At 39.8% G+C, this 144,179-nt stretch overlaps 4 protein-coding genes and 2 long non-coding RNA genes across 11 annotated transcripts in view; 2 read left to right on the forward strand and 4 right to left on the reverse strand.

The window, feature by feature from the left end:
* Window positions 1–13,251: 13,251 nt before the first annotated feature.
* Window positions 13,252–22,455, reverse strand: LOC120537195 (claudin-1). The gene is made up of 4 exons (XM_039765953.1): window positions 22,006–22,455; window positions 17,399–17,563; window positions 16,054–16,138; window positions 13,252–15,857 (listed from the first exon to the last, which is right to left on the reverse strand). The coding sequence occupies exons 1-4, from the start codon at window positions 22,226–22,228 to the stop codon at window positions 15,689–15,691; spliced, it is 642 nt and encodes a 213-aa protein (XP_039621887.1). The 5' UTR covers window positions 22,229–22,455; the 3' UTR covers window positions 13,252–15,688.
* A 108-nt stretch (window positions 22,456–22,563) lies between these two features.
* LOC120537181 (claudin-16-like) lies at window positions 22,564–84,482 on the forward strand. 3 transcript variants are annotated; one of them, XM_039765940.1, is made up of 6 exons: window positions 22,564–22,787; window positions 65,951–66,078; window positions 78,405–78,507; window positions 79,221–79,385; window positions 83,025–83,216; window positions 84,003–84,482. In XM_039765940.1, exons 2-6 carry the CDS (start codon window positions 66,070–66,072, stop codon window positions 84,158–84,160), a joined length of 627 nt encoding a protein of 208 aa, XP_039621874.1. In that variant the 5' UTR covers window positions 22,564–22,787; window positions 65,951–66,069; the 3' UTR covers window positions 84,161–84,482. The 3 variants fall into 3 exon arrangements, with proteins under 3 accessions (XP_039621874.1, XP_039621865.1, XP_039621858.1); XM_039765931.1 differs by lacking the exons at window positions 22,564–22,787; window positions 65,951–66,078 and adding an exon at window positions 54,381–54,450 and having other exon boundaries at window positions 78,410–78,507; XM_039765924.1 differs by lacking the exons at window positions 22,564–22,787; window positions 65,951–66,078 and adding an exon at window positions 72,289–72,402.
* Window positions 84,483–92,059: 7,577 nt separating this feature from the next.
* Window positions 92,060–102,921, reverse strand: LOC120537203 (transmembrane protein 207-like). 2 transcript variants are annotated; one of them, XM_039765973.1, is made up of 5 exons: window positions 102,828–102,921; window positions 100,657–100,694; window positions 100,535–100,573; window positions 97,089–97,231; window positions 92,060–93,356 (listed from the first exon to the last, which is right to left on the reverse strand). In XM_039765973.1, coding segments are annotated over exons 2-5 (393 nt in total). In that variant the 5' UTR covers window positions 100,659–100,694; window positions 102,828–102,921; the 3' UTR covers window positions 92,060–93,147. The 2 variants fall into 2 exon arrangements, with proteins under 2 accessions (XP_039621907.1, XP_039621899.1); XM_039765965.1 differs by lacking the exon at window positions 102,828–102,921 and adding an exon at window positions 101,406–101,610.
* A 4,788-nt stretch (window positions 102,922–107,709) lies between these two features.
* LOC120537217 lies at window positions 107,710–110,667 on the reverse strand. Of its 2 annotated transcripts, none has more exons than XR_005635283.1 (3): window positions 110,307–110,667; window positions 108,125–108,162; window positions 107,710–108,040 (listed from the first exon to the last, which is right to left on the reverse strand). It is a non-coding gene; the product is annotated as an uncharacterized LOC120537217 (long non-coding RNA). The 2 variants fall into 2 exon arrangements; XR_005635284.1 differs by lacking the exon at window positions 110,307–110,667 and adding an exon at window positions 108,889–109,093.
* Window positions 110,668–131,454: 20,787 nt separating this feature from the next.
* Window positions 131,455–135,207, forward strand: LOC120537230. Its single transcript, XR_005635286.1, has 2 exons — window positions 131,455–131,520; window positions 135,011–135,207. It is a non-coding gene; the product is annotated as an uncharacterized LOC120537230 (long non-coding RNA).
* ccdc50a (coiled-coil domain containing 50a) overlaps window positions 133,316–144,179 on the reverse strand; it is a 110,741-nt gene continuing 99,877 nt past the window's right edge. For both annotated transcript variants that reach the window (XM_039765995.1, XM_039766003.1), the window contains 2 exons: window positions 143,865–143,971; window positions 133,316–138,193 (listed from right to left, as the gene is read on the reverse strand). In XM_039765995.1, the coding sequence (XP_039621929.1) occupies window positions 138,174–138,193; window positions 143,865–143,971 (127 nt within the window). In that variant the 3' untranslated portion in view covers window positions 133,316–138,173. The remainder of the gene's footprint in view (window positions 138,194–143,864; window positions 143,972–144,179) is intronic.

The following is a 144,179-nucleotide window of genomic DNA, read 5'->3' on the forward strand; positions in this document are numbered from 1 at the left end:
CAATCAAAACGTGATTGTAATTGACTGGTTACAGGCATACATCTTCATGCATTCTAATGCTTTGCAATTCCGTTTGTTGACGGTTTACAGAATAGTTAAAAATACAGCTTCTGGAACAGTTTGAGCATTACGTTTCAGGCATTTGCAAAAAATCCAACTGTCTTCATTACAGATTTAGCAAACCCTTATGTGAATTCTACCATCAACATTGGCTTGACTTCTATATGCATACTTGATTAGTGTCATTCATTCACACAATTACTTTCTGATAATCGTTTCTGCTTTTTGATGTTAAGGTCGTTGAAACTGTGTGGGGTAGTATTTTTCGATACGGTACCACAGTTTGACAGACATAACTATCGATTTATGCTGTGGTAAAGCAATTAAACAACGCAGGACGAATCGATAAAACACGATGCACAAGGGGATCGCTGTGGCGAGATCATCAGCACTCTCTTACCCCTTTCACTTTTTTCCATTGTATTTTAATATGTAAAACACGAAACATCAGAAAATACGAGTCTATCATCGGTTTGCGAGGTTCAAAGCACGCGTGATCTTTATTCCGTGTTGCTACATTCTATGCATTAAATCGGGAATGAGCATTCATTGGTTGTCTGGTCTCCTGCCAATCCGCATACACAGCCCGCCACTCCGAGAAAATCAAACAGGTTTGATTATATCATAGCCAGTCGCGGATTAGATGGTCTCAGTGGTTAAGGATGTCACATTAGACAATCGGCTTCACGGGAGCGGACTCCCGACTGTCTCTGACCTGCTAGGATTATATAAATGAAGGCCACTACTGAAAATCGCTGAAAAGTAGTCTAATGTGACATAATCTTAACACAGGTTTAATGCTTTCTGGATGTGACTACTACAGACTGGATGAATTAAGTGACTTTATGCAGTGGTCATGATTTACATAAACCGTTATTTGACACAACTTGGTCCTGCGCAGCAGCTTGAGATGGCCGGTAAAATCAATTTCCTCACTCTCTTAAACTGAGGATTTCTTTTACTTATATTGTCCACGCTTCACAATTAACAGTATTATGTATTTTGTGTGTTTATGGAATTCGGGTGTATGCTTTTATATACCTTTTAGCACACAAATGAGTGATTTTTCTCTAAGCATTCAGGTTTCCACAAACATGCAATAATGTACAAGCTAAGTTGACTGGCCCTTCAAAATTGTTTGTATAAGTGAAAGTGGGTGTTATCAGGATTGGCGCGGGACCCACGGACATTTAATTAGATTTCAAACTGGAGGGATGAATGAAAGCCAACAACCTTGTTATACTGTTAGACTAGAGCTTCCTGTCTTTGCGCTAAACAAACTTAATAAAATGACTGAAATAAGCGTAACTAGCCCTCTGCTCCGGTAAACGCGTATAAAAGCTTAATCTTACTAGTCAAATCGTTAGAACTAAACTATCAATTACTTGCTGATCAATAATTTGCATTGGAATGACTTTTATTTGTGCAGTGGTGATCGCTGCGGACTCACGCTTTCACCGTCGTGGCTGTGCATGTGTGTGATTGTGTTCACCTAGCATGCGATGGACTGGCGCCCCGTCCAGGGATCGTTCCTGCCTAGGGCCTGATTCTTACTGGTTTAGGCTGCAGCCCACCGTGACCCGGCTCACGATTATGCGGGCTTGGAAAATGGTATGGGTTTGAAAGTGTGTTGAGTCTGCACGATCTCACCGTGCTGAAGTGGATTTCCCAAGGAAAGGTTAGTTTAACTGGCGATTCTAAACTGGTTCTGTGTGGCTGTGGGTGTGTTCGCTGCCATGGACTGACATACTGCCCATCTTGAATATGATTAAGTAAATTTGAAATGTTATGTTTTAAATTTTAACAGCAGATGGCGCCATTAAACTAAATATATTATTGTGCTACTGCCAGGCAGTGGTTCTCAAACTCGGTCCTGGGGACCCACTGTGGCTGAAAGTTTTAGTTCCAACCAGCTTCTGTTTTTAATTGGACTCCTGAGCTAATTAAGTGAACTGTTATTTTCCAGATTCTGTAGTTTGGGAATAATATAGAAATTAAAAAACTATGTTTGGTAAAGAAATTATTGAAATGTAATAAGTAGTTATATGGGAATGATGTATTTTTTTCTTTTTAACAATATTTTCATCTTGATTTTCATTCAACTTTTCCAGGTGTTGAAATTGTTTAATTAATGAATTATTTACTAATTAGTGGATCTGACGATAAAATAGCTACAGTCTTTCATGATTCAGTGTTGTTTGCCTGGGTGCCTGCTCTATTCGTTTATAATTGTCATTATTAAGATACGGGCGGCACGGTTGCGCAGTGGGAATCTGCTGCCTCGCAGTTAGGAGACGAGGATTCGCTTCCTGGGTCTTCCCTGCGTGGACATACAGGTTACGTGCATTGGCGATTCTAAATTGTCCCTAGTGTGTGTGTGTGCCCGCCCTACGGTGGTCTGGCGCCCTGCCCGGGGTTTGTTTCCTGCCTTGCGCCCTGTGTTGGCTGGGATTGGCTCCAGCAGACCCCCGTGACCCTGTGGTTAGGATATAGCGGGTTGGATAATGGATGGATGTATGGATTATTAAGATACAACGAAGGGGGCAAACTGCACAGAGAAAGGGCAAATATAATGCAATCACCAAAAAGAGTTAAGCATTTAAATCTATAGCAAAAATAGAAATATTTCTAAATGTCTTATAAATGTAAAATTCATGCTGCTGTGCTTTTCTGAATGTAGAATAAGAGCATAGAAAACATATTAGTTAATTATATGAAATCAGTGTTATCAGTTGTCGTCACTGATTATGAATCTGGTTGAAACAAAAACCTGAAGCCACAATGGGCCCTAGGACCGAGTTTGAGAATCACTCCACTAGGGAATACTCTCTTGCGTGTGAATAAATGAATGAATGAAAACATCTGTAATCTTTGGCTAAATCTTGTGTTTTTTTTAATGAAAGCACACAGAGCACCTCATACAGTAGCATTTATTTAGCCATACTGCTATGTAAAATAACTCACTTCAACTTCACTTTTATGCTGATATGCGCAGTTGTAAATAACGGTGTAATACAATCAGGAAACTCGACGCAACATCACACAGGAAAGTTATTTCCTGCACTAGGTTAAAACCTACAATGATTTATGATAGGTTTGTAAAGACTTGATTACCAGTTTCACTTAAACGTGCCATTTGCTGAAATGAGCTCAAAAATAATATAAAAGGAAAAGAGAGACAATATTCTAATTGCATAGAATAAACAGATACAGCTAATTATAAAACGATAACTAAGGATTCATAAGTCGTGGAACTCTTATCACACCTGCAGACTTCGAGGTGAACGGGAGGATAAGCAGTCCACGACAGGCAAAAAACTCGAAAAGAAAGAAAGCTGTAGAGTCCATCCATCCATTACCCAACCCGCTATATCCTAACTACAGGGTCACGGGGGTCTGCTGGAGCCAATCCCAGCCAACACAGGGCGCAAGGCAGGAGACAAACCCCAGCCAGGGTGCCAGCCCACCGCAGGGCGCGCGCACACACACACACATCAACAAACCAAGCACACACTAGGGACAATTTAGAATCGCCAGTGCTACTAACCTGCATGTCTTTGGACTGCGGGAGAAAACTGGAGCAACCGGAGGAAACCCGCTCAAACACGGGGAGAACATGCAAACTCCACACAGGGAGGACCCGGGAAGCGAACAGCTGTAGAGTCAGAGAGGGTAAATGTGAGATAAACTGGAACCGGGGTGGGGGCACTGACAATGTCAAACTGTCCCTTTGTATGTAGAAATAGAGCGAGTGCACGGCGTCAAAGTAAAAGCGCTGATTCTGATGACTGTAGTCGGAACTCCGCTACGGAATTGCCTTATATGGCTTGTACAGATGAGGCTGAAGTTGGATTCTTCTCGCCAAGTATTTTTTTGCTCATATTTACCGTTCCATCCCAAGTCCTGCTGTATTTTAGCGCATTTAGCCAGAAGGTATAATTGAAAACCTATTCTTGAACATGCTATACGTATAACTTTTTTTAAAATGATACATTGTCATCCATTGCAGCTTTATCTTTCTGTTTCTCTCCTTTTCGCAACGATAACACTGGGATAGTAAAATAAATGTGTTCCACTACTTACTGTATATTCACACTTAAAAAGCATTTTACTGCGGGTTTTTTTAATTTACCTGTGTAGATATCTGGCAGGAAACTTCTACTTATAAACAAAAATATCGGATAGCTGTTGGAAGAAGTTCCGTTTTTTGTTTTTTTTGCTAGCAATTCAGTACATACTATAGGGGCGTCAGAATGTGTTCCGTTAGCCTTTCACAAAGCAACGTTCAAAACCATGAAATCGCTTGTAATAAATGTGATGGACACCTTAAATCTGAAATCTTTTAAATCGACTGGTCCAAGAAATCATTACCATGAAGGCAAAAAATTGAAAAAACTGAAACGAGGCGCTTTTAGTAGCCATTCAGTCATTCATTATCGAAGCCAATCAATCTACTCGAAACTGCAGTTGCAGCTGCCGCCCGCAGGAACCAATCCTGGAAGGGACGAAATTTAGTTGTTCATTCATTTACTTATTTTCAAATTTAGTGAGTTGGTAGTATGATGACGCAGTAGTAGCGCTGCTCCCTCGCAGTAAGGAGAGACCAGGGTTCACATACCTGGTCCTCATTGCTATAGTTTGCATGTTCTCCCCGTGTGGATGTGGGCTTCTTACGGGTGCTCCAGTTTCCTCCCACAGTCCACAGATATGCAGCTTACATGAAGTGGCAACACTAAATTGTCCCAAGTGTGTGTGTGCTTGGTGTGTGATGTGTGTTCGCCCTGCTATGGACTGCGCCCTGTCTGGGGATTTGTACCTACCTTACGCCCTGTGTTAGTTGGGATGGGCAACAGCGGCCCTGCGACCCTGTTTAGGAATAAGCGGGAAAATGACAGCTGAAATGTAGTGGGTTTCTGAAATTGCGTTTTTTGGAAGCTCCGTATCAAAACACCCAGTTAATGAGAATAGTTAGCAAGTGGACCGCACAAGAACTTAAATTGAAATAAATGGGTTCAGAAAATGGGTGGGCACTTTTAGTTCAGGGTTAGTTGTTTGATTTTTATTTAATTATATTTGGTTGACCAAAGTTGGCTACATCAAAGTAACTAAATAACATAAAATCAGTTCGTTCTTCTATCTACACCCCCACACTCAACTACCCAGACGATACTGAATTTAGATACATATTTTGATGGCTATAGTTATTCTCATAGACATAGAATTACTAGACGCCGCATGACCAGCAGCATCATACGTCAACGTCGCCTCCATATTGCGAGTAGCACTGCTGTGGCGTGAAGTAATGGATAAAGATGCCTCATGCATGTGCAGCTTGAGTTTGTGCAAACCGCTGTACGCTCCAAACCAGATCCCCGGGGATTAAATTTCATAGGTAAGGCTGGACAATTGTTTTGGTTATATTTGGCCATTAGAAAATCCCGTTTTATAATCTTAACTTTAGCTACGCCAGGCTAAGAGAGCAAAGCTATGCATTTATGTGCTTAAGTGAGCCTCCAAACATGGAAGAAGGCAGTCCGAGAAATGTTACTTATATGGGAGGAATTATTTAATAATAATTATTATTATTGTTATTAATATAATTAATAATAATAATAATCAGGGTTATTATTTAATAATTACCATTATTAGTGTATAAATGGATATAGATAATTGCATTTAAACGGTTCGCCAAAATCTGTTGTATGTAAACGATACCATTTTAAATGTTATTGTTTTTTCATCAGAAAACCTGGTTTCCAATTCTACCTGTATTAGAATTAATGGCACTTTTGCCACTCGCAATATGGCGGATGCGCAACGTAGCGTGTTGACTGGGCAACACAGTGAATGCGGCGTCTATCTATATACAGTATGTCTATGGTTATTCTGATCTAGTATTCTGATGAAATTGAAGGCGACCCAATATAATGTAACTCATTTGTATTCGTGCAGGGCCAAATGTGGAACAATAATTTCTTGAAAAAATGTGATTGATTATAAAGACTCAAATCATTGTGTACATTAGTCATGTGAATAAGGAGCTTGGGTGCAAGTGAATAAGCAGTAGCGAATAAGTTGCCAAGTTCAGCCTCGTAACATACGGCGGGTATTCTAAAAATGCGGCGTTCGCGTGCCTATGAGGGTTTTCGGAATTTTCTCTTTTCATGCCTCACCTTTCATTTTCTTTGTTGAGTTAATCTGAATTTTCGGTCGGCGTTTTGGGCGAAGATAATCAAAGATATAGTATTTTATCGTAAAATTAAAAAGCAAACTAAAAACTCGAAGTGTTTAACAGATCGCTCCAAATTCATTTTCTGGTCAACCTGATATTTATTTCTTATTTTTTCCATTATTGTCCTGGAACTTTTCCTGCCATGCGCCCTGCGTTAGCTGGGATAGGCCACCTATACCCTGCGACACTGCTGAGGATTAATCGAATTTGGAAGATCTATGGCTGGATGAACGGTTAATAGTACTGTACTACCAGTTCTTATGATCTTGGCATGAGATTCCCTAGTGGGAAATTTACATTTCCAGTCAGTCCCAAGGCATGCGAATACACCCTAAATCGGGCATATTTGAGTTGTGAAAATAAAAACCTGATCCTCTGGGGAAAAAATATGCATATGTCGGGGGACAGGTGAAGAAACGCGGTCTACTAGGGATCAAGGCAGCAGCTCAAAATACTGCTGACCTATATATTTTCGAAATTAGTTCAGATCATTTAAACAATAATAATAAAAATATGAATATTGTACTGCTTACGATAGTTCATAAATCATCGATTTTATTAACGATTTAGTTCATATTGGCTCCAGCGGACCCCTGTGACTCTGTAGTTGGGATATAGTGGGTTGGATAATGGATGGATGGATGGATTTAATTCATTCGTGAAGAGCCACTGCAGTTGACAAATGCCAAGCACTTCCAGCTGAGGGAGACGTAAAATTGGATGGATGGCGGATTATTCGCTCCACACTGTATATGCTATGCTAATTAACTAAGCAAATTTAAAGTAATGCAAAAGGGGCGTGTCCAGATAATCTAACGACAAATAGAGTGGCTCCGCTATTGTGCTCCCCGAGTCTTCCTTGAGCTGCGCTGCGAACTACACCCGTGCGTTCCTGCAGAAGGGATGGAGAGGGGCAGAGAATCGGTCTTTCCTCACTTTTTTTCTTAGTATGTATTTTATTTGGTAAATGTAAAGTCGCATGCAAACCAAACAAAGAATAGTTCAGTTTCAGTAGAAATGGGATAAAAAAATTCTGCGGTTTCACTGCCCTCCTCACTTCTTTCGCTAATTTCTCTTCCTCAGCAGGGAGATGTACATCCACTGCACCCCATTCTTATCAACCCTGCTAAGACGATTTCTCTGACTCTCCTGTTAGGTGTAGTATGTTACAAAGTCAGTCAGTCGGTCATTTTCTATCCCACTTAGTCCAGAACAGGTTATAGTGGCTGCTGGAGCCTATCCCAGGTAGCAGGGTGCGAGTCCATCATAGGGCAAACACACACACACACGGGTCAATTTAGGATCGCCAATCCACCTAACCTGAATGTCTTTGAACTGTGGGAGAAAACCAGAGCACCTGAAAGAAACCCACGCAGACACTGGGAAAACATGCAAACTCCACGTAGGGAGGATCTGGGATGCAAACTGGTCTCATTCTGCAAGGCAGCAATGCTACCACTGCATCACCATGCCACCTGTTACAAAAGTGACTTTAGTAATCTCACCAGAAAAAAACACACTTATGTTTAGTATGTGAACAGACGTTTTAGTTGAACCATTTTATTATGACTATTTGTGTTTTCCCACCTGGTTGCATGCATTTTTTTCATACACCTAATGAAAAAGTATGGTAGCAGCAGCTCATTCCAAAATCCATCTATGTGCTTCACTGACTTTTAACAGAAATAGTCTTGGGGTTCCATGATAGGTTTTCAAACTCCATAATCTTTTCCAGAGGCTGTCTGAACTTTTATATGTTGCAGATTCCTTTTCGGGACATGTAGCTACAGGCCAGGAGCGATTATCCCAGACTCGCCCATTCCTTTTGCCTATGGGACAGTGGGAAAAGAAAAAGCGGTTTCTGTTTTCTGATAGTTCAAGGCACTCCTGTTTGTTTCTGATAGTTCAAGGCACTCCTGTTTGTTCTAAATTGTTTTGCATAACTCCATAGTGGATTGTTTCCATGATAACGGAATGCAACATCAGAGTGGAAAAAGCAGAGAATAATAAGGAGGATAGATCAAGATCTTTCATTGAGTGTCTTTCATAGTGAATTCCGTCTCAAAATTTAATTTAACCTGTACAGCACGAACACCATGAAGCTACAAAAAAAACAAACATTTCCCTTAAGAGAGCACACTTGCTGGCATCTGCAATTTCTCATTTGGCCTGTTTGTTCATCCCCCTTTCCCATTTTGTTCATATTTACTTATTTGGGTAACACTTTTATCCAAGACAACTTACGACATTTGAGTTATAAGTGTACTGATTTGCTCATGGTTGATAGTGAGATTTGAGCTCATTTGAAGTCCAAAGCCGTATTAACCAATACACCACAGTATTAGGGTAGCATCCACTTTTAAGTGCCATTATAGTATCTCTCAAGAGTGTCTTGTTTAGTCCAGAGTGCCAAGAGACCCTCTGACATTTGAGTAGATGAGATGAATAGATCAGATAGTGCGTAATTTAATTTTCTGTTCCTACCGCCAAGCCAGCACAGACCCACCCCATCTTCTTTTTTTTTTCTTTTTAACTGCAGCAGAATCAAATGACGGGCGAAGTGCGTAACTTTAACATGTCTTCACAAAGCCCCCATGAGCCATGCACGTTGCAGTTTCACTGGGAATGCCTGCCCTGAAAGCACAAAGGCACGCTTTACTAAATTTCACACACAAAAGCTGAACCAAACACTAGAGAGAAGCTTATATTTAAAATAAACCCTAATGTGGTACCCAGAAGGTGGTGAACAGCTCAGGTTCGAGGCTGTAGTGTGGACATAAGAGTGCCAGGGTGGCACTGCTTCACCCAGATAGACAGATGAGCCTCCCAGCTGGAGAGTAGGACCTTTTATTGTTGTTATTTAAATAGGAGAAAAAATAAAATAAAATGGAGTTTTGTTGCATACAAATAAAACATAAACCCTTAACAAACTGTGACTTTCAGAAATGTGTAATGGTATAATTTATTTCTAAATACTCTCGTTGGGCGGTTAGACTACTTGCACAGCTATAGTTACTAACCTCTTACTTCTTTCCCAGCCTTTTTCTTTCTGTCCAGGTCATTTTAGTTATTAGGTCAACACCTAGATGTGATTATGGCTAAGCAGAGCTTTTTATATGTCCGTAGTGTTATTACTGTCATATGTACAAAGTACAGTGTAAATTCCTAAATGCATATTTAACAGCCACCTTTAAAAATTGGGAATTGAACCAAAAAAAAAAACTCCTTTCTCACCGCTCCCCCATCTTGTTACAATCAAAAGTGCAATAATTGAAATCACCAGCATGAAAACAAACCCCTCAGACTACTTCCATTAGTAAAGCTTCCTGCCTGCTGATTTCTCTCCACTATATGAGCTGCCTGCTCATCCCCAAATGATTGAATTTCCTTGTATTACAAAGGATAGGAAACCTTGATATTTTACAAGTGCAGTAATTTACTTTCTTAGACTGCCCATATGTAGAAGGATGTCATAGCCCACTTTCCTGGCCTCACTATTGGGTAGAAGTGAGGAAAGTCAAAGGCACTCTAGAAGTTAATGGCTTATATGGGAAGACACCTCAGGAATAGAATTAAGTGGACAATGTCACTTAACTGGCATGGAATGTTTTCTGTTCTAGAACATTAGATGAAGTGTGCAGCTTTCTGGATTACAGGACAATATGAACCCTTGTAGGCAGGCCATTTTCAATGACTTCACAGAACATGAGTGTTTTGTGCTTTGGCATCATAGTAGCTTGGCCACAGTGTGGTCATGAGGCAACTGTAGATGTGAAACACACAACAACAGAATGTTTTTGTTTTTGGGTGGGTGGACGTTAACCTTCAAAACAAAAAAGTTAAAAAAAAAAACAACAACAAGGAGCTGCAGGACTGTAATTACGGCGCTCACATTGCTCGGAGTGGTGGTGTGGCTAATTAACTCATTCAAACTTTCTGTAGCCGAGATGTGTAAGCGGACTCTAATTAGCATCCTTAAACTTCAGTGAGTCACACAAACATGCAATGAGAGATGAAAATGATGTTTACTCCTTGTGCGATGAGCACTTATTATACACACCTCCTTTTATTAAGTAGGAAAAACACATTACCATTCAATGGGAGTGCATGTGAATGTGGACCTGCGTACAGTTGACATTGTGAAGTACAAGCACATGTGAGGACGGGCATCTTCATGTGTGTTTCATGTGTTTGGATTTATCCACATGCAAATCTGAGTTTACCATGGCAGAGGAGTGTTCACGTTAGCATGTGGGAGTATTCTGGTTCATTTAGAACAGGGGTGGGCAGATTCAGTCCAGGAGGGCAGCAGTGGCTGCAGGTTTTTGCTCCAACCCAGTTGCTTATTGCTCAAGTAACACTTCTACTTCACTTTAGTTGTCTCGCTCGTTAAGATTTTGAACCCTTATTGCTTATTTTAGTCTTAAACAGCTGTATTCTTGTTTTTAGCAATAAGATGCACATAAAACCAGCATTTCTCCATTCAGCTTGTTTCCATTTACACCCGTGTATATTTATCACTCACTATTGGGTTTAATTAAATACTTGGAAGGAAAGTGAAGAAAAAAGTGAAACACTGAGAATAACTCGTCTGTTTTAGACTTCAAATCATTTGGCTGATATCCTTAGAAAGGAAAAAAAAATCTAGGATATGAGAATGACAGAGTTAAAGCCCTAACAGTCCATGAAATTAAATAATTGACGAGGATTGGTTTTTAATTAAACAACTGGGTTGGAACGGAAACCTGCAACCACTGCGGCCTTCCAGGACTGAATCTGCCCACCCGTGATTTAGAGGATGCATTTATCTGAGGTGACTTCCATGATCTGGACACACTAATATTAAAATAGTTTGTAATTACGGTTGCCTCATAAGTAGAAGGTGTGGACCGGAGCACCAGCCTTACAGATTAAAGGCTACACAGCTCAAGTGTATGTGACAGTGGTGTGTCTCTAAGTAGGCACATTTTGCAATGTGCATGAACATACAATTTGTGAACATGCCCCCCAAACAGTATAGTGTACTGAATAGTATGAGACATATATGTCTCCAGTAAAGACATTAACATGACAAAAAAGGGACTTATCTAATGACGTAATAAGAATCAGTGACTAACAAAGAAGAAGAAAATCCAAAGAACAACATGGGGCCTACACGTGAAGTGAAGATTGATACTTCACTCCAATAAACTGAATGTCAGTGGCTAAGGCCATAAGGTGCAATGTGAGAACAAATAGGAAATCAATTGGAGATGAGAAAATATCAGTTACTCAGAAACATTTCAAGGTAATGAATAAACTGGGAGATAAGAAGAATTGTTGAGGGTCTAAGGTAAGAGGCTAATTATGGACAGAAATGGATTTAGGGGCTGACCACCACTGTGTCACTCAATGTTTCACAATGCAAAGTAGGGTCATCAAAGACTGCAGCTAAAATGAAATGTGGTTATGAGACACACAGGAAATCTGTAGATGAATGAAGAAGTGAGACCACATTCAGAGTTGGTGAGTGAAATGGGGTAAGGCCAAGGGTCACAATGGCAAACTGTGGACCATTTCGGGAAGTGAGCAAGGTCACAGTGACAGTTAATGTCTGTTCCAGGGTTTTTTTTAATATATAGTCTGGAAATTACTACTTGGGTATAGTAGAAGAATACTCTAGCCTTTTACTGATTAATTTCTGCATATAAAATCTAAAACCACTTAATTCAATACAGGGTTGTGGGGGTCTGGAGCCTATCCTGGCAGTACTGGACACCAGTCCATCACAGAGTCCACTCATGCTCCAACTCACATGGGGCCAGTTTAAAGCAAATAATGTAATACAGTAAGTGTACTCCTGGCATTTTGGATGGAAAGCCAGGGATGATGCTGGTGTGCAAACTCCCTACTGACAAGCTCACTCCAGATCTGTGAGATGGAAGTGATAAAAACTGCACCACCATTCTGTTCACTTCTCCATACACACATAGATTTAAAAACTGCACCACCATCCTGTTCACTTCTCCATACACACATAGATTAATGTTGCTGCAGTTAAAATGCTCGTAGTTAGATATTGGGATCGAGCAGACACTAAATTAAATGAACATCTTTGTTTTGTCTGTATATATTTTTATATTCAGCATCCTTTACAGTGTCATTAGAGAGCCTTCACATTACAACAAGATAAAGAACCATTCACAGAGCTCCTTTCCAAATGACTGGAGGCAACCTTGCCAAAATCTTCTTTGTTCAATTTAATTAAAACAAAGTCTGCAGTCACTAAAGTGACTGGCCATAAAAGTCACCAAAGTTTGTTTTGAGTAATTCCCAATGTACTGCTGCCTCATAAGTCCAGTGACTTTCGTTCAATTTCCAGTCTGTTCATTCAACTATGTTTGCAAGTGTTAAATCAGTTTTTTGTTACTTCCTTGTGAATCTCCAAATAGAGACTTGTGCTAGTTGTTGTCTTTCTAACTTGGCCTGATAACAAGCATGTACTTGTCAACTGTGTCATGCAATGGGCAGGCATCAAATTCAAGTTTACCTGACAAGATAAATTCTAACATCCTGTGACCATGCAAGAAAGCAGTTAATGGATTGATGAATAGAAAGTCAGGCCACTCAGCCTACAACCTAGCAACAGGTTCATAAAATGAGGAGACTGAAATGAGCTGACTCAGAAAAACAAAAGGAGCTAACTTCCAATTTACTATGTTTTCTCTTATGAATGTACAAAGTGGAGCACAAATAAGGTGGCACAATGGCAAGTTGGCCTGCCACACAGATCTGGCGTTGATTCCCTGACTGTCAGAGTTGAGGGTACACATTCTCTCTTTGTCCGTGTACTGCTGTTTTAATTTCCACTGACTCAACTAGCTGTTCCCCCTGAAAGACCCGATCCAGACTCCCCGATGACCTGTAATAGAACTGGTCCAGAAAAAAGGGACAGATGGGACACAATTGATAAAAGAAACTTCATGTAAAATATGTCTAGGTATTTTATTTTGCCTCTAAAAGGAACTTTGATACAAAAAAACCTTTCACATCAAGTAACATATATACAAAACTTTTTCGCATTTTCTTCTTTAACAAATGAAGTAACAATTGTAAAAGTACAACACTGTCACTGATTTAGAATTCAGGATATACAGCAACAGTCTAATATGTAAAAATTAAACGAATAAAGTCTCCTCCTGAACTGCAGTGGTTTTCTGCTGGTCAGCTTACTATTTTTGCAGTGCAGTATCACTTCTAAAGCATTGCCATTTTAATTACACATGCTATTGTTAAGGAGATCTGATTCATACTTGAGAGCTCACCAAGGCTCGATTAACCCCCTTTTAATCAAGACAACCATTACTCTAAAATGCTGCTAATCAAACTGACATGTTTAGCAGGACGCATGAAGATTGCTAAAGACTTGTTGAGAGGTGTTAGTAAGATGACTGGAGATCATCACTGATTTACAAAAAGTTTCAGGAAATATGGAGTTAAATTTTAAGATAACATTTAAATTCAGTAGTTGGCCTTAAGTCTTTTTTAGAAATTCTGCAGGCTAATAATGTGTACAAATGAAAAGCATTAAAATCTGTATATATATATACATCAATATAATACCATATTTATCCCATAGTGACACATGTGGCTGTGGTAGATTATGGTAAACTCAGCCACTAGTGGCATAGTTCGTGTCTTGGGAATTGTATCACAATATGCATCTCAACCAAAAAAAAATCTAAAAACACCAATCCCGCACCAACTGCACAAAAACAGATTGAACCTACAGCAGTGGATTTTGTAATTACAAGCACTGGGCATACGATACAATGAAATAAGACTTCTCTTTGATCTGCATACAGCTATGGAAGGTTCTTGATGCCTTCTGCTTATTGTTAAGAGACCACCTTGCCCAGCTCAGTCCCATAACGTGGCCAGTGCAGTCATGAGACCTGACATGGTAAAGCATTTTGAAGGCCTCCTACTAGAATGGCACAAAAGGTCCAGCAAACAGTGAACCATGGGATACAATGACACTTGTGAAGAGAACCATTACTATTTCTGGAGAAATGTGAATCTTGGTCAGAGCTGGCACAGCATTAGGCTCTACTCTTAAAAGAAATTGCATCATCTCAGTAAAGTTCATTTACGTATGCTTAAGATTTTTCAATATAGTGCCACTGTGAATAATCTAAGACCTGGTTAAAAGTGCACACTTGTTCTTTGGAAGATGCTTTAAAAAGGATGACACAGACAAAGGATTTCGAAGTGTATGTCATGCAGTATGTAGAATACCACCCTCAAAACCTAAATAACCTCTACATTAAGCACAATGGACTTGTTCCCCCCTTGCTAATGTATACTGAACCACAGTTGTTTATATGAATCTGCCCTGCAAGACCATAAAAAAAGATGTAAAAGCCCCTCTCATCAGCCTGAATTTGCTTCAGTGCAGAGCCTATCAGACTGCTGCATGGAGGCCATGAAGTTGCAGGCAGTTTCTTTTTAATGTTTCTATATTCAAAGTATAAAGATCTTTCTATGAAATCATTCTTCTAAATGTGTTAATTTCAGTAGGTGCTTCTAGAGTATAGATTTCTTTACAACTAGAATATTCTATCCATCCATCCATCCATTATCCAACCCATTATATCCTAACTACAGGTTCACGGGAGCCTGCTGGAGCCAATCCCAGCCAACACAGGGCGAAAGGCAGGAAACAAACCCCAGGCAGGGCGCCAGCCCACCGCATTAGAATATTCTATGTTTTGCAAACGGTACCATTTATTCAGTTGTTTGGATTAAAAATGAAGAATTCAGATATCTGATCAGGTCACATCCGGGGGCTGCCTAAAGAGAAAAGCACATTAAGTACAGAAACTATAAAATTCAGTATATAACACTGTTTTGAGCAAAGCCATTAGATCTATTTATGGTAAGAGGGTTCTGACAATGAAGTGTTATATACAAAACAAAACCAAAAATAGTCTGCAGCAAACTAGGTTTTGTATGGAATGATAGCTTTCTAGTACATTTTACCCCCATGACCATGACTAATGCACAAACAAAAAAACATTTGGTGAGGAAACCTGAACCTAATATTGGTCTCTCCCTCCAAGCTGGTGGGCACATCCAGTGCCAGAAGTTCACTTTTTATAGAACATACCATTATACAAGCATTAAAAAAATAACAGTATATACAAAGAAACATAAAAAGTTCAAAAAAGAACATCTGAGGAAATATAAAAACTAGCACAAGTCTTTGTTATATAAAAAATTAGAATAATTCTGGTGCTGCTGTAAGATTGTGAGTCTTCAGTCTTTTTGTCAGCAGCTGGTCAAGTCACATTTTCCTGTCATCACAGTAGACAACACATTACACAAGCATCTTCTTTTTATAAAGGTGCTTTGGTGTTATACATAATCCTTGCCACCAGCGGGTGCTGCTCTAGATTTTGGGTATTGCTTGGGTGGGCCTGACATGCCTGCTCCGTGAGAACATGAAGAGCAGAGGAAGGCGCCTCCTATAATACACAGGCCAGCAGCTCCCCAGCCCAAAAACAAAGCTGAGCCAAACTCGTATCTGCAAGAAAGGAAAAAGAAGTTGAATAAATAGCAGTGAACTGTGAAAACTTTTTTTATTCTAATACACTAGTGGATGGCACATGTGGGGGCCTCTGCATGAGGGTTACTTTAAGCAACAGAATTATTTCTTTAAGATACTGTATGTTTATTGCAACAGTTAATCAGATGCTTCATTGAGACAGATATTTATTTACCTGCTGTTAGTTGGAGTAAATGGGTTGTTAAAGTCCTTTGCGATCCTGTTGCCATACCAGGAAGTAGCTATCAAAGCCAATAGACCTGGAAACAAAAGAAAAGAGTAAGACATCAGTCAGAACTTTCTAAAACAAAGGTATAAGTCAAGCTTATTGCACATAAACCACATTTGTCTTTTCGTAACAGAAAGTGTCTTAGTAATGGGATGAACAACTGCTGGCCTGCTTAAGATCAAAGAGACAAAATTCTAAACTTGCATCTTTTAACCATTCCACCTATCATTTTATCAATTAGTCACTTCCACCACATCGCTTAAATGGATAGTTTCAGATTATAAAATGTGCCATCTTCCAATTAGATGTTAAATTCTGCTACAATGTATATAATATTACGAGATGCACCATCACAAGGCACTTTCACTAGTGAGTTGATCTTTGAACTGATTCTGGGACAGGCTTCAAAAAAGGTTTGGTTGTTTTATGTTATTCCTCCAATTGACCATGCTTGTCATGATTAGGTGGTTACATGCATGCCGTGCATTAGCTACATGTTAATTAGTTAATATTTATTATAAAGCTCTTATAAAAGGTTTTTCAAAGCATTAATGATGCTCATTATCCTGTATGGCTACTTGATTTTAAAGGTCATTATAACTGGGGCTGTAAGCAGCGAGCAGGGTGACCTACTATTATCAGGGAAGCAGGGCTGGAGACCTCTGCCATGGAAAAGGAAAGGTTGGAGACTTGACATGCAGTTAAAAACCTTTACTTATGCATGCATGGAGAGTATCAGCAAATAGGGCAATAGCTCTGCCCAAAAAAGGCCTGTCAATTTACTTTTACACAGTGTATCAGTGTAGGGGTATGGGACTATGGAGCTTCTCTAACACTTCCTCTTTAGAGTGACAAGCCAGTTAATGCTGTATCTTCTTTTTGCTCTGGGATTTTATAGAAATGTTGAAAAAATGCATGCATTTTGCAGAATTACATTACCAGGAAAATAAATTATGTTTATAGGGAAATAGGCTTATGTAAGTTATACAGAAAGGCTGTAAGTAATAATGATGCTTTTAATAATGCTAAATATCCCACAAGGCTCTGTTACCACACCACCAGGTAGTAAATTTAAACCCCAATACTTGATTTCACTTCCAAATTCCTTAACCTCCTTTTGACATCTTTTTTGTAAAAACACTGCACACACAGAGTACCTTTGAAAAGCTGTTATATAAAGCCGTTATATAAAAAGATTTTTTAAAATGCCCCACGTTTTCAATTCCTTCATGAAATAAGCTACCAACAGCGTGCCTACTACCCCAATTCCAGTGTTTAATATTATCCATACCTCCAAAAATGAAGATTCCTCCTCCGATTGTGGCAATGCGGTTCTTCTTTTGTTTGTCCTCTGCAAAACAAGTGGTGCACTTCATCCCCAAAGATGCGACCAAAATAGCCATACCCGAGAAGAAAATGCTGGCAATCATGAGTGCGCGGGTAGCTTGCATTGTTGCTGCAAAGAAAAAAACAATACTGTTTACCCAGGTATTCCTTAGAACTGAAGATTTCCTAGTACCTTTTAATTTGTTCCTAGAATCGTCCCTGTTAGGTCCTCCCTGAAACCTCAAGATCTTTGGGTATTTATTTTTTGATTTACATAACCCAGTTTTGGGATGACACAGTAGTTACTGCTATTGACTCACGGATCTCGTACTGAAATTTCAGCTGGTCACATACTGTATGGAATTTCACATTCTTCCTATTTCTGTAGAGGTTTTTCTCCAACTACACAGGTTTTCTTTCAATGTCACAAGGATATGCAGGTTAACTTGTTGCCCCTTGTCATAGTGTATTGTATTATAATATTTAAACAAATTTTAAAGTATTATAATTTTTGTTTATTTTTGATTTCAACAGTCTTGTCCAGATTCTGCAACCCTCCTTTTTGAAATCCTACAGGCAATGCTGTCCCTACATATTCCCTGCAGTCTGTACAAATGTTCTGTTTTTACATGTATAATTTTGCCTATCATTTCCTGTCCACAAACTTGTTACTTGTGATAACAGCAAGTACCTGGTAGACAATGGTTTGAAAAATGGCAGCGGAGTATGAAGGTGGTGCTGTGGCCAGAGCTTTGCCAAATCTGCCTTTGCTTCCTACTTTGAATTCAATTCATTAACCTAATTAATTTTCTCATTGTAGACATAAAAAGTGTTTCATTTTCTTCTTCTGTCTATGAAAAAGACCCTTTTTATATCATTTGGATGTAAAAAAGAGCATTGCTTTGCTCAACAATAAGCATGGCATCCCAGACCTTAAGGTTGTATATATTTGTGCCTCTTATGAATGAAAGAGGGCCGGGGGCCAGCACAGTTGTTAATACTGCTGCCGCATGCATTGAGATTCCAGATTCAAATCCCAAGTTGGTCGCTTTCTGTTTAGAGACTGCTTGTTCTCCCTGTGACTATGTCCGTTTGCATCACGCATTTGAATTGTCACAAATGCCAAGGAGTTAAACAACACCTTGCATACCCAGTTGCCATTATAGGTTCTGTGTCTCCTGTGACATCGTTGACAGGTAAAATCTCATTCAAACAATGAATGTATGTCCAGAGTGCCCTCTCAATCAATGACTAAGCGGAGCTCCAGCTCTGCCATTTCAAGACGGCAGCATCACATAGTAAGAAGCTATGCATCCCTTCAAACATGCCCCTTATGGGCTGAGGTTGAATGCATGCCATTTGAGCCATTCTTCAGCAGCAATGAGATGGGCAAGCTTAGCCTTCTCTATAGGTGAATGCTGGGAAATAACATTTAATAAAAAAGGGAATGATTAAAGTTATGGCTGAGAGGCAGAAGCACAACTTTAATTTGCTTTAAAGCACCATTTTCAGAATATTTTTTGGTAAAACAGTGCTCTTTAATGCTGTCTTAATAACATATAATTACAACACTGAGATTAATTGTTTTTGTTTATACCAGAATATTCATTTAAATGCTGTACTTAATGGTAAACCTTTGTCTCACTTTTAATTTCACTACATCTTCAGACACTTAGCCCCAATTTTTTTGGATTTGGTATGTGAGCCACATGAGTAGTTAAACTGATAACAATAACCTCTTCCATTAAACCCTATTATACTCTGTGGTTCACAGTATATGATTACATGAGTGCCAATAGCCACCAGGCAGTGCCAAGGGTAACACACTAATGCCTCTGGCAAGTATAATCCCAGCCATGTCTGTTTTTCCATGTAATGGTATTTTCCTGTGAACAACTAAATTGTAAAGATTTGTGAAACAATGAAGAAATCTCCTTAGGTGGAGTATATGTGGAAAAATGATAAATCTCAATCCATAATCTGTGTTAGAAAAGGCAATGTGCTCCTCCTCCTGTGTTACCTTCACGTGACGCAGAATAAGATGACAACATCTCTTAACAAGCTATTCAAGCAGGAAACCAAAAGGCCATGTAAACCGTTAAATCACTTAAATCACTTTCAAGGATACAACTCTCTTCAGTTGCAAGGTATTTATCCAAAAGGAGTTCTAGGCATGGTGATGCTGTAACATCTAATATCTTCAACATCCTGCACCACTTTCAGACACGTCAAACATAACTTCCTAGTACAAAGTACTGAAGAGTTTAGGGCACTATGCCACATCACCCTCTTTTCATTTACCATTCCTGCTTTATTTAGTATTTTTGGACCCAAGCATTAAATCTTGTGAGGGAAGGAGACCCCACTTTGGCAAATAAACATGCTCAAGTATTTAAACTTCAGGGAAGAAATGCTCTCACCAGCACTTGTATGTATAGATACACTTGTGTGTATAGATGAAATGGCGGACTGATGTAACAACCCCAACCCCCATTCCCACCCTGCAGCTTTGGCTCTGCCTGTCCTGGCGAGCGTCGACTTGTAGGTAATGCTCTTCCTACACATTCCACTTTAGGAAAAACAACAATAATCATTCGTTGTGTAAGCTTGGCAGACATCAGATAGAACTGTTTGAAACAATAAATTCCAAACAGGTAGCTTGTCTTTTTATCAAGACTTTTTGATTTGCAGGGATGGGTGTATAATATGGAGAAAATAGAAAATACTAGAAATGCATCTTTCAATTCTCACTCATGAGGTTTCCTTTTTAGTTCTTCCTCAACTTTTTATACATCAGATGGTGGAGTGACTAAAAAATAAAAGGCTATGAATAAACAATTTTCCCAAATCTTCTCTCTGTACTTCAGCTACCAATATGGTAACAATGGAACACTGAACCGTTTTACAAAAATGCTATAAACCTGAAGCAGTTCTAACATCAAAGAAATCTATCCATTATTCTCTAATCATTTTTACTTATTACATTTTTTAATGTCTCAGTTAAATCCTAAATGAGATATAAAGACTGCTATTTTTGCTATAAAAAATGTATCAACTTATGAATGTTGAACACTCAAGAGAATTTCACTAAGCGAAAAACCCTTGAAGGCAAAAAAAAAACTCCTGTAATAGATCTTCAAGATAAAGGAATTCGAAAAGGAATGAGAGAACTACTATATTGCTGTAAAAGGAGTGTCCCTAGGAAAATAAGATGCCCATAGTTCTCTTCCACCCAGAAGCTTCACTATTACACAAACTATACAGATATTATGCAAGATTTGACTTGCACTCCCTGTTGAATTCCATGTTCAGTTGAAAAAAAAAAAATCAGACTTGAAAATGTATATATGAAAACAAAGCTTTCTTATAAACAATTTTAAATGCTTGTTGAACAGTATAAATGTTAATGTAACACTGGCAATTTTATTGTATATAGATTTTGATGAAGATGAGATCTTATTAATATCTCTATTTTGATAAATATTTTAATAGATGTTACTTGAACTTTTGTTAGTTTTTGAGATTGGAAAACATGAGCAAATCATAGATCAGATCAAAATGAACAAACTGTTTTTCATATGAGACTCCAGTACAAAATCATAATAATATTTTGTTACATCCTTTAAATATCAATTAAAACATTTACAAAAAGGAGTCATACAGAGGAATGTGAAAGCCATTCTGGAAGCCAGCCAGTATGAAGTTAGATGCTTGTATTGTTGTACTGATACCTTAATTTATATAAATAAAATGTATCATTCTCATCATGCTATTGGAGATTGATATCAGAGTAACTCAGTTGTTTATTGCAATAGACTTTGAAGAAAGGCCTATAATATTCAACAGTAACGCACAAGTAAATAAGTGTAAATAACTAAACAGAGAAAAGCACCTAAACCCTACATAAAAAATATTGAAACCAAGTTTTTATGGGGGATTTTTCTAATCAGGTTACAAAAGAAACATTTTAAGAGCTCTTCTAATGTAGATTATCATATGTGATGTATGGACCAAATCTTCCTTCACATTAATTCTAGATTAAAGGCATTAACAATATAGTTCTTATAATTTTAAAATAGTTGCTGCATCAAACTTTTAATACTATATACCTATTGATCTAAATATATGATCAAATACCAAAATTTCCAGTTGTAATGTAAATAATAAAAGTCACCAGTAATTTTGACACCTGTTGTCAGAATATATAATTTAGAAATTTATGAGCCATGAAACTCTTGGTGAGTTTACTTGCAGTGGAAAGCATTCAAGCCCCACCTGAAGGCCCACACCCTTATTTTCAAGCTCTTAATATCTGACATAAAGTGTATGGCGAAAACGCTTCTAAAGACTGACCTCAATGTATCCTCTCGGAAATCAGATGAGGCGTGAATCTAAACTGGCCACGCAAGAGGCCAGTTGTTAAAATGGATTAAAAACGATCGGCGGGGGACGACCATTTCACGGAGCTTTCAGTCTAATGGTCCAGTGACAGTAGACCACCATCCCATCTACCACTCTCTTTACTTTTTTCTCATATCAATCACACAAAACGAACCCCGTTGGAAAACTTACAGTCAAGTTTAAGCAGAGAGTCGAAGTTCTTGCATTGAATCTGCCCGGTGCTTTGCGCAGCACACGACATCCACAGTCCCTCGTAGATGGCCAGGGCAGTAACGATGTTGTCCCCAGAGTAGGATGAGGCTTTCCACTGTGGCAGGGCGACAGAGGCGATCAGCCCGACAAAACCAATGAAAGCCAGGATAAAACCCAGCATTTGCAGTCCGGCGTTGGCCATGGTGATGGTTCAGAAAAAAAAACAGCAAAAATGTTAAACAAAACTGCGGTACAATTATTCAGGCTAAAATAGTTAATTTAGAAAGGAAAAAAATGTTTAAAGAAAAATCTTGTGATGATTTTCAAGAATAAAAATAGTCTGTACTTTTGACTGTAAAGTACTGACAATGCCTTCTGAACTCTGCAGCTATGAAGTTAATAGCGGATCTTCAAATACCTGAAATGGGTTCGCCACACCTCAGCGCCGTATTTAAAGCGGGACAAAGTTGTAGCTCTCGGCCCCCCTCTACTGGCAGCGGCGTGGCCAAGCAGTAGCGGCTCAAATTCCCGGCTTCAAACCTCCACACCTTCCCCAACCCAAACACACCGCGCAGGCCCTTCACGGCCGCTTAATTAGCGCGAGATGGCAGACACTGCCTGCAGGCACGAGACTTGCTGATTGGCGTGCGCACGCGAAAACGCGCAGAGCATGGATTGGAATTCCTACAACGAGAAATAAACGAAACGTCATTAGGTCAACAACATTGTTTTGAAGATGGTTTGCTCACCTCGGCACACTGGTGAGTCAGTTGTGTTATTTTCCTTAAGTTCTGTTGGGTAGTGTCAGCAAGAAACTAAAGTGAATGAATCATGGAGGAAAAATGTGCTTTTTAGAAACTCACTAACGTAATCGCGAGATAAATGTATGCACCAAAACTGAAAAACATTATGTGCATTCATCAATAAGTTCCATATTTATAAAACCGAAGGGCCATGACGTCAAAAGTGGAATTGTCATTGCAAGGTACATGCAGGTTCTTGAACTGCCTCAAATGGACAACTATCCACCATGAACACCATCCCAAACTGTTTTTTACATACAGTTGCAACTGTACACGTTGTTTACACTACTTGAACTTTGGTGTTTTTTGATATTCAGGGTCAAAAGTCTTCATCCACTATGCCATATATTACCAAGTTTCCACATACTGTTCATTTCATGTATGAAACCACAAAATGTATAGACAATGAGCAGCTAAATATTATTAAGCATTCTGTCCTGCTAATTCATTCATCCAACTCCAAATTCATTTTGTTCATTTCAGGGTTGCAGGGAGTGACCACTTAACTGGCAACATCATTTGTAGAGCAAGGCATTAACTTCAGATGAAGTGCCAGTGTATTATACAGTCCACTCACACACAATTACATTTTTTAAAAATGATCAGTTAATCGAAGTTGCTCGTCTTTGGAATGTAGTACAAAAACTAACCTAAGCATGAGGAGAACCTGCAAAGCCCACAGCTCTGTGAAAGGTCTACTAACCACTGTGCCACGGGGCCACAAACAATACATAGAAAAACATCCAATTCAGCAGCAATAAATAAATAGTCATATAATAAATAAATAAATTAATGTCATGCTGGAAAACATAGCATAGTTCTCTTTCATTTCACAAGTTGATGTTACTTGGCCACAGAGAGTACATAGAAAACCATCCGATTCAGCAACAATAAATACAATGTAAACAAATAAATAAATAGGTGTACAGTGCACAATTAACCAGTTCTCTTTCATTTCACAAGTTCATGATTGCACTCAGGTCCCAATCTGGGAGGTTTGTCGTGTGGTTTGGTGCAACAACACGCTGTAATCAGCACATGCTCCCTGCCTCCACTTCCACCTCCTCCTCCGTCCTGAATAATGAGTGTCAACTGATTCAACAAAGGAAGGGATTTAATTTTTTCTTTAAAAAGTTGGCATTTTGTCAGTATGGAGCGCACAAAGTTGTACTGAAAGTCTTTTCTTCACTAAGACTCTCCTTTTTTTATCACTTCTCATGTGTATTCACCAAGCTTCTCCAAAAGACATTTGTTAAGAACAGAAAATAGTCTGTAAGCCATCCATCCATCCATCCTCTTCCGCTTATCCGAGGTCGGGTCGCGGGGGCAGCAGCTTAAGCAGAGGCCCAGACTTCCCTCTCCCGGCCACTTCTTCCAGCTCTTCGGGAGAATCCCAAAGGCGTTCCCAGGCCAGCCGGGAGACATAGTCCCTCCAGCGTGTCCTGGGTCTTCCCCGGGGCCTCCTCCCGGTTGGACGTGCCCGGAACACCTCACCAGGGAGGCGTCCAGGAGGCATCCTGATCAGATGCCCGAGCCACCTCATCTGACTCCTCTCGATGCGGAGGAGCAGCGGCTCTACTCTTAGCCCCTCCCGGATGACTGAGCTTCTCACCCTATCTTTAAGGGAAAGCCCAGACACCCTGTGGAGGAAACTCATTTCAGCCTTGTATTAGCGATCTCGTTCTTTGGTCACTACCCATAGCTCATGACCATAGGTGAGGGTAGGAGCGTAGATCGACTGGTAAATTGAGAGCTTTGCCTTACGGCTCAGCTCCTTTTCACCACACAGACCGATGCAGAGCCCGCATCACTGCGGATGCCGCACCGATCCGCCTGTCGATCTCACGCTCCATTCTTCCCTCACTCGTGAAGAAGACCCCGAGATACTTGAACTCCTCCACTTGGGGCAGGATCTCTCCCCCAACCCTGAGAGGGCACTCCACCCTTTTCCGGCTGAGGACCATGCTCTCGGATTTGGAGGTGCTGATTCTCATCCCAGCCGCTTCACACTCAGCTGCGAACCGATCCAGAGAGCTGAAGATCACGGCCTGATGAAGCAAACAGGACAACATCATCTGCAAAAGCAGTGACCCAATCCTGAGTCCACCAAACGGACCCCTTCAACACCCTGGCTGCGCCTAGAAATTCTGTCCATAAAGTTATGAACAGAATGGTGACAAAGGGCAGCCCTGGCGAGTCCAACTCTCACTGGAAGCGGGCTGACTTACTGCGGCAATGCGGACCAAGCTCTGACACGGTTGTACAGAGACCGAACAGCTCTTATCAGGGGTCCGGTACCCCATACTCCCGGAGCACCCCACAGGATTCCCGAGGGACACGGTCGAATGCCTTTTCCAAGTCCACAAAACACATGTAGACTGGTTGGGCAAACTCCCATGCACCCTCAGGACTCTGCTAAGGGTGAAGAGCTGGTCCACTGTTCGCGACCAGGGCCGAAAACCACACTGTTCCTCCTGAATCCGAGGTTCGACTATCCGACGGACCCTCATCTCCAGAACCCCCGAATAGACTTTTCCAGGGAGGCTGAGGAGTGTGATCCCTCTATAGTTGGAACACACCCTCCAGTCCCCCTTTTTAAAGAGGGGGACCACCACCCCAGTCTGCCAATCCAGAGGCACTGTCCCGATGTCCATGCGATGTTGCAGAGGCGTGTCAACCAAGACAGTCCTACAACATCCAGAGCCTTAAGGAACTCGGGTATCTCATCCACCCGGGGCCCTGCCACCAAGGAGTTTTTTGACAACCTCGGTGACTTCAGTCCCAGAGATGGGAGAGCCCACCTCAGAGTCCCCAGGCTCTGCTTCCTCGTGGAAGGCATGTTAGTGGGATTGAGGAGGTCTTGAAGTACTCCTCCCACCGACCCTAGCGTCAGTGAGGTCAGCAGCGCACCATCCCCACCATATACGGTGTTGACACTGCACTGCTTCCCCTCCTGAGGCGCGGACGGTGGACCAGAATCTCCTCGAAGCCGTCCGAAAGTGTTCTCCATGGCCTCTCCAAACTCCTCCCATGCCCGAGTTTTGCCTCAGCAACAACGAAGCAGCGTTCGCTTGGCCTGCGGTACCTATCAGCTGCCTCCAGAGACCCACAGGACAAAAAGTCCTATAGGACTCCTTCTTCAGCTTGACGGCATCCCTCACGCGGTGTCCACCAACGGGTTCGGGATTGCCGCCACGACAGGCACCGACCACCTTGCAATAAGTATGCCCACACCTGCTCGGCGCCTCTCACCGGGGGCAACTCCAGAGTTGTAGAGAGTCCAGCCCCTCTCAAGGAGATTGGTTCCAGAGTCCAAGCTGTGCGTCGAGGTGAGTCCGACTATATCTAGCCGGAACCTCTCGACCTCGCGCACTAGCTCAGGCTCCTTCCCCTTCAGAGAGGTGACATTCCACGTCCCAAGAGCCAGTTTCTGTAGTAGAGGATCAGACCACCAAGGTCCCCGCCTTCGGCCACCACCCAACTCACACTGCACCCAACCTCCATGGCCCCTCCCATAGGTGGTGAGCCCATGGGGAGGAGGACCCACGTTACCTCTTCGGGCTGTGCCCAGCCGAGCCCCATGGGTGCAGGCCTGGCTACCAGGCGCTCGCCATTGAGCCCCACCTCCAGGCCTGACTCTAGAGGGGGGCCCCAGTGACCCGTGTCCGGGCAAGGGAAAACATTGTCCAAGGTTTTTATTCTTCATCAGAGGTTTGTTGAACCACTCTTTGTCTCATCCCTCACCTAGGACCAGTTTGCCTTGGGTGGCCCTACCAGGGGCATAAAGCCCCGGACAACATAGCTCCTAGGATCATTGGGACACGCAAACCCCTCCACCATGATAAGGTGACGGTTCAAGGAGGGGAGTCTGTAAGCCCCTCCAGCAAATGAAGTGTAATCTTAGAACTCTACAGGATGGCTAAGGTTTCTTACAATCTCCAGAATTCCTACAAAGAATTAAATAATTGGTGTGGGTTACCTGACCCAAAGGCAGAGGCTACATCTACATCTACACACATACACACACACACATACATATATATATATATATATATATATATATATATATATATATATACTGCTCAAAGAATTAAAGGAACACTTTTAATCAGAGTATAGCATAAAGTCGATGAAACTTATGGGATATTAATCTGGTCAGTTAAGTAGCAGAGGGGGTTGTTAATCAGTTTCAGCTGCTGTGGTGTTAATGAAATTAACAACAGATGCACTAGTGGGGCAACAATGAGATGACCCCCAAAACAGGAATGGTTTAACAGGTGGAGGCCACTGACATTTTTCCCTCCTCATCTTTTCTGACTGTTTCTTCACTAGTTTTGCATTTGGCTACAGTCAGTGTCACTACTGGTAGCATGAGGCGATACCTGTACCCTACAGAGGTTGCACAGGTAGTCCAACTTCTCCAGGATGGCACATCAATACGTGTCATTGCCAGAAGGTTTGCTGTGTCTCCCTGCACAGTCTCAAGGGCATGGAGGAGATTCTAGGAGACAAGCAGTTACTCTAGGAGAGCTGGAGAGGGCCATAGAAGGTCCATAACCCATCAGCAGGACCAGTATCTGCTCCTTTGGGCAAGGAGGAACAAGATGAGCACTGCCAGAGCCCTACAAAATTACCTCCAGCAGGCCACTGGTGTGAATGTCTCTGACCAAACAACCAGAAAGACTTCATGAGGGTGACCCAAGGGCCCCATGTCCTCTAATGGGCCCTGAGCTCACTGCCCAGCAGCATACAGCTCGATTGGCATTCGCCATAGAATACCAGAATTGGCAGATGCACCACTGGTGCCCTGTGCTTTTTACAGATCAGAGCAGGTTCACCCTGAGCACGTGACAGAAGTGAAAGGGTCTGGAGAAGCCATGGAGAACATTATGCTGCCTGTAACATCATTCAGCATGAGCAGTTTGGTGGTGGGTTAATGATTGTCTGGGGAGGCATATCCATGGAGGGTCACACAGACCGCTACAGGCTTGACAAAGGCACCTTGGCTGCCATTAGGTATCAGGATGAAATCCTTGCACCCATTGTCAGACCCTATGCTGGTACAGTGGCTCCTGGTGCATGACAATTCCTGGCCTCATGTGGTGAGAGTATGCAGGCAGTTCCTGGAGGATGAAGGAATTGATACCATTGACTGGCCACCACACTTTCCTGACCTAAATCCAATAGAACACCTCTGGGACATTATGTTTTGGTCCATCCAATGCCACCAGGTTGCACCTCAGACTGTCCAGGAGCTCAGTGATGCCCTGGTCCAGATCTGGGAGGAGATCCCCCACAACACCATCTGTCATCTCATTAGAAGCATGCACCGATGTTGTCAGGCATGTATACAAGAACACAGGGGCCATACAAAGTGCTGCATACAATTTTGAGTTGCTGCAATTAAATTTTGGCAAAATGGACTAGCCTGCCACATAATTTTTTCACTCTGATTTTTGGGGCGTCTTTGAATTCAGGGCTCTGTAGGTTGATCATTTTCATTTCCATCAAACGATGTGGCATCCTTTCGTTCCTAACACATTACCCAGTCTATATCAGTATAGATATCCAGGAGGATTTCTTTTTCCCATTGAGATCTGATGTGTTTTCAAAGTGTTCCTTTAATTTTTTTGAGCAGTTTATATACGTTACATAGTTTACTGTCAAATAATGCAAAGAGTACGCAACACGTGTTTCGCCCTTATTTGGGCTCATCAGGTGTACACACTCCACTGCACCTCTCATGGGGATCAAACCTCTTATTTGACAGTAAACTATGTAACATTCTATGATCTGCTTCTCGCAACTGAGAGGGCCCATGGTAGATGTTTGCAGACTGGCAGACCAACCACATGCGTTACTTGGTAGGTAACCACCCATACAATCAGATCGAGACTACTGATGCTATGAATATCCAGTGGTGTGAAAAACTATTTGCCCCCTTCCTGATTTCTTATTCTTTTGCATGTTTGTCACACAAAATGTTTCTGATCATCAAACACATTTAACCATTAGTCAAATATGACACAAGTAAACACAAAATGCAGTTTTAAATGATGGTTTTTATTATTTAGGGAGAAAAAAAAATCCAAACCTACATGGCCCTGTGTGAAAAAGTAATTGCCCCCTGAACCTAATAACTGGTTGGGCCACCCTTAGCAGCAATAACTGCAATCAAGCGTTTGCGATAACTTGCAATGAGTCTTTTACAGCGCTCTGGAGGAATTTTGGCCCACTCATCTTTGCAGAATTGTTGTAATTCAGTTTTATTTGAGGGTTTTCTAGCATGAACCGCCTTTTTAAGGTCATGCCATAGCATCTCAATTGGATTCAGGTCAGGACTTTGACTAGGCCACTCCAAAGTCTTCATTTTGTTTTTCTTCAGCCATTCAGAGGTGGATTTACTGGTGTGTTTTGGGTCATTGTCCTGTTGCAGCACCCAAGATCGCTTCAGCTTGTGTTGACGAACAGATGGCGGACATTCTCCTTCAGGATTTTTTGGTAGACAGTAGAATTCATGGTTCCATCTATCACAGCAAGCCTTCCAGGTCCTGAAGCAGCAAAACAACCCCAGACCATCACACTACCACCACCATATTTTACTGTTGGTATAATGTTCTTTTTCTGAAATGCTGTGTTCCTTTTATGCCAGATGTAACGGACATTTGCCTTCCAAAAAGTTCAACTTTTGTCTCATCAGTCCACAAGGTATTTTCCCAAAAGTCTTGGCAATCATTGAAATGTTTCTTAGCAAAATTGAGACGAGCCCTAATGTTCTTTTTGCTTAATAGTGGTTTGCGTCTTGGAAATCTGCCATGCAGGCCGTTTTTGCCCAGTCTCTTTCTTATGGTGGAGTCGTGAACACTGACCTTAATTGAGGCAAGTGAGGCCTGCAGTTCTTTAGACATTGTCCTGGGGTCTTTTGTGACCTCTCGGATGAGTCGTCTCTGCGCTCTTGGGGTAATTTTGGTCGGCCGGCCACTCCTGGGAAAGTTCACCACTGTTCCATGTTTTTGCCATTTGTGGATAATGGCTCTCACTGTGGTTCGCTGGAGTTCCAAAGCTTTAGAAATGGCTTTATAACCTTTACCAGACTGATAGCTCTCAATTGCTTCTGTTCTCATTTGTTCCTGAATTTCTTTGGATCTTGGCATGATTTCTAGCTTTTGAGGTGCTTTTGGTCTACTTCTCTGTGTCAGGCAGCTCCTATTTAAGTGATTTCTTGATTGAAACAGGTGTGGCAGTAATCAGGCCTGGGGTGGCTACGGAAATTGAACTCAGGTGTGATACACCACAGTTAGGTTATTTTTAACAAGGGGCAATTACTTTTCACACAGGACCATGTAGGTTTGGATTTTTTTTCTCCCTAAATAATAAAACCATCATTTAAAAACTGCATTTTGTGTTTACTTGTGTTATATTTGACTAATGGTTAAATGTGTTTAACCAAATGTGTTTTAAACATGCAAAAGAATAAGAAATCAGGAAGGGGGCAAATAGTTTTTCACTACACTGTATATATATATATATATATATATATATACCAGTAATGGCGCACTAAATGATAACGTGCAGTGAATACACTTGCCTTGAGTATTCATAGTTTTCAAACTCTTTCTCTATACGTTTAGCATTCGTTTGCTCAGAGGTTGATACGCTTGCTGCTTCCTGAGGATCTCTTCTTTTCTCTACCCTAGCAGCCTGTTTCTTCCCTTCTTTTGTCATCTTTTCACATTAAAACAAATAAGTCAGTGTTTGTGTTGCAATTACTTAGTACGTTTTTCTTAATTTTTCAGTTAAGCTGGCAAGTGCTCATTCTGCCTCAAGAATGATTTAAGATATAAAGAGGTAGGGGAAGTGACGGCGAAGGTGGTAGGGATGAGAAAATAAAAAGAGGAACAACCTTGGAGGTCAAGCATCTCCCCTAAAGGGGATAGTAGACATCATGTAGTATATGTGTGCCATATTTTAGGTCAATAGTTCAAATGGTTTGCGAGCAACAGATGATTTAAAATCCTGGACAGACAAATAAATAGCCACGGTAGTGTATTTTATATATATATATATATATATATATATATATATATATATATATATTAAACAATTTCAAATCTTCATGCATTGGAGGCAAACTCAACATAAAGCAAGACTAGGGGACAAATTGATCAAAAACAGCTGGCACTAGCCTGTGTTTCTAATTAAGGAATAATAATGGATTGTAAAAAATGATAACTTTTGACTTTTAGTCAACTTTGTCTTGCTTGAAGAGGGCAAACTAACATTGTTAAATTATTGACATTTTTAAGTTACTCTACAATGCAGCTGTCTCAGTGATTCTCAGACAAGCCCAAGGAGGGTCACAGTGGCTACAGGACTTTCACTGCAGCTAGTCACTTAATTAATATTATTTTTTTTGTTTTTGCATTGTTTTGAAACTGACTAAATGATTAGTTATTCCATAAGGCTTGTTTTAACTGAGACCTCCAAATGCGGTGACACTTGTTCCCACCCACAACCCAACAGTATTCTGCTCAACAGTGTCAATTGAAGTCCATTTGCAGCACTGGGTGGTGGGGGGTGTTGCGCTACTCGCTGTCCATGTCAATGACTGGGGTCCCCCTTGGTGGCCAGAGCAGGCAACTCTTAACATTTAAAAAATGGCACGCTTAATGGACTGGCTGGGTAAGGGTGTAATTACTATTACAAATTTTTGGTGTGCCCTGTGCTGCCCCTGGTAAGACTGCTGCCTATACCTAAATCTACTCATTTTACTATCATACTAGGAAACACTCTGACCTACAATCCCAATTTTCCTAACCCTTTGGGACCCCAAAAGCCTTAAAATTTTGGGGGCTTTTTTAAAAATAAATTTAAAAAATGTATCATAGTTATATAAATCACCCACTGCCCACTACTGGGTTTATGAGAAAATAGGCTCATACATGTTCAGGTAAAAATCATTGTTAGTGTGTTTTTTTTATTTCAGCCTGGTTTATCCTCACAATATAAAATTTTAATCTATACGCTTAACCAATACATGATCAAATATGTAACTAAAGGGTTAACTAAATGTTGTTTTAAGCCTAGGCACACAAGGGTTTTGCCTCATCTTAGAGGAGCCACCAAGTAGTTACTAAGGTTAAAATGAAATAAATGAGTAATGATCACCCCTTAAAAATTGAGGACAAACTAGTGGGAAAGCCCAAACACCCCTATTATGAAGCAGTGATAAGGTCAGTGGAAAAACCCATAGGACACCCTATTAATGGAGTGATATTTCGAATAATGGAAGAATCGACATGTATACAAAATTCCTGGTAGTTATAATGGATTGGCTAAAATGACAGAATTCTGCATATTAAGAGTGAGATAGTGTGATATATTAGATAAGAAGGTAATGGTAGTACAAAAGTATAAAATGGTATTAAATGTAAAAATAACTGCTCACTCCATGGACAGAGACATTTGTGCATATCTGCATTTAAAAAAAGAATTGTTCTGTATTCACATCTGATTCCATGAATAACTTCTTAGATAACAGAGGAATTTTTTTTTTCCACAGCAACAGTGATGTATTTTTGCCATCCACACTTTTAACTGGCTAGAACTGCAGCTCTTGTCTGTAGCAGGGTGGCGCAAATGGTGTTTTATATAGCCTAACTTTGGCCCTAATTAAGAAAAATACACAATGTTCTCTGCTGGTAAATTTTGAGATTACCTTAAAATAAATCAAACGTAACAGTGAAAATGGCTCAAACAAAGAAATTTCAACAGACAGTTTTGCTGTTGTTAAATTGAGTGTAGGCACCCATTACGATGAGTGAGTTGGTGGCTTCTTCTTTTTCTGCACGGAAATGTGTGTGTTCTGCGTAATTTTTGTCAAGTACAAGGTGTGGCGCCTTTCCCTAGATTAGATATGATATAATTAATATGTTTAAAAGATTTATGTCTTAAGTGGCAGCATTCTATATAGGTAAATGTATGTTTGTTATACAATACCAGAGTTAGGTTTCAGTGTTCAGCGATCAACAGAATACTAATGAGGGATGAACAGAGCATTAATGAGACCTGTGCTTACCAATGGTATCCATAATTCTGAACTTCACTGAACATTACAGTCACTGACTTAAAACGCATGTGCCTGGATTAACAGGCATCAAGAATTGTCAGAGGTGGTGTCATTTTTAAAACATCAGATTATTGTGAAAGAACAAAAGGTCACATATACTGTATAAAAACAGCAGAACAAGCAAGCAGGAAAGGGGAGAGAGTGACAGGATTAATCAGTACTCTTATTTATTATTATTATACTGGGAAAGAAATATGGTGGGTATGTATTTGTACATACAGGGGAAGAGGAGCTGCATTCTGACAGATATCTATCTATCTATCTATCTATCTATCTATCTATCTATCTATCTATCTATCTATCTATCTAAAATGTTAAGGGTTGTCTGTCTGTCACGAAAAAAACTTGCAAACCACTGGGCCTTGAACCTTGATGTTGGTCTTGATCAAGAGCTTATGATATGATACACATAATGCAACCGAAGAATTGGAGATATGGGCTACCTTGACCATTAATTTGAGTCCTTCTAAAGGCAAATGGTTACATGGCCATGTACCCTAGCTGACAGGCAAAGAACAGCAGCGTGGACATGCAGCATTGCTGGTGGTAAAAGAACCACAGTGGGTTCTGCTGTGAGGCATATTGCACAGGCTGACAGATCATTTTCTTCACAAATGCAAGTCATACACTCTGAGCGCAACAGAATGTCATACATAACCAAACAATTGGAGCAATGGGCATCCTGTGTCATGTTATTGGTTTTCAGGTCCTTTTCCTTGGGATCAGCTGCATGGCCCTGCATCATGTCCTATGTAGCATGGCAGTCAGAAAAACAACTGCAGTGACTGATGACACTGAAACACATTACAGGAGCCCATTGATTTGTGGCAGCACCCTCAGCAGTGACCTGTGATGCTATGTTTCGTGAAAGCACATGAATCCCCTTTTTTTAGGACCAAAGGTCCAAGTGTTTCCTAGTATGATATTAAAATTAGGCAACATTAATTGTGATAGGCATAATATTTCCTTTAGTACTTTAGTACTAGGCAAGTATGAAGTATCTTCAGGCCTTGCTTATCCATAGTGTTCATTTATGACATTATTAACCCTGTAAGCCTACATAATTGCATGCACCTAGAGTGCTATGGAAATTAAGTGCATATCCTGGAAAAGTGTTATCTTTGTGCATATACTGTAAAATCGTAATATATAACATTCTGATTGTAATTTAATATTATTCAGTGATCTGGGTGAACATGTCAAAGAAATAACACAGCTATTTTGAATTTTACAATATTTAAATTAATAGAAAATTCACCTTCTTTGGTACAAATGTTAATACATCCTTAAGTAAATTCCCCCTTAAACCAATTACATCATGTAACACCAGAACAAATGCAAGCGATTAGCATATAGACAAATGGAATAAACTATCGAATAGTATGGTAGGCAATAGAATTTTAGTAGCCTTCAGAACCTGACTTGATGTTATTTTGGAGAAATTAGGTGAATCAATAAACCCGTTGAGATAAATAACCTGTTGTTCTCAAAATTGTTCTAATGTAGTAATATCATTAATGAAGCCCCGATATACGCAACAGTGAGAAATTTGTTTTGGTTTGTTCTTGTTAATTGAGTGAGTGGTACTATAATGCCAAGATTCTGGAAGCCCTCAGAAATAAAGACTGTTGATTTTGTAATATCTGTGAATGTTCATACAGTAACTTTAAAGGAGTGTTAATTTTTTATTCTACAATATAACAGGGTGTTTATGAAGAGGGAAACAATATCTCACTAAATTCCTTCACAAGATGACCAAAAGAAAAAGAAACCCAGGTTAATATCAAATAATCTAATGATATCTCTTGTTGCTGTTAGGGGAAAATATTAGAATTATTAGTAATAGATACAAACTTGGTCAAATGGTAGGTTAGAAAGGAAGGAAAAGTTTGGAAAAAAATGAACATAATGAAAAAGTTGGTAGAGATCGTGGGAATTGTCAGTAGAATTTGCCAGCAATAGATAAAAAAACTTAGTCTGAATGGGAAGTTAGAAAGGAAGAAAAGGAACAGGAAGAAAAATTCAATTAGGAAAAAAGAACATAAGGAAAAGTTTGCTGAAGATTGTGGAACAAGAGAGGAAAATCAGAATACTGTATTTATTTTCTTATAAACCACTTTCCCTGTGTCTCCCTTAATTTGGGAATTTTGCAACAAAACAGTGCCCTTTTATTAAATTCAAAACTGCATGGCTCAAAAAGAAAAAAATGTTTTAAATTGCTAAGTTAAAACTCAGCTCAGAATCTTCAAAATCCTGTTGAAATACCATGGACTGAAATGAGCTGTACATGGAAGAAAGTCCTCAAATATATCACTATAAAAGCAGTTCTTTGGAAGAGCTGATAAAGAGTTCTCCGAGTCCAGATCAATGTAAGAGACTGATAGACAGTTACAAAAAATGGTTACAAAACATCTCTGCGAAAAGTTGGAAGTGCAAGCAACGTTAACAAAACTGATCTACTATGAATTATTTATTCTTATTATAATATAACTCATTCCAAAATAAAGAACTAGTGCCTTAGAGATAATAAACATAATTAAGTTGTTTTATCACAGTTTATCTCACAAGAATACAAGATTAATATAACATCTAAATAACATCTTTTTTTTACTTTATGCAAATGATTCTTGTTTTCAAGGTCAAACAGCCCTTATCTGTGTGTGAAGTGTTTTCCATTTTTAATATTATTTTCCATTCTGAGTTATTTATTGTTATTGTAAGTTAGTTGATTGAAGTTGAATGTTTTTTTAATTGAGTATTTGCAACAAGTCCATTGGAATTCGTACCTGTTCAGTTTAATTGGTTACTTTCCAAAAAAAAAGCAATAAAGCAAATATCAAAAATTAACAATTATAAATAGCTCACTATATCAGTTATTTATAAACAGGAGTTACTAAGATAGTAAAACAGCGGTAGATTATGCTATTAACACAGTGCACATTTTGCATCAAGAGTGCAAATTTAAGTATCCAATAGAATATTTATGGGTGTAGCAGCATGTCTTTGACCATTCAGGGAGTAAAGTGCTAGAGGCAGATTTTTTAAATTAACATCTACATGGTTGTTTAGTTAAAGGGTAAACTTCGTATGTATCAACTTAAAGTTATTTTTTCACCATTATGATAGAGTTAATTTCTTATGGGAACTTGTCTTCTTAAATTAAGCAATTTTTATAAATTAAAAAAAAATACCCTGCCTGTTCTTCTGGTTTAAAATGGCATTGTGTGTTAGTTCAAATGTTGTAAAATCTGTAAAACCTGCCAAATACCTCAATTTTCAAGCTAAATAAATTCTTGACTGTTGGTCCACATTTCAAAATTGCACACATATTGTGAAACAGCTTGTCCATGTCGTTTTTGAAAACAAAAGTATTTTATTGAGATTCTGCCATTTTAAAAGAAGTCCAGCTATGCCCTTCACCTCATTCTTTGTCTTCCTCGTCAGCAACCTTTTGCCATCTTGGTTTCCTGTTGCTTGTTTCATTAATACCAATGTTGTTATTGCTCTTTTGAGAGTGATTTGAGCACTTTAGGTAAGATTGTTCTCTGAATTTAGACAAATAAGCTGCCATTTTATACTCATTCATCCACATCAACCACTTGCTAAATAGGGGAGAATATTCATTAAAATGAAGAGAAATTATGGCAGTTTTAATGTTCACACTGTTTAGTTTAGGGTTTTCAAGTTCAGTATGCTGCGGTGGGCTAGCGCCCTGCCCGGGGTTTGTTTCCTGCCTTGCGCCCTGTATTGGCTGGGATTGGCTCCAGCAGACCCCCGTGGCCCTGTGGTTGGGATATAGCGGGTTGGATAATGGATGGATGGATGGAAGTTCAGTATGAGGGCCTGTGGCTGCAGGTTTTCATCCCAAACAATTTGTTCTTTTTAAATGAACTTCAGTAATTAAGCAAGCTATCATTTTCCAATTTCTGTGTTTTTTGTGTGAAAAGACAAATTACAAACTAGTTATATGCTAAATGATTACTGTAAGAAGTAAGCATTTACATGTGTAGCAGATTAGCCTGTATTATACTTTTCTAAAATGGGTTTACTTTTATGAGACTATATACTGAGTATCTTGTTCCCTCCCTTGTTACATAGTTAAAGAGAAGCACTCTTCCTGTTTTGGTTTTTGAATAAGTGTATATAAAGGAGATTCATAGATGGTATTGTCTTTGGACTGACTAAATAAGGTTGGAATATTCTTCACACTAATCTGCTGTGCTCTTTTATTGATGAGCAGCATCTAAGTGAATTCACAGAAGCTTGGTTGGACATGTGTAAGATGAGGATTAATTAATTATTTTTATCTTGCTGCTTAATAGTTGCCCTTTCTTAATCTTCAGGTTGTTTAAACAATTGTTACCAAATAAGTACACAAGTAGCTAACAATGAAGTAGCTGCTGCCCTTTAGCATTCAGTTTCATGTGTGTCTGTGTTCACTCTACTGATGTTTAAGTCTCAGGTAATTTTGCATTTTATTTTTAAAATATTCCGAATTATCCTTTATTTGCATCCGTATCAATGTGGTATCACTAACAAGGCCAACATTTTAGTAGTGATCTAACACTACTCTACACAGTTAAAAATCTAGCACAAGCTTCAGACCCTAGATACTAGATTTATGATACTGTGATGTTCATGGCTGCACTGCCATGCCATCATACATATATTCTACATAGCATTCAGTTTACAAGTAAATAAATTTATACTGCCAATAATATACGGTACGCCTCAATTTTGTCACCCTGCTTTGCTTTCATGTGCTGTACTGAACTGCATGGGATGGCACTTGATTTAAGGAATTGGAATCAAGATGCAGAATGAGGTCAGGGTAAAAAGGCCAATACAATAACTGGGAGTTAAAGAATCTAATAGACAAGGCCCAGGAAGTTAAATAATAGTCATACATTGCACAGTTGCGCTCTGGTCCTAGTTTAGGATTCTGAGGTGGTTCGTCATTGGTTGGTGTGTCAACACACTGTATCAGTGCATGCTCCCAACATAATTAAGTAGCAGAGCAAGAGTATCAGAAGCCAAATGTTCACTGAACCTGAGCCAAGACATAACACAAAAACTGTCATCAAAACACAAAATAGGAATTCGTAACCATAGAGCCTTTAAACACACAGTATTTACTCTAAGAATTTTTAGGATGCATCCTCAAACTTGGACAACCTAAAAGTGCATGACAATGGTTTTTATACTTATGAATTTGTGATGTCACACACCTCACACTGCCAGTTTACCTTTTGCAAGCAACCCTATAGCAACTATCAAGGAAAATGTCCTAAAATGGTAACACCCACAAAAAATCAAGATGGCACTTTAGGGAAAATGCAAAAAATTACTAACATAAGTAAAATGGATTGAGATATCTATACTAATAAAAGGCAAAGCCCTCACTCACTCACTCAATGACTGACTCATCACTAATTCTCCAACTTCCCGTTTAGGTAGAAGGCTGAAATTTGGCAGGCTCATTCCTTACAGCTTACTTACAAAAGTTGGGCAGGTTTCATTTCGAAATTCTACACGTAATGGTCATAACTGGAACCTATTTTTTCGTCCATATATTATAATAGACTTCTGCTCGATGCCCGTAATTTAGTGCCTACCCATATAAGGCCGTCCGTGAGCGGCAATCCAATAGAAACACTGCCGCTAAATATTCACGGGTGAAGGACTGTGCTTATGCAGAGGAAGATGAGATGGTCAGGGTGGTGTTTGGCACAAACTCGGCGAAACTGCGAGAGAAAGTTTTAAGTTCCGGGTCTTAGCTAACATTAAATACAGCCGTGGACATCGCACGAGATGGCACCAGCACAACTGGAAACCTTCGATGCATGTACACCGAGCGGCTCATGTGAAATGACGCAGTGCACAGACAAAAAGCAACAGTTCCAAAGAGCGCTGAACAAAAACCGAATTACACAATTGAGAAGGCAGCAAAAAAATGTGAAGCGTGTGATACATACAAGCATATTCATCAGTGCAGCTACTGCGGAAACAAAGCACACGGTGGAAAAAGTCAACGTCCCGCTAAAGGAAGACAGTGTAAAAAAAAACCCGTGCATGCAGTGTGTCACGTCTCAGATAAAGAGGAAGACGAGCTGTTTATTGATGCAGTAAGAAACGAATTGATGAATGAAACCTGTTATCTTTACAACGATTGACAAACACGGAATGTAACTTGAACACATCCTACAAATACGAGCCTGATTGAAAGAAATAATGATAATCAAATCCTTGATGACAGCAACACTCCTAACACTCACAAAACAATTAATGTATATTGACACTCATGTTACGTTATTTTTAAAATGTTCCCTTTTCTTTTTCATAATTTCTTTAACACACTACTTCTCCACTGCGAAGCGCGGGTATATATATATGTATATATATACCCCGATCTACAGTACATACGCTCAAATAGATAAACCACACGCCGTGGCGCAATGGTAGAGCCTTCGCCTCTAGCGCCGACGACCAAGGTTCGATTCCCGAGAGGGGGTGCACTGAGTATGTACGGGTGCTTCCCGATTCATTTTACCTTTGCATCCCCTTGGTTTGAGACGTATGAAAAAATATGCGGTTAACGCAGAAAGACAGATCACTAATTGAAGCTTTATGAATAATGGATACTTTATTCGCCATCAATGATTGTTTTGGTAAAGCCATACTCAATGTATTCATTAGATGAACGGTAAAAAAGTAAGAGCGAGGGGAGGGTGACTTATTGAGGCACGCAGGCAAAACCACAATAGCACACGGGCTCGATGTACTGTACTGTAGTGTGCGTCAACTCGATCTGAATTGCGCGATCACATTCGAAAAAATATATCTTTTCAAGTTCTATTTAGTCCTTATGTGTCAAACTCAAGGCCCGCGGGCCACATCCGACTCGGCGTGTAATTATATCCGGCCTGTGAGATCATTTTATATACTCTATTATTGTTATTAATGGCCCGGGGATATGAAGCGCTGGTAACACAATAAACTACAGATCTCATAATGCAGCGCTTCAGCTGCCTTGCCGAACACTTACCGTGTTAATAAAGTCTAGCTTATGATGCTGCAAGTTACTGCGAAGCTAGCCCACACGATGCTGAAGAGAAAAGTTGATTCTGAAAATAGAGCCTTTAAAAACCGATGGGAGGCTGAGTATATGTTTACTGACATTGCTGGTAAACCCGTGTGTCTCATTTGTGGAGCTAATGTGGCTGTAATTACAGAATTTAATCTAAGACGGCACTATGTGACAAAACATCAGGATAACCTGAAAGACTTGAATGCAATGCACAAGATACAGAAAGCAGAAGAGTTAAACAAGAATCTGACACTTCAGCAGACATTTTTACCCGTGCACAATCACAAAGTGATTTCAAGTGAAGCTACTTTTATGGGAGACACAAATGCACCAGTGCAACTTGCCCCACTTTCCCTGTTGCCAAGTAATGTTGAACCAAGTCGGCACAACAGTGTTCCCAAATACGCACTTTGCTGATAAACTGAGCGCACTGCGCACTGAGTTTGCATGGCGCTTTGGTGACTTTGAAGAACAAAAAAAGAATTTTGAGTTGTTTCGCAACCCATTTGCTGTCGATGTGGAAACTACACCTGTGCAGATTCAGATGGTGGTGACTGAGCTGCAGTGTAATGGCACACTGAAGGCAAAGTACGATACTGCACGGCCCGCACAGTTTATTCACTCCATTCCCGCACAAATGCTCCAGCTCTGTCTACATGCGGCTCGAACCTTGTGCATGTTTGGTAGCACATATCTGTGTGAGAAGCTCTGCCCAGTCATGAAGACTAACAAAACAGCACACAGGAGTCGCCTGTTGATTTGTTATTGCTGAAAAGAACAAATTTTATTTATATTTCCAGGTTTTGTTATGCAGCATGTTCATATTTGAATTTGTATAATTTTGACAGGATATATTTTTATGGAGAGCAAAATCTTTTGGGATATTTAAAATTTAGGTTTATTTTTTACATAAAATTACATAAGAGTAAAGAAATTTGAATGTTTGTTCTTTTAACGTTTACTTTATTTCTAACTTGTATAATTTAGACAGGATATATTTTTATGGAGAGCAAAATATTATAAGTTATTTAAGGTTTGAGTTGATTTATTCCGGAATAATATTCCTGTCGTTTTTATTCATATTTATGTTCAAAAAAGTTAAGTTTTAAAAGTTTTAAAGTTTTAAAAGTTTAATTTTAGTGTGTTTAATAAATGTTTACCCTGTTCGGCCCGCGACCTAAAGTGTGTTTTGGATTTTGGCCCCCTGTGCAATTGAGTTTGACACCCCTGATTTAGTCGACACAAATATCTTTGGTTGGAATGTAAGGCGAATTTACTCTTTACATTTGTATGGTGAAGAAAAATGTATGCAATGATGCCTACATTTAACTTACATTCCTACCAAAGATATTTCTGTCGACTAAATAAAAATTGTTTATGTGGGTGTGTATATGTAGATATGTATGTATATGTATATATATATATGTTTATATATGTGTGTGTGTATGTATATATATGTATATATATATGTATGTATGTTTATATGTGTGTGTGTGTATATATATATATATATATATATGACAGCAACACTCATCACTCACACCAGTGACAAAACAATTACATTGACAATCATGTTACGTTATTTTCAAAATGTTTCCTTTTCTTTTTCATTACTTCTTTAACACACTACTTCTCGTATTTTGCTAGTAAATAAATAAATGAGACTATTGGATTCCTGTGTCTCAAAAACTCCCTAAATTGTGAGTAAATTATTTTTAGAGCCCTAAAATCTGTTTAGAATAATTTAAAAAGAGTCAAATCATGACAAGTACAGCACATTTCTCTCACCAGGGTAATGTTTGGAACTTCAGTAGGCCTCAGAATTGGGCAATCTGGAACACTGTCTTCTTAGGCTGCAAGTAGTCATTCTTGGAATGACTTATAGGTCACAGACTTATAGGTCAGTGTTTTGTCATTTTTACATTGGTTTGCTCACATACAGTGATAATCACGTCAAAAATGTATTATTTCCAGTGTTCTTTTGTTGTCGTAGACATACCTCATAAACGCATAAGACATGTTTTCTGAAACTTAAAACTTTTGCTGACTTAAACTTGGGTGTATTTGATATGTTTTGAGGCACTTTTTCACATTTAGAATACTGCCCCATTGACCTCATTTTACAATGCAAGTGTATGCATGGTATTAAAAAAATCTCTAAACAACTGCAGGTGTGAATTTGAAACTTACAATGAACAGGGGCATAGTGCCTGAAACGTTACATTATTAGAGGGGCTGAGCTCAAGTCTGCTCATCATTACCTGCCTGAAGTGTGGTCCAGTTTTAATATTATTACACAAGCAGGAAAATAGTTGGATTTGTTGATAGGCAAACATGAAAAATACATTTTTCTTTTTAAATGTATTTTGTTGTATTCTGTATTATAATGTATACATCATTTTGGCTGTTTAATGGATTCTGCTAATAAAAATGTGCAAAAAAATTAAGCAGTTATAGTACCTTCAAGAGTGACAGTTTGAGTTATGTAAGTCATTCAGTTTTAATTGTGTAGAAAGACTGAGATTATTGCATTTCCATTATAAAATCTTCTAATGCAGTATGAAAGTATCATAGATCACAACCAGATAGCATATGAAAAGACTGGTAGAAGCCTTTGTCTGAGAATGAAGAGGCCAGATAGTAGGAAAAGTTATCTGTTCACTTGTTTGCTACCATGAGCATTCAATCAAGATGTGAACAATTGAAACAGGTTTGAAATCTGAACAGGAATGATTTCAGAATAAAGTTAGAGGAGTTGTCAGACTGAAGCATGGGTCGAAACATTAAAAACCTCATTCAAAGGGTACAGCTAAACATATGGACAAAACCTGAAATAACTCCTGGTATTTTGTGGGTTTAACACTGATGTCTCAAGCAAAGTCTTTCTTTTATTATAATCAATTTTTGGGATGCCTCTGCTGTCTGCACCTACAGTTCACTTACTTGACAAGTCCTTCATGTTTTTGTTTGTCTCCTGAGAAAATAGTAGACCATGTTCTGAGATTTTTAGACTTCTTCGCCTGTTCCACCATGGTTTTCTCTGTGGTTGCAGCTTGAATGTCACTCAGAGGAGAAGCAAATCGTAACACAACTTAAAATGAAACAGTTAGTTGTGTGGGGTGTTATGTACTGCATAAAAAGCAGTTATCCAGGCAACGCAGTATGTTAAATGTGGTACCTAAATTTTATAATAATTATTAGTTACAACCCCTTTACTTCAGCACATATATTCAGCATTCAGAAGGTGTTCCATTGGTATTTCCACTGGAAAAGCTGGCATCAACATTAAAAAAGTCCCTAACCAGAGTTGCTTACAACTCAACACATGCTATTACCATAACGCCAGCTGCTTGCTAGGGCCTGTAGCTAATTCCCCATGTAACTAAGAAATTTGACATTGTTAATTTACATCTTGCATGAACCCTTTAAAGTTACCTTAAATATTACACCTCACTTTAATATATAATAATTGTTATAAATGTTTAGTCACTGCATTTAATATGTATACCACATATAAGACATACTGTATGCCCAAGACAACTAAAATTTCCCATTTAAGTTGGCTATTTGATATATACGTTTAAGAGAGAGACATCTGCTATATAATCTGGATATATTACATATATAAGCAATACGTTTACCATGTATGCTGAATATTTTATATATGTATAAGTAACACAATTGACATATAAAATGGATATTTGATTATACTTGCCACATAAATTAGAATTTTCTGTTTTACATAACAGAACACACACGTTTGAAAAAAAGGCATTTAAGTTGGTACTGAGCCATATAAACATTTATGCAATGAGACATTGAAAAGGAGTTAGACATCAGTTAAAACATGCACTTGGCTAGAACTGGAAATTAAATAATGATTAAAGTCCTTTTCTTTATACTGTGCTGTATACTCCAGCACATACTAATTACTGGCAGTCTTACTAGAAATTCTTTGGTCCACCACTTGCTTAAAATGTTGTATCACTGTAGAACACGTTGTAAGGCAGGAACGCTCTTACCAGCTGCAAGCCTAGTCATCTTTAACCTATTCAGTATGTAACATATAGAAATAACTAGGTATCCAGTCCTACAAAGATCTTTATATAGACAGTATAAGGAATCCCCACTTAGAAAATCTCTGGGGATGTCTGGTAAAGGATATTTCAATTCGAGTTTCATATAATGATTGGAAAAGTTAATTATAAGATGCATTCCTCTTCAATTTGTGCAACGTATGCTGTAATACAGCAAAAAAAAATTGTACATTGGTTCAGATATCTAATTTAAAATCTAAACTAAAGTAAAATTTATTTTGTTGGTTATATTTTTCTGTCAGATCAAACTTCAAAATCTAGGCAAGAATCTGTTGTGCTATCCTATAATGTATTGCTTGCACAAAGACTCATTTGCTTAATTGGAAGATCATAATCCACCTTTCTTAACTTAATAGGAAAATGATGTTTTATATTATCTTAAAAAAGAAATTCACTTTCACAATGGAACAGTTGTATAATTGTTTTCAGCTCTTTTTGCCATATAGCTTTCTCTTGGGGGAAGGGAAGGAAAGAATGTTGTGATTTTTTGCTTGTGTGTGTTTTTTTTGTATTACTGTACTGTACACGACATTGACTAAATTGAGTGTTACTGTATGTGTTTTGTTTGTTAAGATAAAACAAAATAGAGAAAAAATCAAAAGAGAGCATTTGTACATTAGGCATTGTTTAAATGTAGAAAAACACTAAGAAACTGAAAAACACCTTTTGTACAAAGGGCATCTCACGTTGGATGGTGGTTCAGTCTTAAATAGGTAGTAACTATGATGTCACACATCATGTAATACTTACCTTGTGTGAATAGTAAAACCTAGTGTTATTGCAACCAGCACCAAACTTACCAGACAAAAGAGAAAAACCAACATGAAAATAACATGAAATGCTAATTACTCATTAAATGATGTAATTTTTTTCTCACATTTTATGATTTCAATACCAACTAAGCCTAGTTGGAAATGCTTACACCTTATACAGAATGTGTGAAGAAATGTAAAAATACTGTATAACAGATGGAAATACTGTCAACTTAAACATGAACATTTACTGCTACTAGTATAGATAGCAGTTAGTATGAAACCTTTGAAGTACACATAAATTGCATCAGGTACCATACTGTATCCAAGGTATTAATTTTTAAAAAGAGTCTGAATAGCAAATGGGGCAACACCAACATACAAATTACAAAATACCATATATTTTAGGCCCATACAGCATTTATTAGCTCAAAGTGCATTTAAACATTTTTCTGTTAACTGTTCTGCATTTGGATTATGGATAATGAGTCCTGTTTCCTTTATATTTTATTAAATGTGTGTTATTTTCTCTCATATGGCCTTTTTAATATTGCTGTGATGACTGCCAAGGTGGGCAGAGTGAAATAAAGGACTGGAGAAAGGACGAAACAGAGAAATTAAGTCAGACTACAGGAAATGGCCGGAAACTGCAAAATCAAAACTTAAGAGCACCAACGGCAAAATGCAAACCAAAGAATCGCAGTCAAAATTCATACAGCATTCTTTGTTTAGAATACAATAACACATGTTAAATATTTTGCTCTTTCTCCAAAATCTTGGATAATTAACTACAATTACAAGTGGGTTAAAATACTATCATATGTACTGACATCATACTGGTGTGGCTTCCTGCATGAGCCCCTAGTACCCATTATTGTTTCATGACAAAATGACCACATGCATCTCAAAACAAAGATGGTGTTGCAACAGAATGGTAATTGAAAACTATCAAATATTACATACTTAATATAATACAATAGGTATTAGCAAAAATAAATTAAAATGATAAAATCCAAAATGTAAAGATTACATAAAATGTTTAAACAATCAAACAGAAAAATGTATTAAAGGAGAATTCAAATGTTAAGTGAACTGTTATGATTGAAGTGCACTACAATCGCGAAGAGGGTTCGAGTCCTTCAAATAACTCCACAAGCCAGGTAACACCTTCCCAGCCTGCCTAGAATGGTCTGCACCTCAGTCAGTCTGGCCTCCCAACTCACATGGAGGCTTTGGCCTATTCAAGCTCAAAATGCAGAACTGGGTTTTAAAGTTTAAAAATAACTTCCATGTCCTAGAATACACAATATCAAAAGTTCTCTTCAGGGGAGAGGATAAATGTGAAGAAACTCCGGTTTAAGAGCAACACTAATGCAAAATCTTTATAAATAAGAATATTTATTTAAAAGTCACAAAGAAGCACAGAGAGTTGAAAAGGCAAAATAAGAATAAAGGACTTGCCTAAAAAGGCAATTCAGACCAAACAAGTCTCAGTGTTTAATCTAATAATCAAGATCTGCAAAAATTGGGTTACACCCACAAAATACAAAGTATAAAAGATAACATAGATAAAATACATAGTGTCACACACATGTGATTAGGAGGCAGCTAAAGGGCCTAAATAATGGTAGTTTCACACAAGACCAGGGGCTGACAAGGTGCACTGACTTTCTCTCTCAATCCTCTGCAGACTATATACGGGAAATCCCACATGATTCTGGCGCCAGCGATGACATCACTTCCGGTCCAGATGACATCATTTCCGGTTCCAGTCCTGATGACGTCACTTCCTGTCTTGGTCTTTAAAGCTGCCATCTTTACAGCCCTAAATCAGTTCTGTTTTGGACTTGAACCTGAACATGACTCCTCTTAAAACCAACCCATTTTGCAGCCAGGGCATACTATAAGGATGGCTGCCCCAAAACTTTTTGATGTCTTCTGTCTATTCTTGTGACAATAGACATGTAATATTCACAAATTACATGCAACAGAAAAATATTAACAAAAAATAATATATACTATTATAAAAAATAATAATAACTATAGTACCATACATACCTGAAAAATAATGCTTTACAACAAACAAAGAAGATGTGGAAAAGAAAAACATAAGCCAGGCGACACTTCCTTGCTGAAATATGACAAACTCCAGATTAATGACAAGATCCAAGGAAACAAATGCCCTAATGAGTTTTGATGGGGTTTAAACAAGTCACAGCAGTGGCTTACTCTTCCTGTCTCTCCTTAAGCTGTCAGCCCTTTTACCAGGGATAAAACCTTAACTTTGGCTTTCACTCCATCTATGTGCCTCTATACCCAGTAAGGACTCGCAAAAAACGCACCTCTCGTACTCTCTAGCCTGAGTGACTGTATACGTGCACCTCTCACAGTACCCAAGACACAGAAGTGACAGATAAGAGCACAAGTGTAGTTTGCTTTCACTGTGTGCCAATGAATTCTTCATCTTTACATCACTAGTTTAGATAGCACACTGTCCTTTAAAGGATGGCTCGCATTGCTAGATGGAATTCATATGCAACGTTGGCTTGCCACTTTTTTAGGCTTCCCTGCAGCTGGTTCTGAAGCAGATCATTTGCATGATGGAATGTCAGCTCATAATGTCGGTGCCCAGCAAGTCCCTTATTGTATCCACAGCATTCCATGCTTTGCTATGTTGGACTATATGTTTATATGTGACTTTGGCAAATACCAGTGTTATTTCAAGAAAGTAACACAGTGTACAATCAAGCAGATAAAATATGCAGGACTTATACATCAAAAGCAATCTAGAAAAAACACCAGAGAAATAAAAATAAGAAAAAACAAAGCAAACAAAACAAAAATTCCACCCAAGAAGCTACATATTTTCATGATTAAATGACAGTTCATACTGTTGGTGATTCATCCCCAGGATGATGCAATTTTTCAGTGTCATTACTCAATTGTCACATAATTTCAGTTAAAACTTTTTAAAGTGTTCAATATTAAGCAATGCAGGTCTCACTCAATTTAGCAGTACCCCAGCTATACCAATAAGAACAGTTAAATATTTAAGGATACTATCTAAAACGATTTACAACTGGCAAGGAAATACAGGCACAAAGCCTCGTAAGCTCTTGATCTTGGTTGTTCAATTCTCTGCATTTTTATCTTGATGAGCCTTAGTCAGAGGTCAATCTGTTTCTCTCTCTGTCTCTATTTGTCTTTCACTCTCTTTCTGCTATAGCAAGTCTCTGCACTTGGTGTTTTGGCTCAGCCCCTCTTAAAGTACATTTCAATTATGGTAAAATGTACTTGTTTACATTAATTGCTAATATTTGCAATACAGTAATATTAGTCTTTTTTTTCTTTATTTTTTACCATCATTTTCACTGATACAGTGTGACAGAGGGGCTGAAATTCATTATGTAAAGAAGTGGTCTCTTCCTTTCATTTTCTTATTTACTGCTTGTTGAACACTTTCATTTTTTCTTGATCACATCTCAGACTTTATTAAAGTAAATGTGGCTGGTCTGCATTGTACAATTTGAATAGTTTTAATAAAATGATAAATCATTTATTTAATATGTCTTTAGATAACTGCAACTAATACTTCATATTTATTGTGGAACATAGTGGAAGCTCAACCTCCGATGATACAAACCTCATTTTTAAGGGTCATAGGTTACATTAATATCTGGTGTCCATAGCAAATACAGAACTTAAAAAAACATCCTTTTTGAAATTTACCAACTACCTACCACCAGAAAAATAGTTAATGAGCTTTAAGGACATCATTCAGAATACTGGGATGTATTTAACAAAGACAAGCAGTTGAAGAATAAATACCATACCAATAGGTTGCTCGTAACACATATGGCTAGGTCCCTAATAAATGCCATGGCATAACCTTGAATGTCAGCATATAATTGCATTTTTTTTACTTACCAGTTACAGTATGTGTTGCTAAAGTAAATGGAGTTTATTATATTGAATGTATTGGGTTGTGAAACTGTTCCATTACAGTGTGGACAACCCAATTGGTCACTTCCTTTTTGCTCACTGATTGGGCAGTGACTTTTTGAATCAATCCATAACTCCTCTTTGTTTATTTTATGTATTTGAATCTTTACCTTTTTGACTTTGACTAAGATTTTTGCCTTTTGATTAGTATGCTATAATTTTAATTAAACCATGAGACGTGTTTTAAAAAAGAGATGACAATAAAGTCCATCTAGCTCAGTTAGTTAGATTATGGAGACATTGTTTTTAATATTTTTTCCAGCCATGTTTTACAATCCATCATCTAGATGACTTGGCAGTTTGTTTCAAATTCCCATGACATTTCTGTTTAAGGAGCTGTTTCCTGTCATGAATGCACAGTTGCTTTCTTTTGTGTGACTTAATATTTAACTGAAATCATTTTTTATTTAATAATTTTTTAGATTAACTTTATCAATGTCTTTGATAATTTTAGAGGCCAGGATTAGGTTACCCACATAGTCCCCTCAGAATAAAACAAAAAATATTCAGTAACCTTATGCCTTTACAGGGATGAACATTGTGCTGCTGCCTGCACAGCTTTTAGAATAGTCATGTACTGTACTTGTATCATGGTGGCCATAATTGCACACAGCACTCCAGATCTGGTTTCAGAACACATTGTTGAGTTTTAGCATAACATTTCTTGATTTATGTTATGCTTTAACATAACATGTTATTTGCCCTTTTACTCAGAAAGGAAGAGGAAACTGCTGTGTTAACGTAAACCCCTTAAACCCTTTAAAGAGTTTTTGCTTTTTTTTGTCCTCCACTTGCTTGTCTCAAGAATTTAAATACACATTTACAGCAATGTCTCTGTCATTCTAAGTAAATATTCTGCTTAATTCTGCTGTACTGTTTTGACTAGTCCCTTATCTGTGACAGTGTGACAGTTTTAGAACATCCACACAATCATAAGAGCAAGAATGCATACAGTTTAAATGGTCTCTTTTATATTTAAATATATACAGTGCATCCGGAAGGTATTCACAGCGCATCACTTTTTCCACATTTTGTTATGTTACAGCCTTATTCCAAAATGGATTAAATTCATTTTTTTCCTCTGAATTCTACACACAACACCCCATAATGACAACGTGAAAAAAGTTTACTTGAGGTTTTTGCAAAACGTGATGCGCTGTGAATACTTTCCGGATGCACTGTATACTGTATTTTTTAAGAATAGGTTGACTACAAATGTAGTAAAGAAAGATATTGTGTCAGAAACTAAAAGTCAAGAAACAGGGATTCACACATTAGCCATTGTTAAATTGAGCACTTTTAATTTTTACAATATAATGTGTTAATTAATTTATTGTCTGATATTTTTTGAAAGTTTTGTGTTAAAATGCACAGTGCCGGAATGTCTTAGTCTTACTTTTCAAAAATATGGTAGATGTGCTGTCTGTCAAAATTGTGGGGATGCATAATGCAAAATAATCATAAGCTTCTCCCCATTTGGTAACATAAAGTAATGCATTAGGGTGCAAACCCATTCCTTACTGAAGTATAATCAATTTAGCTGCTTATGAACAATGCACTAGTAACTGCAAACCTATCACTGCATCTCACCCTTCATTATAGACAGTGTCAGAAGGAAATGCATAACCTTGACAGTCAAATATCAAATAATACTGCAAAGAAGATAAACAAATCCATGGCGTAGGATGGCCCACTGTTTTTGGTTACGAGACAATCAAAGGATTCTGTTATTTTACAAGAATCTATCAAACACTGCTAAAAATGTTTCTTCATACAAAGATGCAATTTTATGCCATTGCTTATAATGATTGTGCTTTTTTTTTAAATGTATTTGAGATATACAGTATATGGGTTACTTTAAATCATCCACGTAACAAAACATTCCATGAAAAGCAGCACTGTGGTCAGAAATTTAGGTTCGTGCCTTCCAAAAGTTTTTAACTGGCTTCCTGTGTTGTAGAGTATCAAGTCGGGTTAGATCCTGCATGTCCGTGATACACTGGTTGCATTTTTTTCTGGATTGCGTTTAACATGTTTGAGCAATCATAAGTGTCTTTGTGTGAGTTTTTTGTTTGCAAACTGCTATGCTTATTCTTCACATATTTGTGAAGGGCAGCCTTTTCAAGTGTCATGCTTTACAGCCATACCTCAAATTAAAAAAAGTAAAAATATTATTAATAGTAAGTACTGTAATAAAACAACATACTGTACAAACATGTATACAACACCCAGAATATTATGCAAATTTAAAATTCTGAGTAATTTAACTGCCCAATTATAGATTTGTTTTTATAATAGTGAAGGATAAAAATTTAATTCAAGCACCCCGAAGGGTCTCAGCATCCAGTATGGAAAGCAGTTGATTTAGCCTGTTGATTAAAGGGGCAGAGAGAGGCTAGTGAGGCTTGTAAAGGGTACGAAATGGACCACAGATGAGAACAGTAGTGGCTATAAAAGAGGCAGAATGCTCAATCCATTATATATTGTCACTAGCATAGCAAAACACCTCGTTTATTGAAATGGCCTTAATAAAAGTTTGACTGTTTCAATCACATCACGAATTTATGAACCTTTGTTTCCTCAACTTTCAGCTCAATCAACCTGTACAGTAAGACCTCTGAGCTCTGCCTGTCTCATTGGTGGTGGAATTCAAAGCCACCGAAGCAAGAGCAGTCAGCACACTTCTTCTGTCAGAGGATGAGAAAGTCAGACATGCCAGCAAGACTATCAAGTGTGGCAGGGAGAGTAGGCCTCAGGAAGGAGTGAGGGAAGCTAAAATGTACTGGTAACATCAGGAGATTGTTGGGGTGGTTTGCCAAAGATGGCTTGGTCTTGGCAATTATAACACTAAGAAATGGAGCATGGCCAGCGTCAAAGGCAAGAAAGAACTGGTGGAGCAGAGGGCCAGAGAGGCAGCAGAAGAAGAACATTGCCTAAGAGTGGTTGAGCTTGCATACTGGGGCAGTGGATGCAGTGGGATCAAGCACTTGAGTGATTGTTGTCCTTGAATTATGTACCATCAACTAGGGCAAGTTGGCTTTCCTTCTTCTTGCGGTGGCTGACCTCTTTCCAACCCCAAGCAACCTAAAGATCTGAGGCAAAGAATAAGACCCTTCCGGCAAACAGTGTAGAGCAATTCTTTGTACCCTGAATCATATTTTAACTGGATGCCTCAAAGCACTGGGAGAAGGCTGGTGCAGGTGGAGGCATAACAAAGTTCTTACAGAGATCTCTAAATGGGCGGATCTTCAGCGGGTCAAGGCTAACCTGAGATTATCTCACCTGAGATTATCCATTTTCCATTTTTATCCAGACATAATGTCCCAAAGGCAAGGACAGCTGCCAAAAACCCACCCTCCATCTTGCATCAAGCGTCATACTGGGAAATACAGGTCAACCTGAAGAAGAGATTTATTTTTCCAGAAGATGAGGTGTTAACCTCTCTTTAACCAGACATGGTTCTTCTGTCAAGGAGTACTAAAACTATCATCGTGGTCAAACTAACAGTACTCAGGGAGGACAAGCTAGCTATCTCCCAACAATTCAAGAAGGCCAAGTCACAGGATTTGATCAGTGAAGCTATAGTCAAAGGATGGCATACAATCTTATTCCCTAACAAAGATGATTGCCATGGCTTCCCAGCAACATTAGTGGGTTATTTCTTAAAGAAGATCGGTTTGGAGCCTAAATCCCTGAAGAAAGCCATGACATAAAAGGTGAGAAATGTGAGATAGCCATGGCAGCTAAAACTGACTCAAGATGGTTGTGGCTGACAAGAACTCGCTGTTGGAACCTAACTTAGCCATCATTGCCCTGCTCATGTGAAGAGTACAGGTTAAGGGGCGAAATGCTTATGACTGTGAGCTACCTGCCAAAGATGCACAAGGGCTTTCCAACAACGCATATGCTCTGATTTGCCACCAGGTAAGACTCCATCAAGAAGACAAATGCGTAGTTTGCGATTTCATGTAGCTCCTGCAGTTTCTGCTTGTAGCAAAGCATCTTCGATGTTTACTTCACCTGCAGAAATATTGCCATTGGCATAAATGAGCCCCAGTAACATTTCTTGAAACACTTCTGCTGAATAATTAATTAGCTGAAAGTCCTCAGAGGATGTGCAGCATTTTTCATAATGTCACTGAGTTTTGTTTTCTTTCTCTCTTCCTCTACTACCTCCTGGGGGTTCAGAGTGCATCCCATAACTGAGCCTATTCTTTTAATTAGTTTGTTGATTAAGTGGGCTTCTCTTGAAGTGATGTTATCGGAATAGCACCCCACAACATAAAATATAAAACTGGCCCTCACAGAACTATAGTAGATGTGGATAATGTCACTACCCACATTGAAGGAGCACAGTCTCTTAAGAAAATTGAGTCTGCTCTGCCTTTTCTTATATTGTGTTATGTGACTAGTTTAGCCTGTTGTTGATGTGAACCAAAAACAAAGTGCTTGTAAGAGTGCACCACCTCCACATCCACTCCCTGAGTAGTGACCCGACATAAACAGAGAATTTCATGAAGAAATGTGTATTGGGAAATTATCAATTCTTAATACTCAAGCTTGAATAACCAAAGCTGGAAAGAGTATGGGAGGGTGACATTCCTGAGCAAAGACAATGACCTTTTTGTTATCAGCCTAGTAAAATAACACTTCAAAATCTAAATGCCTGAAGAATCAAAATACCTCTTTTACTTATTAGTACTGACTGGGAGTTTTTAACATTGTAACTTCCAATTATTACTGTTTACTGTAGTACCTTAGTATCCATTTCTGGCACAGTCTTGTGGCATCATGAATCATCATGTGGCCAGAGATGCAGGCCTAGAGAAGAAAAGAAAAACATCTTTATTATTCTTTTACCAGCAACATCAGCAAATAAAATGTAGCCATGGAAATCAAAGAATCTGCAAGTAACAAGTAATCATTTGTGGTCGAGTGGTACCAGTGATTATGTAAAGTATTATATCTGCCGGATTTTGTATTTTTTTGGAAATATTTTTTTTTTCTATCAAAAACTATCCAATATAAAATGTATTATATTATTTTATTGCTTATTATTATTGTTCTTGCTATTATTAATATCGTTAATTGACACTAGAGTTAAAGAAACAATATGCAGTATGTAAGGATGTTAGAGGAAGAATTGAATTGTAAAAGGATTAAAAGGTAAAACTTATTTGCATGCTGATAACATGGAAATGAGACCAGGAACAAATTAGCTGAATTAGCTTAATAGCATTCGTTAAATGACAGTAAAGGTCTAGCCAAAGCATCATGTTTCTAACCTTCTAAAGGCTATAAACACAAAGTGTTTCTAACCTTCATTTTATTTTTTCAAAGTGGAAATAACTTTTACCTATTTTTCCTTTTGTATTTGTAAGTAAAGCATCATTATCTCCAAGTAGATATGTTGGGATCTCTATTGCATTTTTAAAAGCAAACTGTTGGTCTTGTTCTGTGTGTCTTTTCAGACAGTGCCTCCTTTCCAAATGGATCTTGGGCTCTTGGCGCTTTCAGAACTTGCACTTTGTTCTCAGACTATCATGCTTCACAGGTAATGACAGCTGTGGAGCATTTTGGTTATGCTGTTTACGGGCCATGTTGACAAGTTTTCAGCATAATTCTGTGCAATTAACACTGGCAGCTAAAAACACAAATGTGTTTATGAAGTGTGCAGGTTTCTGCAGAGCATGTCTCATCTAGATAGTTGTCCAGTGTAACCTAAGATTAGGGGAGAAGAATTGTTTGATGTGAATAATGGTCAGAATGGTTGGAAGAAACCTAATATAAAATGCATATTCAGAAATGTAGTAACTGAGCAGTCTGTCAACAAATTACTCCTCTCACTAATATATAATTATATATATATGTATGTGTGTCTGTGATATGAACAAGAATGTTTATCTAGATTACTGTTAATAACCAGACTGTTTATGTTTCTAAAAGTTTGCTTTCAATTAGTGTTTGACTTAAATCTGAAAAACCGCAGTAGCCAAAAGTATTTTATTTATTAAAATGTGGCTTTAGTCATTGAACACTTGGTAAATGCAACCAACGATGTCAGAAAGCAACATTTCTGGAATTTACAAAATTTATTTAACATTAATTCATGTTAAATATTGTTAGTTGACTTTTGTCTCTTCTTCCTGTGATATTTGTAATATAACAGTAAAAATGTGCCATTTATATAGTAGGCTGTACAGTGACTAGTATGGTTTAGGTACCACTACATGTAATTATTAAATTAAGGCATTTTATGCGAGTTACTTTCTTAAGTCAGTGCGTGTCTCAGTCAAGTCCATTGGGACAACCGTTTTTCCTGACATCCACTGACTAAAAGTGTTAAAGTTACAAAAAAATCTCTACGAGGCACACTGTTATTTCTTTTCCACGTTAACCGATGAAAATATTAGTTACCCTATGGTTGTATTTGGATCAATAGCCAACATCACAAATAAGAACTGTAACATGGCTTACATAATTCCACTTAATATTGGTAGGAATAAGTCTGGGCAGCCAACTTCAAGATCAAGAAGTAAATCCAAGTTCAAGCTTACTGTCATCTGTACGGAGTGCAGTGAAATCTTTACTTCTGTGTCTGACCAACATGCAACACATTGCTACCCTACTACCTGAGCAATTCCATGGCTCGCTTGACTTTGCTAAATATTTGGAACCCTTCCTAACCTGGAAATGCCATCAATGGGGCATTAGTTAAGGAATGTCACTTTAAACCACACAATTGCTGCCTCAATCTCTTCCTGATTGTGGTTCAACTGTGAAAACCTTAATGCTATGGATATGTGTTTTGCAAAGTGCTTTGAGATGGTGTTTTTGTATAGAAAGGTGTTATGTAAAATAAGGTTTGTCTGTTTGTGCAATTATACCTAATGGAATCAAAATGTATGAAATGTCAAATTTAGAATTCTTGCATGTATATACAGGTAACTATGCATTCAGCTCCATTCTAGTTCTTATAGTTAGATAGCAAAATACACACGCTTCGCAGTGGCGAAGTAGTGCCTTACAATTTTTATTAAGAGGAAAAGTAAACCTTTTTAAACTGAGGGAAAATGTACCAATAATTATTTGTTAAGGATCTCTTTGTATGCCACATTGTCAGTTCGGCCCTCCGGTTGTAATATGACCAAGCTGTGCGCTGAGCTTACTCTTGAGCATGCAACGTACAGTTGGCCATGTGAAAAGCAATCTTGCCTCAAATCTCAGAGCTTGGATTGCTGCTGTCATAATCGGTTTGAGTTTCATGGTTTGTTTCAATTCCGTTAGTATTTGCTGGTCTTGTTGTGTTGAAGTGACAATCGGCATCTGTCAAGTGTTGTAAGCATACAACCAGTTTCATCGATAACTTTGCATCCAGGTTTTGAGAGTTTAAACATTCATAAACATCAAAGTGTCCACTACTCAAATCGTCACCTGTGAATCTAAGGTGTTTAAAAGGCATTGGCAGTTGCCCAAAGGTGTAAAATATTTGGCCATTTCGGTACACTTGAAGCGACAACTGAACAATTCAGTGGCAGCCATCAACTCACATGCAGAACCATAGGTGAAGGGCTTAAGCATTTCACTTTTATAGTGCTCCTGTGTAGTATAATTATCTCCTGTACCGTCATCGGTCCACACCTTGAACCCGTCCCAGTCATTCAATACATAAGACACAATGTTCCTCCAGATATCAAGAGTGAGCCTGATATGGCCGTGCAATATGTAACACAGAGAATGGAAAAGGCAGGCGCCATCTCCGCGCATGGAAACCACTTGGTAAGTGACAGTTCTTTGATCGATGATGATCACCTCGATGGACATGTTAATGGGGGTACGGTTGGAACGATAAAGGAAATGGGTACATGAACAATGTAAACTAAGTCTCAAATACCTATACAATAACTATAATCATAATAAACGAACAATAAAACAGTGGAGAAGCCGTGGTTTAAATAAAAAAGGCTGCGGTTATCAGCAGGGAGACGTGAATACCATGGCGAAGCAAGGAAGGGAATGAAGAGACCAGAGCGATGGACGGCCTTATATAGGCAGACAGCCAACAACGTGGGAGGTGTGGGGATGGGGGACCCAACGCCTCCTCACACGGCAACCGAGCTGCAGGCTATGGAAGTATATATGTATGTAAGTAGAATTCAGTTAGCGTTGGGAACCCGCGTACCAGATTTGTTGAAGATGGGCCCATAGGTAACAAAGACCATTGGAAAGTTCAATATGGCGGCCGACAGTGGCATCAAACCACCGAAATAAGTACGTACATCGGTTTCGGTTAACGCAGGGAAGCCGCCTACCAAATTTCGTGAAGATGGGGCCATAAATAAGAAAGTTTAACATGGCGGACGTTGTCGACTGTTATCACCGTTACATGTAGAATTTCAAAATGAAACCTGCTTAACGTTTGTAAGTAAGCTGTAAGGAATGAGGCTGCCTTATTTAGCCTTCTACCTACACGGGAAGTTGGAGAATTAGTGATGAGTGAGTCATTCAGTCAGTGAGGGCTTTGCCTTTTATTAGTATAGAAGAAAAGGAACAGACATCATGATGCCAGTTTCTACTTTTAAGTTTAGGAGATATTGTAGATTTGACTTCCTATGCATCAGTTCGGCTTAGTTTTTGACCCATGATCTTTATTTCAACTCTTGTTCATTCCCATCTCTTGTCATCCTTCTCCCATTCCGATCATATCCTTTAAAAGAACTCCTTTGGTACACAAACAGCTCCAATAGATTATTATGGAAGGTATTACTGCACCAGTGGATACAGCTGATAGTCTTAGAACATTCTTCAACAATGAAGGCTCAACCAAAACTTTGCGCTATTACTGCATATACTGGTGATAAGCAATGAGAATACATGAACAAATCTAACCAGTTGGATTAGATCTCTTAAACAAATCTTCAAAATCACAAGTGCACATTTGACCCTGCTTATCAGTTAAAGCATGTTTAATTCTGTTTAGTTATAATATGCATCTGTGTCCTATTTTGTAATCACACTCTGGCCCATTTTAGCAGAACAATATGAAATCTATACATATTCACTTTTGTACTTTTTATCAATAAGTTCTTGATCGTTCAATAACATCAAATCCCATGACAGCTTCCACTTTGCAAAGTGGTATTGCACTGTTATTTGTGTCCATTTTTAAGTGCTGATGAAAGTACTAGTAGCACCAGCTTTAAGAAACCAAGCTTACACTAAAATTGGACTCAACTGCACTATTATTATCCCCAAACAGCATTGTCATGGATCAGTACAAATTAAATACTGCAAAACACAGAAAAGCATATGTTGTCTAATGCATGTTATCACTTCTAATTATAAAATTATTTGCAATCTGTAAGCTGATGGCAATCCAGTAACACTGTAATTTATTTACTCAGTTTGTTTATTCAAGAGTTTGTTTTTATCCAAAGGGACTCACAATGTTTAATTTATCCATGCATCATTAAACCTGCTTAATCCACCTAAGGATTATGAGAAGCAGGAGCTTGTTCCAGGAACAACAGGTGGAAGGCCTGTCCATCACAAAACATAACTGTGTATACACATACATTTACCATACTTATGAGGGATACGTTGGAGTTGGTAATTCACCTATTGTGCATGTCTTTGAAAATTGATAAAAACTGAAGTGGCTGAGCAAAAACCCACCAAGACAGGGGGGAACATGCACACTCGATACAGACAGTCCCCAGGCCTAGATTCAAATCTAGGACTCAAAGCTGTACCACAATGTTTGAATAATTTAGAAACTTCTTCCTTTCATTGTGAGTACTGGCTGGTAAGTGACTTTTCAGTGTTAAACAGTGAAACTTGCTTGTTTTTACAGGGAAGAGTACTGACTTAATGTAGGCATTCCTTGGTGTTTCATTGTATAATCAGACAGCTCCTTGCAAGCTGCAGATGCAATGGCCATGAACGATGATGCCTCCCCATACCATAATATCCACTGTTCTGGGTGTTTTACATTTAAAATCCTACCTGAATACCCTTCTCTGTACAAATCCAATTAAAACCTCCTGAATGGGAGGCTCATCACTGAATATTACTCGAAGCCAGTCCACAGCAGATCAGACACAGTTGACAAAATTGAGGGGTCAATTGCAGTTGTAAAGGACATTTTGAGTATACTTTTTGGCAGTTCATAGAGAACACGATATCCCTGTAGTGGAAAATGTGAATGCCACCCTCTTGTATGGTCCTCCTGTTTTCATATGGTATTATTCCTCTGGGCCACCCAGATTCTTCCCATTGAACATGTTGGTCTTTCTGCAGCCATCATTGGTAGCACCACGCCACTCTCTTCTCCATTTGGCCAATATATAATTATATACACCACAAAGTCCCAATCAGACTCAGTTGTTTGTACTATGGACAAATTCATTATTTAAGCATGCCTGGTGTGCTATGAAACTTTTTTGTAAATGGATTACACTTTATTAAACTGACCTTTATTAATGACTGTTAGTATTTCATTCACAAAATAGGCCAGTGTGTAGTAATATCCATCCATTCATCCATTCTGCTTAGTCCTACAATGGATTAATATAATCAGTCAGACAATCAGTCAGTCATTATCTGCTGGAGCCAAACCCAGCCAACACAGGGCACAAGGCAGGAACAAACCCTGGGCAGGGTGCCAGCCCACCACAGTTAATGTAATCATTTTGTGTTAATTTAATTCTTAATATCCATCCATCCATTTTCTAACCCGCTGAATCCGAATACAGGGTCACGGGGGTCTGCCGGAGCCAATCCCAGCCAACATAGGGCACAAGGCAGGAACCAATCCTGGGCAGGGTGCCAACCCACCGCAGGACACACACAAACACACCCACACACCAAGCACACACTAGGGCCAATTTAGAATCGCCAATCCACCTAACCCGCATGTCTTTGGATTGTGGGAGGAAACCCACGCAGACACGGGGAGAACATGCAAACTCCACGCAGGGAGGACCCGGGAAGCGAACCCGGGTCTCCTAACTGCGAGGCAGCAGCGCTACCCACTGCGCCACCGTGCCGCCCTAATTCTTAATATGTTTATGCTAATTGATTTTATAGATTAAGTAGTATGATTTTAGCTATCTGTTGTAATATAGTCTAGAGATCTTTTTCTTATCAGCCATTTGGTCAGCAGTTAAGCCGAAATCTACTAGCAGGATTTGATCCAGAATTGTACCATCTTTCTTTTTAAAAGTAAGCAAGTAACTTAAACAATTTAGTTAAAAGGTTTGTTTATTTGGCCTGAGAAGTTGTTAATGCTTATTGCTTAGGAGATACAGAACACCTTTTTATATACATAACACAGGTTAGATTTTCTTAATACCTCAGGTGACTTTAATTAACTATTCATAAAGTCACTATAAATCCAATTCCTGGACCTATATATTTCAAGGAAGGCTCTTAGGGAGTCTGAGCTTAGTCCAGTAGCAACAAGCAGAAAGCTAAATGTAGTCCTAGATGAGTGCCAAACCCTTGCACATAATGGTCTTGCACATGCCTACACTTGCCTTCCATTTTACTTGATGGGGTCTTGGGAAACCATAGCCTTCTATAGAAACATCAGGAAGAAGTTTCTAAAGGAGAATTAAGACACCAAAGAAAAACCCATGCAGAAACAGAGCACAAATTTCTTAAGTATCTAAAACAGCATGATTATTTCTTTCTCCCTCTCCCTCTCATCTTTAAAAATGATTCTAGTAGATAGTAAAAGTGACTGGGCAAACCCTACAGCCATCACATGACTCAAGTCCAGATAATAGTTTAATCCATGCCATTCTGTGTACCATTTTTCAAACTGACAGTTAATCTGACTCTACCAGGGTTCCTTTAATTTGATTTACAGTGCCATTGATTTAAAACCATTAAAAGTATCACAATTGTTTGTCATTTACAGCGAAAGAAATTAGCAAATAGTGTATTACTGCATTCTCATTAGAAGGTTGTGCAGTTAGACACCGAAATCACCAGACATTTTGAGTGGATGTATGTTGTCTTTTTAGCAGAAAAATTGCATTTTGTTGCTGATTTTTTTTTTTTTTAATAATGAGTCACTAGTATTACTCATATCTACTGTAAGCAATATTATTAGATAAAGGAGACATTGGACAGTGTAACTCGGTTTTTACTTAAAATCTGTAGCTAACACTGATGTCTCTACTTGAGGGTGGTTCATTGCAATGCTCCTTCACACCTTGAAAATCCTACTTGCACACAGTATGACATTTATATCATACCACCATTGTTCATTTTGCAGGTTTTCCAGTTTCCTCCTGTGTAGTGTAGGTTAGTAAAGTGAGCAGACACCCTGCGTATTGGCTCTGTTCTTATTTTAATAAATTTTTATTTTTACACTGTGAACATTGTCACTGAAGATCGATCACTAAATTGATCACTGCCCACTCCTGTCATTGACATTTGTTCTAGGAGAATCTGGTCACCCTAATGGTTGGTTATTGAGACTCTAAACTGCCTCAGTGTCTCTATGAGTAAGGGGGTACATACCCTGCATTGGCAGCCCATACTGGAAGAAAGCATATTCAGAAAATAGCTCAATGTTGAAACATTTACTGAAAATACATTTAAAAGCAGTACATTTTGTTTTAACCTGTCCGTTACCTCATGATTAGATAAGGACATTATTACAAAACAGTCCACTCCCAGTACATTTCTGAGAAGGCGGTGCTTTCCACTTCTAAATATTTCACAGCTGGTATTCATCAGTAAGCCCACAGGCAGCAGTCAGAAGAGTACAGTTGTAAATATACGTTTCATCAGTGAAAGAGGTGTGTGCAGTTAGCCCAACACGCCTCTTAAACTTTTGTGCAGAGAGCAGCTGGACACTTACACTATAGAGTACATCTTGTTTTCTATTCTTTCCAGTTGCTGAATGAATTTAAATACAGTTTTTCTCAAGTGTGAAACTGTATAATAAAAAAAACCCTAACAGTATTACTGCAATTTTAAAAGTTTTATACATTTGATTGCATTCCAGTGTTATTAGCAGAATTATTATTTCTAGCTTTATCATCAAGCTCAGACCTCTCCTTTGATTATAACTGATGAAAGTATCTCCAAAAACTAATGACTAGAGGTAAACATATACAGTAATACTGTATATACTTTGCATAGTATACTGTATACATATACTGTATATAGTATATGTATTTAGTACCCCAACTATACAGTATATATATATATATATATATATATATATATATATATATATATATATACTTCTCTGTTTTATTGAGGTCATTTGAGATGATTTCCAAGGCATTCAACTTTATACTTATAGTAAAAATCCTTGCAAAATTTTTCATTATACTTTGTATAATAAGCATGTAATAAATTAAATAAATAAGCAATAAATAAAAGTACAGTATGAAGTAATGACTTCATTCAATGATCGTATAGAACTCAGCAAATTACATATTAAAAGCTTTTACAGTATACTGCCTTACTTGGTGAGAATCGTAATCAGAAAGTGCTTGGATCCTTCAAACATTTTTCAAGAGTTATCAGTTTATTATAAAGACATGTTTCTTATTTGCTCCTCCATACACATCACTCAACTGCCTGTTTTATCATATATGTTGTACTACTGTTAGCCTACTTACTAATGACTTTAAATTATTAATTTGCATGCACATGGGAATACAACTCATAATAACTTTTCTTTTAAATCCATCCTATCCCTTCTGGCGGTCCTGAGGTTTTCAGTCATGTGACTGATTCTTTATTATCATCCACAAATAGCATCTTTGTAACTGTTCTTCACAAAGAACAATGAGAGGCTTCTGTTTTCCACATAGGTGTGACTGAGGCTTTTGTTGTATATTATAGTTGCTGGACTCACACAATTTAAAGCAGTTGCTTTATAAAAGGTTAGATGCCATAAGAGTCCACAAGGGAGCAGCAAACACAAAGTCCCCTTAAAACGTGGTAATGTAAATCTAAGAAGAAAATAAGAGGGCATACAAACTTAAAATCAAAATTATCTCTGAACACACTTAATATGCAAATATTTAGATTCTTCTGTGTTAGTTTTCTTCTACTGAAACTTGTTTTGTATTGAGGGGTCTTTTATTTTATTTTCTTACTTTGAGTTCTGTGTGACATAGTCATAGGGTTAAATAATGAGTTCAGGGAGGACCTGCTATACAGAATTACAGATTCTGCCCATGTCTGAACATTTATTTTCTTTGTGTGCTCTGGTTTACCTCCCATATCCCAAAGATGATTCTAAATTGGCCTCCATCTGAGTGAGTGAAGGTATGTGAGTGGACTCTGCTATAGACTGACAAATGCAGTCCAGGGATTGTTCCTGTCTTTTGCCTGATACCCGGTACTGACTAGGTCATCCCTTTCACTGTCCAAGGACAAAGCAAAAACAAAAAGAACGCTGTTCCGCATATGTTCTGCATTAAAACTCAGGCAAATCATTAGTAAGGTGGGCTGGGTAGTCTAGTCATTTCCAGCAGAACTCCATCTGGTAGATTGGCTCAAGCAAGTAAATGATGCCTCCTCCTCAGATGCCTGAGGTTTTATGAGGCTGGACTGGATGGGGCAGGGTGAAATGCCCTCACTTGGGTGGCTTTTTGGCACTGTGGAAAAAGAAGGAGAGGACAGTATTATCAGCAGTGGTCTATCTCATCTCGGCAGGTTAATACATATCTCAGTTGAACTTGCGAGGAGGTCCTCCGACATGTATGCATGACATGAGCGAAGGAACATTAACTAAACTGAGATGCAAAGACTGGGAGGCATATTTTTATTTGGTAGTACTAGTGCTGACATGTTAGGATAAATTAAATAGTTTTTAGCAATAAATTGCGGTTCTCTTTTTCAGATTCTTTTATTGTTTATGATAAGTACACCATCCTTATATTGTATACAATATATAGGCACTACTGTATATGACAAATTCATTTGTCTCTCTGACTTTACATAAAATGTGGTTAGCAACTTGAAATTTTGGCTTGCAAAGTAAAGCTTTGCCTTTGGGTTCTTAAACTTTTCTAGTTATACTTTAACATTTACAATGAACGCTGTCCTTCTTGACTTATCTCTAGAAAGTGTTCTAATCCATTTCACATTGGCTATTGATCAATATTATTAGGTTATTTGTGCTGATTTATGTTTTTTTTTTCTCTACCTACATGTGGCACTGTGCTATATACTGTATAGGTACTGCTTGTACCCTATTGTTACCATGATGGTGTGTGGCAGATAGCCGGGACCCATGCCCGGTCGGGACGCCCCCTTGACACTGGATTTATGGGAGCAGTCATGGGTTGCACACTACATCCCTCAGAACACTTGTTGGCAGCCCCCCTGGGATGCATCGGGGCCAATAGTTTGGAACACTGAAGCTCATTCCTGTAGGGCTCCGTGGCCACTGCCAGGGGGGCTGCACAGCCTAACGAGCCTGCCTGGGCGGGAACGGAGCCTCACCCAGAGGTGCAGCCGGAAGTAGGTCAATGAGCACCTGCAGCACTTCTGGGTGGGCTATAAAAGAAGCCGACAGTCACCACTCCAAGCGGCCGAGTTGGGAGGAGGAGGACGACGACAAAGCTGTCTTGGAGGAGTGGAGGAGAAAAAAGAGTGTTTTGTGGTGTGGTTTTTCTTTTCTTTGGTGGTTTTGGGGACTGTGTTGTTCCTGTGGGACACGGGGAAAACATGAAGAAATTAAATCTTTTTGTTAATTTTTAAAAGTGCCTCTGCAGTCAGTCTGTGTCGGGTCGACGCCTGTATAGCACCTTTGCCACAGGTGTTATTGCCTTACTTTCAGACACTTTTGCCTCCTCAGATATTTTGTGTAGCTGCAATGAGGCAGCAGGTTTGGTTAGGCAAAGGCATCTTTCCATTCATGTTTTAGACCCACTTACTCCACTAGAGTAATGAAGGTTCCTGGCTCTTCTTACCCAGGCCGAAGGCAGGAGCTAATACTGAATGGTATACCAGTTCTTTGCAGGGCATTAGTCAAATCAAGTCAACTTTATTTATATGGCTCATTTAACACAACTACAAGTTGACCAAAGTGCTTTAGAGTAAAAACCCAATACCCAGTAAAAATACAGTTCCCATAAGCTAAACGCTAATAAATATAAATATAAATAAATAAATATCTAAAAAAGATGCACAATATTAAAACATAAAAATCTTAACCTATTTTAAGAATAACTCCTTTACTATGAGTCAAATACCAGTAAATAAAGGTATGTTTTTAAATTTTTATTTAAAACTATTAATCAAAACAGCAGCTCTTATTTCATAAGGCAGAGTGTTCCAAAGCTTGGAGGCCACAGCTTCCAAAGCATGGTCATCCATAAGCGCAATGCAAAAATTCACCCTACACTCTCTGTCCTGCATATGTTGATAATCTGCATCCAGCCCTGCAAGCAGGTCCTTCAACTTGCAGGGAAAACTTGGGGGTTGATGGCAGGATTGGCACTCCAGCCACTGTAAAAACCTCACACTGTTCAGTGTGGTGCTGAGACGTTACGTGTTGCACGGCTGCACTCAGATCTCAATCTGGGTTGTTTGCTGTGTGGTGGGTGCAGCAACACACTGTAATCAGCACATGCTTCCAAATTCTTCCTCTTCATCCTTCTCCTTCTCTACTGGAAGCCAGTGCAGGGGTCCTGAAACAGGTGAGTTATGATGTATTTTTTTGGTGCCAGTTAACACCCCTTCACACATTCACCACATTCAGAACCAACTGGAGACAGGACAAAGATGATCGACATACACCAGCATAAAGAGAATTGCAATAATCTAGGTATGAAGAGACAAAAGCATGAATAAGCTTTTGTAGGTCAGTATAAAATGACTTGATTTTAGTAATAACCCCAAGTTGAAAAAAGCAGCTCTTTATCACAGTATTTGTCTGTTTATCAAAATCACACCTAGATTTCTTACTTGAGACCCGATATATAAAATCAAAGGTCCCAGAGTATTTGTAATAGCATTTGTAGATATAAAAGGAGTGAACAGAATAGTCGCTCTTAGAGGGTCTCTTTCAGGGTTGTTGGGAAAAGCTGTAGTACCCAGTGAACACCCATGAGGATGCAAGGAGAATGTGCAGACTGAACTGGGGCCATTGTTCTTCCAGAGACGGATTACTCTCCTGTAGCCTGTCACTATGAAATGCGTGAGTAAATGTCTTTTATGTTGGTTATATAAAATCAGAACTGATTTGTTAAATGTACATAGTCTGCAAATTTAAAAATATGTCTTAGCAATTGTGCATATTCCACAATTTCAGTTGTGTCATCTGCAGTTTTGGATGTGCCCCATTTGTCATAATGTGTCTGCTGGGTGTGAATGACAAATAGTGTACCTTAAGAGCTTTAAGGTAGTCATTAAATGTACTTTTTATAAGTGATGCAGCATTTTTCCTAACCTTTTTTATGAACAGGCAAAGAGCTAAAAATAAAATCTGACTGTCAGAAACTGTGCTGCTAACTGAATAAAGTAGTGCTGTCCAAATCGTGCTCCAACTTGCACAGCAGTAAAAAAGGCTGTTTCATTTCAGGTTTCTGTGAATCATAGGTTGACAGCAGTGAAACTTGTGTAGAGATGAGAGCCGGATTTCTCCAGAACTGAGGGGGGTGTCAGAGAGTATTGAGCAAGGGCTGAGACCACAGTGAAACTAAAACTGGCCGTACACAGCAACAGATTTTCTTTTCTTATTACTCTTATCTGGCTGTGTGCACATTTTTTATTTTGTGTTTCATTTAATATTTTACATAATCATCTTTTGTTCAGTTTCATCTAATTAAAAAAATGTTATCATTCAGGAAAAAGGGATTTAGTTTAAGAAATCACTGTTTAGTCAGTAAATGTTGGCATCACATAGTGTGACTGCCCTAGGATGCAGTCTTATTTAATAAATCTGATTGTCCTTTCATATTCTGCTAGTACAGTGTGCTTTCAGAGGACAGTCGTACGGTGAAGTTCATTGTTGGCTCAACTTTTTTTTACATGGTTGGACATTGTTCTTTGCATTGACTAGTTTTAAACAAAGCTTCCTTTTTTGTCTGTGCTGTGCATCACATGCTGTACAGTTGTGGACAAAAGTTTTGAGAATGACACAAATATTGTTTTTTCACAAAGTTTGCTGCTTCAGTGTTTTTAGATCTTTTTGTCAAATGTTTATGTGGTATACTGAAGTATAATTATAAGCATTTCATAAGTTTCAAAGGCTTTTGACAATGACATTAAGTTTATACAAAGAGTCAATATTTGCAGTGTTGGCCCTTCTTTTTCAAGACTTCAGCAGTTTACCCTGGGATGCTGTCAATCAACTTCTAGGCCAAATCCTGACTGATGGCAGCCCATTCCTGCATAATCAACGCTTGGAGTTTGTCAGAATTTGTGGATTTTTGTTTGTCCACCCGCCTCTTGAGGATTAACCACACATTCTCAATGGGATTAAGGTCTGGGGAGTGTTCTGGCCATGGACCAAAATTTCAATATTTTGTTCCCCGAGCCACTTAGTTATCACTTTTGCCTTATGGCACAGTGCTCCATCATGCTGGAAAATGCATTGTTTGTCACCAAACTGTTCTTGGATGATTGGGAGAATTTGCTCTCAGAGGATGCTTTGGTACCATTCTTTATTCATGACTGTGTTCTTAGGCAAAATTGTGAATGTGAATTCCCTTGGCAGAGAAGCAACCCCAGAGATGAATGATCTAAGGATGCTTTACTGTTGGCATGACACAGGACTGATGGTAGCACTCACTTTTTCTTCTGTGGACAATCTTTTTTCCAGATGCCACAAACAATCGGAAAGGGGATTCATCAGAGAAAATAATTTTATCCCAGTCCTCAGCAGTCCAATCTCTGTACCTTTTGCAGAATATCAGTCTGTCCCTGATGCTTTTCTTGGAGAGAATTGGCTTCTTTGCTGCCTTGCTTGACACCAGGCCATCCTCCAAAAGTCTTTGCCTCACTGTGTGTGCACTCACATCTGCCTGCTGCCATTCCTGAGCAAGCTCTGAACTGGTGGTGCCCCGATCCCGCAGCTGAATCAACTTTAGGAGACGGTCCTGGCTCCTGCTGGACATGCTTGGGCACTCTGAAACTTTCTTCACAACAGTAGTGGAAATGTTTTTTTTTTTTTGGAATTAAGTTAATTTTCATGGCCAAGAGGGACTTTGCAATTAATTGCAATTTATTTGATTGCTCTTCATATCATTCCGGAGTGTATGCAAATTGCCATCATAAAAACTCAGGCAGCAAACTTTGTGAAAATGAATATTTGTGTCATTCTCAAAACCTTTGACCATGACTGTATGTAAGATGTAATTACCCAATGCAGTATTTTTTGTCCATATAAGTACATCCCAGGTCAGGATGCAACACTCCATACAGAGTCTACATATGACTAGGCTACTCCTGAAGTCAGTATTTTATAGAAAGTTAAGTAAATGCAGAAACAAGCCTCATTTAAAAGACTCAGTAACTATTGGCCTACAGCATCACTGCATGGCGCATGTGTAAAAGGAAATGGATGGAGTAAATTCATCTCCAGTAACTAATAACATGTAACATCAACTTACCAAAGGAAATGCATGGAACACTTGTATTAAATGAAAAAATGATTGTAAACTGGTAACAGGCTACAGAAACGTTTGTGATTTATAGCACATTTTGGGAAGAGAGGCCACATGCTATTATTCAATATCCTGAATGCAAAAAAACATATAGGTTATCATTGCTACCCACAGCTGTAGAGTTTGTGTTTCAAATTTCAGTCCTCACTGGAGTTTGAATTTTACACACTGTTCCTGTGCCCATGTAAGCATTTCTCTTGCATCTCAAAGACATACATGTTAGACCAAATGTGCTGCTGGAATAAACATCACTTCTTTGTGATTTTGAACAGAAATGAGCAAAAGGAACTTCCATGAATTATTAGTTAACGGTTATGTAAACTTATGAAAACAATGCATAAAAAGGTTTTTTTTCCTAAAAATAATCATTTTGTTTTGTTATTTAAATATTATTGTTTGCAAGATCTTAAAAGTGACATGATTGGCTTTGAAAAATATTGATGCTGAATATCTTCAAACATCTTCAAATGAAATGTAACATTATTTAAAACTAGAGTAAACAACATATATATACACACATACATATACAGTATGACAATGTAATTACCGGAGCAGCCGTGTACTGTCACCTGTGCTACAAAGTGCTACTGAAACATTGGAGTTGTTGAAAGTGAACTGTAGTATGGTGAGGGTGCTATGATAAAGTCAAGTATTTTTGAGTGGCCTAAGGGGATCCAGGAGGGAGGGTAGTAGATTTATATATCAACACAAGAAGTAAATCTTCCAACATGACAATACTCCTAGCCGGGATGTGCACAGAGTTTGTCACTTCCTGGCTAAGAAATCAATTACCAAATTAAATCATCCACTCTGTTCACCTGATTTAGACCCTTGTGATTTCTGGCTCTTCCCAAAATAAAAACTGCCATGAAAGGACTAAAATTTTCAGACATTTCTGACATCCAGCATAATGTGACAAAGGAATGCAAAGGTATTCCAAAACAGAGTTCCAGGTATGTTTTCAGCAATGGCAATGTCATCAAACTAAATACATAGCTGTGGAAGAAGATTTCTTTAAAAATGACTGTAGCCAGTAGTGCACAGATACACATTTTATCTATAAACTTTTCTGGAGCTCACCAGAATTAGAACTCCCAGGCAGCCCTATGAGAATGAAAAACATGGCAGTGTTAGCCTGCCGCTGATATCTATTTATCTGAAGGACCAGAGATTACCCTTATCAAGTCCTCCAGGCCTTAGATATGTATCTCATCCAACGGAATGCACCAAATAACTTTACTAGTACTGATTTCAACATTTCATCCAGTACATGTTGTTGTGTAAGTACCTGATGGGACAATCACAGCAGTGTCATGGCTTAGTCTTTATTCCATTATTCAATACAAGTGGTTTCTCTTGCTCCTCAGTTGTAGGTAGGTTTTTCTGGACATGATCTTGGTTTTCTTCCACATCTTTAAAACATGAAGGGTTAGGTTGATTGTCGATTAAGAACTACCCTGATGTAAGTGAATTTGGAGCCTTAAACCAGAACTAGGATCTTCCTTGTGCTCAAATTCTGTGAGAATAGGTTCTGTCACCAAACAAATGTGAAACTGTAATAAGACTGTGAAAATGTGAAACTGTAATAAGACGGTCCACAGTACGGAAGGATGAATGGTTGCCTTCTAATACTCTTTTGTTTTGTAATTTGAAATTCTTCAGTATGTAGAAAAAGTAACAATTTTGTTTTACTCTGTCAGTAGTTAAGGAGACATATCTGCTCATATAAATTAAAGAACACTTTAAAGCACATGACATCTCAATGGGAAAAAATCATGCTGGATATCTATATTGATATGGACTGTGTAATGTGTTAGCAATGAAAGGATGCCACATTGTTTGATGGAAATGAAAATTATCAACCTACAGAGTGCTGAATTCAAAGACATCCCGAAAGTGAAAAAATGATGCAGCAGGCTAGTCCATTTTGCTGAAATTTCATTGCAGCAATTCAGAATCATACTCAGTAGTTTGTATGGCCCCTACGTGCTTGTATGTATGCCTGACAACGTCGGGAGGCATGCTTCTAATGAAACGACAGATGGTGTCCTGGGGTATCTCCTCCCAGATCAGGACCGGGGCATCACTGAGCTCCTGGACAGTCTGAGGTGCGACCTGGTGGCGTCGGATGGACTGAAACATAATGTCCCAGAGATGTTCTATTGGATTTATGTCAGGCGAGAATGGGGCCAGTCAGTGGTATCGATTCCTTTACCCGGCAGGAACTGCCTGCATACTCTTGTCACATGAGGCCGGGCATTGTCGTGCACCAGGAGGAACCCAGGGCCCATGGCACCAGCATAGAGTCTGACCATGGGTCCAAAATTTTCATCCCAATACCTCATGGCAGTCAAGGTGCCATTGTCTAGCCTGTAGAGGACTGTCCATCCCTCCATAGATATGCCTTCCCAGACCATCACTGACCCACCACCAAACCGGTCATGCTGAATGATGTTACAGGCAGCATAACATTCTCCATGGCTTCTCCTGACCCTTTCTTGTCTGTCACATGTGCGCAGGGTGAACCTGCTCTCACATGTGAAAAGCACAGAATGCCAGTGGTGGACCTGCCAATTCTGGTATTCTATGGCAAATGCCAGGCAGTGAGCACAGAGCTCACTAAAGAATGTCGGGCCCCCAGGCCCCCTCATGAAGTCTGTTTCTGATTGTTTGGTCAGAGACATTCACACCATTGGTCATTTTGTAGGGCTCTGGCAGTGCTCATCCTGTTCCTCCACACCAATATATATATGTATAGTTGTATTTTTTTTCTGCTGTGTTTGTATTTTAGTAGTAGAAGTCAACTTGACTCCCTATTAATCCTAATGGGCGTTAGGGTACCTGGTTCAGTTTCAGTTCATCCAGTCAACCATCTACAATTAAATGTGTTGAGTTCACTTTAAGATAAAAGGGTAGACTGGTAGCCACCAGTCAGCATATAAGTAAGCTTTATTAGTGACCTTCACTAATTTCATTCTAAATAAGTCAGTGTGCTGTAGGTTGGTTTCTAATATTAACAAAAGTGCTTATCCATTAGTAAAACCTACTTAACCCAATTAAAAGTGATGGGGGTTCAACAACATCATTACAATATAACATTTTCAAACCAACCTCTTATCCCAGTGGCATCAGTTGCAAGGCAAGAACCAACCCCAGACAAGGCACTGATCTCAATTAATACACACACTTGCTCATACCCTGGATAGCACAGCAAGCTGGTCTTTGGAATGTGAAATGAAATATTTCAGTATCTGGTGAAAAATAAACTCAGACAAAGATAATCCACACAGAAACAGTGTCCATGTTGAATCTGCCACCAAATTCAGTTCAGTAGATTCATTTTACACTGAAACAAACAAAATTGCAATACAGTATTAAATATAAAACTAAGCAGTAACATAATAATCAAAAACACCAGATGCAAATTAAGTATAAAAAAAATTCTTTCAAACTTAATGAAGGCACAAATGAAGGTACTGCTGTCAAATGCCCAGTAACCTGGCAGACCCCACACAGTCATCAGAATAAGACCACATTACTGTTCCATGATTTTTGACTCCCTTTGATTACCTGTCACTTAATATGTGACCAAGACTCCGCCTCTCAGTGTCACTGACTCCATTTCTCAACAGTGGTTAAATTGAGCTGCTCAGTGGGCCAGTTACTTGGAGGAGAAGGACCTGAGAGGTCTTTGCTCCCCAAACTGTTTGATAGATTTAAGTTTTGTCCTGGATGTCAGCATGAGGGCTCTGCTTGAATACATCGCCTTCTTTTTTGCAATGGTGTCAGCTGGTTTCCTTATTGTGGCCACTTGGACAGACTGCTGGATGGTCAATGCAGATGACTCCTTGGAGGTAAATCCAAATAGAGGGTAGCTTGGAAAATGTGACTAATTTAGAATGGAGAATCTAATTGGTCTATGTAATTATTGGTATTGTAAGATGCTTACTTTTATCCTTCAGTTTCCATCAAGTGATTTCTGTTTTTGTTAAAGAGAGTCCCCAGGTAGGTGCCTGTGTGTAAATGCTTCATAACAATTAAACAAGCACAGCAGAATGCAATATTTTTGACTGGGGAGGTGAAAATGGGCATTTTAAAATTATTGTGGTACTGCCTTTCATGCTGCATAGTTTTTGAGAGTTTGAATTTGATTAAAAAAGTGCAAAAGACATTCATTAATAAAGTCTTCCTATACCATAACTGTAAGGTAATGCAGAAAAGGCCAATGTTGTTGTGTGTCAGTCTCTACCTCACTATTTAATTAAAATACATCAACAATGAGTTGAGTAAATCTTAAATATACAATAACATAATTATGAATTTAAAAAAAAAAAACTAATAATGAAATACCTTTAATTTATAAACTGTGTTGTAACTCATCAAATCTGATATGTGTCAGCTGATAAACTGTTAAGACATACAGAGAGGTAAATGAAGCTTTTGTGACCTGACAGATTAGTACAGAATGTCAAGTCAAGTGGAAAATTTCTGCAGGTTTCGGTGATGCAGTCATGATATCTCACAGCCCTGAAATCAAAGGTTCAAATGCTAGACTAGTTGCTGTATAGAGATAGCCTGTTTTGATAATTTCTGTGTAGGTTTTTCTCCACGGCCTACAACATGCTCACTAATTTGTATGGTGACTCTAAATCGACTCTGGTGGAGAGCATGAGTAGGACCTGTGTGCTTTCAGGATAGGTTCTGACTCTCCACTACCATGAACTGAATTTAGTAAGTTAGGTAAAGGTTTAAAGGATTATTTATTTTAATTAAGAAAGGGAGGAAATTTACAAAATTAAAATGTATAAAATTATGTTAGCTTCCACATAAAATGGTTAGTGATTAAGAAAGAACAGTAAATACTGTATCATGTTCAAAATTAAAATTATTGCATAACACTGGCAAAAATGGCATCATTATATATTTTGATTTACTCTTCCTTTGGTAAGAATACAATTTAATGAACTAAATTGTGATTCAAGACAGGAGTCCAGCAACTAGATGGTCATTGGAACCATTAACCTTGTGTTACTTCACAAGTACCTTTTAAATAAAGGTAAACCTGTTTAATGGCATCTAGAAGTGATCTTTATGCAAATGATTGCTGCCCTGTCACGTACACAACATGAGTTTGAATATTAAAGAAAGTATCGGCAAACCCCCAACACACACGCTCACACACCACACACCACCTTCTTCTGGGCATTTGGCTTTACTTCATGGTTCAAAAACATGAAAGTGAAAGAAGGTGTCTCAAAGTAGATAAATTCGGGCAAAGGCATGGCAGGAGCTGCTGGTCTGCATATGTCGTGCTAGTAGAATGGAAGCAGGTAAATGCACAACTGGACAGCTCTCCATGCTAATTAAATCTCTTGTGTTATTTTGTAACACAAAAACTCAACTCGAACCCAGATAATCCAATTATTTTACTCACATGAACAATTTATTATCGCTGTATTTTAATTCCTATAGATTAAACCACATTCGGTGGCCAAGCTTCTAGAAAGGTGATGATCCTTGATGATCACAGATCTTTTCAATTGCTGTATTGTAAAGTTTATAATCACACTTAGTCATCCATTTCATGTAAATATCCGGTATGAATTCTAGAATTCTGTGGAATCTACTGTATGAGGAGGCAAAAGTTGCTTGCTCCAGGTTGTACAAGGGTACTGCTCTTGAAACAGCAGATGTTTTAAACAGACTTGCACTCTGATTCCATAAAGGCACAGTTCCAAGTAAGCCTTGTATTTCTGTTCCTAAAAGAGTATTAAATCTGCATAATGTTATATAGTGCCCTTTATATTGGAATAATGCCTCAGTCAAGGTTTGAGCGCAGTCTGTTGGAACTGCTATGGAAGCATCACTGTACCAGTTTGCTGCTCCACACAGAAATGATGGGGCTCAAATCTTGTGTGTATTTAAGTATACTATATTGGTTATTTTATTATTATGTAAATAACAACAGGTGTAAATGTCTGATATCTGGAGAAGCCCTTGTCACTTGAACGTAAAAAAAATTACAGAGAAACATTCTGGGCAATTTAAAGACACAGACAGCAGGCTGGATGAAAAAAACAAGAGATGTATAAAGGATATTGCATTTACATTTATTTCCTTAGCAGACACTTTTATCCAAAATGACTAATAAAAGTGGTGAACATAATCAACTAAACATCAGTCTGGGGTTACAAAAATGACCATCAGAAGTGAAGAGCTAAGAACAAAATATAAGCTAGTAACAATTTCTAATTACAAAAACCTAATAACTAATATCAGTTAGATAGATATACACCAAATAAAAAACGTATTTGTGATTTGTAATTTAAATTAAAGCAAATGCTTTAGTTTGAACTTCTTAGGAGACCAAGACCCAGATCAAAGGCATTCAAATAATATAATATAATGTCTTAACTCAGGAGTTGCTTAGCACTGATGAATCACACACACCAATCCCAGGTTTAAATCTTGCTCCTCCTCTTAAGAATATATATTCATGTAGCATTTCTTTAAAATGGTTCATTTTTGCATATCTCAATGACCTAGTGCTGAATCCTCCCAGTCCTGGAATGAAAGGTTCAAACTCTGGTCAGCCTTTTCCTCTATCATGTTTTCACTATGTCTGCATGGGTTTTATGGTCTAGTCGCAAAGATTAGTACATTAGGTTAATTGGGAATCTAAATTTGACTTGTGTGAGTAAGCCTTGTAGTGGACTGCTACACTCCCCAGAGGTGGTTTGTGTTTGTGTTCTCGCCAGGTTAGTCTGTGCATCCCCCCCAAGACTTCAAACTAGATTAAGCAGGTTTGAGAATGTTATGTGTTTTGCTAAATTTCCTTATCCAAGCAGTATGTTTTTCTCTTGTGTGACAGCACATGATTAGTTGTACAAATTCACATTATATCATCATGGTGCCCTGGTTTTTAAATCTTGCTGTTCTTATATTGTACAGACCTCAGCAGGCAGATTTATGAAAAAGCAGGACATTCCTCATCAGAAGAAGCCAAGTGAAAAAATGAAAACAAAGCAAAACATTAAGCCTACTCACTGCCCTAGTCAGATTACCATTAATGACTGTGTGCACGCTGTGAGTTAGAATAGCCACAGTACGGACCACTACTCAACCCAGGTCTGAAGGTCACACTTGTAAGGGAAAGAGAGCAAGGGGCACTCATAAGAGTCTACTTCTGAAAAAAGAAAACCCACTCACATGCATATTTACCAGTAGTTGGCTGACTCCAGTCTGAGTACATGATAAATGCATTTTTCAGATTCACTCATTCTAAAGATTTTTGCCTCTAATTTGCTCTTTCAAGATCAAGAATTATTTTATCTTGTTTAGAAACAAGCTCTTGGTAAAAGTACACTTTTAAATCAGAAATCCCTATTACAGACTAATACAAGAATGTAAGAAATGGCCACTTAAGCCGATCCTGTCAGTGATGATTCATGAAATAACTGTAACAGGAAAAAGTCAAAAGGATGTTTTCAGGAATTTTAAGACAGAAAAATTGACTGATTTGAGCAGTTTAGATTTTTGAAAGGCATTCAGTATGTCCATTTTGTTAACTTACCTGTACCATTACAGAGTTTGGGAGATCAGTCAGATCAGATGCTAGGTGGGAACCAGCTCTGGATGGGATGACACTCTATCACAATGCATACTCATTCACGTGTACTTTTCGAATTTTGAGCCCACATCCATCCAAATCTGCACACATTTGAGATGTGGTAATAAAAACAGAGAATTCTCAGAAAAATCCAGAACCTATGATAAAACATGTTAAATCGACGTAGCCAGCATTTGAACCCAAGAGTGTGGAGCTGTGAGACAGCAGTGCTATTGTGCATCTACTCTGCCATGATTTAGTTGATCAGTTTCCTGTTAAATCAGCTCTGTGAGTTTTGAAGGGTTAATATTCAATCTTTAAAATACCCTACAGCAGTGGAACTCCCAGGCATTCAAGGGATACTGGTACCAGTTCTGTCAGGAGGAGGACTGTGGCTTTTAAAGTAATGATTAACCATCTTTAGGATTTATTAAGAATTCTAATGCTAGGCTAATGAGCATAAAGGTGTGCTAAGTAGTGCACTGAATTCCCTTCAGTGTTAAAATTTGAATATTTACTGCCATTCAGTGTAATGAAAAGTAAATGCCTAATCACTGAGTTGTTTATTATTTAGGATTATAGGGCCGGGTTTAGGTTTGGTTTCTGGGTCAAATCAGAGGCCTGTCTGTAATCAGCCATTGTTTTCTAGTGAGCATCATGATTTGCATCTTGAAGGGTGCCCAATGTGTATGAGGTTGCTTTCTTGCAGTTTTACTCAGTTTTAAAAAAAACCATCTTAAAATATAATAAAATGACACTCTTTTTAGAATAAATACACATCCTTTTTGCTAGCTAATTATTTTAACACTAAGGTGTGATTTTTCTTTAAATATTTGGATTGAAGGGTTGACAGCTATGCCAAGGTCATATTTCTAAGAGAACCATGATGGACTGTCATTCTGTCTAAAGTTGGTTCCTGCCTTGCACCCAAAGCTGCTGTGATAGGCTGTGACATCTTCCAAACTTGTGCAATAATAAATAGGCTCAGAAAATGATTGAATGAATTGTCCAGGAATCTGTGAAGTGCCTTGAGAATGGGAAAGGCTCTATATAAATAAAATGTATTATTAATATTATTATTATATAACCAATGGCTTCAATTATCTGTGGCGAATTAACATATTCTTACCATGTCTATGTGGTTCATATGTGGGCTCTCCACTTTTCACCTCTTATCCGAGATACATGGAGGTCAGGCCAATTGGCAGCTCCAACTTGGTCTGATGTGTGGAAATATGAGAAGATGTGTCTAAACTGGCTCCTAAATGGTAATTAATGAATAGGCACCAGTAACCCCCTAATTGGATAAAACAGGTATTAGAAATTGTAGGATGGAGTTGATGTGTCATTAAGGGAGAACAAAAATGATCTTCTTTTATTTAAATGTGAGGAGGTCATTTAGCCTTCATGCTATACTGGCTTGCCAGTCCCAAATAATCTTAATTTTATATTTCATGTGAGCCTCCTAGCTGATGGATGAGCTGACCATCTGCAATCAAAATTGTGACTCCTTCAATGTGTTTAAGAAGTCTCCAAAGACTCTTTCATTTGGTAAATTTCTGTCTAACAAGAAACTGTAACTAACTTGTGTATTTTAGCTCTTCAGAGCTCCTATAACACTAATCCCCAAACAGTCCCCATGACTGATGTGTAGTCGATTATGTTGACCTCTTTTTTAAGGCAGTTTGGTTAAAACCATCTGCTAAGCAAATAAATGTAAATGTAAATATACAGTGGGACCCTTCACACAACATACTATCTCAAGTTTCTTTATACAGCAAAGAAGACTACATCAAAAATATAATATGTGAGATTACTCGATGTATAGTAAATTACAAAGAAATAAAGTCTGAGGGTTCTTCACAATAACAATAAAGATGACAGAACACCACAGTGAGTGCAGTTAGACTAAGAATACATTACTATTAGTCCAAATATAACAGAAATAATGGAGCTCAAGTGTTATTTGAATAAACAGATGATTGTTGTGGCCCCTGCAATTTGCAGGAAGAAAGAAGAAAGTGTCCTCCTTGTTTGAAGCCCGATTTGTCAACTACCATAGCACATTCTGACTTCCAGTGTTTGAATGTCAGCGAATACCTAATTACTGTATGAATACAGAGATAGTGTATATTTGTTTTATTTTGCTTTACAATTTGACTGATAGTGCATCTTTTATTTGCTGTGAGACAGTTAAGGCCTTTCTCCTGCTCCCTGTGGCTGTTTTGATAATTGTTCTGTGATCAGTTCAGTTCCAGATGCCGTGGATTATGGTGGGAATGTGTGACTCATGAATTTGAAGGGATTACAACCTGTGAAGAGTATGACTCCATCCTAGCCGAACACTCACGTGAGTTTCTTAAAATTAACTTTTTTGCAATATACCAGTATGTGTTAATGCAACATTGGTCCTGGAGAGCCACGGTTAGTGTAGGTTTTTGTTCCAACCCAGTTTCTTAATGAGAGGTCAGTTATTGCTAATGAAGCACTTTTTGCTCAAGTGCCATATTTCTGCTTCATTTTAGTGGTCTTGCTTGTTAAGGTTCCCCACTCTTAATTGCTTATTTCAGTCTTAAACAGCTGCGTTCAGTGTTTTAATGGCTTTGTCTTCATTAGCAATAAGATACAAATAACAAAGGAGCCAGCAGTTCTTCATCTAACTTGTTTCCATTTGCAGCTGTGTGGATTCATCATGTACTATTTGATTTAATAAAACACTTAAGAGTAAAATGTGACAGACTGAAAATGATCTGTTTATGCTTCAAATCATTTAGATGATTTCATTGGAAAGGAAAAAAATCTTCGCCATAAGGAAGTTACTTTGCAGACTAACATGCCATAAAATTAAATAAGGTATGGAGTTGATAATCATTGGTTTCTATTAAGCAATTGGGTTGGAACAAAAACTTTAGTAAAATGAAATATTGTTTTTGAATAAAAGGTGTTGATAATAGTATTCATTAATATGTCTGTTTAGTATTAGCCTTATGTTTTTCTTACTACTTTTCAAAGTTCACAGCTAATGTATAACATTAAATGACAAGCTGTCATTGTGTTACCCAGTAAAGCTGGTGGCCACCCGAGCACTGATGATCATGGCAGACATCCTAACAGGATTTGGCTTCATCATACTACTCCTTGGACTTGACTGCATAAAGTTCCTGAAAAATGAGCCTGGCATAAAAATACGCATCTGCTTTGTGGCTGGAATCACATTGCTCTTGGGAGGTATGGCACTGATAGTCTATTGTGTGGTCAGGACTTCTTGAGCCTGTGAGTGCATTGCAGTGTATTATCATAAGTACAGCATTATTCATCCTCTGGTCCAATCCTGGGAGTATAGTTAGGTCAGTGAACAATATGTAAAATAGACAAGTGCGCTTCTGTGTTTCTTCACAAATACTTCTAAAGGGAGTTTGACATCCAGATGGCTAATATTTCCTTCTGTTTGTAGTCCAATACAGATTTGCATAGAGGCAAAGTTTACCCTGGCACCACCCTTGGACTAGCTCAGATCACAATCCCTTATTCAGGCCACTTTAGCTTTGCCAGTGAGGCTGATCTATACATTACCAACACAGGATAGGACACTGTTAGATTGTCCAAATGCAAAAGAATTAACTGTATTTTTATTGTGGTCTTGAAATAAGACCTTTTTCTTCTCTTTGACTACACTTCATATTGCATGACACCACTAACCCACCCCCCAACACCCCTGCCAGAATTGTAAACTCAGAGCACACCCTGACTCCTCATTTCAGTCTGCAGAGGTTATAGCTGATCCTTCTCAGCAGTTATTTTCTTTATTTAAGACTTTACATACTAATGATCACAAAAGAGAAAATAACCCTAAATTTGTACTGGAATTTTGTCACTACTAATGGTCACTATTTAGATAACATTAAGGGAACAAAAGTCAATTTAGTAGGAAGAATTGACCAAGAGCAGCAAACATTGGCCTGTTAAAGAGTTTTAAAATAAACAGTAATATTTATATGAATACTGTTTAATATTCTTAAACCCACTTAATCCAATTCAGAGTTCAAGGAGGGTGACGCCTAACCCAGCAGCACCATGCACAAGGAAGGAATTAGGTACGGTAAAGGCAGATGTCTGTAGCAGGACCACTCAACACACATCTACACTTGAACTCATTCAGGTGCCAATTTGAAATTGCCACTTAATTTGGTTTGGTTTTTTGGATATTTGAAAAGAAAGATGGAAAGAATGTGCATATTCCACATAAACAGCATACTTGTACAGGATTCAAACTTGGAATACTGACTCTGTAAAGCAGCAGCACTAACAATTTTGCCAATCCAGTAATATTTTATTTTATACCAGTAGTAACAGTTACCATAGAAAGATATAGGACAAATGACAATGAATGTTGAAGAGGAGCCACTATTTCAGTCTAATTTGCGGTAGCATCATAATGAGCAAGCAATGGCTTAAAAAACACATCATTCTCAAATCCATATAATCCAGTTTTGGCTCACAGTAGAATCAAAGCTGCAGAACTGGGCACAAGGCAGGAGTTGGCCCTAGACATGGTACCAGTCCTTTACAAGTCCCATTCACATAAGGGCCAACTTAGAATCACCAGTTAGCCTAAGCTGTATATCTTTTGGGAGCAACAGTACCAACCACTGCACTATCATGCCCCCCGGCATGTCACTGTTTTAATTACCGTTCTTTCCTATGGAGCTGTTTGTGAAGCTGACCTCTCACTTTGTTATATACTGCAAGGTCCACTCGTCTCATCTTTTGTCATTCATTGTCAATGAAATGTCTCATCCGTTTGTCTTGACACTGAGCTGCTGTCACGGCTCCTGTTCATTTTTGTGGCATGAGATCTTCTTTCTGAATGTTAGCCTGTGAACAATCAGCATGGCCATTGCATTGTGGCTGATGGAATTGTTCATGGAGCTATTTGTCATGTCATCAACAACCAATGTCACTGCTATTCTTTTCCTACCAGCTATGGCATGCAACCATGTTCAACCATGGCACGTGCCCACTCATCTGTTCTTTTTTGCTGTCAGCCGTGGCTCATGACTGAGACATTGCTGTGCTATTCTTGTTAGCAATGGCCTGTACCTTCATGTTTATTCTTTCTCTGTCAGCCATTAAACATGACCAAGCCATGGCTTGCCATCGAAAACACCCAAGGCCCATTAAGGTAGCCAGCACCTCCAATTTCTTGCTACCATTGAGCATGTCGCCTCAAAATCTTTTGATTGAGACCATTAATTTGCTAGTTTTTGTGTGACAGATGGACACCCTTAGCATCTTATATATGAGAAAGTAGGGTGAATTGACACCTTTTAGGTTAGGTTAGGTTACAACTTGCCTGATGAAGGGGCCTTAGCTGCCTCGAAAGCATGCATTTGTAATCTATTTAGTTAGCCAATAAAAGGTATCATTTCACCCTACTTTCTCCTGTATCAATCAATGGCTAACACGGTACAATACTCTATTGTCATCTTATATATGTAGATTTTAAAAGAAACTGGATGTCAAAATCTTAGTAAAAATTCAGAAAACAATCTATTCATCAATGCAATATCCAACCCTCTTATCCTGTTAAGGGTCATAGGTAGTCACATCTTATCTTTGCAGTAATGGGTGCAATTTAGAAACCAACCATGCATGGGACCCCAATGGGAAACTGCGGCATTACATATTAAATTCCTATGCGAACTGAAGATACCCTGAATTTTGTAATTGATACTATAAAGGTAAAACTTGGTAACTAATCAAACCAGAAGTCCAATTAAAAGCTGAATAATAACTTTCCTCAGTACCAGGCCTTCATGAAGTTATTGGAGTAGCTTGTTATCAACGCCTTTCCACATTACTTTCTGTCATGTCCAGGTTAGCCACAATGGAGAAGAGGTTCATCCTTTTTTTACAATTCTTGTAGACCTTGTCACATGTTCCCCCAACATTTAATACCCCAGCTCTGTCAAATCACACTTCTCCTGACATCCCACTGGTTTTGGACCTGTGACAATTATAGCTTCTTTAGATAAAAGCAAATAGTATTTGTATAATATACAATCGCTGATTATTTCTTAGGGGGTTACAGTGTCAAATCTTGTTTATGATGAACTGTAAAGTCATATACTGTATATAAACTGTGCTGGTTGTCCATTTTCCTAACTCAGAAAAGGAGAATAGTGCAAAAGGAGGGGTCTCACAGCTCTTGCAGCCCACTTTCATTCCTGTAGGTCTCCCGTGTGCCATTCAGAGACCACAAAAATGCTATTGGCTTACTCGGCCCTGTAAAGGAGTGACATCTTGTCCAGACTGGCTTCTTGTTTTTTTTTATTTTTATCTGTTTATTTTTGCAGCTTTCTACAGCCCTGTATTTGGGTATTTAAAGAAATGTAACCATGTGAACCACAGTAAGATTAAGCAGGTTCATAAATGGATGGATGGACAACTTCACTTTCACTCTGGGTCCTATAAGTAATGTACATTGTGTGCTTTCTAGGCTGCTCCCTCATATAGGAAAGAAAAACTGTGATTTAGTGCAGAATTTCCTAAACTATTTCTGGCTTTGTACTTAATGAAAATTTCAAGTAGCTGCTCAGGCAATTGGAGCAGAAGATGTGCTGTAATACTGCTGCATTCCAAGTGTGTCCATCTGCTACATTTTCTTCTGTCTTTTGCAGGTATTCTACCCACACTGCCCCATGTAGACATATATTCCATTGTCCTCTTTGAGTCAGTAACATATCTAAAACTCAGTAAAGCTGAGATGTGGCATCTTGAAAAGTCATTTGAAAGCAGACTAGCGGCAAATGAAAATGTGTTCTCTTGTGTTTGTATAGTAAACAAGACCCACCCTTTCTTCTGCAGCTATACCTGGTATGGTGGCATCGGTGTGGTATGCTGTGGGAGTGTATGTAGAGCGCTCCACTCTGGTCTTCCACAATGTCTTCCTTGGCATCCAGTTTCAGTTTGGCTGGTCATGTTGGCTTGGTATGGCTGGCGCTATGGGATCTGGTCTGGCAGGAATGGTGCTGACCTGCTGCACCTACCTCTTAAAAGGTAACAGTCACTTCTGGAGAAAGAATCCTGGGCTATGATCTTAATCTCAATTGAGCAGTGGGGGTGATTACAATATTTGTAGAAGCAGCACAAAAGGAAAGGTAAGTTGCATGATTCATTCATTTTTCATACTTTTTTATCCACAGTGTTGCAGGCGGCTCAATCTACCCTGATTATAAAGTTGGAACCAGCCCTTGCATCTCACACATATACAGTAAATATGATGGCTTGTTGCAGTTTAAAGTGGTACATCTCTAGACTCTAGAGTTTATGAACACTGTGTGGAATTTGTATGTAGGTTTTTCAGGTACATTCAATACCCTAATACACCCCAACACATAGGTTAGGTTAATTGGCAACTCTAAACTGACTTGGTATGAGTGTGGCCCACCAAGGACAGGCATTCTCATCTGGGCTTAGACCCAATATTAGTAACATTTGGAAAATGTGGCTTCTGAACTTGCATGTATGGATAATAGTGCCTGATGGAAATATTATAAATAGAACTTCAGTCAAATGAAAGCTTAACAAAATTTCAGAACCTTTTAACAGTGAATTTCCAAATGATGAAACATTATTTTAAACATGCAAGAGAGTGTGAGGTGTTATATAAAACACACAACAAAAAACTGCCTAGAAATGTTTTGTCACCAGTAAAGCTCCCTGCCAGGAAAGCACATGTTATCAGCACAGCATAAATTTATGAAGACACTAAACGTTCTTACTGTAATTGTTCCAGTAAACACTCGAAATGTGATATTAAAAGTGCAACTTCATCTCTTCCAGATGTGGGGTCAGGACACAATCATCCTCCTTATTATCAACATTCTCGGACAGTCAAAGGAAAAAAATACAAAACAACCAGCCACTCATCCCCTGCCAGTATGTACTCCTACACAAAGACTGAAACTGCTAAGAACTATGCCATTGACACAAGGGTATAGAGTCCAGGGGCAGAGCTCACCGCTGTTTCTTCTTGCACATGTGTGGTGTGTTTGTGTTCTGCCTCCACTTTGCATTGAAAACATCTTAACCTGCTGGACAGAAACACAGCGGCAAGCTTGTTCCTTGCAAACTCCACATTTGAGCTGAAATCATCCTTGTCAACACCCCACTGAAACAGAAAATGAGAGATGTCTGTGAATCTGGGACAGCTGAACTGAACCACTGTTTACAAATTATCTCAAATGGGCCTTGTAAATCTCAAGGGGTCGCATGAAATGTGCAAATCAGTAGCTAATACCTATTAGGGGGCTCTCGAGAATAAGGGGGACATAAAAAAATAAAGAAATATTGTAGTCACACTAAGAATGTTGTCAGTTTGGCGACTAGGTCTGCACAGCCCAAGTGATCTACTAGCAGACTCCTTTGTGGAGAGCTGACCTTCTTGCTCCATGCCTGCATTACATCACCATGCATCAGAAGACAATTTATCATAAGGGCTATTGGGGAGATAATAAGGGTGCTTTGGAAAGCCCGACTTCTTCTGTAATGTCTATAAAATTCTTGTCCTCCTTTTATGCTGTGATTTACAGTAGCTTTTGTTGTTTCATTTTTAAATATTCTAAATGCTTTTTCTTTGAGGCACTCCTGGTGCTTAAAGGTGTAGAAGTAAGCCATGATCAAGTTAGACATTTGCTGCTGCCTGCCTGTATGGCAGCAAAGCAATGTAAGTGAAGAAAATTAAATCAACAGTTTCTACGTCTTTTTCCTGCCATGTTATTTTTTTTTGTTTGTATTATTAAGCATTCTGAATGTCGACAAGAAGTCACTGTGTTACCAAGTCACCTATTCTTCCTCTCACTGGTTTACATGTTTTAAACAGTACCTCACTTACCTTGTACACGAATATAGGTCAGGATTCTCTAATTTTTATGATGATCCAACCTTTCAAAGGAGAATGATGGGCTGGAGGTTAAGAACTATTTAATGTGCATCAAAAATATTCTGTATCATTATAATGACTATCTTCTTGTGGTTTAAGCTGTGTTTGCTTGTTATCTGACAGATGGGTAAGTCGAAGTTGGACGTTTCATATGAAGTTGGAGTTCCAAGGTGGTGATTGCCATTTTAAAAAAATATTTATATCTCTTTAGAAGCAGGGAGTGCTGGGCTTCCTTGAAGCTTGTCTGTTAACACCGGCACCTGGGTGGCTTCTGTATTATATTCTACCAACACTGGAAGGGGCGTGACCTACTTCTTTGGGGAGGTGACATTGGTGGTGATCCATGTTTTTCTCTTCCTCCATTCTCTAAGGAAACAGACGGAACAAATTTTAGCAGAGGTGTCACACCCAATTCCTTCCCTACATTTGTCCAACCCAAACCTCTCATGTCTGACACTAGTCCGTTTGAAAATTGCATTTGGAGCACTGCGATAACGCCTTTAATATGTTTAGTTTGCCTTTTATTTTCACAAAAAAGTACGCTATATTTTTTTATTGCTTTTTTTACAGAACAAATAGCAAATCAAAAGCGACCTCATGTTGCTCCCAAAAATCTGACCCAGAAACTTCCATGAACACAATGAAATGGGAAAGTCGAGACATCACAAATAGGAATTTCTGGAAGCTCTGCCAGCATGTGAAATGCATTTAAATGGCAAGTGTGAATGTAATCTTGGTAGTTTATATACAGATACACTCCACATATGATGCACACTTTAAACCAAGTGTCTTTGGGAAAACGTACAGTCATTGTGGACCATTTGTAATGTTTTCAATATTGATAAAATGATCTGCTCTAAAAAGAAACATTTGACACCCCTATTGCATCTTGATTTTTAATGATTTAAGTATTTTGCTGCTTAGTTGGTATCACACATGTATCTAACTGTGCAGTCAGTCATTCAGCCTATTTACAGTAAATGGAGAAAAGTAGTCACTCTGTTGTTTGGTATCATTGTGTGCCTCACTCTGAACATGAACCTGAGAAAGCAAACGAGTAAGAGTTTTCTGAGGTGATCAGAAAGGAAATTATAGACAATCACGTTAAAGGCAAAGGCTATAAGACCATCTCCAAGCAGCTCGATGTTCATGTGAAAACAGCTACAAATATTATTAAGGAGTTTAAGGTCAATGAGACTGTAGTCAACCTTCCTGGACGTGGCTGCAAGAGAAAAATCTAAAGAAACTGGAAAGAAGGATAGTGAGGATGGTAGACAAAAAATACAAGACAATCTCCAAAGAGATACAAGCTGAACTCCAAGGTCAATGTCCATCAATGTCTGATTGCACCATTCATCACTTTTTAAGTGACAGTGTAATCAATTGAAGAAGACCCAGGATGACTCCACTGTTGAAAGAAAAACAAAAAAAACCCAAAGTGGACTTTGCTCAAATGCATACTGACAAGCCACAATGCTTTTGGGAGTATGTCTGTTGGACTGAGGACACAAAACTGGGGCTTTCTGGCAAGTCGCATCATTTCTATGTCCACAGACAAAAAAAGTGAAGCTTTCAAAGAAAAGAACACCATTCTTACTGTGAAACATGGAGGTGGCTTTGATTATGTTTTGGGACCACTTTGCTGTGTCTGGCATTGAGTGTCTTGAGTCTGTGTAGGGAACAATGAACTCCCAAGACTAACAAGACATTCTGGTGTGAAATGTACTGCCCAGTATCAGAAAGCTCTGTGTTAGTCTCAGATCATTGATCCTCCAACAGGATGATGACCCACAACACACAGCTAAAGGCACCATAACATGGCTAAGAGCAAAACATTGGACTGTTCTGAAGTTGTTTTCTGTGAGCCCTGATTGGAATCCTATAGGACATCTATGGAAAGACCTGGAAAAGGCCCCCCTTCAAACCTGACAGTTTGCTCAGGAAGTGTGGAACAAACTACCTGTTGACATATGCAGAAGTTTCATTGAGAGCTACAGGAATTGCTTCTTTGCAGTGATGGCCTCTAAAGGTTGCGAAACAAAATATTCTTTTAAAGATCTCTTCATTTTTGTTCATGCCATTTTCATTTGTGTTATTATTTGAAATATTCTGTTGAATCAAAACTCTAAAGCAAAGTCTGATTTTTGTTAATGATGGGTGCCAATTACCATTGTCAGTTTTAAGTTATTTCAGAAACAACTGTAGGTTCTCCTTTTTCCATGGAGGTGTAGCAACAAATTTGTCCATGTCTGTATTGCTGCAGGTAACTGTGGTAGGCTAAAGCAACAGAATGAACTAAGCCAATGGCTGGGACCCTCCAGTTCTGTGGACATAGTAGGGCTTTGACAGAAACCGTAATTGCAAATAAGAACTGTTCTTGTAATAAAGACTAAATGAAAATGTCAACATAACCAGGGAAACCTTGATAATGAAAACGGAGGACAAGTACTAATTGGCAAAACGCAGAATGAGCCCAGCCTGTGCAGAAATTAGATGTTCTTCCATTACCTGTGGGGGTTTTGCACTGGGTTCCTAGACCCCTACCCCCAAATCCCAAAGACATGAGCTTTGATTTAACTGGCAAATGTAAACTAACCCAGTGTCATAGAATGTGACTCTATACATGAGTGTGATCAACAATGGCCTGACAGCCCCATGCACAGTCTCATCCAGTCTGGGACCTGAGGTTGTTCTACGCTTTAAAAGAGTTCTCCAGGCATTTCAAACAAGGAGGTGCTTCCACTGAAGGAGTGTAACAAGTCTGGGCAGGGGAGCGGTAAAAATGAAATTGTGGAGCTGTACATGTCTTAATGGCAGAATCCCAAACAGGGCCAGGAACTGCTAATCATGTGTCTGTGGTAGAGAGTATGTACAGGCTAAGAGAATTAAAACTCTTTAGTCTTCAGTATAGAGATCCAAGCCCGGATAAATGGGGAGGGTTACGTCAGGAAGGGCATCCAGTGTAAAATTTTGCCAAAACAATATGCGGAAAACAATTTTGGATGATCTGCTGTGGCAATCCCTAACGGGAGCAGCCAAAAGAAGAAATCTTCAGCAGAGGTGGATCTGTAGGGATCTAATCCAGGTAGTGATAAAGCTGATCCAACAAAATTCTTTCAGTGAAATGGTGAATCAGAGAAAGGAGATGAATGGGATGTGCATTTAAGATTGAAGCCAAGAAGCGCTTTGTCAGTCTTGAGAATTCGGAAACAAATTACTGACTCATGTAGTTGTTGTGGAAACTTTAAAAGTTTTTAAAAGTATTTAAAGGAGATATTAATATAGCTTAGCGATTAGTCCTTGATGGACTGAATAGCTTCCTCTCATTTCTTAAATCTTGTGTTCCAGCTTGGAACAGGATAAAAGAACATTTTTAGCTTTAGTAGAAATGTAACAATAGTTCAAGGACAGGAATGTTTTTACAGAGGCTTCAGTGTCAGCAGTCTGATTTGTTAGGCGTATGTGGGGGTAGGCAGATGAGTGGACCTTCAGTAAACTGTGAGGAAACACAGCAGATTCTGTCATGTCATTTTCTAACCCGATTAATACAGACCAGGGGCGCTGTGTGTGTGCTAGCATAGGTGTTAGGCAGGAACAAACTCTTGGCAGGACCAACACGCCAAACACACAATTTAGGTCAACTTTAGCGTTCTTTGGACATTGGCACCATGCAGACACGGGGAGAACATGCAAACGCCATAGAGGACCTGGGAGGCGAACTCTAGAGTCCTTACTGCAAGGTGACAGCGCTGCCACTGTGCCACCCAGTAGATTCAGAGTGCTCGAATTACAGAACTACATTGATCTTTAAATTAATTTTGGGTATGTGAACTAATCAGAAGGAGTATTAGTTAAAAATATTATAAATATCTGATTGTTATGGAGAAGTTTTGGGTTTGGTTAGTGTCACATATTTCAGATTTCACAGCAACAAACCAGAGAGCAAATAAAAATCGGGAGTGAAAGGCAATCTTGTCAGGCACCTTATTGAACTGGGAAGGGCAAAGTTTTTGATTGTTACATTAATGGCTGATGAGAACAATTGTCATCATCCAAGGTCCATATGCTGGAGTACAATCGGCGCTTGCAGTTTAGGCATTGAACTACCATTACGGCATCTAAGGACAACAATAATATTCTTTTGAGAAGATACATACTGTATTTGGTTTGATCAGGGGGTAAAACAAATTATGAATTATTTTGCATGTGAAGACTATCAGTCTTCATCAAAGGTATCACTGTTTGTGCTCATTAAGAAAATCAGCCTGCAATTTTAAAATTTACTGTGAGGCTTTCATTGCCTAGCACAATCCTGGAATTAAAGCCAAATAAGGATGAGACAGCAATGACAGGATTCTTTCTAATTGGACAGGAGACAATTTGTTTCTCTAGCAATAATAAACAGGTTGAGTGATCTTTTAGTTGTTGACAGGAGAGAAATTAAAATATTATTGCAATCTAAATAACAGACAGGAAATTCGGTAACTTATTTTATATATGCGACACATTAATTTTGTTATGGTTGTGTGTTATTTACCCTGTGCTTACCTACATTCTGGTTGTGGAACTGAAGGCTTTATTCCAACAGAACATTTTGAATGAATAGCTTCTGCTGTAGAATGGAGTAGATAAAGAATGAAAAACTACAAAGTATTTTTGCCACATTGCGAGGTGTTTCTTGCAGAAGTTACTCTTCTGTATGCCTCTGATCCAACAGGCCAAAGCAGTGCAAGTAGCAGATTGTTGAAAAAAGGCTGAGTTCACCCCCAGCCTAGTGTACAGGTGATCTATAAAGACCAAAGAACAAGTGCTGAAAATAAAACTACACTTAAGTTCTTGTTTGTCATGATCTGAATAATGGCAGATATTATTTAATTCAAATATAGAAGGTTGTCTTTGTGTACTGGCCTTAGTCCAGGAAATTGGCCAATCCTGATAAAATGCCAGTAAGAGTCATAGAATAGCAAAGGAGCAAAGAAGACTTGCCCACTATACTAATGCCAATTCTAATGTGTCAAAAACTCTGGACAGAAAAACAACAGGAGATTTCAGATATGCCAAGAGGATCAGAAACTTCTGAACATCTGCAGGTTGTGCCTGTGAAGTAAACCACTTGAAGGCCTCTCAGGTGGGCTGAAATGATGGAGCCCAGTGGCGTAGCTAGGGGTGGGCCGCACATTTTTGGGGAACGGCATTATTGGCCAAAAGGCCCTGTGCAATTCGTGTGTAATCAGCAGGGTTCGGAAAAATATCACTCATGAATGAAAAAAGTAAAATTCTCTTGATTTTTATCCACAAATGCTTAAAAAATCATTTTCAGACTGTCCTTCTGTGACGGCATCAGACACAGCAGTTGAAATTTATGAGGCAATAACAAAAATAAATATTACACCAATAATAATTTCTAGGAAGATAAATAACTAATTTATAATTTGCGTTTCGCTATCAATCTGAATGTATTCTTGCTCTGTGCAGAAAACGTCCCCACCTACTACTTGTACACTACACAGGTCCTGGTTTTCGCAGCGTAATTACATTAAACTAATAATTAGAACACGGCTTATTAGTGTGTCTATACTATATTCTTGTCTAGTTGATGCTTATAAATAATTATATGTGAAAATTTATTGCGGTTTCTTTATAAATGAATAAATCTATGCAAACTTTGTTATTTTTTTCTATATATCATTTTAATTTTCTATTTAAATAGGTTAACATATTCAGATATGTTGGAGGGCGGCAAATTGAAGCACTGCCCCGCCCCAAGCGGCATGAACTCTAGCTATGCCACTGATGGAGCTTTCAATGTTTGACGTCCTTCAAGGATGTGTCAGAGACAGACTGGAAATTCAAAAGGAGGTGGACATGCTAACCCAGAAAAGCAAACCGTTCTGCACCTTCTTTGAAGCCAATTAGCAATATACTGTATATAGGCTTGTCCTGCGGTGGGTTGGCACCCTGCCCGGGATTGGTTCCTGCTTTGTGCCCTGTGTTGGCTGGGATTGGCTCCGGCGGACCCCTGTGACCCTGTATTCGGATTCAGCAGGTTAGAAAATGGATGGATGGATGTATATAGGCTGTGGATTTCTTTTCCTGATGTAGCCTACTCCATTGTTAGTGTCTGTACATCAGTAGCAGTTCACACTGTGAAAGGCAAGCACTCCATCAGTTCTGCATCATGGCCTGTTCTGGCGAAGGCCACCTAAAACTTGAAAGAGAAATAAAGGGAAAGGAGCTATATGCAAAATGTATTATTATTGTTAAAGGCTGCCACATGCCTCTTTAGTTGGAGTTTGTAAGACTTTTAAGGGAGGCAAGAACCCGTCACATCAATCCAGATCATTATTCTCTTTCCCCGTCTCAGTCCCTGTAACTCTAGTTGCCTGTGGTTGTTTTTGCGGTTTATGAAGTTCTTGGTATTCCGAGAGTAAAATAATTCTAAAACTCTTTTTTTTGGCGACCTACTGTATCATATTGCAAAGCAGAAACCCCATGGCAGATGAGAACTTCAAGAAACCGAACAAATGACAAAATCCTGAGCAGTAGATCAAAATAGTAGAGTGAGACAGCAACACATAAAGCAGTTTAAGACCCATTGCTCACACTGAGGACAGACAAAATGACAATTTCAGAAATAGTTTATTCTCTCAACACCAAAATAACCCCAAAAGACTAAGGTATCTAACAAATGGACAAAGCCATTCATACTGAAAGATAAATAAGAAAAGTGCAATCAATCAAGAAAAATGTCTGGACAGTACAAAACTACACATAAAAACACCAACCAGAGATGCCAGTGTGCAGCACATTCAGTCCCAGCACACTGCACTCCTTAGATCTTTTCAGAGGCAGATGAGGCATCATTAAAAGTACAAAAAAAAACTATTAACATAAAATATGATTATCCGGTCTGTGCTATAAATTTGTTTTCTGTATGATTCCAATCAGATCAGACTAAGAAAAAAAATCCAATATTTAAAAACTACTAAAGTATGCTGATGAGATATGAAACATAACCAGTAATCATTGTGCATGCTGCCAGTTGAATTGTGAATAAGCTACTCTTTTGCGTTCATATATTTGTAAATCTGACTCTAAAGGAGTCAGTGCCTCACCAGCCATGAACCTCACCACAAGTCACTGGATCTTTAATGTCAGCCACACGGCAGTCCCCGATCAGCTTAAGTGTTTCCATTTTTCATTCCTTATCAGTTTGGGAGCTGCAGTCCTGGTGAAGTCGATTCTACATGGTGGGAATTTCCAGCTCTTAGAGAGAAGTGTTCGTGCGCCTCGTCCTGTCTGGTAAAACAAGAGGACCGCGCGCCTCGGTAAGGCTACAAAGTGGTGCAATTCTGCCATCTTATGACTACATCAGGGAACGGCATCTCGTCTCAACAGGCTCTATACACAAGCAGGGCCGACTTACTTCTTTATTTGCTTGGCATTCCTTTAAAAAATTGACACTTTTCAGGAATGTGCTTAATCTAAAAGTAAGGCTTTGTGTTCCTTCCAGGAGGGACGACCATTGACCAAATCCATTCATCTATTTTCTGAAAATGGTTTTTGGATTGAGATGAGATGTTATCCCAGCAGGAACCAACCTTGTCTGCCAGGACATCCTCATACACAATAATTTAAACGTGGCCAATTTAAAAGCAGTGATGCGTGCAAGGAAACCATCAACAACCAATAAGAAGTATTTCAAATTTTTGTAACTCAGATCAGTGAAATTATTTTGTTCTCTCCTAGAATGCTGATATTATGATTTTGCAAGTAAGGAAAACCAGAGTTTCAAGGTTAAGCACCAATATTCACTACCCATGGCACTGGGGAGTGACAATGTGCTGCATGTTGATTAGCACAAGCAAATATGAAGTTCACTATTTTCTGTACATGTGACAATAATGACCTTATAAACCTAGAAGAATAAAACCCACAAGGACATAAGGAGAACACTCAGTCTCCACGCAGACCATGATTGGGTCAAAGTGGCTTGAGCTGAGAGGCAGAAGTAACCCCTGCACCATTTTGAAGTATCAGGTCCAACTAAACAGGTTTTGGTTGAAGACTCGACCACAACGGAGCAGAACCCACAGAAGCTTCATAACTGGAGATCTGCAACTTGACAGTCTTCATGACTTCTTCATATGAAGGAGGGAGTGTACAGTCTTGGGTACCGGTGTACACAGTGCTCACTCCTGAAGGACGACAGTGAATCCTGCTGCCAGGGTGGGGGAACTGAGATGATTCGCTCACTGTGAAGACAAAAGAAAAGTTCAGAGGCACAAGTGGTCATATGGTTATGCCTCATGTGGGGGGGACACTGAGCAGTTTAGCATAAAGTTGTATGTGTTTCACATTGATCATTTCTACTTCCCAGTATTTTTTTATTATCCTGAAATCCAAACATCAAAGACAAAAATAAGCAGGTAATTATACAGGGGACCAACATAATGGAGAAGGACACACCTGAGCAGAACCTCAGATGTCTATCAGTCCATCTACATGTCCTAAAAATGTGTCGCCAATACAAACAGCAGTGGCCACAAGTCAAGCCACTAGCGTGCATACAGTGTGCTCATTCTAAAGTCGCATCACAACCAAAGTGTCAACTAATTCCATAGAAATACCCAGAACGAGGGACGTGGATCTGAAGTAGTTGAGCGGTTATTTTGGAAAAACTGTAGCATATCCCAGAATGCTCTACTGAATAACTATTGTGAGCTGTGCTCATTGCTGTCAGCATCCAAGATGTCTTAATGCAGTTAATTTTTCAGTGCAGATGTTTATTTCAGTGGAGGCACATGGATGCTGTATTCACTCGTACAGATCTCACTCTACATGAGTGCTTATGTTGAGACGTGAGTTAAGACACCAAGCAGTAATAAGCTAGCATGTAACATTGAAGTACCAGAAAAACCTGCTTGCTGACCCAAATAAAGGAATAAGAAGATTTAAGAGCATGTGGAGTAGTAGTCATGGCCTCCCTCTTCAGATAGATAGATAGATAGATAGATAGATACTTTATTAATCCCAAGGGGAAATTCACATACTCCAGCAGCAGCATACTGATAAAGAACAATATTAAATTAAGGAGTGATAACAATGAAAGTATAACAGACAGACAATAATTTTGTATAATATTGTTTACCCCACCAAGTGGAATTGAAGAGTCGCATAGTGTGGGAGAGGAACGATCTCTTCAGACTCCGTGAGCAATGTTACACAATGCCAGTAGGGGGCAGAATCTTCAACCTGTTGCACTCATACTGCCAGTGTTAGTCTGCGGCCAGTTAATGGGAGATAAAAACCTTCTGTACTTTAAGTGGACCAGTCTATGACCTAGGTAACTTCACACACACACAAAAAAAAAACATCTAAAGCACTGGATGTTAAAACCAGACTTTAAGGACATATTCTACTCCATCCGACTTGTTCAGTCTCAAGCAGAGGAGACCCCATGGGGACCTAATACAGGTTTTCAAAATCCTTCACAGCACTGATAAAGAAGATCCAGCAGAATTCTTTCAGCTTAAGGGTGAACCATCATATACTCGAGGACATCAGTGGAAATTAATAGAAGTGCATTTAGGACTGAAGTTAGGAAGTTCCTCTGCATGCAAAGAATTGTGGGAAACTGGAACAAAGCTACAGAGACATATAGTTGAAGCAGAAACCTTGACAAACTTTAAGAAGTGTCTGGATGAGATAATGGGACAGCTCAGCTATTAGCTAAACAAAATGGGCTTGATGGGCTGAATGGGGGTCTCTCATTCATCAGATTTTGTTTATGTCCTTAACTTGCTTTGCTCCAATTGTCAAAAGTACATTGTGCAGTGTGCCTGGTCAGGACTGGGGCTAAAAGCAGTCTAAACAAGTGTTGGGCCATAAGACGCTCCAATGCAAGAGGGCTCAAGTTCAGACGTGGAGAGCCATATTAACTGCAATTAGGAGCCAATCCTTGCCACTAACAGCCCTTACTTAAGTTAGGGCTTGTAGGTGTTTTCATTCTGCCTTTAGGTCATTCTTAATGTGTAATTCTTTACCTTTCTAAATGATTTGTGGCCTTGGGCACACGCGTACTTTTCTGTTTTTTAATACAACTGTTTCCCTTCCATTTCTATCCAATTATTTTAGTATTAGCTACAGTACCTGAGACAGGTAACACAATCATTTTCAAATATTATATCTCTTGCCCTATGTGTACCTTCAGCCCTTTCGTCTGTATTTGGGTGTGTGAATGTCTCTTTTAACCAGTGCTCCTCTTCTACAGTGCATTCCCGTTAGGCCTGCATCTTAGGTTTTCATTATTTTCGAGACGCTTTTCTTATCTCCAGTCCGGTTTCATACTTGACGTTTGTGTAGGTGACTCTCCCAGCATGCTTCATACATCTTTACTCCTCCTCGTGTATCTCCCACTCACACCTCCTCTCTCATCGTGTCACCAAAGCCAAAATGTCCAATCAGATTGCTCAGTGGGAGTGGCTACACTGACCTTAGTGTTTAATTGTTTAGAAGAAGAGAGATAAATAGACACTCCCTGATGAGCACACAGGTCTAAATGGGGCCAAGGCAGATGGTGAGTTGCTGTCGTTTCCACCTCAATATAATTAATTAATGAATAGTAATAATTAAATAATTAATATAATCAATGTTAATTAGCAGCTGGTTAAGAAAACAAGAGTCAATTTGAAGCATGAATGCAGCCATTTAAGGCTTACAGAAGCAAATAACTGTTGGAAATCATAAAACACAACTTAAAGACGAAGCACAGACATGAGGCTTGAGCAGCAGTAACGGACAATGAATCAAGAAATTTGGTTGACACAAAAACCTGCAGCCACTGTAGCCGACCAGGAGTAAACTTGAATGCCTGTGCTTTAGTGGGTTGTACAATAATGTAATCGCCAGTTACACAAGTCCACCAATAGTGGGCCCAGTGCCTCGAGAGAATTGTAGCTCTGGAGCTCCAAGCACAACAGGGGGGAAAACAGAAACTATGCAGGAAATCCCCAAGCTGAGAGATGAGAGCAGGGAGACCTTTGAAGTTGTACCAGGCCTCCTGCTAATTTGTGTAATGAACAAGGGGCCAGGGGTTGATTGGCTCTTTAAGGGGAGGATTTAGCATCCACTGTTGTTGATGACAGTTGCTGAGGGGAATTCTGGGAGTTTGCTGAGACACTCCCCACCCCAGGAATGGTTTCCAGCCCTGCAAAAGTAGATCTTGGCCCATCCCATGTATAAGGTCTACAAACTTGGAGTTGGGAGGCAAGAAATTACTGTGAGAAGAGGAGTCCAGAGAAAGGTGGTACAGGTACGTATTGTTTGTTTGTTAAGTGATCAAGTGTGATATGCACCTCACCAGTTGGGGCAGGGGCACCAAACTTATGTCAGATAGGTTCAGTGGTCCAGCTAGGATTTTAGGTGTTCTTCATTTGACACTTTTGAGGGTCCTTTTGTTTATCTCCTTCCTGTCTCCAAATTCTGTTAATAACATTCCCCATTTATAATGTTGGCCTCCTTTACGTGTATTATGGCTTTGGTGTCTGCTGCACAGTACCACTGCAGGCCACATATACACATAACCAGTCCTACCATGTCCCGAAACTTGACATTCAGCTTGAATAAAGGCATGGAGAAAAAACATAAAATGTGCCACATAAGAGTTTTGTTTAGCTCATGTGTGTTTTAATGCTCTCTCATCCATCAGTCCAATTTTGGGTGGCAGATATTGGAGTGTAAAGCAACAGCCAGGACATCTCAGGGCATACTCACTACTCATAAAAGACCAATTTAAAGTGGCCAACCTACGGCTTTGGTATGTGGGAAAAGAAAACTGGTGGAATGTAACTAATCCGTCTGCATGGCTAACCACTACACTGCTTTGGCACTCCGGTCTCTCAGAGGTCTTCTTAAAATTATAATGACTAGTAGCTGTCCTCAGAAGTGTACGTTACTGCACTTAAGAGTGACCAGCGGGAACTCACCATAAATAGAATCCGAGTCATTCAGCGCCAGAACTGTGAGGGTCCGCGTTGCTGCCAGGTGGTTTTGACGGAGCAGCCAGGTCCGGATACAGCAGAGAAGGACTAAGCAGAGGACAAGTAGAGTGAGGAGTGCCAGGCAAAACCTGTGGAGACACCCAGACTGAATGTCACTTATATGTACAAGAGCCATTATAAGCGACATTAGAAATGGCTGAAAGGCACATGGATAGATTTTGCAGGCCGTCATTGTTTATTATACAGGCAGTGTGTGTGTGTGTGTGGGGGTGTCTCAGTATGCAGATAAGCCAAAATTTCTCCAGCACCCCCACTCCACTCCAGTACCCATTGTAAGGATGCTCATAGGGTATATATAACATGCAGTAAATGCTTGTATGGCTGACAAGCCTAAGGTGACCCTCCATAAACAAGATCTGCAGGCTTATTCTCTATAAAGATCTTAAAATCAGACAACTATGAAATTACAGTAAGTTAGGTACTGCCAACATATACTGTAGTAGATACTGACCTCTGTCTGCTCATACTGTATGTGTTGTGTGCTTTAAACAATGGACAAATGTCTCTAATCCTGAGGAAAGCTGCCTTGATCTATTGAGTTGGACAATCCAGATTAGGGGGTTGAGGAACTGGAGTCTGACGCAGGAGAATCAAAAAGAAAGTAAGAGGCTGCTTTGGGTGGGCTGGAAGACCATGTCTGCACCATTCTTGGTCTGAACAACCACTTTCAAAGTGCTAAGAAGCTACTACACTTAAGAGACTGAATGAAGTTTTTACACCGATATCCTTAAAATGCTACCTGACAATATTCAGCCGCAACAACAGCAATGTGAACCATCGCCTTCAGGTCAAAGTGTAGGGAAAAACACGACCAAACACTCATCTATGTAGGATACCTTATTCTGAGCCTGTGTCTTCCATTACAGAACTGTGGGGAGACAAAGTCTATTGTAGTAACACTGGAAGAAAGACATGAACCAACCATGGATGGGGTTCCAGTCATAGCGCACACACCTAAACTCACCAGTAAAGGGTCAATTTAGAGTCACAGGAGCCAATGTTAGCATATCCACATCAATAAATCAGATTTTTTTTTTTTGGGCTCTTGTGCAAGGGTGTGACCCACGCATCACTAATATATATATATATATATATATATACACATATAATATCTATTGATACGCATTTAACCAATTTGCAGTGTAACCGATTGACATTTTTGGCGTTAATTCGTTTGACTTCATCGTTTCTCGTTGCTAGGATTGCCCGTGTACTCGTTTTTTCTGTTAATAACCCTTCGTGATGAAATTCTTCAAATGATTTGGACATAATACATCTTCTTTAATTGGGAACTTAAAGTGAGGAAAATATTAAATTTTTTAAGAGCTGAGAGAGCAGGAACTGTGTCTGACAAACGAATTCACAGGAATGAGAGGTGAGAGTACCGGGTGCATGGCTGAACATGGTTGAAAAAAGTCTGGTCTCGTCCCAGGATTGTTTATATTATAATCTGTCTATTATTATCTTCAATTGGCATTACCCACACTCCACTAGATTGGTTCAGATCCTACCTCTCAGGTTAAGGTTTGTTAACCTTAAAACTTTCACATCCCAACCCACTGCTGTTACTTCAGGTGGGCTGTGTCCTGGGGCCCCTCCTTTTCATTATTTACCTCCTTCCCCTTGGCAATATCTTTCGTAAATATAACATTAGCTTCTATTGTTATGCTGATGACACCCAGCTCTATCTTACTAGCAAACCTACTGTTTCCTTTCCACCCTCCTCACTTTTTGATTGCATAGGTGAAATCAAATCCTGGTTTTCTTCAAACTTTCTTAAATTAAATAGTGACAAAACTGAGGTTCTCCTCATTGGTACAAAATCAGCATTATCCAAAACAGATCATTTTTCATTTGTTATTGATAATTCCTCTGTGTCCCCTTCCCCACAGGTTAAGAATCTGGGTGTCATACTTGATATTACTTTATCCTTTCAGTTCCACATCAATAACATCTCCCAGTCTGCATATTTCCACTTGCGTAACATTAATCACTCCCCACACCACTGCTATCCTTGTTCATAGCCTTGTCACTTCTCGGCTGGATTACTGTCATTCCCTTTTCTTTGGTCTTTCTCGCAAATCTCTTTATAAGCTTCAACTGGTCCAGAATTCAGCTGCCCGTATCATTACTAGAGCCCCCCTCTATTCACCATATCACTCCCGTTTTGCAGCAGCTTCATTGGCTTCCAGTTCATTTCCAAATTCAATTCAAAATTCTCCTACAAACTTTTAAGGCTATCCACAACCTTGCCCCTCCATATCTGTCTGACCTCCTGCATGTTGCCATTCCCTCCCGTACCCTTATATCCTCTTCCTCCATCCACTTGACTGTCCCCTTCATCCGTCTTACCACTATGGTGAGCAGAGCATTCAGTTGCTCTGCTCCCCAGTTTTGGAACTCACCACCACCTGAGCTTAGAAATATTGAGTCATTTTCACTTTTCAAATCTAAACTTAAAACTCATTTGTTTAAGACTGCTTTTTCACTTTGATTACAATTGCTCTGACTGATTTTAACTTTTATATTTTACTCTTTTTTTATAATCTGTGTTTTGTCTATTGTTCAGTGTCCTTAACTGTTTAGAAAGGCACCTACAAATAAATAAAATGTGTTATCATTATTATTATTTAAAAAAATCTTAGGATGATACGTGATACATCCCACAAGACAAGGCAGTGACACAAAATGACAGCTGCTGTACAGGCTTTTAAATGTTGGAAGCACTGCACAACATGCACATCATGCAGTACTGCACAAGCAGCAGCAGCAAGCCAATAGCTAATCGAGCATTGAGGAGGTAAAAAAATGTATTTGTTTCCCATTGTATCACCGTTTAAGAGCGCATTTCGGAGGAGCAATTGCATCTCCTCAGCGTGCGTTCAGCTCCCCTCTTCACTACCCATGAGGCAGAGATGGGACGGGGTTGGCCTATAGCACGCCCCTTTTTTGGGGGGCGGGGTTAGGGGGTTAGCGAGCTAAGCAAGCAGGGGGCAAAGTCGCAATCAGATTACTGGTGTGGTTACCTACCTGGTAATGAATGCTCCTGGTTGGTCGGCCAGTCGGCAAACATCCGCTACATCCTCTCAGTTGCGAGAAGCGTACAGTATGTGATACAGTATCTGCAGATACTCTAGCATATTAAATACAAATTCACATCCCATCTACACAGATGTTATAGCACGTTTCATTTCTTTCTATTGAGTATAGTGTCCTTTCATTTCTCCGTATCTATTGTCTGTAGTACCTCTCGTATCCGTTTATCATCAGCTCTTTTCTATCATTCCCATCTCTCCCAATACACTTCTTTCTATATGGCACCTTTCGTATCTCTTCAGACCCTCCAGTGATCTCCTATACACTCAACTCACCATATATACCAGATCTGCTCGTCTCCAACCTCAGTGCACCTAAAAGTAAAATGAAAAGAGTAAAAGCCAGAGAATATAAAATGGAAAAGTACAAAAGGAGGGCGGATCGCTCATCTGCTTACATTTGTTTTGTTTCACACGAGTTATCTGCATGCACCACCTTTAAAAAAATAAAAAGAACACGTTTTAAAGAGTGAACTTGTAAGCTCGTTGTCCATTCATCTTACATTCCGACAGATGTGCTGTGTTCTTCCTTCTATACAAAAGTTTGGGGTTTTAAACACTTGAGAGCAGCGATTGAAGTCCATGGACTGTACTCGGCCCGGCGCCTCCGCGCTATTTTAACTAATGGCCACTAGCCTGTTTTTGTTTTGTATTAACGACGTATTTGCAAATATTTCGCGCCTCATTCGGTAGTTGCCGTTCCTTTAATATTTCTGCAGCCACTTGAGTTTTATAACAACAAATGAACACATACCAACTACCTCGGAGATGAAAAAATCAGATTAACGCAAATGAAGACCACCAATACGAATTACCAAGCAGACAGGGACTTGGCTAAGGGGACTGACGGTTTCTACCAAATAATACGAAGATTTACATTTCAGTTGTTGTTTATCACGCCTCAGATAAATTGATGGGGTATTCTAAAGATGAATTGAGAGGTTCTGCATTGACCATTACGAACAAACCCGAGGGTGGCGCCGTGCTGCTTGTTGGTTGGACACAACAGTACGAATCCCCCTGTACTCTGTCCAGATTACCACTGCTGTATAGTCGCCACCCGCGTTGACCTGTCATCATCTGAACGTGCAAATGTTCACTTTCATAAAGCAGACTGTGCTGCTCGCCCCTTCGGCCCCCGTCCTACCTGCTGAAGAGCGGCGAGTTGCAGCCCGCGAGCCCCCCCGATCGCCGATGGGCTCATTCCGCCTTCGCGCAGCCCCACGACTCGCAGTGCGACCACCGGCAGAGCGGAGTAGGTGATCCCTGCTGCTCGCTGTCAGTGTAGCTTTAACCAAACGAACCAGTGAGACTGCCTTTGTGCCGAGGCCCACGTCCTTCACTAATGTCATTTGTTCAATAACGCCCGAGCGTGCAAGCTGGTGTGAACTGAGGGGCTGGAGTGTCCCATTTACATTTTGTCCTACATGTCCATTACGGCAGGGCCACGCTTCATTAAATCGCTGTTTTACAGGTTCCACCATTACCTGTTACACATTTACACCTCAGCGTGACAATCGGTGTGTAAATATTAACTAGAGCGGGGGTCTATGAAGTGGGTCCTGGTGGGCCGTAGTGCCTGTAGGCCCGGGCTTTCTTCCCACCAGATTGCTTATTTAGAAGCAAATCTTTGCCAAAAACTGAGCTTATTTGAAGGCTTGTTAGTGTTTCCATTCTGCCATGCCAGGTCATTCTTATATTCTTAACAATCGTAGATTTTTTTCTTTCCCCAAGGATATCGGCCAAACGATTTGTAGCCTAAATCAGATGGAAGGGTTACAAAAGCAATAATTATCTTCCCACTAAGAAATTGGGTCGGAGTTTGGTTTCGTCCGTTTCGGGAGATGGACTCTGTTAACAGCGGTGTTATTAAACTGTAAATGACCCGGCAGTCAGCGCTGGCGGCATGGTGCATTGTGGGTATTTCTGTAACGTTACTGTTTGTACTGGGCAAGCAAGGCAATTGATGTCCTGTTGTACTATAAATGTTATATGTGTTTGTGTTGCAGTTGCTTGGGTGGGCTTGGGTCATTTGCAGCCCAGGAGTGGTAAGTGTAACAGTTACCATCATGGAGAAGGATGTCTTTCTGAATGACCTTGGCAATGGCCTCGCAATATGTTGAGCTTTGTTTCTGACTATCTGCTCTAATAAAAAGATACAAAAGGACAGAGCTGTGTGTTGTTAGATTCCATCTATGCAATTATGTACGGAGACACTCGGGGTCGTGCGGTGTATGGGACACGAGTGTTCGCTTGTTTAATGAGCTGGGTACAGCTGCGTTCATGACGCTGGCATTCCGCTGGCCGACCAGCTTGGGGAAGTGCGCAGTAGAGTTCGCTCCGAGAACTTCAATACTCAACCACCGGTTGTTACAATACCTTTTTGTTTTTTTACTATCATCTAGAGGTATCCTATATTTACTAAACCCGAGGGACTTTAAAGTAAATGCAAGTACTGTATATACAAGCACGAGTAACAGAAAAGGGCTCACAAAAAAACAGGAAAGGCAGCTAAAGCTTAAAGTCTAAACAGGCCTCGAGATCAAGGGGCGGCCTGCCAGAGACTAACCTGGAACGGAGAGTTGAAAGAATAGCTTTCCGAGGACTTGGCGCTGCACTACCGGCTCCAGCCAAGAGTGGAGCGAAACTGCAAGTGAGTCGGGCCAGGAGAACTGGTCGATTCTTGAAGGTTCATTGGAACTGTGCTTGGCCTTACTGACCCGTTGTCCAACTCCAGCAGGGATAGCTAATCGAAGACCACAACGAACAGTCCGAGCTGAAGGTAACGATCACCACAATGATTACTGCTCTCTGGAAGGGGGCATAAAGGAGATGAGTAAATATACTGTACTGTATAAAGGACATACACAAGACAAGCGAGAAGCTGCTTCAGGACATTAAAGATCAGGAGAAAGCGTTTAAGTAATCACTTTGAGGCAACCTTTAAATGCATGCTAGAAAGAATTAGGCAAAAAAATACAAGAAAATGTAAGTCTGAGAATAAATGTAGAGCACTTGGTGCTCAGCTTGAAGACGTTAAGCAAACATTCACGATTCCTATTGAAATACAGCTGTAGTTGAACAATTGGTATCTACTGCTGACGAAAAAGCAACGGCGGCAAATTGCAAATGCAAAGTGCTCGGAGACACAGTAGATGCACTGGAAGATGGATACATAAGGAATAATATCAGAACTGAGGGTCTCCCAGAAAACCGTGAAGGTCCAAACCAGTGAAATTCATAGTTGAATTAGTGTTTAAAATAACGGGAGAGAACTTGAAATCAGCATCTTACCGAATACTTGAATAAATGCTTCAAAACCTAAGCCTTACTGTACGTTTTTCCAAATTACAATCTAAACTAAATGTGATGTCACTTTTCTGACTGAAACAAGCAATCTTGGAAAATAACCGCATTTGTATTTTTCATGATTTCTCACCAACAGCTGCTAAATGTGCCGCATTTTATAGCATTAAACAACCTTTACGGAAAGCCAAAATCAGATACAGCCTCTTGTATCCTGCTAAATTGAAAGTGGATATCCAAGGCAAGTTTATGGTTCAGTTCTGTGGAAGCAGCAGAAAAAGAGCTAAGAAAACTGATCCCGACACTTTTTGAAATACGATCGTGAGTCACATCGTGTCCTGGCAAGGCAAAGGAGGTTTTACCTGGAATTCGGTCCATTTGCAATGAGACCTTTGTCGTAATTATACGTTCTATTTTCTTCTCGGCTATTTTTACGTTTTAATTACATTAATAATTATAATAATTTTAAGAAATGGGCTACACAGGGTATCACTTTTTAAATTACTGCAAAAAGACACTTCACCGATTCACACAGGGGTCCACGTGAAGGTCCACTTGAGCAGTGGCAACAAAGAGCAGCCGGAGAAACACATCTGGACCCAGACATTCTAAAAAGCAGCTGACTTTGCCAGCGACATCCTTTCCTTTAGAATTTTTGTTAATTTCTCCAAGAAAACTGCACCTCCTCTCCAATCAGACAATTTTCTTCAAATCTTCTTTTACTTTCTTCACCCACCTCCGTTTTGCCCTTCCCTTTTGTCTTTCCCTGTACAGTACTTCCATTCCCATCACTCTTTGTCCACATATTCATCGTCTCTCCTCATCACATGTCCATACTACTTCAGCTCACTTTCGTTTATTTTTGTAGATATCTCTCCCACTTTTATTATACCTCTGACTGTGTCATTACTTATTCTGTCATTTTTGTAACTGTAAATAGAAGTAATGAAAGATAAACACTGGACGGTTTCTCCTTGCTGTATTCCTACCCCGTCCTCCGATTGCAAGTATATAAACAAAATCTTAGTCGCTAAAACGCTGAACCCTTTCCCTGTCATTTATTAATCACATTGCCCAAAGCAGAAACAACTTGAACCTTCATGGAGCCATTTTCAACACGGTCACTAGACCCATGGGGACCAATACAATCCTCATAGCCAGCCCTGTTGGTGCAAGTGGTTGCATTGAAATCACCCATGACCAGAGGAGTGTCACCTCACGGGCACCCATCAACCTTCTGAGCAAAATTGCAAATAAAATATCTCACTCACAGAGACATCACTCACCCTGATCAGAGCATACACTGAGATAACATAATACGCTTGTTGAAAGGAGTGACATCAGACACCATCTGAAGGAGCCGATCTGCCACAGCAACAGATATCAGAGTGACCAGACCAATAAAAGGTGTACCCACCTACAGAGATCTGGCCAGTCCCAGGTCTGAGCATCTCAGAAAGTGCCACAACTGAAATTGGGGTTTATGCAGCTCCTCCAGCAGCAGAGGAAAGTGATCGTCATACTGGAGAGACAAGACATTCCACGCATCTACCCAAATGGGCCACCTGAAATTTGGACCCAGCTGCCATATGATGTTAAACTGCATCTGGCCCTGCAAGTGCTCCTCCAGCTTACAGGGAAATAATGGGGTTAGGGTTATTGGCACTCCAGCCACTGTAAAAACTTTGCACAGCTCTGAGAAGACAGACAGGACTCCTTTCTGATCTCCGGGAGTATCCCTGCTGTAGCCACCCATAGGAAGGCTGCTCGTTTTTGATGGGGATGGAGGAAAGCCCTCAGGAGCCTCATCCTCCAGAACAGTCAAAACCATCAGAGAGCCAATGGGGACAGGCCTGTTGGGGATCAGACTGGTGTGGTGCTGAGGCTTCATTGGCTGCAAAGAACCATAAAACCTGTTAAAGAACCATTATTTTGAAGAGTGTACCTGATGACGAAAGTGGAAATTGCAAAATCATTTTCAAGTAAATTTTGCATGAATGATTATGCCAATTTAGAAAAGAGATGATGTAAAATATGCTGGAATATTTTGAATTTTACATTAAACAAATACATTAAGGAAGTCTAAATTTCACCAGAGTGCACACTTGATTAAAACATGACACTGACTCAATGAGGTTCTAAAACGGGTGGTCTGTGGTCCATCTCCCCTCTTCTGTTCCATATTCTTGGTCTGCTGAGCCATAGTTGCTACCATGTTAGAACAATTTTGACAAGAACGGGCCATTCAGCCCAACAAGCGCTTCATTCCCAGTCAACTAATTTCTCTGGAATTAACATGAGGTTGGCTTTTGAAATTACATTTTAAAATATCTGAGACAACTGTTCTTGTTTATTATGTACTTCCTACCTCTTGAAGTAAATCATTGCATTTCTTATGAACACCCCAAATTAGGGTGGCATACAATAATTCAGACTTTTTATAAATTGAGGACTGACAGTTTGTCCACAGTAACACACTCGGATCCTTCCAGAATTAGTTTGGCTGCTTTAGTAGCAAGACAAAATAATTGAGGTTGATGGGAGTTAAATGATGGCAGCATACAAAAGCCTAAGAGAAGGAAGCTTTGAGGTAACAGCATCATATGTAAAGAAAGTAAAGATAACAGATGACATATGTGGGACCAAAAGAAAAAGATGGGAGAGCAGTGCCAGGAGACATGAAGGAAGGTGCCGTGGAAATGTAAGGAGGACCTGGATGAGGCTCATCAGATGGTGTTTATGCGAAGTAGAGTAAAGTCTACACAGAATTCTGAACTTGTAGTTGGAGTAGGAGTTTTTGGAGCAGTACCACATGTTGGTGAATACAGAATGTCATGAGACACCGAGGAGAGAGGTGAAAGGTCTCTGGACCAAAGTTAACACTCAGTAGTTGTGATATTATGGGGAGCTCTACTGGTGGTGGCGGTCCTATGTAGCCATGTATTATAATTGGGGAAAACGTCAACAGATGGGATGAGAACACTATGCTATTGAAGCCCTCAGTGATACCCAACAGAAATCCACTGCCATCTCCCAGTCTGCATATTTCCACTTGCGTAACATTAATCACTCCCGCACCACTGCTACCCTTGTTCATAGCCATGTCACTTCGGCTGGATTACTGTCATTCCCTTTTCTTTGGTCTTTCTCGCAAATCTCTTTATAAGCTTCAACTGGTCCAGAATTCAGCTGCCCGTATCATTACTAGAACCCCCTCTATTCACCATATCACTCCCGTTTTGCAGCAGCTTCATTGGCTTCCAGTTCATTTCCAAATTCAATTCAAAATTCTCCTACAAACTTTTAAGGCTATCCACAACCTTGCCCCTCCATATCTGTCTGACCTCCTGCATGTTGCCATTCCCTCCCGTACCCTTATATCCTCTTCCTCCATCCACTTGACTGTCCCCTTCATCCGTCTTACCACTATGGTGAGCAGAGCATTCAGTTGCTCTGCTCCCCAGTTTTGGAACTCACCACCACCTGAGCTTAGAAATATTGAGTCATTTTCACTTTTCAAATCTAAACTTAAAACTCATTTGTTTAAGACTGCTTTTTCACTTTGATTACAATTGCTCTGACTGATTTTAACTTTTATATTTTACTCTTTTTTTATAATCTGTGTTTTGTCTATTGTTCAGTGTCCTTAACTGTTTAGAAAGGCACCTACAAATAAATAAAATGTGTTATCATTATTATTATTTAAAAAAATCTTAGGATGATACGTGATACATCCCACAAGACAAGGCAGTGACACAAAATGACAGCTGCTGTACAGGCTTTTAAATGTTGGAAGCACTGCACAACATGCACATCATGCAGTACTGCACAAGCAGCAGCAGCAAGCCAATAGCTAATCGAGCATTGAGGAGGTAAAAATGTATTTGTTTCCCATTGTATCACCGTTTAAGAGCGCATTTCGGAGGAGCAATTGCATCTCCTCAGCGTGCGTTCAGCTCCCCTCTTCACTACCCATGAGGCAGAGATGGGAAGGGGCTGGCCCATAGCACGCCCTTTTTGGGGGCGGGGTTAGGGGTTAGCGAGCTAAGCAAGCAGGGGGCAAAGTCGCAATCAGATTACTGGTGTGGTTACCTACCTGGTAATGAATGCTCCTGGTTGGTCGGCCAGTCGGCAAACATCCGCTACATCCTCTCAGTTGCGAGAAGCGTACAGTATGTGATACAGTATCTGCAGATACTCTAGCATATTAAATACAAATTCACATCCCATCTACACAGATGTTATAGCACGTTTCATTTCTTTCTATTGAGTATAGTGTCCTTTCATTTCTCCGTATCTATTGTCTGTAGTACCTCTCGTATCCGTTTATCATCAGCTCTTTTCTATCATTCCCATCTCTCCCAATACACTTCTTTCTATATGGCACCTTTCGTATCTCTTCAGACCCTCCAGTGATCTCCTATACACTCAACTCACCATATATACCAGATCTGCTCGTCTCCAACCTCAGTGCACCTAAAAGTAAAATGAAAAGAGTAAAAGCCAGAGAATATAAAATGGAAAAAGTACAAAAGGAGGGCGGATCGCTCATCTGCTTACATTTGTTTTGTTTCACACGAGTTATCTGCATGCACCACCTTTAAAAAAATAAAAAGAACACGTTTTAAAGAGTGAACTTGTAAGCTCGTTGTCCATTCATCTTACATTCCGACAGATGTGCTGTGTTCTTCCTTCTATACAAAAGTTTGGGGTTTTAAACACTTGAGAGCAGCGATTGAAGTCCATGGACTGTACTCGGCCCGGCGCCTCCGCGCTATTTTAACTAATGGCCACTAGCCTGTTTTTGTTTTGTATTAACGACGTATTTGCAAATATTTCGCGCCTCATTCGGTAGTTGCCGTTCCTTTAATATTTCTGCAGCCACTTGAGTTTTATAACAACAAATGAACACATACCAACTACCGTATACGAGGCTGAGGCATCAAGAGAAAAATCAGATTAACGCAAATAAAGACCTCCAATACGAATTACCAAGCAGACAGGGACTTGGCTAAGGGGACTGACGGTTTCTACCAAATAATACGAAGATTTACATTTCAGTTGTTGTTTATCACGCCTCAGATAAATTGATGGGGTATTCTAAAGATGAATTGAGAGGTTCTGCATTGACCATTACGAACAAACCCGAGGGTGGCGCCGTGCTGCTTGTTGGTTGGACACAACAGTACGAATCCCCCTGTACTCTGTCCAGATTACCACTGCTGTATAGTCGCCACCCGCGTTGACCTGTCATCATCTGAACGTGCAAATGTTCACTTTCATAAAGCAGACTGTGCTGCTCGCCCCTTCGGCCCCCGTCCTACCTGCTGAAGAGCGGCGAGTTGCAGCCCGCGAGCCCCCCCGATCGCCGATGGGCTCATTCCGCCTTCGCGCAGCCCCACGACTCGCAGTGCGACCACCGGCAGAGCGGAGTAGGTGATCCCTGCTGCTCGCTGTCAGTGTAGCTTTAACCAAACGAACCAGTGAGACTGCCTTTGTGCCGAGGCCCACGTCCTTCACTAATGTCATTTGTTCAATAACGCCCGAGCGTGCAAGCTGGTGTGAACTGAGGGGCTGGAGTGTCCCATTTACATTTTGTCCTACATGTCCATTACGGCAGGGCCACGCTTCATTAAATCGCTGTTTTACAGGTTCCACCATTACCTGTTACACATTTACACCTCAGCGTGACAATCGGTGTGTAAATATTAACTAGAGCGGGGGTCTATGAAGTGGGTCCTGGTGGGCCGTAGTGCCTGTAGGCCCGGGCTTTCTTCCCACCAGATTGCTTATTTAGAAGCAAATCTTTGCCAAAAACTGAGCTTATTTGAAGGCTTGTTAGTGTTTCCATTCTGCCATGCCAGGTCATTCTTATATTCTTAACAATCGTAGATTTTTTTCTTTCCCCAAGGATATCGCCAAACGATTTGTAGCCTAAATCAGATGGAAGGGTTACAAAAGCAATAATTATCTTCCCACTAAGAAATTGGGTCGGAGTTTGGTTTCGTCCGTTTCGGGAGATGGACTCTGTTAACAGCGGTGTTATTAAACTGTAAATGACCCGCAGTCAGCGCGGCATGGTGCATTGTGGGTATTTCTGTAACGTTACTGTTTGTACTGGGCAAGCAAGGCAATTGATGTCCTGTTGTACTATAAATGTTATATGTGTTTGTGTTGCAGTTGCTTGGGTGGGCTTGGGTCATTTGCAGCCCAGGAGTGGTAAGTGTAACAGTTACCATCATGGAGAAGGATGTCTTTCTGAATGACCTTGGCAATGGCCTCGCAATATGTTGAGCTTTGTTTCTGACTATCTGCTCTAATAAAAAGATACAAAAGGACAGAGCTGTGTGTTGTTAGATTCCATCTATGCAATTATGTACGGAGACACTCGGGGTCGTGCGGTGTATGGGACACGAGTGTTCGCTTGTTTAATGAGCTGGGTACAGCTGCGTTCATGACGCTGGCATTCCGCTGGCCGACCAGCTTGGGGGAAGTGCGCAGTAGAGTTCGGCTCCGAGAACTTCAATACTCAACCACCGGTTGTTACAATACCTTTTTGTTTTTTTACTATCATCTAGAGGTATCCTATATTTACTAAACCCGAGGGACTTTAAAGTAAATGCAAGTACTGTATATACAAGCACGAGTAACAGAAAAGGGCTCACAAAAAAACAGGAAAGGCAGCTAAAGCTTAAAGTCTAAACAGGCCTCGAGATCAAGGGGCGGCCTGCCAGAGACTAACCTGGAACGGAGAGTTGAAAGAATAGCTTTCCGAGGACTTGGCGCTGCACTACCGGCTCCAGCCAAGAGTGGAGCGAAACTGCAAGTGAGTCGGGCCAGGAGAACTGGTCGATTCTTGAAGGTTCATTGGAACTGTGCTTGGCCTTACTGACCCCGTTGTCAAACTCCAGCAGGGATAGCTAATCGAAGACCACAACGAACAGTCCGAGCTGAAGGTAACGATCACCACAATGATTACTGCTCTCTGGAAGGGGGCATAAAGGAGATGAGTAAATATACTGTACTGTATAAAGGACATACACAAGACAAACGAGAAGCTGCTTCAGGACATTAAAGATCAGGAGAAACGTTTAAGTAATCACTTTGAGGCAACCTTTAAATGCATGCTAGAAAGAATTAGGCAAAAAAATACAAGAAAATGTAAGTCTGAGAATAAATGTAGAGCACTTGGTGCTCAGCTTGAAGACGTTAAGCAAACATTCACGATTCCTATTGAAATACAGCTGTAGTTGAACAATTGGTATCTACTGCTGACGAAAAAGCAACGGCGGCAAATTGCAAATGCAAAGTGCTCGGAGACACAGTAGATGCACTGGAAGATGGATACATAAGGAATAATATCAGAACTGAGGGTCTCCCAGAAAACCGTGAAGGTCCAAACCAGTGAAATTCATAGTTGAATTAGTGTTTAAAATAACGGGAGAGAACTTGAAATCAGCATCTTGCCGAATACTTCGAATAAATGCTTCAAAACCTAAGTCTTACTGTACGTTTTTCCAAATTACAATCTAAACTAAATGTGATGTCACTTTTCTGACTGAAACAAGCAATCTTGGAAAATAACCGCATTTGTATTTTTCATGATTTCTCACCAACAGCTGCTAAATGTGCCGCATTTTATAGCATTAAACAACCTTTACGGAAAGCCAAAATCAGATACAGCCTCTTGTATCCTGCTAAATTGAAAGTGGATATCCAAGGCAAGTTTATGGTTCAGTTCTGTGGAAGCAGCAGAAAAAGAGCTAAGAAAACTGATCCCGACACTTTTTGAAATACGATCGTGAGTCACATCGTGTCCTGGCAAGGCAAAGGAGGTTTTACCTGGAATTCGGTCCATTTGCAATGAGACCTTTGTCGTAATTATACGTTCTATTTTCTTCTCGGCTATTTTTACGTTTTAATTACATTAATAATTATAATAATTTTAAGAAATGGGCTACACAGGGTATCACTTTTTAAATTACTGCAAAAAGACACTTCACCGATTCACACAGGGGTCCACGTGAAGGTCCACTTGAGCAGTGGCAACAAAGAGCAGCCGGAGAAACACATCTGGACCCAGACATTCTAAAAAGCAGCTGACTTTGCCAGCGACATCCTTTCCTTTAGAATTTTTGTTAATTTCTCCAAGAAAACTGCACCTCCTCTCCAATCAGACAATTTTCTTCAAATCTTCTTTTACTTTCTTCACCCACCTCCGTTTTGCGCTCCTTCCCTTTTGTCTTTCCCTGTACAGTACTTCCATTCCCATCACTCTTTGTCCACATATTCATCGTCTCTCCTCATCACATGTCCATACTACTTCAGCTCACTTTCGTTTATTTTTGTAGATATCTCTCCCACTTTTATTATACCTCTGACTGTGTCATTACTTATTCTGTCATTTTTGTAACTGTAAATAGAAGTAATGAAAGATAAACACTGGACGGTTTCTCCTTGCTGTATTCCTACCCCGTCCTCCGATTGCAAGTATATAAACAAAATCTTAGTCGCTAAAACGCTGAACCCTTTCCCTGTCATTTATTAATCACATTGCCCAAAGCAGAAACAACTTGAACCTTCATTCAAATTAGAGATGGTACGTTTGACACAGCGACTACGAAACCTTTATCGGTTCATTGAAGCGCGATGTTGCGTAGCTTTCAACCACGTGACCGATGACGTCTGAAGAGTCAAACGTCACTGAAGCGCAGGTGTTCTAACGAAACATCCTACCCATCGAAATGATCTTCTGTGCACGCGCAGTATACATTTATTCTAAAGTCAATAAATAAGCTACTTAAATAAATAAATACATTAAAATAGACCCTACTAATATTATTATTTGTCGTTTAAGCCATTTGGGAGCAGGCATATCCAGTACTTCAACCCAATGCCTTTCCCATTTTAACCCCAGATTTTTCCCAGATGTTTTGTTCATTTCGACGTTTTGAGTTTTAGGCTTGCAAATATTTGCAACTGTAGCATATTTCGACAAGGCAGCACAAATCTCTGACTGCTTTTCATCTTTGCGCTGCCACATACGCGTTGACAGGGAATGCGAAACTGCCGCTCGTATCTTATGCGCTTATTCCCTGAAACCCCATTATGATTCTTTTTGCCCCTTAGGACAATTATTCTTCAAACACTGATGGGCAAATATTAATCTTTCACATTGCTTCACAGCACAAATCCTCATGACGTGATACATTTTCACATAATTAAGAATTAGTAGTGGCTTTTAATGTGACAATAGCATGTCGGCAGTGTTCGCCGATGTATTTGTTGCTGTTTATATCGCTATTATAACGGTGCTGTCGGGCTGCATCAGCCTGAACTTGAGTCGCCAGCAGTAGTAGCTGGCGTACCATTTTATAACTGAGCAGTTTAGCTCCAGTTGCAGGGAAGACGATACAAACGGCAAGCTTGCCAACGTCTCAAAATAATTCCAACAGTGGCAGTAGAAAAGTAAGTAAGTTTCTTAAAAGAGCCATGAGAAGAGGGAGAATCCTAGGCACTTCGTGCAACCGGTGAACACTGGTGCGTTGACACAACATAGCAGTAAATTACATCTTTAGGAATAATGTCAACATGATTATCATAAGATCAAAATGAACACACAGAGTGTTCTTGGGCTTTTAGTGCCCTGGTGCACCTGTCCGATCAACAAGGGCGAGGAGTACTTGGGCCGTGTCAAGATCATGGCTGCTATGATTTCTGTAATCCACCAGATGTCACTATTTTCGAAGCTTTGTTTCTCGTTGTTCGAAGCCTTTTCTGACACAATCGGGAAGAAGCCTCAGAAGCTTTGCGGGGCTTCATAATCCCCTCACTATTTAAAAGATGTTCTAATTTTCTGTCGTACAAGTGCTCCATGTGTGCAAAAGGGAACCCCGATTTTTGAATACAAGGCAGGAGACACTGACCTACATGCAGTGCAGGAAGTAACTTCTGAAAAGGATTTAGGGGTTTATATTAACACAGCGTTCTCATCGTATAAGCAAAGTGTAAAAGCAATTAAAAAAAACAAATAAAATGTTAATCGTAAAAAACTGTCCAATTAGACTATAACGCATTGGTGAGAAATATTTGGTGCTTAGTGCATGAAATCTCGCTTAGATTCCCTACTAAAATTTTGCTTGTGCTAGAAGGGCACAAAATGTGATGGATACCACTGTACAAACGCCACGTGCCATGCCAAGTTCTCTAATAAATCAGAAATCAACTTGAAACTATGCGCTCGTGCACGCGCATTCAACCACTTCCATCGCCTCCTATGTAGGACTTAAAAACGCCTCTTTTGAATATTCATGACCTAATTACCATATATATTTAACTACAGTACTGTATATTCCTTGGTGGCGGCTTCACCACAAATCACTGGAGAACACAGAAAATGACACTTCAGTGAATATGAACTTGAGGTGACTGACATTTGGCGGAGTTTAAGGGGTGCCCAGGAGACTTGCTCCCCAGATTTGTTTGCACTATGTGACAAAAACAAGTCTAAAGGAAAGGGTAATTTTCCTCAATTTTTAAGGCTACGGTTAATGTAATGTGTTAATAATCAATGAACTAGCCGCACTGTGACGCAGTGGTTGCACTGTTGTTTCATATGTCCTGGGGGTGTAATGTGTGGAGTTTGCATGTACTGTAGGTCTGCCTGGGTTTGCTCGGGTCTCCTCCCGCAGTCCAAAGGCATGTAGGTTAGATGAGCTGGTGATGCTGAATCGTCCCCTGATATGTATGTGTGTGTTTGATGATGGATGGATGGATCAAGGAACATTATAATCCATCCTGTCTACTGCAACTCTCCATTAACAGGTTAGCTCACTGTTTCAGATGTACTGTAGTTTAAGAGAAGTTATTTCAACTTGGATATGTGGAATTCAGGGTTGTCCTCTTTACATGCAAAAAAGACACCCCTGTCAGCAAACAGATCCTCAGTAGTCTGTACAAGTGATTAAAATGGTAGTGCATGTGGCTGCAGCTTATGCCTCCCTGTACAAACAGTGGTGTGGTGGTCTGAGCAAACGTCTAACAAACACACTATGACAAAATATTTTTTTAAAAAAAGTGTAGTATCTGTCTCTTTGATGAAGCAAATAAATAACAGAAAATGCTCTAACTTTCAAATCAGTTAACTAAGTTGTATGCAAATTGTACACTATGTGTACATTTGTTTAGCTTCTTACAGTGTTTATTTTATATTAAATTACATAAACAATCTTAAAAACATACTTTTTCCATCATTTAAATATCATTAATGGTATTTGTGTCCTTTTTCGCGGTGTTGACTGACTTATTTTGTAGATTTAGATGTCCTAGAACTGTCATCTTGGGTAAAACACACAATCCATTACAGCTTTGAAAATGGATGGATGGACAAACAGACATCAGAATGTGACTGATGTGGAGCAGAAATGTGCAATTATATGAGATTTTCAGTTCAATTCCTTAACCTGCCACCTGGAGTCACTAAAATGTTAACACCAAAAAACTCTGTATAAGACTTCCTGATAGTTGTAACAGTCCATAACCTTAAGCCAATTTCTGAACCACGTTTGTGTTTTATAAACCCTGACTTTTGAGTGAGAAATGGCTAATGGGCGTTTCTGATCATAAACAAGTTTTATACATGAAACCCCTAGAGCTTTGTGTGAAGTTCAGGTCTCCATGCTACAAACAAAGACACAGAAGCACTTAAAGTTGTACAGAAGAAACCAACTAAATGAATCCCAGGACTGATGAACATATCCTACTCTGACAGGCTGAGGGAGTTAAACCTTCTAAGTTGTGAGCAGAAAAAGCTGTTGTCAAAGTTCTCCGAGGCATCAGAAAGTTGATTCAGCAGTTAAAATGCAAACCATGTACTTGAGGCCACCAGTGGACACCAAAAGAAAATGAATTCCAGAAAGTACTATTTGTGCAAATAGTTATGGGAATCTAAAACCACCTACACTCGTAATCATCTCTTCAGAGTAATGCCATAAGGAAACCAATTTTGGCTCCCAAAAGACACATGCACATGAAGGTTCCAGAAAGAACCTGTTTATTTAGATCAGTAACAGACTACAAAGAGTAAATAACCATGAATAGGTGATAAAAGATTTGTGAAATACCAGTGGGTTATGATTTTAAAAGGAATCTCGCTGCATACGTACAGTAACATAGGCTAAGTCAAGGTTTTCTTAATCTGTTAGTGTCCTACTAGGTAGCCTACCATAAATACAACAAACTGCACCCAAGAAAATGTTGACCAAACAAATGATGGAAGTTCTGAAGATCTAACGACTTGACATGAACCAAGACAGGATCGTCATCATGAACCACAAAGAGTGGAAAAGCATCATGAAGCAAGTCCAAAATCCTGCAGCACCCACAGTAGCCTACTGGTTGTGTGGCCAACTGCCTCCTCTAGCTGTCAGCAAGAGATCACAGAGAAAGAAAGAGTGTCATTTCAGTTCTTTCTTTTACATATTAGGATGTTTTTAAGAAACCAACTTCATATGCAAAGAACCCATCCCAGAATAAAATGGTAATTTGTCAAGAAATGTTTCTACATGGAACTACACAACCCAGAAAAGAACCATAGGTCAGGTCAGGTTGGGGAATATGCACTGGTACTGCTTGTTGACACACCCACCAAGTGATGAAATGGCTCGCAATCCCGGTTGGCAACCCCCAAGGCAGACACGTGGTGTGGTCCCACCCTCCAGAAATGACCATCTATCTGCGGCAGCCAGGTGTTATGTGGGCATCTCCTTGGCTTGGTCCAGCCACTCGGGTTCTCAGAAATGAGGATCTTATGAGCTGGATCACCCTCCGGGAATCACACCACATGGCTGTAGTGCCGTAACTGACACTCCCTTACAATGCAGGCAATGTGCCTCATTTGGGACTCCATGAACAACCGCATATTCAACACAAAGTCAAACCAGCAGTACCCAAGGATTCTCCGAAGAGACACAGTACCAAAGTAGTCCAGTCTATGTCACAGGTCACTGGATAGCGTCCATGTCTTGCAAATATAGAGCAAGACAGGAAGCACCAGGACTCTAAAGACTTGGACCTTCATCCTTTGGCAGTGATATCAGGAGCACCACACACCCCTTACCAGCAACCTCATGATCCCCCATGCTCTCCCAATCCGTCTACTGACTTCACAGGAAGAGTCACCAGAGACATGAATGTCAGCCAAGGTAAGTAAACCTCTCGATAATGCAAAGAGTACACGACACGTGGTAGGTAACCACCCATACAATCATTTGACAATAAACTATTTAACCATTCTATGATCTGCTTCTCACAACTGGAAGAGGGCACCGTGGCAGATGTTTGCCGACTTGCAGACCAACCACAAGCGTTACCTGATAGATAACCACCACACAATATATATATAGATTTGTATTCCATTTAAGCAATCTCCACTATGACTTACTTGATCTGGCTGATCATCAACATCACACTCATAAGCCCACATCTACATGTTGAATGCCTTCATTAGAGAAGGTTGATGGATTATTTTTCCGCTGTTGCTGCTCATTTGGATATCAGCTATGGATTTGCACATGCCGTAGTGAATGATGACTAGGGATACCATAATGTCTGCACAAGATGGGTAACCAAACAGCTTACTTTGAATTTCAGGGAGTTTCACTCCCTCTGCCCAAAGAAATCTCACTATGGCGTGTTGTTCAACAATGGTGCAATCCAACAGCGGAGTGTCCATATTCATTTGACGCTGATTTCAACTAGACAGCATTGTGAATTCCAACTACCCATAAGCCACTGCAAACGCATTGTATTGCATCAGCTTTTATCCATTACAGTTACTGCATAATTTTCAAATCACCTTTACTTTTTGAGTTATCCTTCTCACAGACTGATACACAAAGTAAGAATTAATAATAAGATGTAAAGCAAGTATAATAGTAAATGTAGAAAAATATACACAGTGTGGTACAAGTAAGAACAGTACAGAATTTTACAGGCAGGTTATAGGAGTGCAAAGCTGTTGAAATATGCATAATACACAGACATCAAATGCTGATTGAACTTCATGCCTGCCCACATGTTATAACAACAATAATACAAAAGATCAAAAGACCAGACTTGACTAACTGGCTCTGATGATTAATATACCTCATGCTGCTCACAAGTATGACAACCAGCTTCAGTTACCCAGTATAGGTGGCAAACATGTCCAAATCACCAACTGGCATAGGAGATGGCACTGCAGGTGTAATGATAGCTGGCAGAAGTAAAACACAGAGGACAACGACAATTTCATCCAAATCTTCTCTAGTTCTTTGTCTTGGTGTGGGTGGCTTAAATAATAAGCTTACTGTCAGCAGCACTTCCTCTAGAATTTAAAAGTACATCCAGAGCAGCCAAAAATGAAACATAATCCGGTGTGTGTGTGCAGATCTGTTCTTTTGTCTTCTTGAAGTGAGCCTTTGATAGAGGATACGCTCATTAATCCCAAAACTACCCCTCTTGATCCAGAAGAGCATTCTGAACTCCTAACACTGCTACTCAACATGAGCTCTGCAACACTGTGCAGGAAGCTCCTTTGTATTCCTTATATCCCCAACCACATTCTTTTGGTCACTGTCCAAAGTTCATGACTACAAGTGAAGGTGGAGACATAGATTGATCAATAATCCATTCAAAGTCTTGACTCCCACTTTGCCACCACCATCTTTTACAACAATCTCCTGTCTCTGGAGGTGCACTTTTTGTTACACGTCCTGTGCACTTGACAGTAAATCGGCATGACAGGGGTGCTGTCAAACACCATACACTCCAACTCTCCAATCCTATTCTGCATTTTGAGGACAACTTTAATAAAAATGACAAACAGGACAGAAGACAACTCATCCACTAGGAGGAGCACAAAACAAATTTGATTTAATGTTTATGCAACTCTGGCCCTACAGGTTGTCTGTTGGAAAATTACATAGCAGTGGCTTTGCAACCACGGTGTGAAGTATGGGACGGTCAAGGAACCCCATATTGTCCCCTTGGACCATGCTGAAAGCCTCAAAATCAGAATTGTGTGGTGGGGTTGATGGAAATAAATTCAAAAAATATACTATGGTGTTATAAATCATTCAGTGCTTGTCAAGGACTTTGTGAGAAAGTAGAGTATCGGCCAGCGGGCTGCTCATTAAAGGCAGTCTGGGAGGGCAGCAGTCAACCAATGCTTTACAGGCTGAGCAGAGCAAGGTGATCAAGTGGCAGCAGGTAGGGCGGGGCTATGTGATCACATGGCAGCTTGCTGGGCAGGGCTGGGTAATGCAGTGGCAGCAGGCTGAGTAAGGCTATGTGATTAAGTGGCAGTGGGATGGGAGGGGCTAGGTGACTGAGCAATAGCAAGTGGGGCGGAGCTAAATGATTGAGTGGCAGCAGATAAAGTGGGGCTACATGCTTGAGTGGCAGCAGACAGTGGCAGGAAATGGAGTAGACAGACTGCAGAGACTCAGAAGTATTTAACAAAAACCCTGTGGAGGTGTGAGTGCTGGTGTCTTGGACTCAGAAATACTGTGGATTTTGATAGTGATTGCTGAATCTGTGATAATGACAGTTTTGATGTTATAGAAAGACAACATGAAGCTAGTTATGTCTTGCTCCTAATTTGTATCTGTTGTTTTGTGGGTGTTTTCAGGAAGAATAGCAAGGAAGTGCTGTAATTGGTCTTGGTAGGCACTTAGAGTATGGTGTTGCTATCTCTTTCTCAGTAAACAAGACTATTACCGGGCTGACCTGTGATTCAGGTAATTGTCAGGGCTTTGCCTTTTATTTTATCCAGCTCGCACTTGAAATGGTGTGTTTCTGCATTTATCGATCTGAAGCTGCAGTACTGGCAGTGGCTGGGTGGAGAATTGGTTCGCAAGACACAATTACTTAAATCCACATGGTGTAGCCATTTTAGTGTTGCACACAGTGTCCAAGTGCATACATCTCATAAAAAGTAGCCGCCCAGTGTGATGCTGGTCAGAAGTACAAGGTGCTGTATATCTGGATATGGTTTGGTTCGTTTATTTAAGATATTCAAACTCTTAAGTGTAACAGCATTCTGTGTGTGTGTGTATATATAAAGATAGTACAGTCCACACTACCAGAACAAGATTGCAGTGTTCAGCCAATAACAGGACGTCCTCAATTACCATGAGGTATTTTCCACATGGCTTAGAGGCCCCAGCTCTTGCATCATCCCACACAAAGATACCAAGAGGTCTGTGGTTATAGGCCGACTCCCATGACTCCTCTGATTTCACATATGGTCTATTGTGCTGTGGACTGAACAGACTGCACTATTCCTCATGAATTCAAGGATCAGCAAACTGTCCAAAGTCTTCCACACATTTTCTTTTGGAACATGAGGACCAGAACCAGTCAATTTATTAGGTGACAAAGGCAGCCACCACGGGTGCCATTATCTTAGTGGCACCACTTATGAAAGTTGGGGAGGACACACTCTGGATACCAAAACGAGGACAACGCCCAAGTTCCCAGGGTTGTGGTAGGGGCACTGTTTGTGTTTCTGAAGGCACATACATGCCTAACACTGAGAGGGACCCCATCCCCAGGTTGTAGAAGTATGATAAAAATGTCCATGGTATGTAAACAAAAGGGTGCTGTTGGTGTTTCTGAAGGTGTATGGACTCTGGACACCGAGGGGGACCCCCACCCCTGGGTCGTAGACGTATTAAAAATGTCCATGATATGTACACAAATGGGCACCATTTGTATTTCTGAAGGAACCCCACCCAGTTGTCAAATTGATGAAACCGAGTGGTTTAACCGAAAGTAAAAGTGCACATGCTCCATACACCAAGTGGCAGATACTCCTTAAAGTCCTTAATAGTGCCGTTTGTGCTATTGAAGGGGCGCGTATTCCAGGCACTGTGGGGGAACAACAGGTCATCGAAATCTAATAATACCAACTACCTGCTATGGACCAAGAGGGGCACTGTCTGTCAACCCTGCCTAGAGCTCCAAATGGGCTTCAACCAGATGCCCTGCATGTCCTCAGGAGTTGCTGTGTCTTTTTGTAGAAAGGCACACCATACTTCAGATGTAGTCTCATTACACATTTACAGAGCTGAAGCACGACATCCATTATTTACACCTAAAAGCTGTAACACTGCCACCCTACACTTTCTTTTTTTTTTTTTAAACAATGAGAATATTGTACAACATAAATATAAAAATTCTCCCAAGTGTTGGCCCTACCATTGTCCTACTGGTCTTCAACTGTGTTTGCTGCCTCCTCAGTATGTGCTCTTGCTTTAATTATGGTGTCATCTGCAGATTGCACAAGAGGTTAACATGGCTTGTCACATGCCACAGGAAATGAGCTGAAGGGTCCTGAGGAGTGGAGCCAGTTGACGTTTCACCACAGTAAGGCAGCATAAAGGTATGCTTGAGTGAAGGTACAAGGTGGCAGGGTGACATTTTAAGAGGCAGTGGTAACCATCACTCCCAAAAATGTGTAGCTGTAGAAGGTCCGCCTCTGAAGGAGGGTTCAGCCAATCAGCTTCCCAAGCAGATCTGTAACAATTCGAGGCCCTGGCGGACTGAGCCGTGTTTGTCAGAGGCAAAACCAGTCAAGCCTCATTTTCTCCCTGCATGAAGCAACTGCCTCCAGCAAAACAGCCTGTCTATTTTTAAAACCTGCCGATAGGAAACATTTTGCAAATGTAAATTCAAAGGGGAGAAGCTGAAAGCAGGTTGGCTCAACTGCCCCTCCAACCCACTTTAAAACAACTGCTTTGTGTCCAAATTAGTGAGAACTCCTTATTAGAACTGCTTCTGAAAGGTATGCCAGCATATGAACATTATGGGCCCGGGTTCAAGAAAGGTTACAGTACACTGTGTACTGTGAATGTTATCAAAATGGCTGCAAACTACAGAATTTTACTCAATTGAACATGGAGAAAAGCTTGACGTTTTAACAAATGTGTGCTTACAATATCTGCGGTGGGCTGGCGCCCTGCCTGGGGTTTGTTTCCTGCCTTGCACCCTGTGCTGGCTGTGATTGGCTCCGGCAGACCCCCGTGACCCTGTAGTTAGAATATTGCGGGTTGGATAATGGATGGATGGGTGTTTACAATATTTCACCCTCACCTCTTACATGTGAGCCCAAGTTTGGCCGCAACCCTTGCAGCTCACAGCGTACATCCTGAGAAGATCCTCTTCATTTAGTGTACATTCACAAAGCCCTGCTGATCATTCATGCTGAGGACACCTCGCCCACCATGACTGCCCCCACATGCTTTATGTAAACTCCCTTCAATAGCACAACAAAATGGAGGAATGATAAGTATAAGAACTCACACAAAAAGAAAACGAGATGGAAATCAGAAAACCGAGTAAGGGTCCAAACCGAGTACTCAAAAACACTGTGGCCAAACCTAGAATTGCAGTCAAGAAAAACAGAATTGGAGTCTATTTACTGGGAGTCGTACCCACAGAGTTGAGGTTTTATCCACAATCTCGGATGCAGAAGAGATGCAGATGCTGATCTTTTAGCCCGTCATTGTAATTGTATCACACCAATGGTGCTCTCCCGACTTGTTTCCCAGGCAACTAATAACGTGGCACCTGTGGAAATGATGCAAGATAATTATTAAAATCTTAAAGAAAACTTTAATTTAAAAAAAATCAATGTACAATTTAAACATTACATATATCAAAACGTCTAGAAGGTGTAAAACATCAGAGCTAACCGTAACAGAAGTGTAGAAAGACAAATATGTGCAGTGGATTCTGAAAGCATTCACTTTCTGCACACCTTAATGTGTCGATCTCCAACCTGAAGTGAAACTGATTTATTGATTTCTTGTCTTGGAAGGTTCTCGACGTTCAATTGAATTCCAGGAATCCTAACGGCTCTATATAAAATGTCCATTTACAGAATGATTTGTCAACTCTAAATCCCAATTAGTCTAGCTAATGTTCTAAACACATCAGAAGCCATGTCTCTGCCTTTGGACTAGAGGTTTCATGTATGCTAACCAATTCACGTAAAATTCAACACATTGAGGCATTTACTGATTTGGCTGATATTGTCAAGTGTCCCATCCTGGGTTGCTTTCCAGTCTCTTGCACAGTCATGCTAGGATAGGCCCTGACTGGAGCTAAGCAGGTCAGCTTCGGTTGGCGGCCAACTGCAAACCTCAAGGGTGTCAGTTTAAGTGCTGCCTGTGTGAACGTAACGGAGTCCTGCTACCTGTCTGTGTTCTACAAGAAGAAAATACACAGCAGATTCTGGATGTGTTCAGACCCCTTCACTTTCTGCCCACTTTATTGTGTTGTCAATTTCATTTTAAATGGAAACATATGTCAATTTTGATCATGAGTCTACACTCCATAACCCATAATGAAAAAGAGAAAATGTGTCTTCAGAAAGGTGAGCAAATGTATTAAAAATCAAAAGCTGAAACCTCTCATTCATACAAGTGTTCAGGTTCTTTGTTGTGCCACTCTGAATTGTGCTCAGGTGCATCCTGTTTGCTTTAATTATCCTCGAGATGTTTCTAGAACGTGATTGGACACCACTTGGAGAAAACTGAATTCAGAAAGGCACACACCTGTGTATCCTAATGAGGTCCCACAGTTCATGCTGCATGTCAGAGCAAAAAGGAATTCATGAAGTCCAAGGAATTGTCAGGTCAAATTGTGGCGAAGCAAAGATCAAGGTAAGGCTATAAAACCATTTTGAAAGTGGCGAGCGTTCCCAGGAGAACAGCGGTCTAAATAATCGTGAGATGGAAGAAGTTTTTAACCACCAGGACTCTTTTTAGAGTTGGCCATCTGCAGTGGTGGACCTACATAATGGGGTCCCCTTCACAATCAGCAGCGAGGTTTGGGTAACTACTGTTACGTTCTTCAATTGGGTTGTTCCACTATGCCAATTTTTTAATTTAAGCACAATGACTGCAAGCAAAGAAATCTGCTTTCATTTTCTTGAGGGTGGCTAGTCCAAGATAAATTATTTTAATCAAAAATGCAATTTCTATTATAAATGTTAATAATGTTTTAAATATTTGTAACTATCTACTATCTAGAACCCAAAATCGGCCAAAACGGGAAGTGTCTGGCCAAATCTGGAAATGGTCAATGTCGCTGTAAATTGACCGGCCAATGTCTGATCTTTTCTTTCATTTCGGAATTTGGCCAGCCAGTTTCAAAATGGTACTGGGTGATTGGCCAAAGTCAGAAGAAAAAAGGTATGAGCAGCAATTTGTTGTGCACTTAGTAGTGCAATTGCATTGAGTGTAGCCTTGGCGGCTCTTGTTCAGAAAGCGGACGCCACTTGGTTGTTTCACAATAATTAAGATTAGGCATATAAGTAGGTTTCGCGTTTCTGTTATCATTTTAGCCCTAAAATAGTGACTTAACATCAGGGACCTATTTTATTGACCTTAAGGTTAGTGTTTTATTGACCTTAAGGTTAGTGTTTTATTGAACTTAAGGTTAGTGTTTGGGCGAGGGGAAGGCCGTCTAAAGTGGCGTCTGCTTTCTGAACAAGACCTGCCTTGAGCAGTTTCTCGTGCAGAATGGAAAACTCACTTCTGAATCTGCATCAGATCTGCACCTTCGCACCTTGAGTGGATAGTCTTACATCAGCACATCGGATTTTGGGCAGGGAATTCTCGGCACTTCGTGAAATGGCTGGTCAAAGTAGCATATACGCTGGTCATTTCAAGTGATTTGGACTTTGGCTACACCTCTCGGCCAAAATGCGAAACGTCTGGCCAATTTGGGAACTGGCCGAACTTCATATTTTGGCCGTAACATATATATTAAATCCAACGTCTGTCTGTCTGTCTCTATGTCTGTCTGCTTTTCACGAGAGAACTACTTAACGGAATTAGATCGGGCTTTTTTTTTAGAATTTGGTTGAACATTCCAGTTAATTTTGTGACCTCTCTCATCACGCTTAGTATTATAATTCACTTGCGCAAATCCAAGAGACACGCAGTGAGGCAGGGCCCTCCTCACTCATCCGCGAGCCTTGGGGCGTATCGTACATCCGCTTAACTAGCAAATGAGAGAACTACTTAACGGATTTAGATCAGGCTTTTTTCTAGAATTTGGTTGAACATTCCGGTTGATTTTGCGACTTCTCTCATCGCGCTAAGAATCAATATTTGCTTGCAGGAGCGGCATATTCGTGCTAATCCAAGACAGAGGCTGCAGGCCAAGGGGAGGGGGAAGCGTGACGTCAGGAGTGGGTGCCGGGCAGGGCCCTCCTTACTGTCCTGTTTCACTAATACATGGGCAAAGCCACGGGGGGTTGGCTAGTATTAAATATATTTAGAATGAAACATCCTTAATTTGAGCTTTTTTTTTTTTATTTACGGCCAGCCTTCACGATACTTTAATAACCTTTTGATTTTTATGTTAACTATTGTGTATTCAGTTACACTGTATTAGTTTAACAAACCCCTTCTCATACATTAGACATCCTATTTTTTTAAGTAATGTGGATTAAAGTCTCCTCAAGGATTAATGGCTTAAGTTTCACAATAGATCCTTCCCCAGCCTTCTGGTCGATCTGAGTAACTGGGTAAGAAGAGTCGTGGTCAGGGAGATGACCAAGAACCTAATGGTCACTCTAACACAGCTTCAGAAGTCCTTTGCTGAGATGGGATGACCTGTCAGAAGGGTGACCATGTCAACAGTACTCCATGAATCAGATGTTTGCAGTAGAGTAGCTAACTCCCACTTGGAGTTTGTCAAAAAGTCTATGGGAGCTTTAGGAAAAAAACACTGCGTCTCATGAGACAAAACTTAACGTTTTGGGCAGAACCTCCAAGCCTTATATCTGCTGAAGACCAGACACTGCTCATCACCTGCCTAACACCCTTCTAATGGTGAAGCATGGAGGTATGTCTGGGCAAAACTCAGCAGCAGGGACACTGAGACTAGTTGGAATTGAGAGAAGGATGAACACAGCCAAATAATCAGAGGTCCCTAAAGAGTGCATGTGACATCAGACTGGGGTTTGACAGTCTAACTTTCAGCATGACAATGACCCAAAGCATACAGCCAAGACAACACTGGAGTGGTTTGGGAAACCAGACTTGAACCACATACATCACCTGTGGATGAGACCTGAAGATATTACAGATCTCCTGCCCCCTCACACCCTTCCACCCAATCCATTGGAGCTTGAGAAGGTCCGTCAGGAAGATTGGGAGAAACTGCCCACATGCAGGTGTGCAAAGCTTGTAGAGACTTACAACAGTGACTCAAAACTGTAAATGCAGCCAAAACAGCTTCTGCAATGTACTGACTTAAGGGACGGAATACCTAAATAAATGACAGATTTCACTTTTTGATTTTCAATAAACTTGCAAATTTGTCCATTTAAAATGAAATCTACAACACAGTAAAGTATGGAGAAAGTGACGGGGGTCTGTGTAATCCCCTGCACGTCTTATAGCTCCATGAAGAGCCTTGGGATTGCGTTCAGGTCCGACATGCGCTATGTAAAAGGTTTGTTTTGGGCCGGCTAAAATACACCTGGGACGTTGTCACAGCAGACGTTTCTCATTTACAGTTCCCTTAAATACAGATGTATTTATTCGGGCTAAACTTAAGACAAAGCTCGGCAGTGCACGAGGTGGGAGGGATTCCGAAACAGAAATAACAGGACTACCGGTTAGAGCACCACCACAATGGACTGAATGTTGTGCCTGATGTAATGGAGGAGAAATATCTGGCATAACCTGTCCACTTCACACCGAGGGGACGATCAGCCACAAAATGTCTCAGTGCTTGTGCTAAAAAGAAATGAGTGGAAAAGCCTCCACACTTAGGTCTCAGTGAGATTGACATGTTCCGGGGGAACGGTGGAATTGCATTATTTTCTGAGCCCAACATTTTCTGTTCATGGGTGGTAGGAGAACTGGTGCCAAGCCTAGAACCTACCATTTAATCACAGGGCACATTCATGTGGGCGACTTTCTAATCAATGTAACATACACACAAGCTGAGTACCTGGAGACAACAAAAGCACACAGGTGCACAGGGACAACCTGCCCCAGTGACTGCGGGACCTCAGGACTGTGGTGCTCCCCCCAAAGCGCAGGCCCTGTCGACTTCTCGCCTTTAACGTTCCGATGAAGGCAGTGCCTATGACACTCCACTCCTCAAACCGGTTTTTCTTGAAGATTTGCTTTTTGGTTCATCGTCAGCAAACAGAAGCAAAAAAAAAAATGAAAATGAAATTAATGTTGGCGAAGAGCAGCGAGTTGTCGGAGGGCAAGCGGCCCGAAGGACAAGGGAAACAAGCGCCAAAGGTGAGCGATAATTGAGGGGTCTCCGAGCGGGTGGGCTGCCTCGATTTTACTTAATTTTAAGAGGGGCTGCGCACTTTGCTTTTCGATCCCAGAGTGTTTTTCCACACGCGTCGTGGCGGGCGCTATATAATAAAGCGACGGGCAGAAATGACAACGAGTCACCAAGTTAGGCGAGGTCGTCATGTCGCGCAGGGGCACAGGAACGTAATGTCTGCATGCACGTGCAAGATCTCCATTTTACCAAAGCGAGGACGACCTGTCTCGAGGGCGCAGTGGTGGACCGAGTGGTGACAGTCAGGTAGCCGATAGCGGGTACGCCAAATGTGGGAGACCTTCGGGTTCGATTGCTTGGCTGTTCTTGATGGCGCAGTCGTCCCCGGGGTCTTGGAGCTAAGTGGGGAGGTGGCAATGTCCGTCACACATTTAAAAAAAAAAACTGAAATGCCATTTAAGATGGTTGAAACGATAAATACTGCAGGTGTTATAGGAACTAGTTAACTTTTAGTGCTAAGTTTCTTCAAAAGGTAGGCAGTTAGAAATGCGATGCACGTCTGTAAATGAGCGCAAACTGTTTGCACGCCACTGGGCAAAGAAATCGGAGTCAAAATCCAAGGAAAGGTGGCGGGTTACGGGAGACCTGCAGATATCTATTATTAAAAAAAAAAAACGATCAGTTTGGGTTAAAGAAGCAGATTGGCAGCCCACATTGTACGGAAATAGTCGGCGAGACGCTGCGGGAAGCTGCATGTCTCACGGAATTTACTACGGCGCTCTTGACCTGACAGGTGCAGAGATCGCCAAGTAAGAAAAGAAGAAGAGCTGCCATTTCCTCAAGCCAATCGAAAGCAAAATGAAGCGCAAAAAGTTTAATCGGTAAACACATGCAAGTTAAAATAGTAGAGGGGCCGAGACGAGCATCGGAGAGCGCAGTCCCTTTAGAGAGCTCGCCACGACCGACTGAAATGGCACGCGTGAGCCACACAAGTGTACTGTATTCTTGATACTAGAGCGACTCGAGAGTTTATGGAAATGAGCCACACTGCCCGAGTGACCGACGACTGGGCATTGGGCAAAGACCAGCATCGGGAAAAAGGCTCAAGAAAATGTGGGCAGAAACGGAGTAACTGGCACACGTCTGGATAGAACAGATGAGGCAGTTCAGTTTTCAAACTAATGGTTTGTTTAATACGAGAAGGATGAACATCGACAAGCGGAGCCCAATGACAAAACCATTTCTTCAGACTGAACTCATGTATAAGCTGCCTAATGGGTGACGCCTTAAAACATTTTAGTAAAGATTTCATCTCGCAGAGGTCTGCAGATACGTGGGACAGGCAGGCGCGCTGTCAGATTTCGCAATGGCTTTACAACGCAACGCCCTTCCATTATATTTCATAAACGAACACCTCAACACTTTGAACTGCCTTCTTATAGACTGGTATTATTATTTAAGTTATCTCTGCATGGCATTTGCATGTTCTCCTTGTGCTCCAGGTTTATTTCCAAGATGTGTGGATCAGGTGGATTTACAGTGCTAAAGTGGCCCTGTAACTCCAGAGGTTGTTCCTGCCTAGCACTTCATGTTTGCCAGCTTGCCTGCAGCCCTGCCCTGGATAAATGGAGGTTAGAAAGATGGATGGATGGATAGTTGCTAGCCCATCTTACTTAAATTGTCAATTATACTATGTCGGAACATAATATGTATAGAACAAGACAACATATTTATATACAGTACTTGCCCTATTTCTCTGTTCTCTGTGTATATATATATATATATATATATATATATATATATACACACACATACATACACACATATATACATAAGTATATACATACACACACACACACACATATATGCACCAGATATAATTTCATGTTATTTTGTGCTCAGGTTTAACTGTATTACAAGTATAACACATACAGCAAATTAGGCTTTTATATTGAAATGCACTGCAAAAAACTAATCTGAATGAAAAAGTGAAATGGCGGGCAAGGGGAGCGAGCCAAAGTCCTGGGTTCAAACACTGCCCTGGTCACTGGCAGCCTTCTGCATGTTCTTTCTGTACCCATTTGGGTTTTCTCCAAGGAAGGAAGAATAGATAGATAGATAGATAAAGTCAGCAGCCATACCACATGCACTTCAGAAGAGTTGAAGCTCAGCATGTTCGGTTCTGGCCAGTATTTGGACGGGAGACCATCTAGGAAAAGCTTGCTTTGTTGCTGGAAGAAGTGTTGGTGAGGTGAGCAGGTGGCGCTTACGCGGAGGTCTGAAAGTGGATCCCAGTGCAGTGATTGGGACACATTTCTGTAAAAATGGCGCCATTCTTCAGGTGAGATGTATAACTGAAGTCCTGCCTCTCTGTGGTCATAAAAGAACCCATCTTAAACAGTACGGTGTATCCCTATGTCCAGACAACATTTCCACCACAGTCCTAGTCATTCTGCCCCCTAATCATCCCGTCTCTAATTGGCTACCTCTCTCAGCTTCACCACCTTACAGGTAATGTGCAATGAGCGTAATGGTGCAAAAGTAGTATTACCCAGGTGGATGCTACACAGCAGTGGTGGTTGTAGTGGCTCCCTATTTACTGAAGCACTCTGATTAGCGACAAAAGCGCTATATAAATGTAATTAGTGAATTAATTATAGACAGGTAGAGGTGAGCTAATGATACGATAGATAGATATAACTTCATTCCAGAGGAGGAAAAAAGAAAACATTCATGTTAAGCTACCTGGCACATCTAAAGTGGCTCAGTACTCTATGTGTGAGTGTGAAGTGCCCTGTAATGGACTGGCATCCTGTCCAGGGTTGGTTGCTGCCTGGCACCTGATAATGTCAGTATAGATGCCGACTCCACTTGACCCTGAGATTACGGCCATTTGCAAATGAGTATGTATAGGGATGATTGGTGGGCCTTGCGGCCAAGGATGGTGCCTGCCTTGCACAGAAATGCTGCTGGACTCAACTCTAGCTTCAAACAACCCTGTAATGGAGATAGTGGCCCAGAAAATGGATGACCCATCACAATGCATTTTGCAAATCGTCCTCCCAAAACATCAGTTTAGCAGATTGTCCTGGTCACACAGTACAGTGGAGACGCTCTTGTGCTGTTAAGCGGAGTCTTTGAGCACCACTTTTGATTTGAATTTGTCACACCAGCGTAGTTTAGAGACTAAAAGCATAGTAAGCATTTAAAAGTAGACAAAGCATAAAGAAAAAAAGAATGCTGAATATTTACAGGATGAAGAAATGAAACTCCTAAATATAAGTGAGCATATCAAAAATAAAAAGTGACGTATTCATAAACGTTTGCACCTTGCATTTTTCTGATGGGCCGGGGGATGCTTTTCCAGAAGTCTCCTTCACTTTATACAAGCAGTCGCAGTCGCAGTCACTGCCCAGTGTTGAGGGGCAGCAGGCTTTCTAGGTTTGTATGCACATTTATCTCTTTGCCGTTTCACTGCTCTCCATTTGAATAAAATAAAAGTAACCAGATGCATTACAAAGAGATCTGGGGCACAGTGGTGCACTGCTACCTTGCAGCAAATAGAGAGCAGTGAAACGGCAAAGAGAGAAATGTGCATACAAACCTGTCACTCAACTCTCTGTTGTGGTGCCACCTGCGTACCTCCCAGAGTTTCGTCATTTCTACACATGCTTGGCACCGTAATGTCATGCCATATGAAGGATGGTCTTGCCACCCACAGTAAACTTCTGACTTACCAATAGCAAAGGCATCAAATGTCCGTGAACCAGAAAGGAGGAAAAAAAAAAAAAATGGACAGACCATTACACTTACAAACTGAAGACAACCAAAAATGACAAATTAATTAAATGAATCAGCAAAACCCAACCTGTAACTGGACATATAAACGCAATCCAAAATAGAAATAATTCTTTATCCTAGAAATGGATAAACACGAGTGGCACCAGCGTCCTGTTCAGTAGTGCACTGGCTCCTGTGTCTCGTGTAACTGCAGTGCGTCCAGAACTGGTGAAGACAGGAATGAGGAAACCGCGGGGGCCAGGAGGGAGCAGAAGGGCGCTTGACAACTTTACAATGACAGCCTCAGCTTTTGTAAGGAGGGAGGGTGTTGGCTTGTGTGGAATCTAAGGAACTAAATAGTTACAAAAAAAAAAAAAACACAACACTGCATTTTTGTAGGCTTCTCAGTCTTTGTATTCCTCATTCACACTTGAAAGTAGGTGCATCTCTGCAAAGGGGGCTCTTGGGTTCAGCTGGTGAAGGTGAAGCTCCTCATGTTTTCCCAGATTGAATTGCAGGGACTCCCACTGTGCCCTCAATCTGTCTCATCTCCTCAGGCTGCGGTCTTCAGTGATTAAAGTCTGTGAACCCAACCGATACTGTGTTGTGCCAGGGTGCTGCCATTCAATGGGCACAGGTCAGGTTTGATTTTTCTTTTTTCTTTTGCAGTCACGTGCCTCACACGTGAAGGTGAAGTCCTATATCAGGCCAGGCACCCTACTTGAAACAGTGTCTGAGATGAAACTCTCTGTGATACAATTTCAGTCATTGTTTCTGGTAGAGTGAATGGCTGCCTTTCTTGGAAGAGCTGAAGGAACAATAAAGCACAAGAGTGACAGAAGTCCTCATGGGGGTGACACCAGGTAAGGCAGGGAGAAAGCAAAGGAGCTGCCAGTCAACAGCAGGGATTCAGATGTTTGACTGACAAAGCTTCCATGTTTGAACAGCCAACAAACATTCATTTCTGCTCCTGTCTCCTCCATTTAAATAAATCACTGACTGAAGCAGCACAGGAATTCCTAGTGTGGTTTTTTCCTTTCCTTTTCCTTTCTTACACAACCCCTTGCGTAGCTGGCGCAGCTTAGTCACACAAATGTAACCATTAGACATTTGTCTTTGGATCAAACAATTTGCAAAAATATGTGAATGCACAAATGGGAATAATCAGAAACTGCAGGATCAGAGACAAACTCGGCTCCTGAAGGGCCACAGGTAGTTTTATACCTGCAGCAGCAGATCTTGCCATAATTCAGGTTCTTCTTCTTGCTCTTTTCTTCAATGCCAGCACATGAAACACCAAATACTACAATAAATGTCATTTTGAAAGGAATGGGAAAACTGCAACAGCTTTAAGGTTGTTTACACATCTAAGCACAAAGACACTAAATGAGGAGCTTTTAGAACTGCAGACTCTTCAGATCCACTCAAAGCAATGCTGTCCCTGGATGTCACTTCAGCCATTCCACAAACGTAAAGGGCTTTCTAAAGACAAGCCTTTCAAGCTTGTCTTCCAAAGTATCACAAGTTGTGTTTGTATTGGGGTACCTCTGGAATGTTTTTCAACTTTATGTCTTCAAATGCTGATTTCACGATTACACAGCCGGTGGTTATTGCTACTGCCTCACAGGTCTGGCCTTCCTTAACTTGAACCTGTGAGCACACCTAGGGTTTGTCTACACCTGGCATGTACATTCTGTTTTTAGAAGGATTTTCCTTAGGATTCTCTAGTTGTTTCTCCAAATTTGCTGAAATGTATGTGTTAACTGGCATCCCAGCCAAATGCGAGTGCATTTTACTGTGGACTGCTGCTCTGGTCAGGGTGCGCTCCTGCCTGCCAACCAAAGCTGCTGGGCATGCCTGGTTGCATCCGCACTTTTTGCACTGCTTTTAATATCCTTAGAAAATGTATATTCAGTGAATAAGAATAGATTAGAACCTCTCACACATTTTTTCCCTGTTCAAAATTTAAAAGCGCCACTTTATGATTAAAAGGTGCGTTAAGTTATGCTGCCTGGTATTTGTCCCTCTGTGTTTAACTGGTTGCTGGTAAAGAATTTTAAGCCCTTTTTGCCTTATTCTTAACAAATAAAATTACAGACAGACAAAAATGAAAGGTGTTACGCAATCAATTAACAGTAAGAAACTCATGGCAGGGATGGGTAGTGCCATCTCAGCTTCACTGGGCTCGAGGCAGAGCCAGTCCACTGCAAGGCATACTCGCTCACAATTGCCCAAGTCTGAGTGAATAAACAACCTGTATAAAAAAGATAAAGAAAACACTGGAGCATTCAGTACCTAGTAAAGTGGACTTTTTATATACAAAATATCTGTGTGCTCCCTATAAATCTGAAAGGTTCTCTTATTTTTTACATACCAGGTTAACTGGAAGTGCATATAAAATGGAATAGAAATGTTCCCCTTAACACTCTTGCATCCTGTTGCTTTTGGGCAGTTGGCCATGCTCACCACCCATAAAGCAGTGCAACAACTGAACCATTACACCGTTAAATGAGGTAACAGACTACGGGTGCCTTAGTGAACACATACACACACACACACACACACACACACACACACACACACACACACACACACACACACACACGTGTGCCTTTAGTCATCCATCCTTAAAACATGCTAATAACTTTAAATCCAGACTTTTTTGAAAGCAGCATAATTTATTTTTGTTGCTAAGTAAACAAAACAAGAGTTCACCATGTACTTCTGTTTTCACAAACACTTTTACATTATGAAATAAAATATAAAAAAATAAACCAATTATCTCCCTGCACATAGATCTTTTGCCACTTTCCTGTTACATACTGTAGTTTGAAAGCTTTATGTTATAAATGGCAAAATTTGCTCATTAAAGGGTTAGCACAGTAGGACAGTGGAGGAAGAATCTCTGATCACAAGTTTTCTGCCTTCTGCACTGCAAGTGAATGCTGGATACAAGATCAGGACCTGAAGAGAAGCTCAGAGCACCTAGCCGTGTTCCTTGGTCCCATCTCAAACTAAGTGAATACAAACTTGGTAGAGAGCATCAATGGCATTTTCACAGCAATGGCTCCATACTCTCATACACCACAGGTAAAAGAAAGAAAGAAAGAAAGAAAGAAAGAAATAACTTATGGGCTCCAGTCCTGAATATTAGCTCACCCATAGAAAGACTTTGGTCAAAAGAAAGCTACACCAAGCCTTGGAAACAAAAAAAAAACAAACAAACTGAACAACGTAACAGAACCGTCCCTTAATTGCTTGCATAGCAGATTGTGCTGCTTTGAATAAGGCAGACAGCACATAGTTTTTAAATATATTAGTTGCATTCCCAGAAAAACCTTTTATATTTACTGCTACATAACAATTAGGTGGCAGACGATGTATGCACAAATTCAAAATTTTGCTGTTCAGGATTTCTACACTAACGCTTCATGAAACACCTCTCTAGTTCCACCCTAAAGCGGAACATGACTGACATAATTGGTGGTTATCTTTATTTTCTATTCAGGATGACCAGATGCACCTCAAAAAGTATATCTTTATATATTTTGTAAGTAATTAAACCATACAGTACTCTGTGAAAATTGAATGTTATAACAAAAAAAAAAATGCAGGCGTCTGAAATACCTCAATGACTTAACTTAAAATATACATTTTGTAGAAAATGTTTATCATACTTTTTTCATGAAGGGTAAACATGGCAAAAATGAGCTGCTGAAAAGTAGGAAGATATCTAATAACTAGTCAGGCCAGCCAAAACCTGGAAGAAACAGTTCCTGCTCAAGGCACACAAGACGAGGGGACAAGAAAATAAGCAAAATCACTAGTGTGTGGCCGTCAGTCTCCTGGCGTGTCACCAGATGACGGCAGGTTAAAAATGAGATCGTGTGTGTAATGTTTGACACGGGTCCAAATAGGCTGTTAATCAATTCTAATGGCCTTTTGGCTCATATGCAACTCTTGTTTACTATTTTATTTACTAATGTGATAACAAGATACGTATCTGTAGTCTTAGTACACTGCTTTGTAATGAGCCTTATCATAATAAAATAAATTTGTAATTCACCTTGTTACCTAGCTTACTTGCTTTACAAGACAAAGATTTTTGAAAGGTGCTATGTAAAATAAAACTGAATCATTACATGGAATAACATTACACATCAATCTTGCTTCCAGAAATCACAAGAAGTCAAGATACTGGTTTAAAGGTTAATGCTAATCCCAAATGAACACTGGAATTAAACATTGTCACATGTGTGCAAGGGAGGCAGTTAAAGGGCCTGAATGAGGGGAATTCCACACCAAACCAGGGGGTGGCAGAGTATACTGACGCTTTCTGTCTTTCCACTGCAGACCGATTCTGGGAAATTCTACGTGGATCTGAGGACGTCACACTTCCTGTTCCGGCCCTGATGACACCACTTCCTGTCCTCTTTTAAAACTGCCATCTTTGCCTCATCAAGACAGTTCTGTTCTGGACTCAATTCTGTACTCAACTGTACTCAACACTGCAGCCAGGAAACAATATACGGGTGGCTCTCCCAACTCTTTTTGTGGCTCACTTGTCTCTTCTTTGACAACATCAATAGCAAAACTATTTGAAAAGCTAAATAATGGGTGTTAAAATAAAAAAAAAATACTCCTATTTCTTTACTGAACTAACTCGGAAAGACTTCAGTTGAAATTATCTCTTTTAACTGTAAATAAAGAAAACCTGGGATATTTCTGCATTTCATTCACTGACTCAACAAACCTTCTGATTGACTGCTGTAAATTGAGAAGGTACACATTTTATATTTGTTATCTAGATCTCCAGTATCTGCTAACATTTACTACATTTATGTCCAACTATATAAGGATAAATAATTATTTAGTTCCATTACTGTAATAAAAAAGCAGCAATAACATTGTAGAAAATAATCTCTATAAAATATATGTTGCAAGGTCAACAGCAGAGTGCAGTTTAGGCTCAGTATTTAGTCCAGCAATCAAAAGACTAAATGGAAATATTAACAAAATGGTCAATGCATTAGATCTTTTTTTTTGGGGGAGAATGACTATGCAAAAAGCAAAAAAAAAAACAAACAAAAAAAACATAATAAAGTCCAATTAAATCATTTTCCATGCACTTTTTGTAAATAAGATAAAGCCAGTCTGGGGTTTCAATAGTTGCTCATGATAATGGATGTGTAGCTGCTCCAGCATCCTTTAAGGGTATTGGATAAATGCCTTGCTGCACAGGTGTGCGATTTTTTTTTTTAATTATTTTCTATTTATTGATCAAGTATCCTGTAACATTAGTGTAGAAAATTTTTGTACAGTTGACAGAAGCTTCCTGTCTTTAAATAAATTGTTAGGTGGACAAGAAAGCATTGTAAAACTTCTTGCTCTTGTATAAGAGTGTACATGGAGAGCAGCACTGAAGAGAGGGCTTAGCTTAAAGAATATGCTGAATCTATTTATTTAAGAGACAAAAAGGCAATGAAAATGTTTTACTATGCATAACATTTCAGTATAGTCTCTTTTATAGTTAAATTTCTTCTAATGCGAGTCTAATAGTTTATTGCCAAAAATAAATTCAAAAACAATATTTAGGTTTTATACAGAACAATGTTAAAAATGCTTTGTAAAGAGCTTTGGAAAGAGGCTAAAAAGTAAAGAGACAACAGTCTAGTGCAAGTTTAAAATAAAAAAAATACAAGAAGAATCATAATGGCAGAAATATACACTACAGAAAGCAGCCATCTCAATAGTCATATTTTAAAGAATGGTGTGCCCATGGTCTTTAGTTCAATAAAATGAAGTACAAACAACTCATTACAGTCAAAACCTAAAAAGATTAACAACAAAAGGCAAAGACAAAAAAACAATAGCAAGCTTTTGCTCACGATTCTATGGCTCAGACTTGTGCTTTCACTGCTTGTTCTGTAAATTCAATACATAGAGACACAGTGAGCATTGAAGACAGTGCTACTTTATACAGTAAATTATTTTCTGCTACTTAAACCCATATTGTTTTCACCATGTACACCCTACTGTCACTGCTTTTTAGCTTAACCTGTTTTGTGGTAACTCAGTAACACTAAGCTACTGTACAGTTTCACGCACAATAAGAGTATGGAACTTGGTTTGCTGGCACAATATGTACACAGGCATAAAGCTCTTATGCCTGTGAGAAGCAACCAAGTTTGAGCTACAATGTCAGTCAGAGGCCACTGAAATGCATAGCCTGGCCCACAGAGCATTCAAGAAAAGATGCCCTCATTCATTTAACCGAGAAGCTAGTAAAGTGGAAGGAGAGGGACAGGCAGTCCTTATCCACTTGCATATTGACGGCTGATCTTTAGTTTAATGGGCAAGCAATATGAATTCAGAAGGATGAAGCCATGCAGGAATACAAATACCCTGAAGCACATATTCTAACCATATCTAACATATCAGATACAGTAGTCTTGTGAGAGACAGAGTTGATGTACTCATTAAGGTGTGTCAAAGGACTGCCAGAGTTACACAGATTCAAAAGAGAGCAAAATAATACAAAGACAAGCAGAATATCATGGGTTTCATAACATGCTCTTACAGAATTCTGGTTTTTCAAGTATAAAATGGGAACATCAATAAGTACACTTGTAAAACTGTTGCTAGAACTAAAATACATTTTCCTTATTTCATTATAGGAATAGTAATAAAGCAAAACATTGATATGAAGCCAGACAGGCAGACTCATTAAAACATCAGGACATCACATTAATGGCCTTAGCTAATACTTCCTTCAAGACAGTCAGAACTGTTAACATAACTGTGTCTAAGTCCAAAGTTTGTCAAAAATGCTTAAAATTAACTAAAGTTAACCATTAAGTGAGAAAAGCTGCCTCAAGGCCAGCAAATGGTCTAATGGTATGGAATGCTGCAAGATCCAGTCACAAAGGATCAGCCAGCCAGTTAGCCACAGCTGACCTTCTCTGGCCACGTGCACTGCTAAAAAATGACCACTCCATGCACAACTGGAAGCCAGCCCAGTTTTTTTTCATTACAATGCAGCTACAGGAAAAAGTGCAAGAATTTGCAACTGCAAAGAATGGAAGACCAGCATTTTTGGCTGAACTCACTACCTGGATATCATATATTAACGAAAATAAAGAAAAATTTAAAAATTCAAACAATAAAAACACATATAAAAAGCTACATATAATTTTGTCGAGTTCTTCATGGAAAGCTTGGAAACTTTTTGTAACTGGTTAGAGGATGGCTTTCTTTTCAGCTTTTGTGATGAAACTGAAGGTTGACCTGCCACTTTAGGCAGAATAACCAGCTGTCAGCACTTGGTCAGTTGGTTCAATTTTGTTCTTTCATGGCAGTTCCCAAATGCAGACAAAAATGGGCTGGGAATGCATGTTGCAATCCTAAGTGTTTTTCATTTTTATTCTAGTGTGGATCCTGAGAGAAACATCAGGTTTTTTTAAGCTGAAAAACATCCTTAAATTGGAAGTAGCAAGAAGGCAAAAGGAACAAATGGTCACTCTCTGTAATAGGAACCTGGAAGAGAAAAGCAACGTATGATTAAGAATGACAGTGAACTCTAAACACATACTGTGCATGCAGAAATACCTTCTGAAGTGAAATACTACAATATTAGGTGTTTGAAAATAAAATTTAATTGTTGTAAAAATGTAATTATATCTATGTCATAGCTCTCAACCTATTCTCATCATAACAAAATAAAAATGTTAAGGTAGCTCATCTAAAATGTTTCATAGGAATCCTTACTAGTTACAAAACAGAGGAATTTAATCTGTGTCTACCACTGATTGCTGAAAATATTTTCATTTTATCTCAGTTTGCTTTATAGTATATCAGTGCAACGTTAATACCAGCCCAGTCTTTTTTTGGGGGGGTTTTGGGGTGGTATAAAATAGAGTTACAGCCCATCTTCTTCATTTAAACAAGTGGGTTTAAATGTGCAATTGTGCAATTTTTCACTTACACAAATTAATATTTACTACAAATAGTAGTCTCTAAATAATACATAACAAATACAATCATAACAATCATACATAACAAATGAATCATAACAAAAGTATATTCAGACAAAATAAAACACAGAGCACAACAAAGAAGAAAGCAACAGGGGGAATGGGTTGTAAGCTTGTCTGTAATTTGCTCGTATTTGACAGTTAAATGATTACTTTCTTGGAACAATGTCAAAACATGCCTCTTTCAAGTTTTCTGGCAGTCTTTAATCATTCAGTTTGAAACCAATGTGAGTGCAAACTGCAGACGTTGCATCTCTCCATCTTCAGTGTTGCTCCTTTTTATGATTCTTACCTAAGGTCACTGAATGGGGTTGTGTATTATTTTCAAATGCAGTTGTGTCAAAAACACTTTAAATGTAACTAAGGGCAGAAACTATCCAACCATTGCTTGGAAGAAAATTTATGGAGTTTTGGAAAGCTTCAGGATCATCAGTACAACATGGTTGGTTGCAAATGGTCCATCCAGGTAGTGTTGGTGACACCTATGATTATATTTTTCCAGTGTTAGATGCTCCGAACCATTGTTCAACAAAACAACAACAAAAAAAAAAACTACTCTAGTAAGACTAATAGGGGACACCAGTTAGCTAGTTAACTGCCTTATTGGGTTAGGACTAGCAACAACATAATTATATCCCATATTATGCTATATACTAAGCACTGTGATTTCAAAATGCACTATATACTGCAATTTATTACTTCATTTTTATTTGAGGGGCAGCAGAGTTGCACAGTGATAGCACTACTGCCTCACACCAAGGAGTTTGCATGTTCTCTATTTCTGTGACACTAAATTTGATGAAGTATGTGCACATGTGCTTGACCTGTAATGGAATGGTGCCCTGTCCAAGGTTTCTTAATGACTTGCAGCCCATGCTAGCTGGGATAGGCTCCAGCACCCCCTGCACCACAAATTTAATGCTACTATATGAGACTGTGTGTTGAGTATTCAGAAATTGGCTCTACACTAAGTGTACTTCTGCTTTCAAGTGCTTTTATCAGCTTGAAGAAAGTGTGTCATGTCAACCAACAGTTTCAGATGAAAGGGAGGATGTGGCGAAGTCATAATGAGGCTTTTTCAAAAAGGAAAAGGCTAGTCTTTTGTTATTTGACAGAAGGATGCTTGTTTAATCAATGATAACACAAAATACATTACCAAACCAAAAACTACAAACAGGGTGTAGGTAGAAATGATGTGCAAAGATGACATGACAATCTTAAAAATCACCCAGTGTTCCTTACTATGTCTGAAGAAGAGTGACACTGAATGAAGAGATTTGAAATTCTCAATTCAATTTGGAATATTCAAATTATAATAAATAATTGAATTTATGTGAATAACCCAGCCACAGGGGATGCACAAACCATTGTGCTTCTTCATGTCGGTCCCAAGCCTGGATAAATGGGGAGGGTTACGTCAGGAAGGGCATTCAGTTTAAAATTTTGCCAGATCAACATGCGGACAACAATACAGATTTCCATACCGGATCGGTCGAGTCCCGGGTTAACAACGGCTGCCACCAGTACTGTTAGCCAACAGAGTGCTGTCAGAAATTAGGCTACTGTTGGCTGAAGGAGAAGAACTGAGGGGGGAGACATGTCCAGAGGAGAGAGGAGAGGAGGGAGGTAAAGAGAGTGGAACTGAGGGTAGGAACTTTTAATGCTGGCATTATGTCTGGTAAGGAGAGAGTTAGCCGATATGATGGAGAGAAGGAAGGTTGATATATTGTGCATGCAACAGGCTAAATGGAAGGGGTGTAAGGCCGTGTGGATTGGAAGTGGATTCAAATTATTCTATCATGGTGTGGATGGGAGGAGAAATGGGGTTGTGGTTATTTTGAAAGAACAGTATGTCAAGAGAGTTTTAGAAGTGAAAAGAGTGTCAGACAGAGTAATGATTATGAAGTTGGAAACTGGAATTGTGATGATGAATGTTGTTAGTGCACATGCCTCGAAAGTTGGGTGTGCAATGGATGAGAAAGAATATTTCTGGAGTGAGTTGGATGAAGTGATGGACAGTCCACCCAAGGGACTGAGAAGATTTCAATGGACATGTTGGTGAAGGGAGCAGAGGACACAAGAAGGTGATTGGTAGGTATGGTGTCAAGGAGAGGAATGAAGAAGGTCAGATGATAGCGGTTTTTGCAAAAAGGATGGGCGTGGCTGTGGTGAATACGTATTTTAAGAAGAGGGAGGAACTTAGGGTGACGTACAAGAGTGGAGGAAGATGCACACAGGTAGATTATATTCTATGCAGAAGAGTCACTTTGAAGGAGACTGAAGACTGCAAAGTGATGGCAGGGGAAAGTGTAGTTAGATAGCAAAGGATGATTGTCTGTAGGATGATGTTGAAGATCAAGAAGAGGAGGAGAGTGAGGGCAGATCCAAGGAACAAATGGTGGAAGACTGCAAGGTTGAGTTTAGGGAGAAGGGATGACAGGCACTGGGTGGCAGTGAAGAGTTAACAGATAGCTGGACAACTACAGCAGAAGTAGTAAAGGGTGACAGCTAGAAGGGTGCTTGGCGTTGCATATGGACAGAGGAAGCAGGAAAAGGAGAGCTGGTGTAGGAATGGGGGAGGGAGGTACAGGAGAGTACACAGAGGAAGAGGATGGCAAAGAAGACGTGGGATAATCAGAGAGATGCAGAAAATAGACAAGAGTACAAGGAGATAACGCGCGAGGTGAAGAGAGAGGTGGTGAAGGCTAAAGAAAAGGCATATGATGAGTTGTTTGAGAGGTTGGATACTAAGGAGGGAGAAAACGACCTGTACTGATTGGCTAGACAGTGGGACCGAGCTGGGAAAGATGTGCAGCAGGTTAGGGTTATAAAGGATAAAGATGGATACATACTCACAAGTGAGAAGGGTGTATTGAGAAGATGGAAAGAATACTGTGAGAGGCTGATGAATGAAGAGAATGACAAAGAGAGAAGGTTGGATGATGTGGAGATGGTGAAATAAGGAAGTGCAACAGATTAGCATGGAGGAAGTAAGGACAACTATGAAGAAGATGAAGAATGGAAAGCCTGTTGGTCCAGATGACATGGAGGGGTTTAGAAGAGATGGCAGTGGAGTTTTTAACAAGATTGTTTAATGGAATCTTAGAAAGTGAGAGGATGCCTGAGGAGTGGAGAAGTTTACTGGTGCCGATTTTTAAGAATAAGGGGGATGTGCAAAGCTGTAGTAACTACAGGGGGATAAAACCGATGAGGCACAGCATGAAGTTATGTGAAAGAGTAGTGGAAGCCAGGTTAAGAAGTGAGGTGATGATTAGTGAGCAGTAGAATCATTTCATACCAAGAAAGAGCACCACAGATGCAATGTTTGCTGTGAGGGTGTTCATGGGGAATATAGGGAAAGTCAGAAGGAGTTGCATTGTGTCTTTGTGGACCTAGAGAAAGAATAAGACAGGATACCTCGAGAGGAGTTGTGCTATTATATGAGGAAGTCGGGAGTGGCAGAGAAGTATGTAAGTGTTGTACAGGATATGTACAAGGGAAGTGTGACAGTGGTGAGGTCAGCAGTAGGAGTGATGGATGTATTCAATGTGGAGATGGGGTTATATCAGGGATCGGCTCTGAGCCCTTTTTTATTTGCAACGGTGATGGACAGGTTGACAGATGAGAATAGATAGGAGTCCCCTTGGACTATGACGTTTGCTGATGACATTGTGATCTATAGCAAGAGTAGGTAGGAGGATGAGGAGACCCTGGAGAGGTGGAAATATGCTCTAGAGAGGAGGTGAATGAAGGTCACCAAGAACAAGACAGAATACATGTCTATTATGGGGAGGGAGGTCAGTGAAATGGTGAGGATGCAGGGAGTAGAGCTGGCAAAAGGTAGATGAGTTTAAATACTTGGGATCAACAGTTCAGAGTAACAGGGATTGTGGAAGAGAGGTGGAAAAGAGAGTGCAGGCAGGGTGGAATGGGTGGAGAAGAATGTCAGGAGTGATTTGTGACAGATGGGTACCAGCAAGTGTGAAAGAGAAGGTCTAGAGGACAGCAGTGAGACCAACATTGATATATGGTTTGGAGACGGTGGTACTGACCAGAAAGCAGGAGAGAGAGCTGGAGGTGGCAGAGTTAAATATAGTTAAAGATTTGCATTTGCTGTGACAAGAATGGACAGGATTAGAAATTAGTACATTAGAGGATTGGCTCAGGTTGGACGGTTGGGAGAAAAAGTCAGAGAGGCAAGATTGCGTTGTTTTGGACATGTGCAGAGGAGAGATGCTGGGTATATTGGGAAAAGGATGATAGCATATAGTTGCTAGGCAAGACGAAAAGAGGAAGTCCTAAGAGAAGGTTTATGGATGTAGTGAGAGAAGACATACAAGGTGATGGGTGTGACAGAGCAAGATGTAGAGGACAGGAAGATATGGAACAAGATGATCCACTGTGACAACCCCTAATGGCAGCCGAAAGAAGAAGAGGAATTGAATTTATGTGAATATACACATAACAGTAGATTAGAATGTGCCATGACACTTCATTTTCACATGGTAATGGTTACAGATTGTATATTTCATATTAAGGTCTTTCTTCATTGTAAAATACAAAAACCTTCATATAACAATGATCAGTTCACTTTATATTAGAACCTCTGCAGTTAAAATGAAGTTACTATCCACCCCTGAATCTTATATTATATTTATTGTATGCTTTTTGCTTTGTTGTCACAAAAGGGAAGAGGTCTGTGCACTCTACAATGGATTTGAGATTTTGAAAATACGCAACAAACAAATGTGAAAAAATAACCAGTATCTACCTACACCACTATGAAAAATGCTGCAATATTAAAATATATTGATTTCTTCTCATGCCCCTGATATTTCTATAACATCATACAGTAGTGCTACTTAAAAAGGTGTCAAGGTACATTTAAGATTCTTGATTAACATTCTAATCCAAAAACAAAACGTTAATTTTACATTTTTGTTGTAATTTGCATAATATTAAGACAGGGGATTCCTAATCTTGCTGCAGTCTATAAAGAATTCCACCAATCACAAATAAATGTGACATTTACTTTGTACAACTCTTTTTATCACTTGGGTAATTTGTTGCTCCTGTTTTTTAAACTAGTTAGAAAGAAGTAGCATTTTATGCTAAATTACAGTAAAACAAATGCTATATATCAACAAACAAAGTCACAGACTCCTTTTACTCACCTTTGTATGGTGCTTCAGAACGAGAGATAGGCCGTGATGAGCATGGTGATCTGGGGTAGTCGTAACCACTGCTTATATTCTCATAGCTGTTCACAGGTTGAGGTGGTCTTTAAGAAAAGAAACAAAAATTAGACTAAATAATTGAGAAGCTCTTCTCAACAACAGAGCAGATCACTGATGAATATGCTTTCTTTGGTTTGAGTGCAGCATTCCAAGAAAATAAGTAGTGAATCAAAAAATGAGTGAAAAGCTTCCTCTTCACCATTCAACATTTCTATGTTTGTGATTTCAATAACAGTATTTTCCACTCTAAGG

Source organism: Polypterus senegalus, chromosome 1, assembly GCF_016835505.1.
Source record: "Polypterus senegalus isolate Bchr_013 chromosome 1, ASM1683550v1, whole genome shotgun sequence".
In the NCBI taxonomy this organism is placed as follows: domain Eukaryota; kingdom Metazoa; phylum Chordata; class Cladistia; order Polypteriformes; family Polypteridae; genus Polypterus; species Polypterus senegalus.

What these genes read in the sequence shown, in the direction of transcription:
- LOC120537203 (XM_039765965.1), bottom strand. Translation starts at nt 101,462, where the DNA reads ATGAGCCCATCGGCGATCGGGGGGGCTCGCGGGCTGCAACTCGCCGCT. An exon ending in GAGCAGATCTGGTATATATG is followed by an intron (nt 97,232 to 100,534) that starts GTGAGTTGAGTG and finishes GTGTCTCCACAG; the next exon opens with GTTTTGCCTGGCACTCCTCA. An exon ending in TGACTCGGATTCTATTTATG is followed by an intron (nt 93,357 to 97,088) that starts GTGAGTTCCCGC and finishes TTGTCTTCACAG; the next exon opens with TGAGCGAATCATCTCAGTTC.
- LOC120537195 (XM_039765953.1), bottom strand. Translation starts at nt 22,228, where the DNA reads ATGGCCAACGCCGGACTGCAAATGCTGGGTTTTATCCTGGCTTTCATT. An exon ending in AGGAATCTTCATTTTTGGAG is followed by an intron (nt 16,139 to 17,398) that starts GTATGGATAATA and finishes TTTTGTTTCCAG; the next exon opens with GTCTATTGGCTTTGATAGCT. An exon ending in TTTACTCCAACTAACAGCAG is followed by an intron (nt 15,858 to 16,053) that starts GTAAATAAATAT and finishes CCTTTCTTGCAG; the next exon opens with ATACGAGTTTGGCTCAGCTT.
- LOC120537181 (XM_039765924.1), top strand. Translation starts at nt 72,289, where the DNA reads ATGAGGGCTCTGCTTGAATACATCGCCTTCTTTTTTGCAATGGTGTCA. An exon ending in CATCCTAGCCGAACACTCAC is followed by an intron (nt 78,508 to 79,220) that starts GTGAGTTTCTTA and finishes TGTGTTACCCAG; the next exon opens with TAAAGCTGGTGGCCACCCGA. An exon ending in AATCACATTGCTCTTGGGAG is followed by an intron (nt 79,386 to 83,024) that starts GTATGGCACTGA and finishes TTTCTTCTGCAG; the next exon opens with CTATACCTGGTATGGTGGCA.